This window comes from Eulemur rufifrons, chromosome 10 (genome assembly GCF_041146395.1).
Source record: "Eulemur rufifrons isolate Redbay chromosome 10, OSU_ERuf_1, whole genome shotgun sequence".
Taxonomy (NCBI): domain Eukaryota; kingdom Metazoa; phylum Chordata; class Mammalia; order Primates; family Lemuridae; genus Eulemur; species Eulemur rufifrons.
The window spans coordinates 33,221,205-33,356,783 of record NC_090992.1 but is presented as its reverse complement, the minus strand read 5'-3'; the positions used below and the strand labels follow the sequence as shown (position 1 = coordinate 33,356,783).

The following is a 135,579-nucleotide window of genomic DNA, read 5'->3' as shown; positions in this document are numbered from 1 at the left end:
TGCTGAATGACTGAATGAATATATTTTGAAGATTAAATAAGTTGACACACATGGTATATGGCAAACATTAGATTCTATGCTGGCAATTTGACAGTATATATTAAAAGTTTGAGCAGGCAGAGTGGCATACACCTGTAGTTCCAGCTACTCAGGAGGCTGAGGTGGGCGGATCACATGAGCCCAGGAGTTTGAGGATAACCTGGGCAACATAGCAAGACCCTGTCTCTAAAAAATAATAAACAAACAAAACAAAGTAAAATAATAAATAATGTTTTAAAAATAAAAAGCTTGAAAAACACGCATATCTTTTGACCCAAACAATTCCATTTCTGGAACTGGAAACTTGAATTTCTTTTTTTTTTCCTATATATATTTTTAGTTGTCCATATAATTTCTTTCTATTTTTAGTAGAGACGGGGGTCTCGCTCTTGTTCAGGCTGGTCTCAAACTCCTGAGCTCAAATGATCCACCCGCCTCGGCCTCCCAGAGTGCTAGGATTACAGGCATGAACCACCATGCCTGGCCAATGGAACTGGAAACTTATCCCAATAATTTTAATAAGAGAATAATAATTACGATAATCTTGGTTATTCAGATAATTGATAAGTAAGAACGCAACAAAGATTTAGCTAAAAAAAAAAAAAAAAAAGTTGCTCCTGGAAAAACAAATGTCATTTTTTTGGTGAGGAATTTCTATGTGTGACACTTAGGCTTTATAAGGCTATACACTAAGGCAGTGGTTCTCCACGTGTGGCCTGGGGGCCAGCAGCATCAGCATCACCTGGGAACTTTTAAGATGGAAATTCTCTGAGCTGCCCTTTCTTCATCTGTAAAAGGCAGTGATACCAGAGTGATCGGGCAATCAAAGGAGAGAAAATATGAGAAAGCTCCTTTTAATAGTGTATTCTTCATGTATTCATTATTATTACCTCACTCAGGCTCAACTTTACCTAATATTTACCTATTTATTACAAAACCTTCTGTTTTGTCAACAATCCTGAAAACTTCCACCACATCCCAAATCTGGAAAGCCCTTTCTCTCCTCTTTCTTTCTCTCTCTGAGGTCTCACAAGGCCGGACGCAAAGTGCCTCCTCTCCATTCCTTAATTTTCGCCGTTTTTGGAGGGAAAAACCACGACGTGTTTGGAGTCATGGAAAAGAGCGAGGGTGTCATCATTGTTGGAGAGAGAAGAAAGCTCAGCGGTGCAAGGGCGCGGCTTCCCGGGTTCTGCAGACCCGGTCTAGCGCCTGGGAGAAGAGCTCCACTCCCCATGAAAGGTCAGAGATGCTCCAGGTGCGAGAGGCGGACCCTGGCTGACCTGACAGGTTCAGGAGCCAGAATCCATCAGTTAACCACTCGCGGGCAGTTTCTTCCTCAATGTTTTTCTCCGTTGCTAGGAAACCTCGCCTCTCCGCTGCTCATTGGTTAGTGCCCCCTCTTGTGTCCATACGCTGTAATAGCAACTATAGTTGAGCAAAGATTACTTTTTATTTTTATTTATCACATGATTTAAATCATTTTTATTGTGGAATAGAATACATAGAAAAGTATTCAGGATATACATGGAGCTTGAAAAGCGGTTATAAAGTGAACCCCGGTGTACCCACCACCCAGTAAAGCTATAAAGCGCTGCCAGCACCTTAGAAAGTCCCCAGTCACACTCCGCCCTCCACCCAGCAGGTGTGCATCTCTGTCTCTTTCCTTCATAGTTTTATTGCCCGTATATATATAATGTATCCTTACACAATATGGTTTTGGTTTTGTCTGTTTGAGAACATTATATAAATAAAACCATATGGTTTACTCAATGTTACATTTGTAAGGGCCATCCATGCAGACGTAGTTTATGAGTTTTCATTGCTGTATAATATTTCAGTATGTGATTGTACCACAAATTATCATTATCCTGTTGCTCTACATTTGTGCTGTTTCCAGATTGGAGTTATTTTGAACAGTGCTGCTGTGAACATTCTGGTTCACATGTTGTGCTGCACAAATGCATGCATTTTTCCAGGCTCTGTATCTAAGAGTGAAACTGCTGGGCCACAGAATATATGCATATCTCTGAGTTTATTGGATAATGCCAAACAGTTTTCCAAAACGGTTGAACAAATAAATGTACATTCCCATGCAGCAAGGCATGCTCTTTCCCACTCCTCCACGGGGCTATACTTGGTATTATCCCACACTAATCTTCACCAATCTGGTGGGTGTGCAGGGTATCTCATGTTTTATCTCATATTTTAATTTGCATTTCCCTGGTAATTAATAAGATTAAGCACGTTTCAATATGTTCATTGACCAGTTGGAATTCTTCTTGTGTGAAGTGTCTCTTAAAATCGTTTTGCTTATTTTCCTTTGGGCTGATTGTGTTTTTAGCAGAAACCTCTGGTTCCTACCCTTGGTTCACCTCTGATTTCAGCAGCTGTGGTGGGGGATAGAGTTTGGATTGGTTTAGTTTTTACCTTTTATTTTGACAGAATTTCAGAATTTTAGAAAAGTTACAAGAATACAATAAAAAAAAATCTATAACCCTTTCACCGATTCCCAAATGTTAATATACTACCACACTTCTTTTATCCTTCTCTCACTAAGTACCTTTTTTCCCTTGAATGTGAGAGCAAGTTACAGCCATGATGCCACTTTACCCCAAATACTTCAGTGTGTGTTTACTAGAAACAAGGACTTTCTCTTATATAATCACAGTACAGTAATACCCCTCACCCCCCGGTCATTGGGAGTTTTGCTTTCCAAGGTTTCAGTTATCCACAGTCAACCACGGTCTGAAAATGGGTGAGTAGAGCACAATAAGATATTTTGAGAGAAAGATAGCATTCACATAACTTTCGTTACAATATATTGTTAAATTTTTCTACTTTACTATTAGTTATTAATGTTAATCTCTCACTGTGCCTAATTTATAAAATAAACTTTATCATAGGCATGTATGTGTATAGGAAAAAATGTAAGATATATAGGGCTCGGTACTATCCAAGGTTTCAGGCATCTACTAGGATGTAGGTCTTGGAACGTATCCCCTATGGATAAGGGGGGAATACTGTACAATGATCAAAACCAGAAACTAATATTGACACACTAGTATGTCTTTTTATTTTTAAGTGTCTTTTTTTTTTTTTTTTTAAGACAGAGTCTCACTCTGTCACCCCAGGTAGAGTGTAGTAGCATCATCATAGCTCACTGCAACCTCAAACTCCTAGGCTCAAGCGATCCTCCTGCCTGGAACTACAGGTGCACACCACTACACCCAACTAATTTTTCTTTACTTTTTTTTTTTTTTATTGTAGAGATAGGGTCTTGCTCTTGCTCAGGATGGCCTTGAACTCCTGAGCTCAAGCAGTCTTCCCGCCTTGGACTCCCAAAGTTCTAGTATTATAGGGGTGAGCCACCACTCCTGGTCTAAAAAGAATTTGCTTGTCTTCTACTTCCTCTCATTTCCGTTTCCATGGCCTGGAATGTAGACATAGTGATCACCCAGTTTTGATTGTATAGACCAGGACAGTGGTGGGGAACCTTAAGGCCACATTTGGTTTTATAGGTCCTTAAGTGTGGCCTTTGACTGGATCCAAATTTTATAGAACAAATCATTTTATTTATTATTTATATTTTTATTTTTATTTTTGAGATAGAATCTCTCTCTGTTGCCCTGGGTAGAGTACAGTGGCATCATCACAGCTTACTGCAACCTCAAACTCCTGGGCTCAAGCAATCCTCCTGCCTCAGCCAAGTAGCTGGGACTACAGGTGTGTGCCACCACACCTAGCTAATTTTTGGTAGAGACAAGGTCTCACTCTTGCTCAAGCTGGTCTCAAACTCCTGAGCTCAAGCGATACTCCTGCCTCTGCCTCCCAGAGTGCTAGGATTACAGGCGTGAGCCACCGAGCCTGGCTGCAAATCCTTTTATTTTTATTAATACATCTTTGTTCATCTTTCATATTTTCATTTTTTTAAATGAACATATTTAAAATACCAAAGAATAAAATAAGTTTCAGTGAAATAATCCTGCCAGATTGACTGGCACAATTAGAACATTAGCAAGCCATCAGGGCTAAATTGACAGTTGCTTCTTTCATGATTTAGTTCTAACTTCCCCTGCTTGACTGGCACCACTACTGCATGAGGCTGGTTGGTGCGAGTTTATGGGGGTCGAGTATGCCAGTCTGTTATCAGCTTTTGACAACAGTGTGCTGTGTTTCTGTTTGAAGTGGAATTTGTGAATAGGTGCACAGCTCGACAGTTCTTTTTAATTCTGTTTGCTTAACAGCTAATCACGTCAAAGAAGACCAAGAAAATGCTAAAGGAAGGAAACAGATTTTTTTAATGAGTACTGGGAATTGCGCTATTATCTTGTTTCTCCTGAAGATAAGATGATTTGCTTGCTTTGTGATACCACAGTATCAACATTAAAGAAATTCAATGCTCATCAGCATTATAACACTCATAAGGACCACAAATATTTTAGAGGGAGAGGTGCGAAAGACTGCACTGCAGAAATTCGAAGATGAAAAACAAAAGCAAAGACAATTCTTTCAAGCAGCAATAAGACCTGGAAATAATGCCATTGAAGCAATTCATAAAGTAGCTTATATGGGAGAGGGGAGAAGAGGGGAAGCCATTCAGTGACCTAGAAATTCCGAAAGAATACATTGTTGAAGTTGTAGGATGCTTAGATCCAGATAACATTTCAAAACAATTGCCTCTTCCAAGGAGAACCATAACTGATCAGCAGCATGAATTAGCCTTCAGCTTAACAGAACAACTTCATGCAATACTTCAAAAGAAAAATATATATTATTCTATCGCTTTGGATGAATCAACTGACTCAGCTCAGGTTTTATACTTCATTCAGGTCATAACAGAAGATTTTCTTTGCTACAAAGAGTTACTTGCTTTGGGCACTCTTGCAATAGAACATAGGGGAATAGATATCTTCAACAACTTTCAAGGTAAATGTTGTGGCCAGGCGCGGTGGCTCACGCCTGTAATCCTAGCACTCTGGGAGGCTGAGGCGGGTGGATCTCTCGAGGTCAGGAGTTCGAGACCAGCCTGAGCAAGAGCGAGACCCCGTCTCTACTAAAAATAGAAAGAAATTATCTGGCCAACTAAAATATATATATACAAAAAAAAAAAAATTAGCCGGGCATGGTGGCGCATGCCTGTAGTCCCAGCTACTCGGGAGGCTGAGACAGGAGGATCACTTAAGTCCAGGAGTTTGAGGCTGCCGTGAGCTAGGCTGACGCCACGGCACTCACTCTAGCCCAGGCAACAAAGCGAGACTCTGTCTCAAAAAAAAAAAAAAAGATAAATGTTGTGAAGTTGGACTGAATTGGGTAAATTTCATGAGTGTTTGTACAGACGGTGCACCTTTCATGAGAGGAAAACATGAAGAGTTTACCGCACAGATTAAAAAAAGGATTAACAGATCTGGGCGCTCTCATTTCTTTTCATTGTATCTTGTGTCAGCAAAATCTCTGTGCTAAAACTACGATTTTAAGAGACACTTTGCAACAAGTCGTAAGTATTGTTAACTATATTTCCTGCAAATGCAACACAGCATTGTCAGTTTCCAGATTTGCCACATCATTCTAAAGTGCGTTGGCTATTGTAGGGACAGGTGCTAGCCAAAATTTTATCTCTGTGAGAACAGATAGTTAAATTTTATGAAGAACAGAATCATCAATGTAAATTATTGAAAGAAGATTTCTATAGGAATACAGCATTTCTGTGTGATACCATGTCAAATCAAAACGACTTGAATATTTCTTTGCAAGGTAAAACTAAGTCTATATATGATATATGGCACAAAATCCAAGCATTTCATAAAAAGCTATCTTTTTTTCAAAACACTTTTTCTTTGAAAGGAAATTTTAGATGAACATTTTCCCTGTTAGCAAAGGTCATTGATGAGCAAGACGATATGCAAATAATTTGAAGGATACGCAGCTGTTGTAGACCTATTAATTGGAGTATACAATGAAAGGTTCATTGACTTTGAGAATCATGACATCACACTCAAATTAGCATTTCAGCCTCACCTAGTTGATATCACCAAGGCTGAAGAACTACAGATGGAATTGATCGAGCTCTCGGTAGATAACATTTTAAAGTCATTGGTGCTAACAAAGAGCCAATTGAAATATGGGAAAATGCAACAGAATACCCACGCCTTTAGCAACATGCCCGAAAAATGCTTACTTGCTTTTCAAGCACTTATTGCTGCAAATTTACATTCTCCTACCTAACCCAAATCAAAATGCCACGATCCTTTTGAGCTTCTCTCCTTTCCTCCCAGCACACGCTGGCTTGTGTGGCCTCAAAACACCCTCACTCCCGCGGTGCTCCCTGCGCTGTGTTCAGCAGAAATCCAGCCAGAGTCCAGGACAGTCAGACAGACGCCTTCTCCTCCTCACCCCTCCACCCTGCAGCCCTGGCTTCCTGGGCTCAGGATTCAAGGTTTTATTTTTAGACCACACATTGGATTGGGGCTCCAAGAATCCACTTGATGCCCGAGGTGTAACCAGACCCCGGGCTAGCGCTGGGCAGAGGAGCCAGGAGAGAGTCCCAGGGCAGCGCAGGGGGCCAGGCCCCAGGGAGGTGGAGCCCTAGGGCAGACAGAGCCTCAGCTGAGAGTGGGGGGCTGGGGAGCTTTCTCCCAGGGCACGAGGGGCTCCTACAGCCTAACTCACCTGAGCCCCTCCTTTGACAGCTGGGGCCCAGAGAGGCCAAGGTTACCAGCAGCAGAACTGGGGTAGAACTTGTGTCCCCACAATGCAGTCGGGCTACCAAAAACTGAAAAGTAGAACAGCGATGATCGTGTCCTTGTTCTTCCTCTGGTTTCTCTCCCGCTCTGCATGTATCACTTCTAGCTCCCGTCTGCAGCTTAACACGATGAAGAGCCCCCGGTGAAGAGACTGTAAGCTTATGGCCTGCAGGCCAGATCTAGTTTTGTTTGGCCACTAATAATGTGAAATTTAGAAAAAATTGTGGTAAAATACACATAGCAAAATTTACCACCTTAACCATTTTTAAGCGGCATCAAGTCCATTCCCATTGTGATGCAACCATCACCGTCCTCCTCCAGTGCTCCTTCATCTGCCCTGTTGAAACTCTGCCCCCGTGAAACACTGGCTCCCTGTTCTCCCTCCCCCCAGCCCCGCCACCCACCATGCTACTTTTTGTCTGTATGAATTTGACTACCCTAGGGACCTCACATAAGTGGAATCAGAACCGTATGTGTCCTTTTGTGACTGGCTTATTTCACTTAACATAATGTCCTTAAGGTTCATCCAGGGGGTACCAAGTGTCTTTGCTTTCATGGAGGATAATATCCCACTGCATGTAGACACCAGCTTTTGCTTATCCGCCTACCCGTTGACGGGCGCTCGGGCTGCTCCCGCGCGTAGCTGTTGGGAATGACGCAGCTCTGAACACGGGTGTGCAGTTACCTCTTCACGCCCCTTTTGGGTGTATGCCCAGAAGTAGAATTGCTGGAGCATACCGTAATTCTATTTTTAACTTTTTGAGGCACTACCATACTGGTTTCCGTAACAGAGTTGAAATTTTAAAAAATTTAGTTGCCAACGTTTTTTAAAACTCTGGATTTGGGGCTTCTGCTGAGAAAGTGGAGGCCTGACGTCGCTGGCCCTGCACTCACAGCCCCTCAGCCCCTCAGAGACACCAGCCCCAGCCAGGCAGGGCCCCTCCCTGGAGGTCTGGGTCCCGGCTCCACAGGGCGCTCTCCCAAGCTTCCCGGTTCTAATAACTCTAACCTCTTTCTTTTGTTCCCCCAGCCCTAGGTGGTTCCCTCCGTTATGCCCTGTGATACTTCAGTGGGTCTTTTTGCCTTTTCGGTCTTCCTGTACCTGTTTTATACACCCTTCTCTAAAATTCTCTCTGTTAAAATACCTGGTGTGGTTTCCGTTTTCCTGGCTGACTGACACCACTCAGCTGGTATTCCTGCCTGGCCCTGCCAGACAGCAGCTCCTCCCTTTGATCAGGTCCAGGCTCTTTAGTTCCCTTCTGTCTGTCTGCTCCCCGTTTTTCTACATCTAACTGACTTTACCTGCCTGACCCTAACAGCATCTGATTTGTGCTCCCCTCTAATCTAATAACTCCCATTTATTGAGCATCTACTACATGCCAGAGTCTGTGTATAAGACTTTATGAAATTATCTCATGTAATCCTTGCCACAACACTGCAAAGTGGGCTCTATTGTGCTCCCATTGTACAGATGAGGAAACTGAGGCTGGGAGAGGGGAGGACTTGACCAAAAATCACAGCCAGGCAGTGCCAGAACTGGCCATAGGAACCCGTAATTCCTATGCAACCTCATTGTTCTCAAGTCAGCTAGTTCATGCTTCTATCCTGAAACTTTGTGCTTTATTTATATGTTTAATGAATATCTGATCTATGCACTCCGGGCTCCTTTTAGAGGAAAATAAGTTATAAAGAACAGCTTGAAGTCAAAACCTCAGAAACTAGCTTTCTGGGTCTTAGTTTTCTCATCTGTCAAACGGGGATCATGGCAGATGCTACCTCACGGAGTTGTGACAAGGATTAAATGACAATTAATGTAAAGTCCTTAGCTCCACACGTGGCATGTAGAAAGCACTGAATAAATGTCAGCTAATAATATCATTACCAAATACAGAGGGATTGTTAGGTCAGTCGAGAAATACACAGTGGCTGGAAGGGATGCTTGTGCAGAGTACGCAGCAATGGAAAAGAGGCTTATTATATGTGAAAGTAAAAACGGCTCAGAATCAAAAATAAATGAACTCATGCAGAAAAAAGACTCACAAGAAACACACCAAAATATTAACCGTGGATGATTTTGGGTATTGGGATTTAGGCCAATTTTTTTTTCTAACAAAATGCAAAAATAAATGTAAGCAACCTAAACATTTGTACCCCCATAATATGCTGAAATAAAAATAAATAAATAAAATATAAAAACAATAATAAATTACTAAAAAGGAAGCAGACTGCTCTTCAGACTGATCTACAGATTCAGTGCCGTCCATCAGAATTCCCACTGGCTTCTTTGCAGATGTTGACAAGCTGGTCCCAAAGTTGGTGTGGAATGCAAGGGAGTCGGGACAGCCAAAACAACCTGGAAAATGAAGAGCGAAGCCGGCGTGCTCTGTGCCATAGGTGTTGACGCCGGGGCTGAGCCAACAGCTCAGGGTTGAGGGTAGCACGGCCGTGGTCATCCAGAACTCAGTCCCAGTTTAGGAGACCTGACAATGTATGTGTACTTGCAAATTGCTAAGACAGTAGATTTTAAGTGCTCTCACCATCAAAAACTGGTAAGTATATGAGGTGATGCACATCATGTGTATACCATAAATACATACAATATTTGTCAATTAAAAAAAAATCTCATTCCCTACTTTTAGGTCAGTCTTTATTCTTCTGAAAGAATACCTTAAGAACATGAGGAAAAAATTCTTGTAGGACAAATTGCTTTGGGAGGAGATGAGCCATTCGTCACTTGGGATGTGGGAGCTGAGGTTGGAAAACCCCAGAAACGAAAGAAGGTAAAAATCCTCAGGAATCCTCTAGTCTAGCAGTTTCCAAAAGATAAAATTTTCCCAAAACGATAATCCAGGTGGACAAAAGATACAGTTTTTATCGGACCACAATGATCAGAGGAAAAAGGGCCGGGCGCGGTGGCTCACGCCTGTAATCCTAGCACTCTGGGAGGCTGAGGCGGGTGGATCGCTCAAGGTCAGGAGTTCGAGACCAGCCTGAGCAAGAGCGAGACCCCGTCTCTACTAAAAATAGAAAAAATTATATGGACAACTAAAAAAATATATATATAGAAAAATTAGCCGGGCATAGTGGTGCATGCCTGTAGTCCCAGCTACTCGGGAGGCTGAGGCAGGAGGATCGCTTGAGCCCAGGAGTTTGAGGTTGCTGTGAGCTAGGCTGACGCCACGGCACTCACTCTAGCCTGGGCAACAAAGTGAGACTCTGTCTCAAAAAAAAAAAAAAAAAAAAAAGAAAAGATCAGAGGAAAAAGGACAGGCAGTAAGACTTTCACAAAGCTTAATTTATTCCACTTTAAACTCCATTTTGTTTCTGATGATAATTTTCCTGCTTTTTGGCTACAAAATCTGTCGTTTCTTCTGTAAAATGATGCTGATAGTTGATTTTTGTTTTTATTGTCCTCAATTAGAAAACTAAAGCATTGACAGCCCCCCCCGCCCCGTTCGCTCACTTTTTAAAAGTTTTTATTTATTTAATGTTTCAGAGTGGGGGGGGGGTCTCACAATTTTGCCAGGCTGGCCTTGAACTCCTAGACTTGAGTGATCCTCCCAAGTAGCTGGGACTACAGGTATGCACCACCATACCAGGCTTTCTCTCACTTTTAAAAAAATATTCTGTAATTCAGAGAAATTTCAAAGTCTGGGAAACATTGGGAACAACCCCAGCTCCCTCAGGGACGCTCTGCCTGGCCAGGGACTGAGCACGCCACGAGGTAGACTTCGCCTAGGCTTGGGCTCAAACCGCAGCTCTGCCACTGGCTTGCTGTGTGAACTTGAGTGACCTACTGAAGCCGTTTGAGCCTCGGTCTCTCCATCTGCAAAATGAGGATGATTTGTCTAGCTCAAGGCTGCTGTGCGAATTGAATCAAATAGCACATGTGACTGTCCCTGGGCCATCGGAAGCACTTAAGGAAGTGTCCTCCAAGAATCTCTGAGTTTAATGGAGGCCCCACTTTTCTCTTCCACAAGTTGAAGAATTCTCATTTCTTCAATCATGGTTTATTTTTAATTTTTTTTTAAGAGACAGAGTCTCACTATGTTGTCCAGGCTGGACTCGAACTCCCGGGCTCAAGCGATCCTCTCACCTCAGCCTCCCAAGTAGCTGGGACTCCAGGTGTGCGCCACCACACCTGGCGTTCAATCATTTTTATGTTCCCACTCTGGTTTCTTCTTCTGTATATTTTCTAAGTTGTCACTATTGCTGTTAGCGTGTAAGTCTAGCCCTGACACGTGCTCTTGGCGTGGCCTGGCCAGTGCAAAGAGGGACTTGCTACTACCTCCTTCAGTCTAGACTCTATGCTTCTATTAATGCAGCCCAAGTTGGCAATGGTTTTTGTTTTGTGCCCTCATCTCACTTCTTGGGTATTTGTTGAACTGAGAATACTTATGGCCCCAGATATTTTTCACGAGAGTGGTTGCAAAGCCCTGTCTCCCACTCCGAACCTGTGCAGTTGAAATCTTAGACCTAGAGTGAGGAGCTTTGCGTTTATCCCCTTTTATATTTCATCTGGCAGGACAAGGTATTGCCTTGACTAGACACCTAGATTCAAAGAGACCCCAAATGTGCTCTCGTGCTCCAGAAAGCTAAAGGAATATTTAGCTGACTTTTTAAGACGAGAAGAGAATGTTTATTTGAATCTTGATGGAGTCCAGGGCAGCAGGGCTGTCATTGGGTGGTGATGGGGCTCAGGGAAGATGACCAGATGCTGTGGCTTTGGTCCCCACATCTTACCTGCATCAGGTTCACCTGGGAGACCCAGTCTGGTGGCTCTGTGCCTCAGGGCTCTGGACTGTCTGTCTGTCCCTGGATGGTTCTATAGGACCTGAGAGCCCACCGAGTTAGCCTGGGGACTCCAGCGAAACCACGAGCCCAGGCAGATTACAGCATGCAGGGCCGGTGGTCTCCTGCGGTCTCCCGAGAGCAGCGAGCTCTCAGAATCTTCCTGCTGGTTCAAGTACCGCGACGGGCTCAGCCCGGTGCCCTCCCTCTGCCTTCCATCCTGGCGGGCGGTGGCCTGCCACTGCTGCCTGAATGATACTCCCGCCTGGGCCGGTGCCAACGTCAGACCACATGGAAGGAAAAGTGCTCTCTTTATTGCTCTGGCTTGGTCTCCCGCGTGTCTCCCAGAACGTCACTGTCTTGTCCTTTTGGGCTCAGGGGTTGCAACGGTGGTAAAACTGGGGCCCCGAGCGGCTGCCCACCTGGCAGTGGCCTCAGTCGGTCTTCCTGAACCCTGGAAGGCAAAGCCCGCAGGATGGTCCCCACCTGGTCTGAAGGCAGCCAGGCCTCGTCCCCACCGTCACCCCAGATGCCTAAGAACCCTCAGAGCTGGCATGAGACAGTCATCCCAGAAGCCACAGGTCTCCATGGCCCACAGTCATAGTAACTAATCTCTGTTTTATTAATTAATGGATTAAAGGGGACACACAGCTGCCTGGCCTCTCTGTTGTGCGGTGTGAGGTGGGCACAGAGCTAGCCTCGCCCTGCCACTCCAGCCCTGACTCTGGGCCAGTCACGCACCTCTCTGAGCCGCAGTTTCCTCATCCGTCCAGCGTAAGATGACCAAACCCACCTCCCCAGGTGCTACTGGGCAAACACCACCAGAGTCGCGACAGCGTCTGGGGTGGCGTAACGCTCCGTGAAAGAGCGAAGAATAGGAAGACTCCCCTGCCTTTCTAGGGCTTCGTCCTGAAGGCCTTTGGCATCTGTTTCCCACTTGATTTTCAGAACACCCTTGTGCAGTAGAAAGCATCACACCCATTTTCCAGATGAGGAAACTGAAGCTAAAAGAGGCTGCGGGGGGCCCCCTCCCCCAGGGTCAGCGAACTGGGGAACTGGCGGAGGGGGGACTCAAAGCCGGGGCTCTGCCTCCAGGCCCTGTGCTTTTCCCACAGGCTAAGCCTCTTTCAAAACGGAAGACCCTGACAGGGAGAGACAGCAAACACGGGAAGCATTTAAAAGTTACCCATCAGCCTGAACTTCTGGAAGAGGGGGATGAAGCCACGCAGGACGCTGTGGATGCGGTACACTGCCCGGAAGCAAAGAGAAAGGTGCGTTAGGTTTGTGCCCCCTCCAGGGCTGTGGGGTCAGGCCTCCCACCCGCCACCCTTGGACAGAGGCCTAACCCGCACACACAAAGCTCTAATGGTGGAATTTCAGGCAGCAGGTTGAGCTTAGGGAACAGCACCAGAGTTACTATCACCGACAACCACCACGATGAACAGAAAGAACGGTGGCAGGAAATTCACTGGGCAGATTCAGTTCCCAACTCCATTAGCTAACTTGTTTTCAGCATCTGGCTAATTCTATCTGTTGGCGACTTTACATTTTCATTTTTATTTTTTTTAGAGATGTAATCTTGCTGTATTGCCCAGGCTGGGCTCAAACTCTTGGGCTCGAGCAATCTTCCCTCCTCGGCCTCCCGAGTAGATGGGACTACAGCCATGTGCCACCAAACTTGACTTGTTTGCCACTTTAAACTGTTTTTGTTGTTTTTTATGGACCTGCCCATTTTTTCCACAGGGTTTTGCCGATGACCTCACATTGACCTTGAAAGTGGTCAGGAAGAAAACATGAGCATAAGGAAATTAAAAAAAAAAATGTTTAGGTTGTGACTCTCTGGCCCTTGACAAGCAAGTATGGCCAGCCCAGCCACCACCCCTCTGAGACTGCGTGTGTGTGTGTGTGTGCGCGCGCGCGCGCGCGCGCACGCGCGTGTGAATTGAGGGGACTTACCCAGCCCGAAGTAGATGCCGACCGTCTCCAGGGAGGCGAAGGTGAGCAGGCCGACCCCTAGGGACATGAACCAGTCTGCAAGGCAGAGGGAGGACACAGTTGGCCTGTGGGTCTGGACAACTCCCCCCATGCCACCTCCCTGCCCTTCCCCAAGGCCCAGCGCACCTGAGTAATAGTGGTAACACACCAGCAAGGCCCCGATGGCAAAGCACAGAAGGACGAAATGGAAAAACTCATCTGTAAAGGCAGAGAAGGGACGGCTCTTTCTCTCTTTTTAAAATTACACTGAGTCTCTGCTCAAATGGAACTTTATTCGGAGATGCTGGCCAGGTGCGGTGGCTCACGCCTGAAAGCCAAGCACTCTGGGAGCCCGAGGGGGGAGGATCTCTTGAGCTCAGGAGTTGGAAACCAGCCTGAGCAAGAGTGAGACCCGGTCTCTACTAAAAATAGAAAAATTAGCTGGCTGTGGTGGTGCATGCCTGTAGTCCCAGCTACTCAGGAGGCTGAGGCGGGAGGATCACTTGAGCCCAGGAGTTGGAGGTTGCAGTGAGCTATGATGATGCACTGCACTCCAGCCTGGGCAACAGAGTGAGACTTTGTCTCAAAAATTAAAAAAAAAAAAAAAAAAAAATAGAAGAAGAAAAAGAAAGAAAGAAAACAGAGGCACATTTAGAAAGCAATAAAATTAAAAAAAAAAATAAGACGGAAAAAAAACCTCACCCCCCCCAAACCACCATTTATCTCACTTTATTATTTTCATAACATTTGTCACTAGTCAACCCATTATATTTTCCTTTCTGTGTTTACTCTCTTTGCCCACTGCAGGATGTGGCTCCAGGGTGGGCAGTGATTTTAGTTGGTCCCATCCCCTGTGGGACCCCCAGCAGCTAGAGCAGCAACGGGCACACCCAGGTGCTCAATACTGTATTTGTCAGATGAATGTTAAATACAATAATAAAAAATGCAAATGTGTCAAGTTCAAAGTCAAAACTTTCACATTGCCTCATTCTCCCTCCCAAATCTCCCTCCTTAAAAGTGAGCAGTGATTGGCAAAGTTTTCCAGGCACATATATGCACATTTGTAAAACATAAATGGAACTGATCTGTATCCCTGCTGCTCTATAATTTGCTTTTTCCCTCTCGTTGCTAGAGCAAGACCATCTTCCATCTCAGAGCACACAGGTCCGCCTTGTTCTTTTTGATAGCTATGCAGTGTTCCATGATGCATATATTTATCCTAATTGATTTAACTGAACTAGACCCCCACTGATGAAGCTAGAGGTGTTCGATTTTTTCCTATTCCTATCGATGCTGCACCAAAATTACTACCCAAGAATCTCCGTGCTCTCATGCACCTATTTCTGTGGGCCCGGCGCCTGGAAGTGGCATTGCAGGCTTGGAGGGTTTAAGAATTCGACAGAGGCTTAGAGAGGAGCTCAGAGCAGGGCCTGTGCCTCGGGCAGGAACCCAGGGGTGCTCTGTAAAAGAGCCGCCTGCGCTTAGCCAGGCACCATGGGGAGGGTCAGGGGAGAGAGCACGGCTTTCCTGCTTTCCCCGGGGCCTCGACCTGGTGGAGCAGCTGTGATTAGAGGGGATGCAAAAGAGATTTTAAAAAGAAAGGAAGGAACAGACACAAGACAGGACAATCCAGAGGCGGTTTCCTGGAACAAGGCTGCAGGGAATGTGCCCTTGTTCAGTCCAGTTTGGCCACCAATGCGCTGTGAGGCCTTGGACAGGTGTCCTGACCCCTCTGGGCCTCAGAGTTCTCCTTAGTAAAAGAGGAGCATGGGGCGGGCGGGCGCTTGGATGGCAGAGTGCTGCTTCAGTGGTACAAACAAAATGAGTATTTCTAGAACATTCTTGGCTCTGAAGTCAGTGTACCCTTCAGGGAAAAAGGAGCATGATGCAGAACTAGACTCACTGTGCAAGAAAGCATCAGGCCTAGGTCCCTCCAGAGATGGAAAGTCTGGGGTGAGGTGGATGAGAGAGATTTTTTTTCCTCCTCTCTTCCTCATTAATTTTTCAGAAATGCAAAATGAATTCCCAACAGAGAATTTCTCCCTGGATCTGTTTTCCAGTCATCTTGTGAATAAATGTTTAGGAAATATAAGTTTTTTTCTTTAAAAAGGAGATAGCAACACAATGCAAGATCAAATAGAGGCCTAGAGGGAGGACGGCTTAGTGTGAAAATGAAAAATCAGAAACAACTGAAATGTCCATTAATTGAAGAATAGAAAGCACAATATTATGTACCCATACTTGGAATTTTATGTAGTTGTCAAGATGTCATAAAAATTCAGGAGTTGCCATGGCCAGGGCGGTCCGGGAGGACTTGGTGGAAGAATGAGTTTGAGCTAAACCTTAAAGACAGCCGAGGCAGGAGGACGTGGATGAGAGGAGAGCATGTGTGTGTCTGTCTGTGTATTTGTCTGTGTGTCTGTCTGTGTGTATCTGTGTGTATATATGTGTGTGTGCCTGAGTATGTGTGAGTCTCTGTGTGTATATAAGTGTGTACATGTCTGTGTGTGTATAGGTATGTTTGTGTGTCTGCATCTCTCTGTGCCTGTGAGTGTTTGTGTATATCTGTGTGTATGTGTGTTTCTGTCTGTAAGTATGTGTGTGTCTATGTGTGTCTATCTGTGAGTATCTGTGTCTCTGTGTGTATGTATGTGTGTCTCTGTGAGTATATGTGTGTCTCTGTGTATATGTATTTGTGTCTGTGTGTCTGTGAGCACGTATGTGTCTGTGTGTATGTATGTGCATCTCTGTGACTACATGTGTGTATCTCTGTGTGTATGTATGTGTGTCTCTGTGAGTACATATGTGTCTGTGTGTATGTACGTGTGTCTCTGTGAGTACGTGTGTCTCTGTGTGCATATGTGTGTCTCTGTACAGAGTACACAGACTCTGTACAGAGTACATGCATGTATCTCTGTGTGCATGTATGTCTGTGCATGTATGTATTGTGTCTCTGTGAGTACATGTGTGTGTCTCTGTGTGTATGTACGTGTGTCTCTGTGAGTACATGTGTGTCTCTGTCTGTATGTGTGTGTGTCTCTGTGAGTACATGCATGTATCTCTGTGTGTATGTGTGTGTATGAGTACATGTGTATATGTATGTGTGTCTCTGTGAGTACATGTATGTGTCCGTGTGTATGTATGTGTCTCTGTGTGTATGTACGCATGTCTCTGTGAGTACATGCGTGTGTCTCTGGGTGTGTGTGTCTGTGCCTGCGTGCACGTGCCCTGCTCCTTGGGCAGGGCAGCACGAGACACGGCGAGCAGACGGAACCCAGGCACAGGCCGTGGAGGGAGGGTTCCAGCAGTGGGGGGGGGGGGGTGTTGAATCAGGGGATGCCTTGGCGGCTGAAGAGGTCAGGCCAGAGTAAGGACGCGGAGTAAGGTTGGAGCTGGAAGGGACCTCGGGATCATTCTCATTCAGTTTTTCTCAGACTTACCACCTGCATAGCTTCATGCTAACCCAAGGATCGTCTATACTAGTATTTACTTCACATTTTTCTTTAAATAGATTCCTTTTCCTGAAATACGTTTACTTTAAAAGAAACTTTATGTCACAACAGTAAGTGGAGAACCAGGATCCCCTAACTTAAAAATCCACACAAGGCAAACAAAAGATGGTGACGTTCTCGGCAGCCCGAGCTGCCCGGGGAGACGCCTGTGCTCTGTGGCCGGAGGCGATGAGCGAGGGCCAGGCCTCGGCTAAGGCTCGGGGCTCCAAACCGAGACCGGGCCCTGAGAACAGGCGGAGAGCAGTCGCCTTCTCGCCTTGGGGCATGATGCCGTGTCCTGAAGCACCTTGGCCGCAGCCTGCGCGCTGGGAATCTCGGCTTTGGTCCAGCGAGCCTCGTTCTACAGCCCGGGAAAGTCCAACAGTGGCCCTGGTTCACCCGGCTGGACAGAGGCGAGTGAGGCCCCAGGTCCCCCGCTCTCTGAAGGTGGGGCTTTTGCAACAGTGCAAGATGTTCCCAGCGCTGGAGCAGAGGAGGTCCCTTCAGCTCTCCTGGCTCCTTCCCTAGAGTCTGGTCTAATCTAGCTTCACAGCCCCCCCAGTCCGGCCCACATGCAGCTCCCCATCCTGGCCTAGAGGCCTGGAAGGCGTTTATCATCCTAGTGCCTCCGCTTATAGCAGAAAGAGCAGAGGACTAGGGTTCGAGCCCAGGCTGTGCCACTCCCGAGCTGTAAGGCTACTCCCCAACCTTGAGCCTCAGTTTCCATATCTACAAAATAGGAATCATTGTCCCACTTCTCAAGGTGATCTGAGCTGAGGAATTTGCAAACTGCAGGGCACATGGCAGAGGTGGGCTGTGATTACTATGTTCTAGGCCTCGGGCTGCCTTTCACTCACAGACATGTGGGCCAGACGGGAGGAAGCAGCGCTGCAACACCAATTTCCTTACCATCTTTCTTTATATTCAGCCTTCTTAACTGAGACGCCTCCACTTCTCCTTAGGAATAAGACAGAGACAAGTGTTCAACTTTGGCATGGGACAGCAGGTGGGACTTTTTCTTCCTGCCTCACCGAGAATTGAACTGGGTGCTTCTTCCTGGGTCAGAGGGTGCTCACTGCAGGACCAGTTAAGTAAAACCATGAAATGGGGGTGCTGTCCTTGAGACCCCCACCGACCCTTCCTCCCTCCACAGGCCTGAGCCTGCCTTCCGTTCCATTTCTCCTGCACTGAGGTCTCTTTCCTGAGTCGCCGTGACACTCTGGCTGGTGATAGCATCCCTACTGGGACTGACCCACCCTCTCAGGCTGTCCGTGTTTCCGTCCCATGCCCTGGAATCCAGATCACCTCCTGTGCCCTGATTTGAGCTTGTGTATTTACCACTTGCTGGCTCAGAGCCTCTCCTTCGGAGTCCTGGAAATGAGAAGTTTAACGTTAGTGTCCAGGCCAGCTTGGGGTCCTTAAGCCGTGCCTCCGTCCTGAGGGAGGATAGAGGTGACCTAAAGAACCCCCCCTTGAATTCTCCAGCCCCCTAGGGATCGTGCTATCTCTCTGTTGATGGCTGGTTGGAATCTCCTTGCCTCTTGCCTAGACCCCTGTCTGACCGCCACTGGCTCCCTGCCTCATGCAGCCGGCACCACCTGCCTACTGAGCCCGGGCCAGAGCCCCAGCCAGGCACCCTGACCATAGCTGGCTCCCTCGGGGGAGAGGGGACAGCCAGACCTGACTCAACCCTGACACCCACGACCCCTGTCCCCCAGCTGGACACTCACCTGCTTCCCCAGAGGGCACCAAATCTCCAGGGGCATCTGCATAGGAGGAAAACCAGTGATCACACATCCATGATGGTTTGGGTGGGGAGTAGTCACACTTCAGGGAAGGTGGATCCTGCTCGGAGACTCTCCCTCCCTCTGGAGTAGGCCGGGTGGGGACTGCAGCGGGCTGGAGGGTTCCTGCCGCGTCTAAAGGGGCAGCCACCAGCTACCACCCAGGGAAACCTGCTGTGGGAACGCCCGCCCAACCCTCCAGGTCTTCCAAGTTCCCACAAGAAACCAGATTTTAATGTAAACTTCGTCATTTATAAAAAAAAAGTTGGCAAGTCTTGTATTCCACAAATCAGAGATGCCATCGTTTATAAGGCATCACATTATTTTATGTGCTGCTACGTAAGAAAAATCCCTGCCAATTATGGTTGTAAGTTGATAGTGATTGTAAGATATATCCTGATTTCAGAGATGTTCAAATGCGAAAAAATGTAGAATTGATGAGATATATTGTCTACGGCCATACCACCCTGAACGCGCCCGATCTCGTCTGATCTCGGAAGCTAAGCAGGGTCGGGCCTGGTTAGTACTTGGATGGGAGATATATTCACAATCATAATTTTTAAAAAACACTCTGAGCCAGATAAAATGCATCTGCACACACAGGCCACCAATTTGCAATGTGCCTGCTTCAAGGCTGTCCACACGCAGGTGATGACATCTGGCCACGTGGCTTGAGTGGGTGGAGCCCTGAGTGGGTGGAGCCCTGAGTGGGTGGAGCCCTGAGTGGGTGGAGCCCTGAGTGGGTGGAGCCCTGAGTGGGTGGAGCCCTGAGTGGGTGGAGCCCTGAGTGGGTGGAGCGAAGATGTGTTGTACACCGGAAGCTACGGCCCCCACCACAGCTGAGCCACTTGTCTGGGCTGCCGAGGGTGAGTTGAGCCCTACAGAACTGCCCTGGGCTGCAGGTTCCCTATTCTTAATAATCCCATCCGGGGTGTTCTCACCGCCAGATTCCTGGTGACCTCTCTCCTAGCCTGTCATCTCCTTCCCCTCAAGGGCAGCAGGACCCTGTGTGATCTCCCCCTCCCCACCCGACCCCCACGCCTGTACATTTCCTGTCCTTCGGGGCAGCCCCAGTACACAGCTGAGCACCTGGCAACAAACACTCAGCACACAGAACTGTTCTTAGGGCCAATGGCCAAACAGGGAACACTATCTGCGAAGTGACCAGAGAGCAGCCAATACCGGAGTGCAGAGAAAGTGACAAAAGTAACATGAAATGAGACTCAAACAATGCAATTTACTGAGCACCTCCAATTTCTTGGTGGGGGAAGAGTCATTCACGAGTAGGTGAGGACATCTACATTTTCTACAGTGAATATGAATTACTTTTATCATAAGAAAAAATATTTTCAAATACATGTAAACATAACGCTCTCTCTTATTTTATGCCCAATGAAAACTTTCTTAAACTACTTGAGTAATTTAAGCATTTTTCTAAACTAAGTAATACTTATTTTTGTTTAAAAAAAAAAATTCAGGCCGGGCGCGGTGGCTCACGCCTGTAATCCTAGCACTCTGGGAGGCCGAGGTGGGCGGATCGTTTGAGCTCAGGAGTTTGAGACCAGCCTGAGCAAGAGCGAGACCCCATCTCTACTAAAAATAGAAAGAAATTATATGGACAGCTAAAAATATATATAGAAAAAATTAGCCGGGCATGGTGGCGCATGCCTGTAGTCCCAGCTACTCGGGAGGCTGAGACAGGAGGATCGCTTGAGCTCAGGAGTTTGAGGTTGCTGTGAGCTAGGCTGACGCCACGGCACTCACTCTAGCCTGGGCAAGAGAGTGAGACTCTGTCTCAAAAAAAAAAAAAAAAAAAAAAAAAAAAAATTCAGATGAGCAAATACAACGCTATAAAACACCACATAACATGTCAGTCTTTTTCTCTGAGTGTATACATGAGCATTTTCCGCTGTTTTTCTTGGGTTATTACCAGGCGTTAGGAGACTACATAGATTTTGGAAATGTTGGATTAAAAAAAGTTAAACAGGCTTTCTTACCTGGTGCATTTGTCAGGTTCTTTGGCAAGCTGGTTTATGCCTAGAAATTCTCCCGTTTCATCCTAGCGCTTCAAAGTACCAGATTATCTATGCTTCCTCCCTGTAGGAATCCGGGTGCTTAGAAACACTGATTCCATAAAATGGGTATTGTAGGGACAGATCCTTAATTTTTCCTTGAACACTTAAATAGCCCAGTATTCCAAGAGAAGGCAGGTACTGATCATGTCCCATTTTGCTGGTTGGGAGGCTGAGGCCCAGAAAGGTTGGGTGATTTGTCAAGGTCATCCACAAGTCAAGGTTATATATAGCTCAGAGAGAATGCAGCGTTTCCTTGACACAGTCTCATCGTGGTAGAAGATGCCCCCAACCCCATCTGCCAATGTTATAACCGCTCAGCTTGCTACATCTCCTGTATTTGCCTGGGACTTTTCAGCTCATGAAACACCCTCACGACCTTGTTTCTGCCCAACGAAGCCCTAAGCCCTGATGTCCTTAGTGTAATTCTGTTTTCTCCAAAGCTGCTGGACAACCAATTACCTCCATAGAGTTGAAGTTCATCCTTCAAAACCTCAGGCTCCCCTTGCGCAGCACCTGATGGAGACAAACCCGTTGGTCAGTTCTCCCCAGACACAGCGACCCTGGGCCACCGCCACCCCTCACGGGTCTGGAACCTTAACAAGCACCACAGTCCTTGCACTGGGGAGTGGTGGAAGGTCTTCAAGAGACAGAGCAGCCTTTCGAGTGCTTTCCCTTTACGCCGCCTGACACACACACCCTCCCCAGCACCTCCAGAAGTGACATGCTCAGTTTACTGAGAAAGAAGCTGGGACCTGCGAGGACCGGGGCCTTGCTCAAGGTCAATAATAACAGTTTTCATTTATTGAGCACTTACTATGTACCAACACTGTACTAAGTAATTTACATTTAATATTTCATTAGCTTCTCATAGAGTCCTCTGAAGAAGGTATTAATACCTAACCCCACCCATTATACAGATAAGGAAACTGAGGCTCAAAAAGTTAAGTTATTCTCCCAAAGTCACATAGCTAGTAAGTGGCAAATCTACCAGGTCTGTTGCCAAAACCTGCATTCCTAATCTTTTTTTTTTTAAACAGAGTCTCAGTCTGTCACCCTGGCTAGAGTGCAGTGGTGTCGTCATAGCTCACTGCAACCTCAAACTCCTGGGCTCAATCAATCCTCCCGCCTCGGCCTCCCAAAGTGCTAGGATTACAGACATGAGCCACCTCGCCCGGCCCCTAATCATTTTATGTCCAGAAATGGAACCCAGAGCTCAGCTCCAGCTTCATGGGCAGCATTTATTAATCACCTCCTGTGTGCCAGGTTCTGTACTAGGCATTAATTCAGGTTCTTTCCCCCATTCTCTTTCCTTCCCACAAAATTTGCGGTTTATTTTCTTGCAAAAATTATTTCCTTTTGGTTGTAAAAATAAGACATGTTCACTGTAAATTATTTGTAGTATAGGATGCTTTAAAAAAGAGAAAATAAAAATCACTCATCATTCTACCATCCAGAGGTAACCAATATTAACATATTGGTAGTTTTCCTTCCAGGTGAGTTTATAACCATGTATGTGTGGATTTTTACAAAGTATATATGAGATTGAATTAATTATACAATCTGTCTCACTTCAGAGACAGATGAAGAACAGAGCTAACACCAGGTCAGGGTGTAGCATCCTTTATCTGTTTTGCTGTTGCCATTTCCTATTTTTACCCTACCATAAACAATGCTGTGAAGAACATCTCCACACAGGCTCAGCCCCACCGAGAAACTCCACAGTGAGCCGAGTCGGCACAAGAAAGGTGGTAAGGCCTGCTGCCTACCGGGTGAGCCGTCGCTGTGGGGGTGTCTGGCCCCCAGGCTCCGTCGACGTCTTCCAGTTACTTTGGGGTGCGTGTCCTCATCACCGCTCTCTGCAGGGAAGAAACGCAAGCTGTAGGAGAACCTCAGCCTGGAACAAGCCTGGAACAAGCTGGGACTCCGTTCATTGCTGGAAGGAGCTCTGCTTTGGGGATCGGGGGACAGGAGATCTGCCACCAACTTTCCGTGTGAGCTTGGACAGATCGCTTAATAGCTCTGTTGGTTTCGTGTCTGCTTAGTATTTCTGTAGCTGCCCTGCCTACTTCATAAGGCTTTCAGGAAGAAAAGACAAAGTCCCGCGAGGCGTCATGTTACTGAGGTGGTTTCCATCCCACCAAGCGCAGGGGCTGTGTCATCCCTGTTTCCCCACGTCACGCTGACTCTGGGCGTTTGCTGTGTCTCCCACCCACCTCCCACTCACCTTCCTATTTGTCTCTCTCATCGTGAAGGTTAAGCTGAGGTCACGCCTCCTGTAGAAAGCCTTTCCCAACTCCCCCAGCTCACACTGGTCCTGCCTTTCCCCTTCTTGAATTTCTTTTTTTCTTTTTCTTTTTTATTCAGTCCCATAGGGACCGTCAAAAATTGCCAATGCCGACTATCTTGCAAGTTGTCACGGAGGGGTATTGGGAAAAGTTTTCAATTAGCAATAATCATGCCTCGGATAAACCTCATTGGCTTTGATACTGCCACTGGGCAAAGCTGCCCTTCTGGAGTTTCTATAGCACCAGCTGTAGGTGCTTGACTCTGGACGTGAGGGCCAGTGGTCTCATGATCTCGTCTTCCCAGCAATCTCGGGCTCCCAAAGGACGTGGCCTGGGTCCTCCACCTCTCAGCCTGGAGCAAGAGCTTGCTTGGGACTTGAAGAATGACTGAGTCATTTGTGCTGTTGGGCCAGTCGGCATCCCAAGAACTCAGGTCTAGGAGTTTCTGTCCAGGTCCAGAGGACTCCCCTTTCCTCAGGACGACCAAGATGGCCCCAGGAGTGTTGAGTCTTCTTCAATATGCTTGGGGACCTCGTGGTCAACCAGGATAAATAAAAACAATTCCAGAAAACCAAGTTGAGTGTGCTTAAAGAGCAGCACATGTGTGATCTTAACTGGACGCAGAGGAAGAGGGATCAGGAAGCATGTCAAAATAACACCAGTGGTATTTATTTCAGGAGAGAGGATTTGGGGTGACTTCTGTTTTCTTCTTTTCTATATTTTACAATATTCCTCAATGCAAAAAAAGAGCTTTTTTTATCGCTACAAAGATAATGCATGTTGCAAAATAAACAGTACAGAAAATAAAGAAAGCAAAAATCACTCCAAATTCTAACAGCCAGGGACAGCTTTCACCAACTTGTGAGCGAACATTATTTTAGCATTCTCTATGATATATTCATAATATACATTTTTATAAGAGATATAGAATACATGCTATTTAAAATGAAGATAATTTTTGTCCATGCTCTCTAATTCAATTATTTGAAAAATTACCCATCCTGCAGAACTGTGAGCTAAATAAACTTCTCTTTATAAATTAAAAAAAAATTAACCATGGCAGAAAGACTCACTATTCATCGCTACTGTCCTGAGTACCCACTGCAAAGGCTGGCTCACAGCTGGTGCTCAGTAAATATCTATTGAATAAATGTAAGGGAATCCATAGCATATCTTTGGTGGCTATCTCTGGGCGACAGAGCAAAGGGTCATTTTTTTCTTCTTTCTGTTTCCCTGTATGCTCTATATTTTCTACAGTGTGCCTATGTGTAGTCTTTTATACTTTTTTTTTTTTTTTTTTTTTTTTTTTTTTGAGACAGAGTCTCACTCTGTTGCCCAGGCTAGAGTGAATGCCGTGGCGTCAGCCTAGCTCACAGCAACCTCAAGTTCCTGAGCTCAAGCGATCCTCCTGTCTCAGCCTCCCGAGTAGCTGGGACTACAGGCATGCGCCACCATGCCCGGCTAATTTTTTCTATATATATTTTTAGCTGTCCATATAATTTCTTTCTATTTTTAGTAGAGGTGGGGTCTCGCTCTTGCTCAGGCTGGTCTCGAACTCCTGAGCTCAAACGATCCGCCCACCTCGGCCTCCCAGAGTGCTAGGATTACAGGCGTGAGCCACCGCGCCCGGCCTATGTGTAGTCTTTTACAATTGAAAACTAAACTTCACCTAAAAATAACAGAATACATTAAAAAAAAAAAGGCATGTGTGAGAGATGCATGTGTGAGAGACAGATGCTGACGCCAGGTGATGAGTTGGGGTCCTGCGTGTGAGGAAGGTGGGGGCCTCTAGGGCAACAGGTCACCCTCGGAGCCTGGAGAAGGGCCAGGGTCTGGGCTCTAGCAGCAGGTCAGCCATGGAAGGAGCAAGGACCAGGACCCTGAATGTCAGTCTGTCCCTGTGCTTCCAGGACTCTGAGCTTATTTCCCTGTTGCTTTCTCTTAGCATTCAGTTCTGCTAATTCCGGCCAGTGCCATGTATGCCGCGGACACTCCAGGGGAGGGGCTCCTGGCCACACCGGGGGAAGAGCATTTGCAGGGGAGCAGCACCCCTTGAGCACCCCAGAGGACAGACATTCCCTCCTGCCCAGGGAGGAGACACAAAGGGACAGGCATCGGTCCCCCTGCACCTGGAAGCTCTTCCTCCAGAGCTAAATCTTGTAGGAGGTTTTGGTTTTTGTTCTTAAATGGGGAGGTGGCTTCCTCCCCAGTACTATGTGGAGACTGGCTACGAACAAACCCACTGGACCTACCCACCACTCTCTCTCCTCTACTGAAGTAAGCATTGATTTTGGGAGCCTCGGTCCCATCATTTGCAACATGAGGACATAAGACCAGGGCTTTTTTTGTTTTTCCTGCCCAGGGAACCTTTTATCAAATAAGATCTTGAGCCCAAGACCACGACGTAAAACAGATCCTAGTACAGGAACTCTGGTTGAGGAGGGTTAGCCTCCCCGGTTCCAGAAAGAACTAGGAATCCCAGGCTGGTTATCGAGCTTTCTTATAGCAGATCAGTTAGCCTCTCCGTGCCTCTGTTTCCTTACCTGTAAAATGGAAATAATACGAGTACCTTCCTCGATGGGTTGTGGTGAGAATTAGTTTAACTGAGTTATTACATGTCAAGTGCTTGGAACAGTACCCAGCACATAGTAAGCACTCAGTAAGTACTGCTGCTGCTGCTATAAATCCAGTCTTACATTTTGTTCTTTTTGTTGTTTGTTTTTTGAGACGGAGTCTTGCTCTGTTGCCCGGTCTAGAGTGCAGTGGCGTCAGCCTAGCTCACAACAACCTCAAACTCCTGCCTCAGCCTCCCAAGTAGCTGGGACTAGAGGCGTGTGCCACCATGCCCGGCTAATTTTTTTCTATTTTAGTTGCCTGGCTAATTTCTTTCTATTTTTAGGAGAGACGGGGTCTCACTCTTGCTGAGGCTATTCTCAAACTCCTGACATCAAGCGATCCTCCTGCCTTGGCCTCCTTGAGTGCTAGGAAAACAGGCATGAGCCACCATACCTGGGCACATTTTGAATTAAAAGAATTAAAATGCAAGAACATTCTGCTGTTTCTTGGGGAATGATGTGGTAAATTTGTAAGCAAAACCCTACCGGAGATGTCATTCCTCTAAACTCACTAAAGTACTTGTGGGAAATCAATACTCGGGACACAATTTGTACAAAAATTCAGAAAGTAAAAGGTTTTGCACAAGGAAGCTCATGAGCATGAAAAACCTAGGAGGAGGAATATTTTAACTGTAGCAGCTATTTTTAGAGCTTTTACTGTGTGCTAGGTGCTAAGACTTGGCCTGTATGACAAATTTAATCTTCACAATACCTACGAGGTGTTAACTATTGTTATCACCCTCATATTATAGATGGGGACACTGAGGCATACAGGGGTTAAGCAGTTTACCCAAGAACACAAAACTAGTTAGTGGCAAAGACAGGATTTGAACCTACAATGCACGCTTTGGCTACCGCATTAGAGTACCCCTAATAAACTTAAACATTGCTTTACACACGATGCAGCCACTTGAGGGGCTGGTTGGCAAGCATTAAAATTAGCTGCAAAGATATTACAGAATAACATGGCAAAATGCTTAGGATAACATGGCAAAAACCTTCAAACGGAAGACAAAACTGCCTATATGATCGGTGATAACTGTGTACTACAAGTGTGTGTACAGAGACACGGGCTCTAGCAGGCAGGGAGCGTGGGAAACAGCACTGAAGTATCAAGTACTTCAATTGCCTGAAGTATGCGGGATTTTTTCCATGTAAATATTTTTCCTGAATAATATTGTGACACATACACACACACACACACACACACACATTTTTAAATCTTTGCTCTACCTGAGGAGGAGGAGGAGGAGGAGGAGGAGGATGAAGAAGAGGAGGATGAAGAAGACTTGTCTCTCTCATACGGTTTTTGGGATAAGAGTCCGGCCTTCTCATCTTGCTTATGCAAATCTGTCTCTGCATCTGTGAGGCACACGTAGGCAACAGATGAGCGTTTCTCTCTCTTCCCACCCCAGGCACCACCGAAACCTCCCAAGGGTTCTACTTGGATCTGGAGAGACAGGAGACTGAACTATCTCTCGGAGACCAAGGCTGTCAGAGATCCCAGGGGCTCAAGAAGGCCCAAGGCAGAAATTCCCCTGAATATGGACCTCAGAAAAGGGGATTTTAAGCATCCTGCCCTGCCCAGAAAGTGCTAGACTCTGTGGAGTAGTTGCCAATTTCGGATTCTCTGTAAGTTATTGGGAAGATGGGATCTGATCAAGCCCCAGACGTTCCCATCCCTCATTCTGAGGCCACAGAGAACCCTTCCCACCTTCTGGAGATTCTCCCGAGTGCCAGCTCAAGCCCCTAGAGACTTCATGAGGTTTGGGGAGCAACTGAGGGTCCCCACAGCTAGAAGGGGCTTGGGAACAGACTGCACTAAGCATCTATGTGTTTGTGCATGTATGTAAAATCACTACTTCCCTATTTCAACTTTATTTGAGCCACTGTGCTACATAAGCTGAGCCGGGTCTTCTGTCCCATTCACAGTTAGACTCCACCTCCCATCTAGCTTTGCCCAGAGGGTCAGAGAAGGCAAACATACAGTCTAGATCCTCTGTTTCTCTGTGGACTCGACTGCTGTCTTGAGATTGGGAGAAGGATCCTGAAGTCTCCATGGCTTTCCCTGGAGGAATAACAATAATAAGTAATAAAATATCACCTTAGTTAATATCCTTAATATATAAAGAGCTTGGCAGATAAATAAAAAAGACAAACAATATATATATATTTTTGCCTTCTATCTTCTTCCTTCATAAACAGTCAATAGTTGAAGGAATAAGAAAAACAATTTACAAAAAAAGAAATACATAGTTAGGGAAATTTGAATAACGATCATCTTTTGATAATATTGAGAACTAATTTTTAAGTGATATTTATATTGGCATTATATTTATTGAAAACATCCTTAAATTTAGAGATAAATGCAAAAATATTTATGATAAAATTATATTATGTCTAGGATTTGCCTCAAAATAATTTTGTTGAGGAGTTGGGAGAAAGAGAAGTGAGTTAAAAAAAACATTATTATGAGTTGATAATTGTTGGAGCTATATCAAAATATAAATAGTGGATATCTCTGGGTGGTATTATAGTGTAAAGTAAATAAAAATCACACGACTACCCCCCAATTCCTTAGGCCAAAGGGAAAGTCAAGCCTGGAGGCTGAGTCATGCAACACCCTATTCCAAATGCATAGCTGTTCCTAACAACGTGCTTTAGCCAGATCCCCCATGGAAAGGTAAAAGGCCTCAGGGATCCATGAGGACTCAGGGATCCATGAGGACAAAGATCATTCATAAGGAAATTCCTTGCTGGACTTTCATAAACAAGAACATGCAAATTGTAACTTTAGCTCTGCAGGCTAAGTCTAGCTCCTAAAACTAAAGTCTGTTCATTCCACACTAATACTGTTGATTACAAGTTTATCTTCCCAGGTGCAGAACAGAGACAAGACAAGATCAATAATTCTTCTACCTGCAAGGGATATGGACATAACTGATTTTTCTTTACTCCCTTTTTCTTCTCAAACATTCACCTTATCTTATGTAAAATGTAGCTTTCCTGGCCCTCATAAGAATGTAACCATTTGCCTCACTGCCCATCCCCTCCTCCTTTTTCTTTCTGTGAGCCCTCTCCCCTTAAATGCTGAAGTTCCCAAATCTCTCTTTGGAGAGCACAGGCCAGAGATGCTTGTGTGGTTTGTGCTTTTCCTGGGCATGTCCTCAAACTTTGGCTTAATAAACCTCCATTGATTGAGATCTTTGCCTCAGTCACTTATGTTGGGTTGTTAATGGGTATTTTTATTTTCTTATTTTTTTACTTTACATTTCCTAAATTCTATGAATACAGCATTGCTTTTGTTATAATAAAATAACCAATAATTTTTCATTACTTAAAAATGTAAGATGCCGCCTAAGACTGCTTAACAGTTCTATAAAGGGCGTATGTGTCCATAATTCCATCTGAGCCCGACCACAGGCCAGTCAAGTAAGAACTGGGATTAATTACTCCTTACATTTGAACTGCAGTTGCTAGACAATAGAACATTTTCCCAAAATATTGTCTCATTTGACCCTCACAATAATCTTGCAAGGTGAGTTTTATTACCCTATTCCATAGAGGAGGAAACTGAGGTTCAAAGAGGTGAAATGACTTGCACCGAGTTGGCACTCCAGAGCCCACATTCTATTTAGTGCACCCTGTTAAATTAAGTTCAGCCTAAAGGTGCCTCCTTACATGTTTTAAGTTGGGCCTGGAGGTTTCTCCACGCATGGTGAACTGTAACCTAACTGGAGGTGGAAACAGATTGTAACCTACTCTTGTAACAAGTGGCCGAGTCTCAGCCAGTCACAGGCGGGCAACTGTTCAAGCCGTGTTCAAATAAGGCAGATGCGAGCTGTAGCCAGTTCAGCTGTTTGTACCTCGCTTCCACTTTCCTTTTTCTGTCCCTAAGTGTTATGGCCACGTGGCAGCCCAGAGGCAGTCGGAACCTATTTTGGTTCGGGGGCTGCCCGATTGGAGAATCATTCTTTGCTTAATTAAACTCAATTAAATTTGATTTGTTTAAAGTTTTTCTTTTAACAATCCCGAAAGTGAAGGTGAGGGCAGGAAGCAGCCCTTGAAGGCGCGGAAGCAAAACCCCTTCAGGACACCATTCTCTGTGCTTTCTCAAGCTCCTGAAGGGAGCTAGAAGTAATTCTAGAGGTGGGCCTTCAGGTGAGCCCAGAAGGCCCATAACTGTGGCCTTGGTAAGTCCAAACCGTTCTAACCTCCGGGAGCTGGTGCTCTCCCCTGGGTAAAATACATGAAGCTGCCTTGGTGGGGCTGCTCCCCAACAGGCTGCATTTTAGCAAGGAACATGGCCACCCAGCTAGAGACTACATTTCCCAGAATCCCTTGAAGCTAAGTGTGGCCATGTGACTACATTCTTGCCAATGGAATGTGAGTGGATGGGATCTGTGCAGCGGTGTGCTGAGAAATGTTCAATGGCTTTGGGGGTGGGAGGGTATACATATATATGTATACACACATATGTTTGCTATAAATTTTGCTGATGTAAAGAATGCATAGCACACAGTTTGCAAAAAACAAAACATACAGTGCTCTTTATTGTGAATTCCATACACCTAGAACTTCAGTGCAACTTGGTGTCTCAAGCAAAATCCACCATCAGTTTTTATAAATCCATTGTCAACAATAGTGTCACAAAATCAGATTACAATTAAATGCTTGATTGCTACCAAATTCAGAAAGGAAGTTGTTCGCATCATGGATGAATGAGAGTACTTCCAGTGTGAATATTGGCTGATATTTTCTTTTACATTAATGAGCAAGACAAAAGTGAAACAACAAAGACATTTGTTGTAACTTCACTCATTTGTCAGTGATGTGAGCAACTTCTTTGCTGAATCAAATAATAGTTTTCAAATTTAGAGAGACTATTTCCTCAACTTCTTGTGCTATTCACAATGTAATGGCTAGGGGGGCAACACAGTTTTAGGTTTAACCTGCATTATTAACATTTTTCTTGAACATTTTCTTAAATTTAGACAATCGACCAAACAAGCTCTGATTTGTAGAGTTAACTGATTTTTGTGGTGTAAAGCCTCGACCATGACTGATTTGAAGCTACCACTGTGATGTCACTGAGCACAGAGTTGGGAAGAGATGCACAGTAGCACCAACATTATGCACTATGTTCAGCATGCAGATAAAATAGATGTGAATAATCTCAAGAATGTAGATGAAAGCAGAATGTAGTAAAAATAAATTAGGAAGCGATATATTTTGAGTACTTAATTACCTTTGTTTTTAATATAATTTGTTTAATTGTATGTTTATGTAATTCAATTTTTAATAAAGATTGTGTTTAACAACCGACCAAGATTCCCGAAAATTTAACAATTAGATCTTACAACCAATCTGACCTGTTTCCACTTCTGAGTATGTCAATTTCTACTTGTCCTCTACTTCCTTTTTCCTGCTTCTTGTATGCTTCAATGCAAATTTGAAACCAACTTCAAATCATGCAAACAAGGCCAACACCCAGGGAATGGCTGGCAAAAAAAAACAAAGGAGCCTGGTCCCCACAAGGCCTCATTCACAGAGCTGCTTGCCTACCTGGACCTGCCTGCCTATGGACTGCTAGGTGCACTGGAAATAAACTCCACTTTTAGTGCAGCCCCTGTGTTTTGAGTCTCTGTTACAGTCGCTTAGCCAAGAGGTGCAGGCTTCATTCTGATTCTTGTCCTAAAAGGATGGCCTTGTTAATAAACTAGCTAACAGAGAAAGATAAACTACCACACAGAAAGTAAGAAGAATTAACTCACAACACAACTCCCTTTTGTTTTGTTTGATTAAATACCTGGGAATCAACTTTTCTTTAAGATGAACTCATTATCCCTAAGATTCCGTTTTCACCACCTTGAAGAGCCTTAAGCAGACAGCAGAGGTGCAAACTCCCTGCTCCAGTTCTCTCCGGACCACATCCCAAGGACTCTGATAAGCCAGCCTCACAGAGAAAAGGAAAAAGAAAAGAGAGAGCGAAAACTAGAAACAGCTGCCAGCTGCCTCCCATTATCAGTCTGCAGCAAAGAAAAAAAAAAAAAAAGCCATTTTTACCCTTTAAAAGTCTGAGCCGCATTTCCCCTGCTTTCTTCAGTGCCATGCCATTTGCCCTTCTTTTCTCTCTTTCTCTCTCTCTTTTTCCTCTCTCTTTCTTTCTTTCCTTCTCAGGAAACTAAATAAACTTTTTACTTTTTTGTGTCTTAACCTTTGTGTGAGAAATCTTTCCCCACCCGCGCTGTGAGCACCTAGTGAGTCCCCACCCTGCCATGCCCTATTTCTTCTCCTCCCAGCTCTGAGTCTAGGGCTTCAAATCCGAGAGGCAGTAGGTTGACTATTTTCTGACTCATTTGATCCAGGGTTTCGCAACCTCAACACTACCGACATGTATTTGGGACCAGTTCATCTTTGCTGTCATGTGCATTGTAAGATGCTTAGCAGTCTCTCCCAGATGCATTCTCCCCCTCAGCTGTGACAATCAAAAATGTCTCCAGACATTGTCAAATGTCCCCTGGGGGGAACATTACCCCTAATTGAGAACCGCTGGTCTAGAGAGTCTACCTTAAGACCTTGGCAAGGCAATGTCTTTCCCTGTGTCTTAGAGTCAGACTGCCTGCTTTTCAGTCCTGTCTGCCACTTGCCCGGGCTTTGCGGGAGCTCGGGTAAGTTACTGAACCACTTCCTGTGCCTCAGGTTCCTCATCTGTGAAATGGAGACAATACTAATGCCTACCGCATGCTATTGTGAAAATGGCAGGACAGCCCTCAGCAGGGCTCAGCGGATGTGAGTTTCCTCCTCTACAGACTTCCTGTTGCCCTTGGACATTCAGTGTCCAGCCCCAACCTCGCTCTTACCCCATCTCCTAGGCCCCAGGCTGATTGCCCTTTTCTAGAATAAAAAATTCCCATTTCTCAGGGCAGAATTCAGCTAAGCATTAGGAAGTCATTAGCCATTAAAATGAATTGAGATCAAGGCATGAATGACTGATAATCGTAAACCTCCAGGCCATATTTATATATTGAAAAGGATTCTTTGCACATAGCAGGTGACAGTGCATGGTCACTGGTTGCGATGATCTGTAATGCCAGCATGTCAAGTAGAGTGGAGGAAGAGTTTTACAGCCCTACGGGGGAAAGAGAGCTGCTGGCTGATGTCCAGTAGACCAAAGTTCACCAAGCGGTGAGCTCTCTCTCTAGTCCCATCTCCTTCCGGCTCTGCAGCCCTGGGCAAACAGCATCTTCAGGCCTGGACCATTCTTTCCTATTGTCAAAATTGGAAGCCCTCTGTTAGTTGCCTAATTACTACCCACCACCCATATTCCCCACTCCCTTAATCCTCCTCCTGCCACCACCCTTGGCCTTCTTTCTTTCTTGCTAATAGAACTACAGTTTTGTTCTTCCAGCTCCAGTCTATTTGTTTTCCTAGACTCCCTTGCAGCTGGGGGTGGCCATATGACCCAGCTTTGGCCAGTGAGAATTGAGTGGAAGTCAGCTGGGGTTCTGGGAAGGCTTTCGCTTCTCCTGGCAAAAGAGGCAGATGGTGGGTGCCATGCCCTACTTCCTCTTCTTTCTTGAACATGAATGTGATGGCAGGAGCTACAATGGTCATCTTGTGACCATGAGGGAAAGCCAGTGACAATGTAGATACATTGTTGAGCTGCTGAGCCATTCCCAGAAGATGCCTGTTTTCTTATTATTTGAGAAAAATAAAACTTTTTGTTTAAGCCTCTATAGTCAGGACTTTTGTCACATGTAGCTGAACACAATTCTGACTAATATACCGTCCTCTCCTACATGCACATATTAATTAAGCACCTACTGTGTGCTAGCACAGGGAATATTGCAGTGAACAAGTTACAGACCTGTCCATAAAGAATTTCGAGGTAGATGGGAGCCCAGGGGCCAAATGAGACCAGGGTTAGTCAGGAAATGTTCCTGAAGGAGGGGCTGTTGGGGGTAAGTTTGGAAGGGCCAGAGGGAACAGTATGTGCAAAGGCACAGAGGCAAGGGGCTGTGGCTGACACAGGAAACAGCAGAAAGTGGCTTTAGAGAGGAACGGGATTTGGGGAGGCCCAGAGGCCACTCCCACCATCCCCTGGCACATTATTCTCCTAGGGCTTAGTCGACGCTGGCTGGTACCTGACTCTTCTTCCTCAGTGTAGGGCACCTTCGTGCACAACAAAAGGGGGGCAGTCACCTTCAGTTTTCTGCCCAGGGCTCAGCAGAGGGTCTAACACACCCAGGGCTTATCTCCTCCACCAGATCATGAACCCAGCCCAAGTAGGGACTACGGCTGATTCATCTCTGTGTCACACATACCCTACACAGGGCTGGGCACAAAGCAAAAATGGTGGTGATGGTGTGATGATGTGATGGTGATGCCAATGATAACAAGCAGTTATAAGTACTTAATATGTACCAGGCAATGTTCTAACAGTTAACCTGTAGTAACTCATGGATTCCTCACCACAACCCTATAAAGGCTCACTGTGGTCGTGCCCATTTTACAGGTCAGAATATTGAGGCACAGAGAAGCTGAGAAACTTGCCCAGGACCACATAGCCATCAAGTGGTTGAATGAGGGTAGTGGCTCGGTCCATGTTGGGAGACTAAAGGGGTGACGCTGGCATCTCTTTCCCGGCTCCTGTCATTAGCACCAGGAAAGAGGCCACTAACAGTCAAGTCATCGGAGTGTTATGCAAATGATGCTGACTCAGCTTATATTTAGCCTCTGGTGGGGCCCTGAGTAAGTGTCCTCATAGCCAGGGAACTTCCTGGGCAGTCCTGGAGCACACTGGCCCACCAGGAGGGGGATGGAGCTGTGGGAGCCCTGTTTCTCCTTTTAATGGCCTTGTTCACACCTTTTCTTCTGCTCCACCCATTTTTCTGCTATGAGGAAGGATAAATTGATTTTTAAAATGTAAAAACCAAGGATCAGTCTGTAGGGCAATACTTAACACACAGGGACAGAGCACTCGCGGTGGGACATCAGGGACCAGCAGAGGAACTGCTGAGAGGAAACTCTAAAATCTCCAGTTCATGGCAAGTTACTTCCTTTGAGCCAAGATGGACCACAGGGAGCTGAGACAAAGAGAAGTAAAGAAAGAAGAAAGCAGGGAGAGGAAAGAGCACACGGCATGTTACTTGTGATCTTGTTTCATCCACACAGGTCTGATTTTATGCAGGAAGAAACTGAGGTTCAGGTAGACTAAGTGACTTGTCCAAGGTCTCCCAGCTTACAGATGGACTCGAATCCACGCCCTGCCCCAACAGGGAAGCCCCGTTCCCCAGCTGTCCCCATGGTCAGAGGCTCTAGGCACCTGTCTCAGCGGCCCCTACATCTGAGGCTGATCCTACAAGGAACTGGAATGCCCAGCTTTCTGGCACTTTTCTCTGAAAGCCCAGCCCTGCTTAGTCATCGTGGGACCAGGCCCTCTGCACCCACAGGTCTGGCCAAACTGGATTTCTCCTGCTGTGGCAGGGCCTGGGCCCAGGGTGGGAGAGCTGCAGGGCACCCCAAGCCATCCGCCTCACTGCACTCCACCTCCCAGCTTACTTGACCCTCAACCCACCAGGAGGGAATCAGAATGGGGATTATTGCCCTGTTTTACACATGGGGAAACTGAGGCCCTGAAATGGAGAGGAACCTTCACAAGGTGGTGTAGCAACTCAGGGGCAAGACTGGCTCCAGAACCTCTTCTCTTGACTCAGGGGCTGGTGACCTTTCTTCGGTGTCCCACCTTGGGGGAGGAGGCTGAGGCAACTGAGACTGAGTTGGATTGCCACAGGGGGCAAGAGGCAGAGTAGGATAAAAGGCGTTGGGGGAGACTGCTGAAGGGCTAGGAGCTGGGGGGGGGGGGGGGGTGGGGAGGATCAATGCCGGGCTAAAGACCACCAACTTTTCCTGCAGGAGCACCGAGAGAGACGTGTCTGTGAGCCGGAAGCACAGTGCAAGCTCAGCTAAACAAGCCCAGGGTGGGAAATAGGGAGAGGAGGGCGTGGGGTACAGAGCGGCAGCTGGGAGGGGGACAGAGCGGACAGAGGGTGGACACTTGCTGTCTTTGCGCCCCTGGCAGTGAAGCTCCCATCTTCTGGTGAGTACGAGAGAGTCTGCTTCGAGGAAATCCAACCACAGCTCGGCACTGGCCCTCAGTGTGCCAAGCCCTTCCTGGCTGAGGGCACAGGCACAAGGTCAGGGGCAGAGCCAACGGGGCAGCACAGTCCTCTCAGTGAGCTCCCCCGGTTTCCCAAGGCACCCCAAACTAGCATCCCCCACTTTCTAACAGATCCTTGTCAGGGAGACACAGCTCCCAGATAAGCAGCCCCTGAAATGATTGCACCCCTCCCTGTGCCCCTTTTACACGGAAACTCTGGGGTGCTCACTGCCCTTTACCCAGGTTACAGCATCAGCATCTTCCCCCGGGAACCTGACTTGTGACACGAGTGACCCAGAGCCTGAAGGCTGGCGTGGGTCTGCCCTGAGGCAGAGCCCTGCGGAGGCTGTGCTCTTGATTCCGCCCCCGCCATGGTCTCTTCTGCAGTCTGGTTCCTCACCCATTCCCTCCCTTCTGTGAGACCCCCTGTCCTCCCAAGGAAGCCCTTTCTTGGTGGCCGGAGGTGGTTTCTGTGACTTGCAGTCAAAGCACGTTAGTTGAGACAAATGCGTGGGGAGAGCGCTGAGCTTCCCCAGAGCCCAGCAGGCTGCGGGCAGACCAGGGTCCACGGGCTTCACTCCAGCCTCCGGGGCGAGACTTGGCAGTGTCCCTGAGGCCCCCAAACCCGGTGTTGTGTCTGAACTCCAGGCTGGGCTGGGGTCGCTCTGGGTTCCCCGAGCCCCCGCCTTCCCTCATCCCCCAGCACTGAGACCTGCTGAGTGGCAGCTGCCTTGAAGACGGTGCCCTGGAGACCTGGGCACTGGCTGAGAGCACGAAGCCATCCTAGACCTGGTTCCGCTCCTCACTGGTTTTCTATCGCTGCGGTAACAAATACTCCCAAATCTAGTGGCTTAAAACAAATTTAATATCTCACAGCTAGATGGTCCGGCATGGGTCTCGCGGAGCTAAAAGCAAGGTGTCAAGGGGCTGTGTTCCTTCCTGGAGGCTCTAGTGGAAAATCTGTTTCCGTGTCTTTTTCCTTATTCTTCTTTTTCCTTGCTTTTTTCAGCTCCTAGAGGCCATGCACTGTCCCTGGCTCGTGGCTCCTTCCATTTTCAAAGCCAGCAGTGGCAGGGTGAGAGCTCACATGGCACCAGTCTGACCTCTCCCCGCTGCCTCCCTCCTCTGCTCCTAAGGATTCTCACACTGGGCCACCCACCCCACCCAGGGTAATCTCCCGAGTTAAGGTCAGCTGATTAGCAACCTTAATTCCACCTGCAGCTTCAATTCCTCTTTGCCATGTACCTAACATAGTCTGTTTCCAGGGATTAGGATGTGGACATCTCCGGGGGGCGTTATTTTGCCTACCACAAGCTCTTACCCCAGGGCCTGGCACAGCGGCGGCCCCGCAAATGCCGAACATCTTCCTTCCTAAACCAGGTTCCTTCTCTGACTCCGCTGTAATCCGAGCCCCCAAGCTTTGAAAGGCAGGAAGGGTGTCCTAACTGCTTCCTCCCCAGCAGTTAAAGCCCAAGCCTACCCCAGTTTCCCTTCCAGAAGGCCTGGTTTCTCTGTCCCTACTGCCTCCCTCCCAAGAGAACCTACAGGGAACAAGGGGTTTGGAGCTGGCCATAATTATGTTCTTACCACTGCCTGGCTCCTCTTAGCCTCAGTTTTCCTATCTATAAAATGGGATATCAATATCTATCCTCCAGAGTATTGTGGGGATTAACTAACGCTGTGTCCATAACAAGCCTAGAACATTGGCACTTAGTAAATGAGAGTTTCCTCTCTCCTTAGGCTTGCACACTGTCTCCCAAATTTGGCTTAGGATCATATTTCCTTGGGAGCAATGTTGACAGTAGATTCCTAGGATTTTCTCCTTTGGAAGTTCTTATTCAGGGCTCTGATGTTAGGCATAAAGTTAGGGTTAGGATATAGCTCAGGGAAATCTGTATTGTTAACAAGGGTTAGGCAGAGTGCGGTCCACTCAGACCACCAGAACCTCTCCCATGAGTGTTACAATAGTCTCCCAACTGGCTGGCCTGCCTCCAGCCTCCCTCTTCCAAATACTGCTGGATTGCCCTGGGCCTCAATTTCCCTATCTGTAGAGGAAGTTGGGCTGCATTCTGTAAGGTTCTTCTAGCTCTGACATTCTATTAATAGGATACTAATGCAGTTAGTATTCAGTTAAAGCGTTCAAGGTTAATCCACTCAATCAACAAAAAACTCAGACTCAGGCTTGACATAACCTGCAAGACGGTCCAGAACAGCATGTACCTATAGTATCTTTTGGTGCAACTGTAGGCCCTTGAAATGCTCCAAGAAAAAGGAGATCATGTGTCCAAACAAGTTTGGGCAACACTGCTTTCCACAGTCCTCCTATTGGAGCCCCACGATGTGCAATAGTGTATTAAAGGCTCTGAGAAGGCCTGTAGGAGAGAAAGCTCTTTCACTTTCTTTAATCCAATCCTTCTCCAGACTGTGCAAGAACACAATCCTTTTCTCCAGGATGCAGTTCAGAAGGCAGAGTAGAAATCCTCCAGCACAGTTTTGGGAAATGCCATCTTGTTCAGTCCCTGAAGTGCTGGGTCAGCCTCTCTGTCCTAGAATCCAGGCCTGGGCAATCTAATCTCACTTCTCACTTTGGACAGCACCAACCTCCTGGGTCCAGAGTTCATCCACCCCTCAATCAGGACAGTTGGGGAGAGGACTGAGTCAAAAACAGACTCTGGGAACCTGGGGCATGGAACAGAAATGGTCTTCGCACCAGCTCTGGAATCGCAGGTTGTGGGCAGCGTATCCTCTTAGTTACTCTCTGAGCCTGTCTTAGAGCAGGGCTGGGTCGGGGGGACTGAGTCTAGATGCCATGCGACTGAGTGTCTGGTACCGGCCTGCCGCTAACCCACCCTGGCCCCCTGGACATGTGACTTCCCTCCTCTAGGTCCTTCTTCTCATCCATAAAGCAGGAATAACATCATTCACTTAGGGTTCTGGAGCTCAAGCGGGGTTGTGGGTGGGAAAGCGTGTGGCGAAACTATCATGTCCTTAGCCAGGATGCTGTACTGAGAGGTGCCTTGATTATGCCACTCGGGCGATGGGTCTGACAGAGCCTGCTTCAGGTCATACTTCTCCACTTGGCTTCCCAGCTCCATGATTCCAATCACTTCACCTCGCTCAGCCTCCGTTTCCTCATCTGTAAAATGGAGATAGTGGTACTGTCTAGGAGGGTTGCTGTGAGGATTGAGATGGAAAGGACTTAGACCCTGAGCTCCCTGGGAGTAGAAATCATATTTTCTTGCTCCCTGCTATATTCTAGCCCCTGGCTTAGAAAAAGCACTTCATAAAAAGAAGTCATAAACTTAAGTGCTGAACCTAAGAGCTTAAAGAAATCGTGTTAGGCCTGCAAAGTTTCTTAGCATCTCCCCTTCCCTTTATGACACCTTCCACTTGTCCATACCCCTTCTTCTTCCTCACCACTCTCCCCCTTCCTTCCTACCCCGGGGCCACTCCCCAGGCTTGAGGGGCTCTCCCCTTCTCCAAGTTAGAATTCCACAGTGTTGCACCCGGGAGATCAAAACTGAGGCCTAGAAAGGAAAAGGACTTGCCCAAGACCACAAGTGAGGGGTCTGGATATGAACTTAGATCTAAGGACAAAGAGTCCAAGCGTGCAGAGGGTTCCTCTGGCCCATGTCAGTCCGGGCAGTTCAAGGTGGGATAACAACTCACACTGCCCAGCCAGCTGACCATGCTAGATGGAATGTCCGTGAGTCTGGGGTGAGCCTTGTGGCCACCGCATACCCAAGTATGCAGCCAGGACTGGGGGTTGCCCCTGAGGAGCTCAGGATGCACCTAGGCTGAAATAAGAAGATGAAAAGGGGCCAAAGCAAGTGTGATGCCCAAGTTCCAAAATAACAGCTGTGCAGAAAGAGGATGGGTGGGCCCAGCTTGGAGACTGTCCATACAGAAAGATATAGGATTTTAAAAAGATAATCTGGAAGGTAAGAAAATATTAGCACAAGCACCTAGTTTGGTACCTAGCACACAGTAGGTGCACAACCAATGTTTGTTAAAATGGTGATACGAGCCAACAAGGTAATATGGCTACAGAGCAAAATTAACACAGCCTTAGGTCATATTAACAGAAGCACAGAGTCTACAGTGAAGAAGGTGATCCGCATCCCACCATCCCCAATCCTCCCAGTCCTCCATCCTGGGTTCACTCCTGGGTCCTGCACAGAATAGGGTCTGGAGAGACCAACAGAATCCACAAGACGTTGGGGTACAGGAATCACGCCAAGAGAAGTGGCTGGAGGAGCAGGGCACTCAGCCTAGGAATGAGCACCTCATGGATGGACCTGGTCACAGTCCCCAAGTCTCTGCAGGGCCACTCCAGGGCAGGGGACCAGGTAAGACTGTGAGCCCAGAAGGAGGGGTCCATACCTTGAGGGAGTCACCAGGGTAATTGCCAGCTCAATATATAAAAGAATTTTCTAAAGCTGACACCTGCTTTGGGGTGGGCCTGAGCACCCTGTCAAGCAAGGGGCAAGCGGAGGGGTGAGTGGCAGCAGATGGCTTAGATGTTCTTAGCTCTGAACCGATTAGTCTCTCAAGCAATAATCGGCAGAGTGCAGGAGGAAATATCAGTTCATCTATTTCTATGTAATTTTTCCCTAAAAATAGTTAGCAGTACGTGGTCTAACCCTGACGTGCCCCCGGGCCCGTGTCAGACGCTGCATGTCGTGCCCACGAAGTGGGGAGCCCCACAGCGCAGGCAGGCCTGCCGTGGCCACGGCTCCCTTTTCGCCACATTCAGACTACGGCCGTATATTGTGGTGTGTGGGAGCCCACTGGGTGGATGTGAGGCTCAAAGGATACAGCTTTCGCTGAATCAGCCCCCTTGGTGTGGACAAGTGGCTTCAGAGAGTCCCTACAAAGAAACTGCGGATGGAGATAACTCTAATCACGGAAGTACAAACCAGCAACAGGAAAAGTGCGGGGCAGACTCGCTCCTGCTCCTAGCTCAGCTGTGCTACCACGCTGGAAACGGCAGTCTAGGGGAGTCTCACACACAAAACAATTGCTTACTGAAAGAATGATGAGAAACCACTGGAAAGGTGGATTTCCGTCCACGCTCACTGGTGATGCAATTCACTGCAAGCGTATACTGGGCCTTGAGACACGAGCTAACGGCCACTGTACTTGTATACAATTTATGTGTCTATACATATGTATATGTTGGGGGTGCCCAAAGCCGTTTTCTTGCGAAGGGTGCTCGATCGCAAAGGGAGACAGCCACTGCTCTGGATCTTCAGACCTAGCTCGGCACTAGGGGATGCTGGTCCTGGTTTGGGCTTTTGGTTCTAATCAGAATTTGTTTTGGATTTAGGAAAAAGAAAACTAGGTGGGAGGGAGTATGCTCTCAACAAAACTTTCTTGAGTCGCCCATGATAAGTTTGAAGATTAATGGGCAGAAACCAAAAACTCTTTAAAGGCTTTCCCTGGCTCTGATCATCCTAGCTTGGTGGAGCTCTGAGTTAAACACCAAGGCACCAAAGTGGCTGCCCAGGTACAGAGCCAGCCATGGCTCTCACATCCTCGAATCTCAGTCTCTTTTCCATCTTTCTCTCTCTGTTTTTCACACACAGTTGACAACAACAAAAACCAAACAGGAGGAGTCCAGTGCAAGAGCTCGTCCGTTCTCGAACGTCAGACACACTTGGATTCAGATCCCACCTCTACCCCTCACTCTCTGTGAGACCCGGGGCAACCAAGTCCGTTTGCGGAAGCTCAGAATCCTCACCTGGAAAAATTGGCATGCCTACAACTCAATAGTAAAGTGACAAATAACCCAGTTTAAAAATGATCAAAGGGTTTGAACAGACATTTGTCTAAAGAAGATGAAGAAACAGTCAATAGCACATGGAGAGATGCTCCACATTATAGGCATTAGGGAAATGCAAATCAAAAGCACAGTAAGATACCGCTTCGCACCAGCATGGCTAAAATAAGACACACGGACAATAGCAAGTGCTGCTGAGGATGCAGAGAAGCTGAAGCCCTCGTAACATTGCTGGTTAACAGTATAAGATGACGGTCAGTTTGGAAAACAGTTCGGTGGTTTGTCAAAATGTTAAACGTAGAGTTACATATGACCCAACAATTCCAACTCTAGGAATATACCCAAGAAAATTGAAAACCTATATCGACACAAAGACTTGTACACGAATGTTTATAACAACATTACTCAGAACAGCCAAAAAGTGGAAACAACCCAAACGTCCATCAACTGGCGAATGGACAAACAAAATGTGATACAATCATGCAATACAGTACCACCCAGCCGTGGGGAGGAGGGAAGTGCTGACACACAGCGACAGCGGTTAACCCTGGCAACATGGCGCTAAGTGAAAGAAACTGGTCAGAAGGGCCACACACTGCATGATTCCATTCATAGGAAATGTCCAGGACAGCCAGGTCCCTAGGGACAAAGCGGACGCGTTACCAGCGGGCAGGCGAAAGGGGTAGTGATTGCTAAAGGGCCCAGGGTCCATCCTGGGGAGGATAAAAATGTTCTAAAGTAGGTAGTGATGATGGTTTCACAACTCAGTGAATATACTAAAAACCCTGAATTGTATGCTTTAAAAGAGGTTGGATTTTATGGTATGTGAATCATATCTAGAAAAAGCTGCTAATAAAAAAAAAAGGATGTGGATTTCACACACAGGGTTGTTGTGAAGGTGAAATAAGGTGGAGGGCAGGGCAGGGCCCAGCACGAGCCCTGGCTGAGATCTCTCTCTGTCTGTCTCTGATTTCCAGCAGACAAACCAGTGCTCTGCGGGGCTATGCTGGCCCGAGTTCACTCCCCCCCACTCCCCCCAGTGCACACTCCTGACTCCCTAATTAGGGCTCTGAACTCTTCTGGGCTGTTTCTAAACAAGACAGAAGAAAATAAGCACGAGACCTTGGCCTCTCTCATCCCCCCAGAAGGAAAATAGTCTGGCTTGAGGCCTGAACGCCGGGCTGCTCCGAGCAGAGGCGGCTCCGGGATGAGGGTGACAGCCCTGGAGGGAGGGTTGGCGCTGGGGGATGGGGGCTCTGAGGGGTCTGTCAAGCCCCCTCCCTGGGGCCACACCACTGCGTGAGGCTGTGACAGGCAGCAGGGCCCTCCCACAGCCCAGCTCTCCATCCAGCACTTTCTCCCCAGGGGGGCCCTTTGAGCCCACAGGCGACAACTGGCCTCTTCTTCCTCCCAAGTCTACAAGGCCTGGCCGAGGCCCGGGGTGGATTGCTCCAGGAGGGACAAGGGTGGGCAGCTGCCTTCACTGGGTGGTCAAGGTGCAGAGGCTGAGACCTCTGGGGACACCTCACTCTCCTTAGGTGTTGGGTTCCACGACGGCAGCATGAGAGGGTCCCCCAGAGATCCAGTCAAACCCTTCGCTTCACAGATCGGAAATCTGAGGCTCAGAGAAGGCAAGGGTTTTTCTGAAGGTCCCGCAGCAAGTTGGTGACAAAATCAGGAGCTGGTCACCTGCCACGGCCAGGCATAGGCTGGTAGAAACCTCCAAACAACCTGGGAGGGGAATATTTGTCATCCTCCCCTGATTTCTCCCAAGACAGAGACCGAGGTTATCATCCAGCTGCGAAGGTGCACAGCTGGGATTCAAACCCAGGTGCGCCGAGGGACCACGCTGCCTCAAACCTACTGAGGACCCTGTTTCCTCCTATCCCTCAAAAGCTAACTCCCCACCCCATGGCTCACCCAAGCTCAGGTCCCATTACCTGTGGTTGTGGTCCCTCGGCTTGTCCCGGCAGCAAGGCAAGCTGTGTGCGACTGTGCAGACGCCGGGCTGGGCAGGGGAAGCAGAGGCCAGGCCACACCCGTGACAGCGAGGAGGGCGGGGCAGCCATGACGCTGCCCTGGGCCCCACAGGCTCACCCGGGTGGCATTCCTTCCTGCGGGGGCCAGCAGCCCCAGGCCTTCCTGTCTGACTTGACTCTTCCCCACAACACTCCAGGAGGGGCAGGTCGGGGCGGCTGCGCGCCAGGCCCTCTGACTCTGGGAGGCAGTGATATGGGGACAGCTGTGCCACCCTTGGCTGTGCAGAGCTCTGGGAAGGGAGGAGCGGGGCCGTGTCCCAGGTACCCCCTCCACCCTCATTGGTGAGGCCGACTCACGCCCCAGCCATGTGTCCCAACCTGCCCCATGGGTCCCAGCGGGGAAGGAAGACACTGCAGTGTCTGAGGCTGAGGTTGGGCAGGAGGCAGGAGAGGAGGCCCCGGGGGCTCAGGGGGCTGGCAGTGTCCTCTTCTAGGGAGGAGACCGGCTGAAGCTAGAGGCACTTTTGGAGAGCACCTGTGGGAAAACACAGGTCCCGAGGGGGCCAGAGGGGTGAGAGGGGCGAGAGGGGCAGGGACTGACCTCACGCAGCTGAGGCCAGGTGGTAACCCCAGCTCAGCCTGCCTCCCCCTCTCACTCACTCATCAAACACTCCAGCGCAGGGCAGGAAACAAGTCCTACCACTGCCCGGGGGCCCCAGCCTGCAAAGGAGCAGGCAAGAGCCAGGGAGCTGTGGGCTTCCAGGAGGGCTTTTTGGAAGAGGGGTCACCCACATCCTAAGCTCAGGCCCCCAATCTTGGAGTCACCCTTGACTCTTTGCTTTCTCATACTGATCCGCTTAGAAAATCCTCTTGGCCCCACCTTCAATATACCCCGAATCTAGTCCTTTTTCTCCACTCCTACGGCTACCACCCTGGGCCTGCCAACGCCGTCATGGGTCTCTCTGCTCCTGCCCTCTCCCCCAGCTGTTCTCATCACAGCAGCCAGTGGCACCCTGTTCAAACCCCAGCCAGTTCATGCCCCTCCCCTGCTAACACCCTCCCATCCTCCCGCCGCACTTGGAACAAAACATAAGCTCTTACAAGGTCCTGCACGATCTGCCCACACCGCTCGCCTTCTCTGGCCTTGACTCCTGTGAGCTCCTCTCTCACTCTGCCCGGCCGCACGGCGATGTGCCCCACACATTCCAGGTGGGCTCCCTCCTCGGGGCCTTTGCACTGGCTGTTCCCTTTGCCTAGAGTGATTCCTCCCTAGAAAGCCACCTGGCCCCTCCCTGGCTTCTTCACGTCTCTACTCGAAAGTCCCCTTCATCGAGTGGCCTCCTGTGACCGGCCTGTGTAAAGCAGTAACCTGGCATCAGCTTCCCTCTCACTCCACTTCCTTCTCACCATCTGCTGTGCTGCATATTCTCTTGTGCGTGTTTCCTTGGTAGGTGTTTGTGCGCTCCAGGATCCAGGATAGTGTCCAACACGATTTGTTGAGTAGGTGCTCAACAAACTGTCGAATGGATGAGTGACCTGAAAGCTTAGCCCGAGAAGCATTCCAAGGGCAGTGGAGGCAGAGGGAGCCACGCGTGCAAGGGCTCGGGGAGACGAGGCACTGTGGTGCTGACGATCTGTAAATAATTCCGTGGGGGTGGGAGCCGGGCAGCAAGTGGGGCAGGGCCCCTGAGGCCAGACCAAGGCGTCAGACGTTACCCTGAGAGCAATGGGAAGCCACCATCAGATCTCCATTTTACATGATTGGCTGCCATGTTGTGGATTGGTGGGGAAATGGAGGCGCAAGTATCTGGGTGAGCATGAGGCATGGCAAGGGGACATGGGGACAAGGGACAGGGTCTTGGGAAGGTTTGAGCTGCACTGTCGGAAACAGTAGGCACCAGCCAGGACTGGGGTGTGGTGTGAGTGTAAAATACACACTGATTTCAAAGACTTGGTATGTGTATATATATATAATAGCTCATTAATAATTTTTGTATTGATTATCTGCTTAAATGATAATATTATTAATATATTGGGTTAAATAAAATATATTATTAAAATTAGTTTCACCTACTTCATTTTACTATTTTTAACGCAGCTACTCGAAAATTTTAAATTTATCTTTTGAAGCCTCCTCACTCCCCCAGTGGCTCCTTTCTGATGAGACCATGTAGTCCAGAGGCCACAGGGAAGCCCAGAGTCAGTGCTCAGCTCTGCACAAGCACACGGACACATTCACACCTTCAAATTAAGAAACAAACTAGATTGACAGAATAGGCAATGAGTTCTCTGTCCCTGGAGGTATGGAAGAAGAAAACTGAGGGCCACCATTAAGTAGGAGGTTGAACTAGATTATTTATTCTCAAAGTGTGGTCCCTGGACCAGATGCCTCAGCATCCCCTGGAAACCTGTTAGAAATGCAAATCCTCAGGCCCCATCTCAGACCTACTGAATCAGAAACTCCGGGAGGGGGACCCATAATCTGTATTCTAACAAGACCCCTCCCAGGTGATTCTGACGGCCACTCAAGTTTGAGAATCACTGGGCTAGATGACGCTTCCTATCATTTAAAGATTTAAATGCCTGGCACATGAAAAACCCTTCACGAATAAAAAACTATTCACTACCTTCTGTTTGCCTCACAGTCCAGGTTAAGATACTTCCCTCTCTGCACCTCCTACAGCACCTGGTTGTGTGTGTACCTGGCCCAGGAGAGACGCGGACCTCAAGGCATTTCCTACCTGTTCGCCGTGGGCAGATTTCAAAGGCCATGACAGAGCTACCAGAGGTGTAAGAGAGGCCCCAGCTCAGCTCCATCCTGAGCTGACCCCTTTGCCCTTTGTGTGCAGAGGATGATTCATGGACAGCCTCCCACTGTCCTGTGGGCACAGCTGACAGCCCCGGGGAGCCAGCTCAGCAGCTGAGCTTGGCATCCAGCTTCCCTGCATTCCAGAACTGCCAGCCGGGCCTGCCTGACTCAGCAGGCACGTGTGCTCTGGATGCATCAGTTAGACAGCTCAGCCTCAGTCTCCCCAGCCATAAAAGGGGGGAGACAGCAGCCCCTATCTGGCGAGGACATTTGTATAAAGTGCTCGGGGCAGTGGTTGGCACATGTGTGTCCTTGCTGTGCGTTGGTGCTCTTCTGATGAGACCACGGGATCCCCGGGCTGATCAAAACTCCCCAGTGACCTCTTGGGTGTGAGAATTATTCCCTGTAGGTGTAGGGGGAAGGAATGTTCACCTGCTGTGAGCACCCAGGAGCCTGGTCCTTTACATGAATTTTTATTTAGTCACCAGAAGGATGTCTATGAGGGCTTATCTTCACCATCATAAAGCATCTATTAAATCAGGGAGTATTGTGCCCATTTCATGGATGAGAAAAATGAGGTTCAGAAAGATGAAATGATTTGCTCAAGGTCACATGGCTGGGAAGTGGCTCAGATTTGCACTTGGCTCTCCTTGACTTGAAAACTGGAACTGTTTCCACTCCTCCAAGGAGAAACTCCAAGCTAACCCACAGGTTTAGAAGCCCCTGTATGTGCCCTTTAAATCTATGTTTGAAGTGTTATCTTCTGGTGTATGTTGGAATCTTTGCAACTCTATGTTCTTTGAGAAACAATGGCTATAGCAGATGCTATTTGAGATGGAGTTTAAATATTCCTGAATCTATATTAAGCCTGACTCACTCTGGGCCTCTAGGCCTCAAATGTTTCCCCTGCAAAATGAGCATAATAATGCAAGCCTGCCATGGCTGAAGCTAGAATGGTGATCCTGAAAGCCCTCCTAACTCTCAGACACCACCACCCCTGTGCCTACTTTGAAAGGCAAGGACTAAAGTCAAATTTTAAAAATTGAAGAGGGAATGGGCCAGACATGGTGGCTCATGCCTATAATCCTAGCATTCTGAGAAGCCGAGGTTGGAGGATCCCTTGATCTCAGGAGTTCAAGACCAGCCTGAGCAAGAGTGAGACCCCATCTCTACTAAAAAGAGAAAAATTAGCTGGGCATGGTGACACCTGCCAATAGTCCCAGCTACTTGGGGGGCTAAGGCAGGAAGATCACTTGAGCCCAGGAGTTTGAGGCTGTAGTGAGCTACGTAGACGCCACTGCACTCTACCTAGGGAGACAGAGCGAGACTCTGTCTCAAAAACAAGAAAAAAAAAAAAGAAGAAGAGGGAATGAGGAAAAGTCAATCCTAGCTGATTCTGACAAGCGCAAAATGAAGGATTTACACTCAACAAACGTTCAATATTTTAAGCAGAAAAATCCTTTTGACAAACAAAATTTAAGACATCCTATCAGATCAAAGTGGAGTTTTTTTCTGGTTGAAGTAGGGCCCATGGGCTGTTGATGGGAACACCTGCTCAGCATTACCTTGGCCTTGCACGTAGCCCCTGGGGTGCCAACCAAGAACCCAAGGGCTCCACGGAACCCAGTTTCACATTTGCTGGAGGGCAGCAATACAAACCATCCCTGGAAATCCATTTGAGGGGAGATCAATAGGTCCAGAAAATTGTCCCTTTGGCTTCTAGAGGAAAACGCCTCTCTGACCACTTTTTAAAAAATTAAACTTTTGAGATAATTTTTTGAGACAATAACATGATGTTTTAAGAGATAATGGAGAGATCTCATGTGCCCTTTACCTAGCTTACCCCAGCGGTAACATGTTGAAAAGTTGTAATACAGTTTCACACTCAGGATACTAACATTGATACTGTCAAAATACAGAACATTTTCACCACCCCAACGGTCCTTCATGTTGCCCTTTTATAGACATATCCACTTCCCTTCTCACCTCCCCCATCCCTAACCCCTGGCAACCACGAATCTGTTCTCCATGTCTGTAATTTTGTCATTTCAAGAATGCTAATGTACATGATTCGTACAGTAATCATACAATTTGGGGACTGACTTCTTTCCCTCAGCATAATTCTCTGCAGACTCACCCAGGATGTTGCGCGTATCAATAGCATGTTGCTTTTTATTGCAGAGTGGCATTCTATGGCGTGGCTGTGCCACAGCGGGTTAGCTATTCACTCACTGAAGGACATCTGCTTGTTTCCAGTTTGGGCTATTATGAATAAAGCTGCTATACACATTCATATACAGGTTTTTGCATGAAAATAAGATTATATTTCTCTGGGATAAATACCCATGAGTGCAATTACTGAGTCATATGGTAGCTACATGTTTAGTATTTTAAGGAACTGCCACGCTCTGTTTTTCCAGAGTGGCTAAACAACTTTACCTTCCCACCAGCAATGTATGAGTGATCTAGTTTCTCTGCATCCTTACCAGCATTTGGTATTGTCACTGTTTTTTGTTTTAATCATTCTTCCTGTCCTCATTGTGCATTTCCATAATGGCTGATGATGTTGGACACCTTCTTTAGCAAAACGTCTGCTCACATCTTTTGACCATCTTCTTATTGAATTGTTTATATATTTGCGGTCGCGAGTCAAGAGTTCTTTATATATGCCAATCTATAAAGAACTCTTTGTCAGCTATGTGGTTTGCAAATATTTTCTCCCAGTCCACGGGCCACCCTTTAAAAGTGCTGAACAGTCAATCTCTTGTCTAATTCACAGGACCCGGAGAGGCCAGCCGAGCAGGCATTCTTGAGAATATTTCAGATAAGGAACCCAAGTCCAGAGGTTAAAGGGACTTGCTGATAGATGCACTAGGAGTTTGGGGACAAAAGTGGGACCAGAACCCAGATCTCCTGACCCTCAGTAATCACGCTTTGGGGGAGGAGAGAGCCTCCCTGTGCCTCCCCCCCCCCATCTCAGATGGATCTCACCGCACACTCAGCAGCTGCCGCCATAGCTGAGCTCGCTGAAGTCGGACAAGGGAGAGGAAGGTTTGCTCCTGGGGAAGGGCCAGTCTCCAGAAAAAAGAAACTGTGTCCAGAAAATAGGTATCTTTCTCTACGTGAGGGAATAGTTTGGCCCTGCAGCAGCTACAGTGAGCTCCGTGGAAGACCCCGAAGCCCAGGGAGGTTAAATAATTTGCTTGAGGTCACACAGTGATTAAGTGGTAAGATGTGGGGATTCAGTTACCAAACTCCCTGCAGCAAAGAAGAGAAATCAAATATATTCAGTGGGTCCCAGAGGAATAAATATTTGGATTCCAAAAAAGGGGTGAAAAGGCTCTCCTTGGAAAATAGCAGATGGGGGCAATCTTGGGGGTGTCCTCTTTCCTGGGGACCATGGAGGCACTAGAAGAGAGAGGAGGAAGCAGGGTGGGGACTTTGGTCCACTTCTCCCTGGCCACGTATGGGCGCTGAGGTCCTTAGGGTTTACTTTGCCTGCAGTCAGAGAATTGGGGTGAAGGTAGAATTGAAGAAACGTCTCTAATCAGATGGGGGTTTATCCGGGCCCCGGATCCCTATAGGCCTGGCCGCACAGAAACGCCTTCCACTCACAGCGCAAGAGAAGCACGGGCAAGACTCCTCCGAGCTCCACTGCTCTGAGCAGGGGCACCAGAAGGTGGTCTCCAAGGGATGGGAAAACGGGACAGGTAGGGCTGACCTCCCACCCAGCACTGCTGGACTCAGCGAAGAGGTTAGGAGGGTCAAAGGCCTGGTCTCATCTGGGGGCCTCCTGTGGGCTAGTTTGTGTCCCGCACACAGCTGGGCTGTTTAAGAAGGGATATGAGGCAGCTCCTGTCTCCGTGCCCCCACAGCTGGTCCAGGGAGCAAAATCTGTGGTGTCCTGGTTATGGATTCAGAGCAAATGGAACACTAAGGGCCACTGTTGCCCTTCAGCTTGAGACCACCAGGAGCCACGTGTAGTTAAACAAGTTAAAGGGTCTCTGCCTTTCCGGAGCAGGTGAGAGTGGAGGGGCAATGAAACGAGGCTGGGGGAGTTGGCTGTGAAAAGGACTTAGAGTTTGCCCCACAGGAGCAGGTGACCCGAGTCAGCCCCACTCTGGTGGTTTAGGAGATAATCACAGCTGGTACAGGACCAGGCGCCAGTAACACTGACATGCATAGTCAGAAGGAGGTCCCATTTTCAAACTGCCTGGGCCTTCTGATTCATATAACATAGCGGTTATGACTCTGGGTTTGAATCCTGACTCTCTGATTTACTAGCTGTGTGACCTAAGGGAAGTTACTCATCCCCTCTGAGCCTCGGTTTCCTCATCCATAAAATGAGGATAACAAAAGTACCTACCGGATTAGGTTGCTGTGAACATTGACTAAGTTCACTTAAAGTGCTTATAACAGTCTTAGCTATTATTATATCTAAGAGAAAGTCTCAGTGTGGCGCTAACGTGTCTTTAACATGTCTCACCCATTTGTGCATCCCTCTGTTTTAATAAAGTGAGGGTGGGTCCTGAGCTGAAAATCTTCAGCAGGCAATGGAATCTCATTGGAAGGTAATAACCTTGCCCTGCTTTCCTTGTATTTTGTCTTTTTTTCAATAGTTATTTTTCAATTTATGGCAGATAGTACTGGGTTTTCATCTTGGGTGGTAACATAAGGGTTTCTTTGAAAATATGTTATTTTAAACAAAGATGTGAGTTAAAAAGAAAAGTTATAATGTGATATTAAAATATGTAATGTTAAAAATTAAAACTATGTAATAAACAACGATACAGGTGGTTACAGGTGCGGCAAAGGCTCCGGAAGTGCTATGGGGGGGAAAGACATGTAGGAACTTCACTGCTGAAGATGAGAATCCGTGGAGAGGTTTGAGCAGGACATTCGGACAAGAGCTGCACCATCGGCTGCCTGCTGGGTGTGGGGCCAGGCTGCTCTGGGACCGAGGGACAGAGCCTGGGGCTGAGACGGGCCAGGGACAGTAGGCAGGGAGAAATTCAGGAGAATTTTGTGAATACTCATCTTAAAACTAATTAGAAATAGATATCTTTGATACAATCTGAAAAATTTGAATATAAAGTATTAAATTATTTAAGGAATTACTGGGTTTCTTTAGGTATGATAATGGTGTGGCAGTTATGTAGAAACTATGCCATTCATTGGTGCTGCAGGCTGAAGTGATCACTAGTGACGTGACACTGCGTCTGGGATTTGTTTTGAAGGATTCCAGCAGCCGGAAAAATGCAGAGGTGATACAAGATCGGCCGACCGCGGAAGCCGGTGATTCGCTGTATTATTCTTCCTAACTTTGTGTGTGTTTGAAAGTTTCCATGATACAAGGTTTTTTTTTGAGGGGGGGGACAGAGTCTCACTCTGTTGCCCTGAGTAGAGTGCGGTGGCATCAGCCTAACTCACAGCAACCTCAAACTCCTGGGCTCAAGCGATCCTCCTGCCTTAGCCTCCCGGGTAGCTGGGACTACAGGCATGCGCCACCATGCCCGGATAATTTTTCTATATATATTTTTAGCTGTCCATATAATTTCTTTCTATTTTTAGTAGACACGGGGTCTCGCTCTTGCTCAGGCTGGTCTTGAACTTCTGAGCTCAAACAATCCGCCCTCCTCAGCCTCCCAGAGTGCTAGGATTACAGGCGTGAGTCACCGCGCCCGGCTCATAATATAAGTTTTGAAGGATGTGGCATGTCCCTGGATCCACGCTCCATGGCATCAGAGAGGCACTATGGTTCTCCAGAAATGTCCGGGTTGTGGATTCCATCTCTGTATTTGAACCTGGAATGGAAGCATTCAGCAATCAGACACCAGGAGACTCCGGCTGGAAGCCTTAGGGAACCATCGTCCAGGAGTTGTATTAGGCCTGGCGATCCCACCCTAGAATTGTCGGGGCTGCTAGTGGAGTTCTGCTCTTTGGGAGGCGTTCAACAAGCTCTATGAATAAATAGCGTGGGTTGTTTTATGACAAATACAAAGGAAGGAAGAGAGAGACAGAGGGAGGGAGGGGATAAAGGAGGAAGAAAGGAGGGAGGGAAGGAAGGAAATGGGAAGGGGAGGAAGGAAGGAAGATCTAGAGAAGGCTCTTGAGAGCATCCAGAGACCTAAGGCCCAGATGTCTGGAATGGGCTCCTCTCTGTTGGGAGGAGCCAGTGCCTTTAGCCTGGGCATTCTCTCAAGAACTCTGGGAAGTGACTCCTCTGTGAGCGGTGTCCGAGCCAAGCTCAAGCCCAGGCAGATGTTACAGGACACACTTGTCCCATGGGTGTAAGAGGCAGGTGCAGGGCACTCAGTGATGGGAGCCTGAGGATGTGACGATGCAAGCATGTGTGCCCAGAATGCCAACCCTCTGCTCTGCCTGGAGAAGGTGCCTGCTCCTCAAGGCCTGGCTCACAAGGCCCCCCTCCCCCTTCCTCCCCTGTGTCCCTGTATTATTCAAGGTTCCCAGAGAAACGGAACCAACAGAATATATATAGATATATAGGGAGAGATTTATTGGGAGGGATTGGCTCACGCGATCATAGAGGCTGAGAAGTCCCACAATCTCCCATCTGTGAGCTGGAGGCCCAGGACAGCTGGTGGTGTGGTTCCAGCCCAGCTCTAAAGGCCTGAGAACCAGGAGCTACAACATTCAAGGGCAGGAGAAGATGGGTGTCCCAGCTCAGGCAGAGAGTGAAGTTGCCTTTCCTCTTTTGTTCTGTTGGGCCCTCAACAGGTTGGATGCTGCCCACCAGCATTGGAGGGCCGATCTTCTTTACCCAGTCTGCTGATTCAAACGCTAACTTCTTCCGGATACAGACACACCCAGAAATAATGTCTTACCAGCCATCTGGTATCCTTTAGCCCAGTCAAGTTGACGCAAAATTCGCCATCACAGTCTCCATGATTCTTCCCTCAACGATGGTACGTACTGCATTGCGTGGTAATCATCGGTCAGTGTGTGTCTGCCCAACTAGGTGTGACAATGAGAAAAACAACTATCAGCTGCCATTTGCCGCAGCTTCGCCACGTGCCAGCTCTTCTCCTGAGGGCTTTACCTCATGAGGTGGGTGCCATTATTTCCATTTTATGGAGGTGGAAACTGAGGCTCAGAGAGATTGAGTTACTTGCCCAAGATCACACAGCTGGAGGGCGTCTGTTCACAGAGCAGCTGTTCTTAATGACATCTCTAATCAGCCGGCTTCTATATCCCCCAGGCCTAGTAAATGGCCTGACTCCTTGGCCAATGCTTGAAGCAATACTCACCACTCTGACCATACTTGCCCCACAAGCTGGGGGTCTGCCACCGTCTCCCAGCAACCTGCCTGCCTCACTTACTCCCCAAATGGGGGATGGAACAAGAGTTCAACCTCGCCCTTGCTGTCTTCAGGCTGCAAACATCTTACTCCACCCCAGAGAGAAGTGGCTCACTCTTATAAACGGCGCTGAGCTGGGAGCTGAGAGACCCGGATTTGAGTTCTGGCTCCAGCTGCGCGACCTGCACCGAATCATTTAACCTCCACGAGCTTCCGCTTCTACTTCGTAGGTCAAACGCGGAAACCGCCTACCCCACGGGGGAAGGCATCGGAGAGCGCTCAGCAAATGCTCCCTTTTTAGCTCTCCAGGAAGGGGTTAAGGAATTCCTCCAGTGCCCCTGTGAGGGGGCCGGATCTTACACACGGAGCACCTGGACGTGGACAGAAGCGTCTGCCGAGATCCAGGCAGAAGTGGGACCCAGCGGGAGCCGCCGGCCTCCCCACCGGCAGGAGGCTGTGTCTGGGGGAAGAGGGTGGTCCTGTTACCCGGGCCTTCTGCCCAGGCAGCACGTCAGGCCTGGACCGTGGACCAGTGCGAGTAAGGCGGTGATAAAACCACCTTCGGACACCTCGGGGTACTTACTAGGGGGAGGGTCCGGGAAGGAGCCAGCCCCGCCCCTCAGTCTAGGGGTGGCAGATGGTATCAGTGAATCTCTGGTTCCAAAGTCTACAAAACACTAACTCGATCATACCTCCCCTTCCTTCCTTGCGCTGCACTGGGGCTCTCGGTGCAGCCCATTGTGCCAGCGCGGGCGGAGGCCAAGGCCAGTGCGATCGAACACAGGGACTCTGCCTCTCAACGCCCAGCTTCTTTCTACTTCTGTCTCTTTCCCAGTCAAAAAGAGGATTTCCCAATCTGCCGCGGATCCGGAGAGACAGCGGGAAGGGAGATTGGGGGTGGCAGAGAGGAGGGGTGCGAAAGCAGGCGCGGGAGGGGACATCCAGGAAGGCTTCAAGATGACAGCTGGTTCTGTAGGTGGGTTGGGGTCTGTTTGGTTACTTTGCTGTTTTTTAAATAACTTCTCCCACCCCCTGACAGAAGTAGCACTGATTCCTTACAGCAACTTCAGTAAAAAACAGATAAGCAAAAAAAGGAAAAAAAAAATTCCTGGAATTCCCACCACCCAGAAATGACTGTTGAGGCAGGTGGATACGTACAGCCTTCATCTTTTTTCCATCTGTGAATACTTCATTTCTGACACGTGTGAGAGCAGCCTGTGGAGGCTGCTTCCCCAGGTTGGGAGGCAGTTTTCCCCCCAGCGACAGAGGCCGAGCCTTCTCCCAGCCTCTAGCTGAGTGAGGAGGAGGTCGTGTCCCGGGCGGGGGCCAGCAGAGGAGGGAGAGGAACCTGTGCATGCCCAGACTGGCCGGCTTGCGCGGGGACGCTGGCCTAGCCCCCAGACATCTGGGCGACCAGAGATGTCCGCTTATACAGGAACGTACAATTAGTAAGATTCGTGCGGTGGGGCATCTAAAGCCACCTTCTCTAGTCATTTTTGTCTTCATTTGTCTGCCTTGTGTCTCTGTTTCTTAATTGGTTCCAAACTGTGGAAGGGACAGGGTTTATTTAACCCCTAAACCTAAATCACCAAATATAATGGTGTGAAAATTTTGACATTTTAGCTAATGTTCTTCCATAATGACTTTTTAAATGGCTGCTTTATATGGTTGCATCCTAGTTTACTTGACCATTCCCAAGCGTTGGACACCTAGGCTTTCCCTGGGATCTTTTGAAATATAAATAACCCTGGGGGCAGGGGGGAAGCATACCCCTGAGAGTCAGTCTATGTGAAAGATGGAGTCAGAGGGCTGTGAGCAGCTAGACTCAGGGGTTGGCAAACTTTCTGTAAACCGCCAGGGAGAACATATTTTAAGCTTTGCAGGCCAGGCGGTCTTTGTCTCAGCTATTCAACTCTGCCATTGTAGTGTGAAAACAGTGTGAGAGACGATCATACGAATTGGGTCATTCTTGTCGTATCCAACTAAAATAGAGTTGAGAGGCCAAGGAGAAAAAAGCATTCAGGACATATAACATTGCTCCAAAAACGTGATTCTCTGCAAGTTTGGCTGCTGAAACTGCCTGTTGTAACTTAAGACAAGTTTTATCCGTAACTGCTGAGACAATTTGGTGCAACTCTAGGACTCATTTTGTCCACTGCCGTTGCTCACCGGTCAGAGCTTGCCAGCTCCCCAGAACCATACTAATGAACTTTCTCAAAGAGCAATACATAACATTTTTCCTTTTTATAAAAGCTCCAACCTCCTCTTTGTTCTTAAGACATATTAGACACCACCTGGTCTCCCTGTATGCCCCAAATTGCAATTCTTTCTTCCCAAATAAAACATTTTAATTTCAGAGATTCATCTCTGCATTTTTATTTTGACTTCAACAATAGTCACAGAGAATTCTAAATGAATGAGCGCAGCTGTATTCCAAAAACAGGTGGCAGGCTGAGTTTGGGCTGTGGGTCGCAGTTTGTTGAATCCTGAACTACAGCAAAGGTAGGAAAGTGCAGGCAGTGTTGGAGAATACAAAACCAGAAAAAATATATATTATAATATATACCTGTTTTTTTTTTTTTTTGAGACAGAGTCTTTCTATACTGCCCAGGCTAGAGTGCCATGGCATCAGCCTAGCTCACAGCAACCTCAAACTCCTGGGCTCAAGCAATCTTCCTGCCTCAGCCTCCAGAGTAGCTGGAACTACAAGCACTCGCTACCACACCCGGCTAATTTTTTTAAATTTTTAGTAGACAGGGTCTTGCTATTGCTCAGGCTGGTGTCGAACTCCTGACCTCAAGCAATCCTCCCACCTGGGCTTCCCAGAGTGTTAGGATTACAGGCGTGAGCCACCGTGCCCAACCAAAAAAAAAAATATATATATATATATATATATATATATATACTCTAAGTATGTGCATAGCACTGGGGAAGCAAAGAGAGACCTACAGATGTCCCAGGAAGAACTAGGAGATATTAACTCCTTGTGGCAGAAACTGAATATGTTTCTCCTTTTTCCATAGTAATATTATATCTGGGCACATGAGTACTAGAATATAAACTACATTTTCCAGGGCTCTAATAGCTACATGAGGCCAAAGGATTGTAAATATTATAAAAGTATCTAGTGGTAGCTTCTGAGAATGTTTCTTAAAACACATCTGCCATATGACCTTGGCCCCTTGCTTCTTTTCTGGAATGTGAATGTGAAGGCAGGAGTCAGAGTGGCAATATTTGACCATAAGGTGATCTTGGGAAATGCAGTAGACTCAATGTGATGAGTTTTCACATACAACACCAAAAGCATGATTCATGAAAGAAAAAAATGATAAGTTGAACTTTATAAAAAGTAAAACCTACTGCTTTACAAAAGACTTTTATTTATTTATTTATTTATTTTTTGAGACAAAGTCTCACTCTGTTGCCCAGGCTAGAGTGCCGTGGCATCAGCCTACCTACCTCACAGCAACCTCAAACTCCTGGGCTTAAGCAATCCGCCTGCCTCAGCCTCCCAAGTAGCTGGGACTACAGTCAGGCACCACCATGCCTGGCTAATTTTTTCTGTATATGTTTTTAGTTGTCTAGCTAATTTCTTTCTATTTTTTTTAGTAGAGATGGGGTCTCACTCTTGCTCAGGCTGGTCTCAAACTCCTAAGCTCAAACAATCCACCCGCCTCGGCCTCCCAGAAAAGACTTATTTTTAAGAGACACAGTCTCACTATGCTGCCCAGGCTCACCTCACATTCCTGGCCTCAAGCAATTCTCCCTTCTCAGCCTCTCCAGTAGCCTGGGATTACAAGTGTGAGCCACAACTCCCAGTCAAAAGATGCTATTAAGAGAATGAAAAGCCCAGCACAGTGGCTTGCTCCTGTAATCCCAGCTACCTGGGAAACTGAGGGGGGAGGATCAGTTGAGGCCAGGAGTTCGGGAGTTTGAGACCAGCCTGGGCAACATAGTGTGAGATCCTGTCTCAAAAAAAAAAAAAAAGAAAGAAAGAAAGAAAGTTTTAAAAAGAGAGAGAATGAAAAGACAAGCCATAGACTATGAGAAAATAATTGCAAATCACATTTCTGGTAAAGAACTTGTTTCCAAAAATATACAAAAAACTCTCGAAACTCAACAATAAGAAAACAACCCAATTTTAAAATGAGCAAAAGATCTGAACAGATACCTCACCAAAGAAGATATACAGATAGCAAATAAGCATATAAAAATGCCTAACATCATTTGTCACTAGAGAAATGCAAATTAAAAGAATGAGATACCTACCACTTATGCACCTATCAGAAAGGCTAAAATTAAAAAAACTGACAACACTAAATGCTGGTGAAGATGTGGAGCAACATTGCTGGGTAGAATGCAAAATGATGCAACCACTTTGGAAGACAGTTTGGCAGTTTCTTACAAAGCTGTACATAGCTTACCATACCATCCAGCCAGCAATCACACTCCTAGGTATTTATGCAACTAATCTGAAACTTATGTCCACACAAAAATGCTTATATGAATGTTTATTGCAACTTTATTCATAATTGCTAAAAACTGGAAGAAACCAAAATGTCTTCAATTGACAAATAAACAAACTATGGTACATCCATAGAATGGAATATTATTCAGCAATAAAAAGAAATGGGCTATTGTCAAAGATAAACACAGGTGGGGTATGGTGGCTCCCATCTGTAATCCCAGCATTTTGGGAGGCCAAGGCAGGAGGATCACTCGAGGGCAGGAGCTCAAGACCAGCCTGGGCAACAGAGTGAGACCCCATCTCTACAAAAAATAAAAAATTAGCCAGGTGTGGTGGCACATGCCTGTAGTCCTAGCTACTCAGGAGGCTAACGCAGGAGGCTCACCTGAGCCCAGGAGTTCAAGGCTGCAGTGAGTTATGATTGTGCCACTGCACTCTAGCCTGGGAAATAGAGCAAGACTATCTCTAAAGACAACAAAACAACAAAAACACACAACCAGACATTAGTTAAAGCAGAGAAAGTTGGTTTTATTCAACAACTACTGACAGTAGGGGGAAAAGCAGAGCTCCATTTTGATTTGTGCAGAGAGGATTTGGATGTTTTAAAGGGAGAATGAGGGAGGGATGGAGCAGGGCCTCAGTAGTAGAGTCAAAGAAGTGAAAAATTACAAAGTGTTCCTCAGTGTAAATGCAACTGGGCCAGCTGTGTTTGCTAATTGGCAGTTATAGAAGTTAGATCCTATCCTCCCTCAGCAACTGGGAGACAGAGGCCCTATCCTTCTGATGGTTATCTTTCAAAGGAATGGCTCTCAGGTCCTGGAGAGAAACACTTTTGAGTTGTGAGAGATACACAGTCACACTTATAAGCCATTTTTAGCAGATACTCCAAGGAAGGGAGGTCAGAGGTTTATCAAACAGTGTTGGGCTAGAACAGACAGTAAGTTCTCTGGCAGCCTGAGCTTTCTCAAGATATTTTAACAGGGGACTGGGGTCAACCTAGGGGCACGTTCTCATGCTTCTAGAAGCCACGCTAGAGTTTGGTCCAGTCTCAGTGCAGGGGTTTGGATGGAGTTGTTATATGCCAAGAGTTCTGTGGTTCTCATGAAAAGACATGGATGAATCTTAAATGCGTATTGGTAAGTGAAAGAAGCCAGTCTGGAAAGTCTATATACTGTATGCCTGCAGCTGTAGAACATCCTGGCAAAGGCAAAACAACAGCGACAGTAAAAAGATCAGTGGTTGCCAGAGGCTCCAGGGGAAGGAGGAGAGGTAAACAGGTGAAGCACAGGGGATGGTTTAGCATAGTGAAGGTATATACAGTAACTATGCATGATACCGTAATATATACAAGTTTTACAAAATCATTTAGGCCAGGGGATTCCAGGATGGAATATAGAGTGTGACAAAACAGTCTAACTGTATTATAGATATACGAAATAACCTCAGTGAATGCGATGGGGGAGAAAGGTGCTGACTTAAGTAGCTTTGGAAATGAATGGAATCTGCAAGACTGAAAACAAAAGAAGATATACATAAGCACCATCCCCTAGTCCCACAGCCCCCAAACCCCTGGGCTGCTTGGACTGGTACCGGTCTGTGGCCTGTTAGGACCTGGCCGCAGAGCAGGAGGTGAATGACAGGCAAGCTTTGTCTGTACTTACCGCCAGTCCCCATGGCTCTCATCACTGCATAAGCTCCGCCTCCTGTCAGATCAGCGGTGGCAGTGGATTCTCATAGGAGCGTGAACGCCACTGTAAACTGTGAAGGATCTAGGTGACACTCTCCTTATGAGAATCTAATGCCCGATGATCTGAGGTGGAGCTGGGTGGTGATGCCAGCACTGGGGAGAGGCTGCAGATATAGATTATTATTAGCAGAGAGGTTTGACTGCACAATAAATGTAATGCACTTGAATCATCCCGAAACCATCCTCCCACCCCCAGTCCATGGAAACCAGTCCCTGGTGCCAAGAAGGTTGGGGACCGTTGCTCTAGTCGATAAAGCTGTTTCCTATAGGGTACAGATTAACAATTCTGATACCACTCTACATACAGACTGGAATTGAACAATTAGGTAAATGGTATCTGACAACGGGAGCCAGGTCTCTCTTTGTTGGAGTAGGAATTCCAGTGAAGCAAGGGGAGGCAGCTAGAAGTAACTATGGGATAAAGGATTCGAGTTGGCGACATCAGTATGAATTTGTGTTTACCCTAACAGAGATACAAAGGGTTCCATATAGACATATTTATAGATACGTGGGTATACATGGGTTAATACACATACACGTATCACCTTGCTCTGTCAGCTGAGAGGGCCTACAAGTAATGACACCCCAGTAGCAACAGCACCTATAGCACCCAGATCTTGGTTTCTAATACCACCCTCCAATAAAAAGAACCAAGGATTTCTTCTTGGAGAAATGGCTGATTTTCGGACTGTGTCAGGAAATTGCAAGATGAGCCTGAAGCATCTTGTAGTGCCAGTAAATACGAAGTATTGAAACACACACACACACAGTATGACTGGGGTATGTCAAAGGGACACAAGAGCCAACTGAAAGAGCTCCCGATGGCCAGAGTTGGAACAATTTGGCAACAAAGTAAAGTAGTATTTTACTCAAAGTATAAAATAAATATCCATGAGTCCATACTGAGATAAATAAAAGATTGAAGAAATAAGCAAATGGGGGAGAATAGACAAATATCTAGTGCAGAAGAATTTCAAATAACTGGTGTAGATACTCTACCCTTAAGGGGGTGGAGCATAACTCCCCACTTCTTAAATGCAGGCTGGACATCGTGACCTTATTCCAAAAAGTAGAGTATGGAAAGGGAAGGAAAGAAAAGAATAACTTTACAGTAAAGAAACCTGACAAACAGTGCCTCAAGCCAGGTGGTCAAGGTTAATATCAATGATGGTAATTCATATTGGCAGTATGGGCCCCTGATATGTGGTGAGAACTACACCATGCCTCTGTAGTCTTCCTCCCACAAGCGTATTACCCTAGTCTAACCGTAACAAAAACATTAGACAAGTGGCTGGGCGCAGTGGCTCACGCCTGTAATCCTAGCACTCTGGGAGGCCGAGGCGGGAGGATTGCTAAAGGTCAGGAGTTCGAGACCAGCCTGAGCAAGAGTGAGACCCCATCTCTACTAAAAATAGAAAGAAATGATTTGGACAGCTAAAAAATATATATAGAAAAAATGAGCCGGGCATGGTGGTGCATGCCTGCAGTCCCAGCTACTCAGGAAGCTGAGGCAGGAGGATCGCTTGAGCCCAGGAGTTTGAGGTTGCTGTGAGCTAGGCTGACGCCACGGCACTCTAGCCCAGCCAACAGAGCGAGACTCTATCTCAAAAAAAAAAAAAAAAAAAAAAAAAAAAAAAAAAAAAAGAAAGAAAGAAATTAGACAAATTCCAATTCAAGGATATGCTACAAAATACCTAAACAGTACTCCTCAAAACTGGCAAGGTCGTCAAAAACAAGGAAAGTCTGAGAAACTGTCACAACCAAGATGGAGACATGACAACTAAATGTATTGATATCCTAGAACAACAACAAAAAAGACATTAGGTAAAAACTAAGTAAATCTGAAAGAAATACGGTCTTTAGTTAACAGTAATGTATAAATATTGGTTCATTCATTTTGACAAATATCCCACATCAATGTAATGCTAACATCAGGGGAGCTGGGATGGGGGTATAGGAACTCTGTGTACTGTTCACAGTTTTTCTGTGCATCTAAAACTGTTCTAAAATTAACTAAAAGTTTACTTTTAAAAAATTTGAGGGACAAAGAACTAAAAACTGGATAGAAAAATGAGGGAAAGACATGAACAGATAAGTCACAAAAAGATACAAAAGTGGCCCCCATACATTTGAAAAAAATGTTCAAAATTACTCGCAATTAGAGACAAGCAAATTAAAACAACACTGAGATACCATTTCTCACTGGTATGATTGGCAAAGATTAAAATGCGTGACAACACATCCTGTTAATGAGGCTGTGGGGAAACAGATATTTTCCCACATTGCTGGTGAGAATGCAAACTAGACAACCCTTCTGGAGGAGAATTTGGTAATACCTGAGAAAATTATATATGCACTTACCTTTTGACTCAGTAACCCCACTCCTAGGAATTCACTCTGAGGATATATCTTCAACAATTTGAAAATACATATTTATAAGGTTATTCATTGCAGCATGGTTTGTATTTGCAAAATATTAGAAACAACTTAAATGTGCAAACATAGGAGAGTGGTTGAATAAACCATGGTATGGCCACACAATGGAGTACCACACAGCTGTAAAAATGAATGAGATCTTTAGGAGCTGCTATGAAGTAACTTGCAGGCAGACAGTTAAGGGGAGAAAAGCAAAGTGCAAAAAAGCATCCGTGGTGTGCTACCCTCATGTTAGAAAGAAGAGGAGAAAGGAAAATGTACATGTATCTGCTCGTTTGTGCAAAAGAAATCTAGAAAGAGTAAACCAGAAATTAAAGAGATTGGTTGCTTACAGAGAGGGTTACGAAGGGGTGACAAGAGGAATGGGAACCAGGGGAGAAGAAGCCACACTCCTCTTGAGGATGTCTTTTTGGCTAACTTTGACTCTTAGAACAATGGTAAAGTTTCACATTACCTCCCCAAATACGTAACAACAAAAATAACCAGAACGTTGGGACCCAAAGTGGATAACAAACAAACCTAACTGTATTACAAAACAATAACAGACCACACTGACAGGGATGGGGAATAAAATACATAAGTCACCTAACTATGGAATACAGCATTTGAACTGAATTTTGTAAGGCTAAAGACAGAAAGAATCACATACAAATACTGTACTCTAGTTAGTAAATTTGTTTCTCACTGGGGTATGGGTAATCAATTCTGAAAGTACTATATATGTATACTAGAACTGAACAAATAAGTATGTTATAGATATGAGAGCAAGATTTATCACTGTCAAAGAAGTTACAAATAAGGAAATGGAGAAGGCTAGAATGAACCCTGTGGTATGGGATTGAAATCAGAAATATTAGTATGAACTTGTGGTTTTCATTATAGATATACATGTGTGTAAGTGAGGGTTAGTACACACAGGTATATTTTATAGCTCTGTCCACTGAGAGACCTAGAAGAAATGACATCCCAGAAGCAGTGAGTGCAGCCAGCAGCCAGAGCTTGGTTTCTAAGTACCATTCTCCAATAAAAGGAACCGGTGCTCCTTGGAAAAGTGGGTGATTATAGGGTTGGAACAGGGAAAATATAAGATGAGCTTAGAACATATTTTGGTGCCAGGAAAAAAGAAAGTGCTCAAAAAAGGATGAGTGCTTGTCAAAGAAACACAGGAGCCACCCTGAAGGAGCTCCCAGTGGCCAAACCTGGAACCATCTGAGCAAGAAAATAAATAGTGGTAGTACTGGATTGTAACCCAAAGTATAGAATGAATATATATGAGACCATAAATATAAATAAATAATTTTTAAAATAAATAAATGGGGGAGAAGTGACATTTCTTCCTTTCAGAAGAATTTCAATTAATAAATATAGAAGGGAAGAGGGAAATGGAAAATCACCATTAGGCAGTCATAATCATAGCAGAAAGATCACCAATGTGTGGTAAAATTAGTGGGTGAAAATTTGAGAAGAAACAGGATATGCACATAGTCTCAAAGGATCTCCAAGATACTAAGTATAATTTATCAAATTTGTAAAAACTTAAATGGAAACGTATAAAATTATTAATTACAAAGAGAAACAATGAGTTTATGGTGGAGAAACACAACTTAACTAAGACACAACTTAGCTAAGTGATCAAGATTAACATCACCAGTAATGAGACTTACCATGAAGCCCCTGATGTGATGCACTGAAAAAAAATGTAACACTATCTCCGTCGTATTCTTTTCAAAAAATGCATAACCTCAATCTACCCGTGAGAAAACCGATAGGCAGAGCAGTAGTGACCCTACTTTAGACTCAGTCCGGCCACTCCTGCCATTAACTGCACGTAGCGGAAAGTCACCCGCCCGACCTGGATGCCCCTGCACACACAGAGGTGACATGGCCCAGGGACTTTACATCAGCCATCACCCGGCCTGACCACAACAAGGATACGGATCAGGGTTTGGCGTTCTACCCAGGAACAACAAAGAATCGAACAGGGCAGGCGGGGGGGTCGGCTCTCCCCCACTTATAAAAATCCTCACAAAACCCCCTTCTGGGCTGACTCTCTTTTCGGACTGAGCCCACTCGCACCCGGGTGAATAAACCAGCCTGTTTCTCCCACATAGCCTGTGTGTGAAATCTGTCCTTTGGGTCATTCACCCTTTTAAAAACTTACACAAACTCAAACTGAGGGACATTCTGTAAAATAACTGACCAGTTCTCTTCAAAAGTGTCAAAGTCGGCTGGGCAAGGTGGTTCACGCCTGTAATCCCAGCCCTTTGGGAGGCTGGGGTGGGAGGATTGCTTGAAGCCAGAAGTTTGAGACCAGTCTGGGTAAAATAGCAAGATCCTGTCTTTACAAAAGATAAGAAAAAAATTAGCTGGGCGTGGTGGTGCACGCCTATACTCCCAGCTGCTCAGGAGGCTGAGGCGGGAGGATCGCTTGAGCCCAGGAGTTCGAGGCTGCAGTGAGCTAAGATTGTGCCACTGCACTCCAGCCTGGGCAACAGAGTGAGACTCTTGTCTTAAGAAAAATGTATCAAGATTATGAAAAACAAGGGAAGACAGAGAAAGAGTCACATATTGGAAAAAAGTAAAGAGACCTGGCAACTAAACACAATGTGTGGCCCTGAATTGGATCCTAGAACAGAAAAAGGACATTACTGGAAAAATTAGTGAAATCTGAAAAAGATCTATGATTTGGTTAATAGTGTAGTATCAATATTAACTTCCTGGTTTTGATCATTGCCACATGGCAATGTAAGATGCTAACACCAGGGGAAGAAGCTAAGCAAAAGGCATAAGGAAACTCTCCGTACAATTTTGCAACTTTTCAGTGTCCAAAATTATTTCAAAATAAAAAGTTTAAAAAAAAATCAAACTATGCCATTTACAGGAGAGACACCAAAAACATTAGTGTCCAGAAAGACATAAACTAAAAAAAAAAAAAAGCCAGGTATATTCTAACCAAGAGAAAGCAGATGTAGCTATATTTATAAGAGACAAAGCAGGCTCTAAAGCAAACAGCATTATTATGGAAAATGACAGTCACTACATAATGATAAGGGGGATAATTCTAAAAGTGTACACACCTAATATTAAGCAAAAAAAAATAACAGATTTACCAGAAGAAATTGACAAACTATCAAAGTGGGAATTTTTAATGCAGTTTTCTCAGTGATAGATGAAACAGACAAAATTATTAGGAATATTGATAGCAGTTAAGAAGTTTGATATAAACCAGGTGCGGTGGCGCATGCCTGTAATCCCAGTGACTCAGGAGGCTGAGGCAGGAAGATCACTGGAGCTCAGCAGTTTGAGCCTGCAGTGAGCTATGATTGAGCCACTGCGCTCCAGCCTGGGCAACAAAGAAAGAGTCCGTCTCTGAAAAAGAAAAAGAAGTTTGGTACAATAGACATACATAAAACCCTGCACCCAACACTTATAAAAATGCATGTTTTCTTCAGCACATATGGTATTTGCAAAAATTGACTATCTACTGAGTCAAAAGGCAAGTCTCACCAAATATAGAAGAATTGGGATTCTACAGATCTAAACAGTAGCATCCCTGGGTTTGCCACAAGGAGTGGAGTATCTTTGCTGCCATCGGCCTAGCGTTGCACAAACAATCCAATTTTGGTTCCAGGCTCTACACTAAATGTTGTGTTTCTCCTCCAGAATGTTCATAGTCCCCTGAAAGGATCCCCCGACCCCCTCCTACAGCTCCCCCACCTCCCTGCATTAAAGCCCACCATATGGAAATCGTGTCCTCCCTGGGGCCAATGGAGATGGATGTTTGGGACGAAGGCAAGTGAGGGGAGCCTGGGGAAAGTGTGGTGCCCCCCTCCCTGCTGCCCCAGCTTTGGGACTTTGCAGCCCCTTCTTAGTCACTTCCCTGGGGGAAGGAGGAAGAGATGCTTTATAGGAGAAGGAAAACAACGTTGTATGGTGTCATTAAAATCTCCACTCATGTCCCATGGTGAGGGCTCATCAGCCCAAGCCAACCCCACCCAGGAGCTGGGACCGCTGTGTCGGCTGGAAGGTCTGGGGCCACAAACACAAAATGCAGTTGCTCAGCTGATGCTTAACAAAGACTCCCCTGCTGTGATTGCATGGGGCGGGGGACACGGACAGGGGTCTCCAGCGCCCAGAGTAAAGCTTGGACTAGAAGTTCTTGTTGAAAGAAGGAAGGGAGGAAGGGTGGGAGGGGGTGTGAGTGGGCAATATTGTGTATCGGTTGGACTCGCCGTCTCAGGAGCCCAACCGTGGCTTCATTGTGGTTAGCTGTGCCATCCCGGCAAGCGATCGGACTTTGCCGGAGTGCAGTTTCTCCATCTGTAAAATGGAATAACAAGAGCTACCTCACAAAGTTGGCGTGAGGGTGAATGAGATCATGCCCAAAAGTACTCACCAAAACGCTCAACACCTAGTGAGTGCTCGATAAAAATGAGTGTTTTCTTGTTTTTGTTTTAGGGACTTAGAAGGTTCCGGAAAAGCTTCACAGGAAGGTAGGACTCAAGCTGAGTCTTGAAGGACAGGTAAGGCTGGGACTTGGACAGCTGGAGGGGAGGCAGAGGGCACTTCATGTAGTGAGCACAGCATGACGCGAGTAGAAGTGGAACCCACGTGGCCGGACAGGGGACTAGAAAAAACTGGCCTATGAAGAGCGAGGGCTCCTGCGGAGAGGCCTGGCCCAGCCCAGAAGGGCCTTGACGGCCGGGCCAAGGATGTGGAATTCTACCCTGTAGCAATGGGAACCTCCAAGACCCTGAAAGTAGGAAGATAGCTCTAACAGAGAGGATCTCATACTGCCATACAAGGATGGAGGAAGTGGGGATGCCCAAAGAGAAGTTTGATGGTCTCCCAGAAGTGAGGGAGGGGTACAGGAGACTGCCAGTTGAGCCCCTTAATAAGGGGTCCACCCGAAAAATAATTTTTCTGAGCCCAGCCTGGTTATCCACAAAAATCTGGTCTTCCTTTCTTCCCTAGTAAGAGACTTGAACTCTTGAACTTGGGAACACCGTGCCCAGAGAGACCTAATTTCCCAGACTCCCTTGTAGTTAGGCATGGCCATGTGACTACGACTGGGACTTAAGGCACTGGGTGTGGCTCAGATAAACCACTGATCCAACTACAACCAAGCAGCTGGGGACAGTGCCCTCGGGCATGGCAGAACTATAAGATAGAGGGAACCTGCGTCCCTGAATACCTAGAGGGGGAAGCTCCTCTTTGTTCTCGGCCATAGAAGCCAGATGATGAAGGGAACATCATTGTTTGGAAATCTTTGCAATGAAGTGCATACTTTGTGCCGCCACTGTGGCTCTAAGGCCTTCCACCTTCAAAAGTCGACCTGTGGCAAATGTGGCTACCCTGCCAAGTGTAAGACAAAGTATAACTGGAGTGCCAAGGCTAAACGACAAAATACCACCAGGACTGGTCGGACAAGGCACCTAAACATTGTATACAGCAGATTCAGGCATGGATTCCCAAGAGGGCAGCTGTTGCAGCATCCAGATCATCTCAAGAATTTCTTTGCACATGAAGCTCACAGCCAAGCAAAAAATAAAAAAAAAAAAAAATTAAAAAAAAAGAAGAAGAAAAGAATTTCTTTTTTCTTTTGAGACAGAGTCTCACTCTGTTGCACTGGCTGGCTAGAGTGCCGTGGCGTCAGCCTAGCTCACAGCAACCTCAAACTCCTGGGCCCAAGCGATCCTCCTGCCTCAGCCTCCTGAATAGCTGGGACAACAGGCACATGCCACCACACCTGGCTAATTTTTTTTCTATTTTTAGTAGAGACGGGTCTCACTCTTGCTCAAGCTGGTCTTGAACTCCTGATCTCAAGTGATCCTCCTGCCTTGGCCTTCCAAAGTGCTGGGATTACAAGTGTGAGCCACTCACTGTAACCAGCTATTTACTTATTTTTGACTTGTAAAAGTATATGCACTGACTCGTAAAATTATTTCAAAAATATCGTTAAATAGGGGGAAAAACCTTGTTAAACTGAATATTTAGTTTAGGGCCAAAGTATTCTGACTTCTAGCACCTTAAGACTAGTTTCACCTGTTTTTGAACATAACACAAAGGGAATCACGTAGTATGCATTCCTGCCGGTGGCTTCTTTTGTTCAATACAGTATCATGTTATGGCACACGGCAGTAATTCGTTAACTTTCATTGCTACGTAAAATTCCGTTTTGTGAACATACGACAGTTTGATTACCCATATGCTTGTGGATGAACATTTGGGTCGAGAGCCAGCACGCACGGGAACCGCAGGGAGAAATTGTCCGGTGATAAGTGGTGAGCTCCCCGTCTCTGCGGGTGTGCAAGCGGTGCAGGGCTGTCCGCGGAGTAGGGGTGGGGCCCCGGCCGAGACCCCCGCCCCCGGCCCCGCCCGCCCGGCCTCCCGCGGCGGCCACGGCCCGGGCGCGAGCGCGGGGCGGGGCGGGGGCTGCTATTTCTGTCCGCTGAGCGCAGCCCGCGCGGCCGGGCGGGGGAGGGGGCGCCGGCGCCGCCATCTTCGCTCCCGCCCGCTCGCCCCGCGGCGCGCAGCCACCATGAGCGCCGCCGCCTTCCACATCTCCAGCCTCCTGGAGAAGATGACGTCCAGCGACAAGGACTTCAGGTGCGCCCCGCCGCCCGGCCCCCGCCTCTTCGCCCCGCACTCAAGCCCTGGGCCTCCTGCCCTCCCGAAGCGCGGCCCATCCCCCACGGCCGTGCAGCTCGTGCCTCTTCTCGCTGCCTGGAGCTGCACCCCCGGCCCGCAGACCCCTCCCCTGCCGCGTCGCCCCGCGGGAGCTCGGCCCTCCCTCTCCCCTGACCACCCTGCTCCCCTCCGTGACTCCAGCCCCTGCCTCGTCCCGTCGCCCGCCGTGCAAGCCTCAGCCCTGCGTCTCGTCCCCCCTCGGAGGCCCAGCTCCGCCCCTCTGCACCCCTCCTCGGCCTCTTGTGCCTTCATTTATGCCCAGCCCTCGTCTGCCTGCGCACGTGGTCCCCCAGGCCTTCCGCTTCAATGAGCCCACCGTGAAGCCCTCAGCCCGAATGAACTTGGGGACCCCGGCGCCTGCCTACTCCTACCCCGTTGAAACCCACCCCTTCCCGGGACCTCTACCCGAGGCTGACTTTTTCACAGATACCCTCAGTTCTGTTCTCTTCTTTAAGTCTCGCAGACATGCGCCCTCCCCCAGCCCGGCCCCTCCTGGGATCCTCAGCCAGCCTGAAGGAGGGGGCTGGGCTGAGTCTGGCTTTGCAGGCACAGGCAGATGAGGGGTGGGGTGGGACCCTCTGTGTTTTGTGTGCCACTCCCTTTTTCCTTCTCCCCTCTCCCAAATCACAGAAGCACAGGAATAGAGCAGAAAAGAATGGCAGAAACATCTGGTCCAACCCTTCATCCTCTGGGGAAACTGAGGCCCAAGGAAGAGAAGGGGTGGGCCTGTGGTCACATGGCCAATTCTGGCCTGTGGGAGCAGAAAGGAGATCTTAGAGACCAGCACAGCCACACGCACTTACTGAACAATCTATCACTTTATCTCCATTTTACAGATAGGGCAGCCGAGGCTCAGAGGCATGAAGGGCCCAGGTGTAGTCACAAAGCTAGAAGTGGAGGACTTGGGGTCCAAATCTGGGCCAGTCTAATATAGAGGCCAAGATCCAGCCCCCTGACAGGTGAGGAGGGTAAGACCAGCGATCCATTCCTCAACACCCCACAAGAGCACCCTACGTTACTGGAGCCTCAGAGTCACAGTCCTGGCTTCAGGTCCTGGCTCCCATCACTTATTGGCTGTGTGACTATGGACAAGTTACTTAACCACTCTGAGCCTCTCTCTGCTTCTGTTTCTATAAAATGGGCATAATAACAGAATCCACCTCAGAGGGTTGGCATGAGGATGAAGTGAGGTAGTACATGTGAAATGCTTAGGTAAGTGGCTGGCACTAGGTACACTCTTAATGGACACTGTATGATTCTGTGCACATCAGAAATCTGCCATGCCCTCTCCCCTCCTAGGCCTTCACTGGGCAGTTCTTTGCACCCCCTCGACCTCCCCCCTTCACCTGCTAGCTCCTACTCAGGTGTCACCTCTTTGGATGCTCCTTGACTCCAGGCAGGGCTGGGCACCTCCCCTGAGCTCCCACACACTTCCTACCTCCCCAAGTTTCTGCTGTATCACTTCTCAGCGCGGGGAGACCCTGAGTTCCTGGACCACTGGGACTGTGCACTTCCTTTTGGTGCCCCAGAGCCTGTGCTTGGTACACAGTAGGCGCTTAGTGAATGTTTGCTGGGCCCCAGGCTCCCTGATGTGCATTCTACGTGTGTCAGTCTGTCCGTCTGCCTGGGTGGTAGTAATTGTTCTTCCTGTTCTCCAGAGGGGTGCAGTGACTTGCCCAAGGTCACATAGCGGCCAGTTGCTGAGGGGATTTGCACTGCTGTCTCTCGGGCCTCCGGTCCAGTCTCCGCAAGAGGGAGTCGGCCTGGCAGCTAGAGCCCGAGAAGCCCTTTCAGCCTGTCTCTGCCAGCAGCCTTGAGGACAGTTAAAACCACCCCACGCTTATGAGAATGGTGTCTATTTTTAAAGTTTAAATACCAGGAGGGCTGGGCCCTGCAGACCAGCTGTCCAGGCGCCCATATGGCCGAGTGTTTCAGCTGAGTCGCCTCTAGGGTTTCTCTGGAATGAAACTGAGAGTGTCCTCTGGTTCCTGGAGGGGAGCAGTGACTGCAGATGGGGGTCCCAGGCCGTGTGGAGGAAGCTTTTGATTGCTCTTTTTCCTGGGTCCTGGCTCTAAGAGCTGGAGGATCCTCTGTTACCGCTGAGGCTCCCAACAGGCAGAATAAATAAACTCAGAGGTGTTGCAGAAATTCCCACCTCATTTCTTGAAAACACAGTAGTATTGGTTGAGGAGCCAGGAGACCTGTCTGGTGGGCTGTTTCTTCTCCCAATCTGCTGTGTGACCTTAGGCAGTTCCTGTAACCTCTCTGAGCCTATCTGAGCATCTGCCTTATGCAAAGAGTTGGTTGTCCTATTAAAACCTCCAAAGGATGCTATGAATAGGGACAAAGAAAATTCTCATCTTAAGCATGGAAAAACTGAGGCCCAGAGAGAAGGAGGCAGTTGCCCCATGTCGCCCAGTTGATACAATAAATGGCAAGACCAGTATGCTTACTTAAAGCCAAACTTTGATGCTCAAGTGCTAATCCACTAAATCATATGCTTTCCCCCCTCCCATCCCACACACATATACAATATGGCCTTCTTTCTGAGAGCTCAGAGTCTGCAGGAACTCGGGGGTGTCTGAAATGCTGAGGCATATTTCAGAAGAACTGGTTTCTGAGTTCAAGTTTCTACATAGCTGTTTGGCACTGAGCTCTGTTAAGGGCTAGTTCTCTCCCTCCCTCCCCTTCTGCCCTCACCCTGCCCCCCAGGCCCTCTGCAGACCTGCTCTTTGCTGAGCCTGGAGTCCCAGAGATAAACCCAGTGGGCCCCTGCTCTCCGTGAGTTTGCAGTCTAATGCGGGTGATGCTCTGGTGGCCAAACTTGCATTGCAGAGTAAGAAGTGCTGTAATGGAAGGGTGCAGAGTGCTCTGAAAAGATTCTGCCTGGGAGGACCATTGTGCTTAGGGAGTGTGGGTGGGTTGCGGGGCAGGGTAGTTGGAGTCATCCCTGAGCTGGGACATTTGAGCTGGGTTCTTGACAGATAGATAGGAGTTCAACAGGTAGAGAAGAAAGACAGGGGCAGGAGGCCCACCGTGGGCAAAGTAGCACATCCCCTGGGTTGCTGGGCTGAGCTGGGCTCCCATGGATTGCAGCAGAAACACGGCTTGGAGATCTTGCCTGCCATCTCAGAGTGACCTCGGGCCTTGGCCTGCCTCAAATCCAGACGCCTTCTTTGACCTTACCTTGGCCCAGAGGTGGGCACAGTCAGCCCTGCCATGCCCCCCCTCACTGTCACTGTCAGCCCAGCCTCCTTCATTCTCTCAGCAGCTTGAGGCTAATTCAGCTGTTAAAAATAAATAGCTGTGACACCCACAAGTTCCCCAGGGAACATGCGGGCCACAGTGACATCAGCAGCAGCCTGAGCCTGAGGGCTGGAATCCCGACTGTGACAGATTTTGCCCCAGGAGGTGGGGGTAGGGCCCTTGGTTGAGTTACTCAGCCGTGTGGAAAGCAGGGCTGGAGGCTTTGCCGCTCTCTGGCCCCAGACTCATTGTGTCTCTCCACGTGGCCCTGTCCTGTTTTCTCTGCGAATCTCCACTCTCCAGAGCCAGGAAATGGGTGCAGTGGGCCTTGTGGGGACCTGGTGAACTGCTGAGAGGGCAGCCGGGACCTGACTCCAGCCAGTTATTGTCACCAGGGATTGTAGGTCCAGCATCTTCAGGTATTCTGTTCTCAGGAGAATCTGGAAGTCAGTATTCGTATGTCAGCTCTCCCAGTGTTCAAATGTTGATGAGTAATCTAAATTTTCAAAAACATTTACAAGCTGGACACAGCTGAGGACCACCAGTTTCAGACCTCAGCTCTGCCCTCTTAGTGTTGGCAGGAATGGTGCCCAACAGTCCCCCTCTCTCTCAACTCTCTGTGGACTGCCAGCTCAGACTTCGCAATTTCCAATGCCTGGAACAGGGCGTCGGGCTTTTGGCATCAGGTCACATGGATCCACCCACCTGGAGGTGGGTAGCCCTTGACTCTGGTGCCCGCCCTGGGTCAGGGAGCCAGCCAGCTATTGGCGCTGGTCTCCAAATATGCCCGTGGCCCATCAGCATGGCCCAGGGCAGTGATTTTCAAAGTGTGGTCCCTGACCCTCAGCATCATCCAGGAACTTGTTAGAAATGCAAATTCTTGGGCCCAGCCCAGATCTGGTGATTCAGAAACTCTAGGAGTGGAACCCAGCAGGGTTTAACAAGCCTGCGGGTGAGTCTGATGCCAGCTACAGTTTCACATCCACTGGTCTAAGGGCAGGGACAGAGTCCATTCTCTGAGATGGGATGGACGTGGCTTGGCCTCCTCCACCTGTCTGGTAGAGAGGCTTCTTGCCGACCCCTGACGTGGTCACAAGGGGTCTGTTCAACCTCTGGCATCCCTCTCCCAGCTGTTGTGAGATGGGGACGGTGTTGTGGCAGTGCCATTTACTGAGTGCTCACCACGTGTACAGACAACCTCATGAGGCAGGTCCTGTTCTCATCCCCATTTTTCAGACAGGTAAAGTAAGGATCAGAGAGGTGGCATGACTTGCCCAATCTCACATTTGCATAAATGGCAGAGGCAGGAGCCACTGACTCTGAAGCCCTAAGCATTCAGCCAGCATGCTGAGCCACTGCTAGTCTGCCACCGTATGGCAGTTGGTGTCACACATGTGCGTCTCCTTGTGGGAGCCCAGTCATTAGCTCCTTAACGGCAGGGATCCGTTCTGAGAGATGTGTCATTAGGCAATTTCACTGTTGTACCAACATCACAGAGTGTACTTACATAAGCCTAGATGCCTTGCCACACACCTAGGCTGCGAACCGGCACAGTGTGTTACTGTACCGAATACTGTAGGCCGAGGTAGCACAGTGGTGAGTGTTTGTTTATCTAGACATAGCTAAACATAGAAAAGGTACAGTAAATACATGGTATGCAGGATAAAAATGGCACACCTGTATAGGGCAGTTTTGTTGTAATCATATAGGGCCACTGCTGTATATGCAGGCCATCGTTGACGAGAACAGTTACGTGTTGCATGACTGTCCTTGCCCTTGAATCATTGTATCAAGGTCTATTTCTGGGGAACTCTGAGGTATTGTGCAAATCCACCAGGGCCCAGGAGCTGCTTAGCAATCCTCCTCTGCTCTCCCCGGCCAGGTTCATGGCCACCAGTGACCTGATGTCCGAGTTGCAGAAGGACTCCATCCAGCTGGACGAGGACAGCGAGCGCAAGGTGGTGAAGATGCTGCTTCGGCTCCTGGAGGACAAGAACGGTGAGGTGCAGAACCTGGCTGTCAAGTGGTGAGTGTCGACCTTGGCGGGACGGAAAGGTGCCCAGCCTGGGGTGGGAGCGCCCCAGGGGTCCCTGCCCCTTTGGGGTACAGCCTCTGAGGGGAGAATTGCTGAGCAGCTCTTGCTGAACGGTGCCTTAGTCTGGGTTTCAAGAAGTAGATGCTGGGACAAGGATTGAAGTCTGACTGTGTTTGCAGGTATCACCAGGAAACACGGCAGAGGAGTAGGGAAGTGAGGCAGGGGAGGGAAGAAAGCCAGTAAAGGGTGTGTTGCCGAGTGACCACTGGGGACCCCTGGGAAACAGTATAGGACATGCTCCTTGGAGTTTTCCCGCCCACAGAGTGTGGGAGCTGGGGTATTAATGCACGTGCTCTCTGTTAGTCATTGCTTGAGGGCTACTCCTGGGGTAGGAAGGAGCGTTATTCACTTCCTGGCCCTTCCAGCCGGAGAAAGCCCTCACACAGATGCCAGTGCTGGCAGCCGGAAGGTCAGGCTGACATGCACCAGAGAGGTAAGGGGCGAGGGGTCATGGGATTGGGGAGGTCCCAAAAGCCTCAGCCCTGGGCATTGTGAGGTCGTGATCCTGAGACCTTGGCTAGTTACCTCCAGAGTAGGACAAGTGAGACCGGGTACGTGCAGGGCACATGCATGCTTGTGTGGGGGGTGGGCAGGGGACTTGAGAATGGCAGGGGTCAAAGGTCCACAGGGTGAGAGCATTGGGGCACTGCCTCTCAGACCACCCTGGGAGCCGGGCCAGGCGTTCTTCTGGGGCATGTTGATGAATTGCAGCTGGATCCCAAGAGCAGAGGGAGTTCAGGAAAGGGTTTTGTGCAGAACGTGACATACTCAGGTTTGTGGTCTGGGAGTGTCTGTCTGGCCATGGAGTGGACACAGGGTGGAGTTGTGGTTTCCCACCAGCAGAACCAATATCCCTTTTTATAACAAGTAGTTTATAATACCCTTTTCCCATTATGAAGTGAAATTTATGCATAATAAAACCTACCTGTACACATAATTACCAAACAGTATATATAATGTCCTAACCTGTAACCTAAAGGAAAAACAGAGGGAACATAGTTTATAGTAAGGTAGTGTGTGTTTCAGTACGTGAATGCCCAGGCACTGTGACAATAGAAATGGTGATAAAATTATGAGAAGCCTGCGCCCAGGTGTGAACTCCGTAAGCAGAAGTGGATGTAGGTAGGGGGCGCTGGGGACTCAGGTATCGCAAGCGGCATTGTTCTTAGTGGTGAGATTTTTTTAAAGTGATAACCATCTTCCAGTAAAGTTTTGAAGAAAACAAAGTACAATCTTCCTTTAATTTTCCTGATTATTGCATTCTTGGACAATCTAGAGTACAGTATATTAAAGCAGTGCAGGCCAGGCATGGTGGTTCATTCCTGTGATCCCAGCACTTTGGGAGGCCACGGCAAGAGGATCATTTGAAGCCAGGAGTCCAAGACCAGCATGAACTAATATAGCAAGACCTCATTTCTATAAAAAATTAGCCAGGCATGGTGGTGTGCACCCATGGTCCCAGCTACTCGGGAGGCTGAGGCAGGAGGATCACTTGAGCCCAGGAATTGGAGGTTGCTGTGAGCTATGATGACGCCACTGTATTCTAGCTTGAGCAACAGAGCGAGACTCTGTCTCAAAAAAAATAAATAAATAAAAGCAAAAAGTACTTTGTATTTATATGTAAAATGAAACGTTAGACTCAGATAATTATATAAAGGCTTTTTGCCCATATGAATGCCCAGTGGGATATTAGAAAGTCTTGCAGGACACGGACAATGCTGTTTTGCAATATTGTCTTTTTTTTGTTCCTGCTCCCACCATCAAAGCCAGAAGTGCCAACTCAATAGTTACATGACCAAGGCCCCCCATGAATTGCCATAGCAGTATCACCCCGACTGGGGACCAGTGCCACAGGAGGTAGGAGGGAGGGCTCCGTGATTCCTTGGATGGAGGAAGAAGTCCAGGGAGCCAGGGTTTGAATACAAGTATGCATCACAGTCACCTGGGGCCCTTGTGGAAACTGAGAGGGGAAAGAGGAGGGAGCTGGGGCAGAAGAATGAGAGTCCAGCACCTTGGAATCTGTATTCTGATTCACACCAACGTCTGAGAACCACATGTTTAGGGCAGAGGTTCTCAGACTTGACTGCATGTTAGAGTAACCTGGAGAATTTTAAAAAGTTTCACCATCCAGGCCACACCTGAAACCAGTTAACTCAGACTCTGAGGGCAGTGTCCAGGTAAACATGTTTCAAAGGCCCCAGGTGATGGCAGTGTGCAGGTGAGGCTGAGAACCAGGGAGTCTAGTGCAGCCATTTTAAACTCTCATGTGCATTCAAATCACCTGGGGACCTTGCGGAACTGCAGATCCTCGTTCAGTAGTTCTGGGGAAGGACCTGAGACTCTGCACCCCGAACAAGTTCCCAGGTGATGCTGATCCGGACCAGACTTGAAGCAAGTTTCCAAGGCAGAGGGTCTCCAAGTGTGGTCCCTGGACCACCATCAACTGGGAACTTGATAGAAATACACAATCTCAGGCCCCGTTGGCCTCCGGGATCTGAAGCTCTGGGGCTGGGGCCCAGCAACCTGTGTTTTCCGAGGTCCTGGGGAGTCTGGTGTAGGCTCAAGTGTGCGAACCATTGTTTGGCCATCTACTGAGATGCAAAACATAGGAATGTAGGTTTGGCAGGTGCCAGGAATGATGTCGGCATAGCCAGAGGGTAGCTCTCTTTGTGGCAAAACAGAGGGTCCCCTTCTTGACTGAGGCCTTTTCCTCAGCACATGTGGCCCTAGGACATGAGGGGACATACGGGGGCAGCCTGACTCAGGCTGAACCTGGGGCTTTTGGACTCACCTCCCTCCCTCCCTGCTCAGCCTGGGTCCTCTGGTGGGCAAAGTGAAGGAGTACCAGGTGGAGACCATCGTGGATGCCCTCTGTGCCAACATGCGGTCAGACAAGGAGCAGCTCCGAGACATCGCGGGCATTGGCCTCAAGACCGTCCTCTCAGAGCTTCCACCTGCAGCCACAGGTACCCAGGCCCCTGGGACTAGGCACTGTTGTCATTTGTCCTAGTTTATGGTTAAAAAACCTGAGGCTCAGAGAGGTGAAAGGACTTATCTAAAGTCACTCAGCTAGTAGGTGGCAGAGAATTCAGACCCAGATTTTAAGTTCATGGTTCTGTGTCATTTAGGAATGCTTTTAGCTCAGGTAATGAAATCTAGGCAGTGGCAGTTTAAAGGAATAGGGGGTTTTCTCACATGCTAATTCTGGAGGAAACAGCCACTCCATTTCTGCAGCAGTTCTTTTAGCGGCTCAGTATTGACAAGGTTGAGGTCACTTGTCCGTGTCTCCTCCCCCTTACAAGAAAAGCACGTTTTTGCAGAAGCCCCCAGAAGACCTCTACTTACAGAACTGGGTCACCCGGCCACTCCTAGCAGCAAGGGAGGCAGGAAAGGAAGTGTTTAACTTTTCTCACCTCCCTAGTGGAAGTGGGCAAGGAAGAAGGGGCCAGCCCAGCAGTTCCGCCATTGAGTCCTCAGCTGTCCTCGCTGTCTCCTGTAGTTTGGTTGGACTCAAGGTCAAACCTTGGCCCACTGGCGCCCTGGCTTCCCTGGGTCAGCGGGATTCCCAGGGTGTGGGCCCGGGAACACAGCCAGAGCAGAGGCAGGCCAAAGGTGGAGGCTGCCATTCCCCCAGGCCAGGGCCTCATCCTGCCTGTCTTGTGCTCTGCGCAGGCTCCGGGCTGGCCATCAACGTGTGCCGGAAGATCACGGGCCAGCTCACCAGTGCCATCGCCCAGCAGGAAGATGTGGCTGTGCAGCTGGAAGCCCTGGACATCCTTTCTGACATGCTGAGCAGGTGCAGGAGGCCCCCCTGGGCAATGAGGAGGAGGGGCTGCAGGGGGACCGGGAGGGACTCTGATCCACAGAGCCAGCACCTGCTGCACACCAGGCCTATGCTCCGGGCCCCTTAATCATCCCAGCAGCCCTGCAAAGGAAAACTTGATTGTCACCATTTTACAGGCTCTGAGAGATGACATGGGCTGCCTGAGGTCACACTGTCTGTAAAACTTCCCACAACTTGAGCACCTACTCTGCAGCCAGAAAAATGTCAGGTGCTGGACTAGTGTTGGGCACACGGAGTTGGATCAGTCTCAGTTGCTCCTAGGGAAGGGTTACAGACACATATATAACTGTTGGCTGGGCACGGTGGCTCATATGTGTAATCTCAGCACTTTAGAAGTCCAAGGCAGGAGGATCGCTTAAGGCCAGGAGTTCAAGACCAGCTTGGGCAATATAGCGAGACCTCCTCTCTACCAAAAAAAAAAAAAAAAAACCACAACTAGCTGGGAGTGGTGGCCACCATTCCCAGCTGCACTCCAGCCTGGGCAGCAGAGCCAGATCTGTCTCTGAAATAAAATAAACTGTGAATGTAGTCAGTACAACAATAAGGATAAGAGCATGGCTGATAGGAGCTCACAGGAGCTCCCCAACCCAGCTGGGGGTGGAGAACCTTCCTAGAGAGGGTCCTGCTAGAGCTGAGCCTTCGCTGGGTGAGGGGGGAGCAGGACTTAGCCAGGTTTGTGTAGCGTAAGGGGAACCCTGAAGGGGAGACTGCCCCAGCCCAGAGGGGAGAGGCGGGAGAGGACGCGGGGCACCACAGCATGCCTGGAGAGGCGAGTGTGGAGAGATGAGGCTGGAGGGCCGGGCAGGAGCCTTTGTGTGTTTCACAGTGGTCTTTCTGCGCTGTGGAGAGCAGTTGGGAGGGACTGAAAGGGCAGGGGACTGGTTAAGAGGCTTCCGTAGGCAGGGGAGCTCGGGTTGTATTTAGGAGGTAGATGCCACAGGACTTGGAGTGGGCGAGAGGGGCAGAGACTTGAGGATGATCCCCAGGGTCTGCCCTTAGTAGCTGGGGGGAAGGACAGAGGGGCTGTGGTGGGTGGGGTGCGCGCTGGGAGCAGGAGAAGCACACTGTGGGGAGGCAGTGGATTCAGTTTGGGGCGTGTTGAATTTGAGGAGCCCGGGAGGCACCGGCTCAGCCATGCTTCCCATGAGGGCAGGTCCCAGGGCCAGAGTCTGCCTTGCTCACCCCAGCTTCTGGAATAGCCCCTGTCCCGTAGTAGGTGAATGAACAAATATAAAAATGAAACCCTCACCGGGAGAGGAGTATGTGTGGGCTGGACATAGAGATCTGGGTGGGTGAGGGCAGTGAGTTCGTGTGGACTGAGAGGAGAAAAGGCCTCAGGACGTTTATGGGACAGAAGAGGTACAGGCCTGTTTGAAGGTGGGGATAGAAGCTGCTGAGGTGGGCAGGGGGCTGTGTCCTGTGTGTGCAGAAGCCATTCCCTGGTGTTGCCTCGTCTTGAGCCCAGACCTCAGCTTATCCGAAGGGCACTAGGGAGCCATGGAAGGAGTTAAGCAGAGGAGTCATGTCAGAAGTAGATTTTAGACCACTCCGGTCTCAGCGAGGAGGATGAACTTGGCGGTGGGGGTGCAGGGGTGGTACTGGGGCTAGCCCTGGACTCCCAGGAAATCGGGACACCCCCACTGGAGCCCCCACACCCACCTCCTGTCACCACCAGGCCTTTTCCCCAGGCTGGGAGCCTGGACAGCTGGGTTCAAGTCCTGGCCTTGCATTTCTTGGCTTAGTAGCCTTAAGAAGTCACTTTCTCTCTCTTTCCGTTTTCTCTCGTGTAACAGTAATAAGTAATTCCTCCTCACGGTTGCAGGGCATCTGTTTTCCAGGGGCCATTGGGTTGTCACAGTTCTGGGGAGGATGGGGAGCGGGGTGCCTGGCTCGCGCTGCCCGGCGGGTGGGCCCGGCCTGACGCCCCTCCGGCTCCCCCAGGCTGGGAGCCCCGCTAGGCGCCTTCCACGCCAGCCTCCTGCACTGCCTGCTGCCCCAGCTCAGCAGCCCGCGCCTGGCCGTGCGCAAGCGGGCGGTCGGGGCGCTCGGCCACCTGGCGGCCGCCTGCAGCACCGACCTCTTCGTGGAGCTCGCTGACCACCTGCTGGACCGGCTGCCCGGCCCACGTGCGCCCGCCAGCCCCGCCACCATCCGCACCCTCATCCAGTGCTTGGGCAGCGTCGGCCGCCAGGCCGGCCACCGGCTCGGTAAGGGGGCGGGGCCCTGGTGAGGGGGCGGGGCCCTGGTGAGGGGCGGGGCCTGGGGTCAGCAGCCTCCTAGGCGAGGGGGTGCGGCTGAAGCTCCCTGAGCAGGGCCAGAGTGGGGCAGACCCTGGGCTCAGTGGCCTCAGCGCCTGCCGAGTGCAGGCCCTCCATGGAAGGGGGTTGGATCAGACCCTTCTGAGACCTGGAGGCTTGCGGGTTATTATAATTATAAATCATGCCACTAAACTGTTAAATAAAATATGATGTTGACAATTACAGTTTAATAACAACCCGTGAGCCAGGTTTGGATTTTTGAAAAACTATTGGGGGATAATGTATATACAATAAGCCACACTATTTAAAGCATACAGTTCAGTGTTTTGTGACCTTTGCGTATACCTGTGAAACTACCACAACCAAGATACAGAACATTTCCATCACCCCCAGAAATTTCCTTGTGCCTCTTGCAGTCTGTCCCTCCTTCTGCCTCACCCCCGGTAACTGCTGATCTGCTTTCTGTCACTATAGATTAGTTTTTTGGAAGTACAAAGCTGCAGTCAGGTTTGAATTTATCCTCAGACACCTGGAGTTCTAGGCCAGAACAAGACAGTGTGGATAGTGTTGGCCCAAAGTCAGCCCCTTCCAACCCCTGGCTTTCTCACTGCAAGGGGACACTCCAGCCAGCATGTCTATACCCTGTCCTACCACCCCAAACAGCAACCAGTACTTGGCCACCCTTGGGAGTGGCCAAGGAAAGAGGCCTGAACAGGCTTGGACAAGCACTCAGGATCAGTTGGGCAGGAACTCGGGTCCCGAGTACCTAGGCAGAGCAGAAGCTAGAAGGGGCGTGCTAGGGGTCTCCAGGTCAGCACACCCCTTCCTGCACTGTGGGAAAGGGCTGTGGCTGGAGAGAAGCAAGGGTGGGATCCTTTAAAGCTTGGGGACCAGTCAGGGACCTCTCTTGCCTGGTCTATTAGGGCAGTACCCGCCTCCCCCCATCTCCCATCCAGGGGCTGACAACCTAGTGTAAGAAATAAGGCAAGGACATGAGTAATGGTTTTAATAACAGATGCTACTTCCTGCGTGTCTACTCTGTGCCAGGACCAGGACTAAATTATTTATCTGTATCATAGTTAATATTACTAATTTTCACAAAATCCATGCCCAGGAGGCATTGTTGTCCTTAATGTGAAGATTAGTAGACTGAGGTCAGAGAAGTGATGTGACCTGCCAAGGTTCCATAGTATATAGGTGGCAGAGTCAGGGATAGAACCCACATCTGGTAGACTGTGAAGACTCTGCGTTGAATTTGCAGTGGTCAGGGTGGCAGATGCAGGGACAGAATGATTGCTGTGGGCTAGGGGAACCCTAGGAGAGATCTGGCCTGGCTTCAGTGACCCACCTGGCCCTGCAGGGGCCCACCTGGACCGCCTGGTGCCCCTGGTAGAGGATTTCTACAACCTGGATGATGATGAGCTCCGGGAGTCCTGCCTCCAGGCCTTCGAGGCCTTCTTGAGGAAGTAGGTGCAGCGGGGTTGCCTGGGGATTTCTTGGGAAATTGGTGGGGATGGGAGCCTCAAGGCAGTAAAATCTCAGGACTCACGCTTGGGCCCTGGCCCCCACCCTGTCCTGCCTGGATCCAGCAGAGCCTCCCCTATCCTGCCCCACAGGTGTCCCAAGGAGATGGGCCCTCACGTGCCCAACGTGACCAGACTCTGCCTCCAATACCTGAAGCACGACCCCAACTATAACTATGACAGTGACGAGGATGAAGAGCAGATGGAGACAGAGGATAGCGAATTCAGCGAGCAAGGTGCGTGGATGACATGTTGTCAGGGTTAGAGGGTGGAGGTGGGCACAGCCTTCCCCAGATCCCCCAGCCAAAGGCAGGGCAGAGGCCACATTTGGTGCCCCTGTCCTGCTGCCAGGCTCCAGCCCCACCCACTCGGACTGCGCAGATCACCATGATGACAGTAGTAATCACTGTCATTTATTGAACATCTACTGGTGTTCATGTTCCTTACGATAGCTCTTAAAAACAGGTATTATTATCCCCATATTTCAGACAAGGAAACTGAGACTGGGAAGAGATTTGCCTGAGATAACACAGCTAGGAAATGGCATAGCTGGGACTTGGAGCCAGGTCTGTTGGACTCCGCCACCTCTCTGCTGCCATCTCTGTGCCCTTTTATTAAATATTAATGGTTCTTAAGAGATAATGCTTTTAACTAAGGAGAGGGAAGCTCTGATGGTGGGCTGGTAGGAACTGACAGAGAGAAAGATATTTGGATGGGGGTTGGCCTCCGTGGTTCCCTTCCTCCTGTGCCTGTGGTCCTGTCCGTCACTCTGATGGATTTCTGGGGCAGAGATGCCCCTAGACTGGAAGGCAGGGGTGTTCATGAAGATGACACACTTAGGGCCTGATGGGGTACTTGGAACAAGATGGGATGGTAGGAGATAAGATTAGACAGGCATATTGGGGCCTTGAATGCCAAACCAAGGAGTTTGGACATTTTCTTGTTGGTACTAGAGAGCTATAGATATTTGTTTGTGGGTAGCTTAGGGTGCTAACAAACATCAGTGCATCAGAGGGGATGTCTGCTTAGCTGGCCAGTGGATGTGGCCCACTGTGGCCTGTCCAGATGCAAGTGCTCTGGGAGTCTGAATTGTCAACAGAGTGGCATGGTCAGGTACATGTTGGCCTCTGAGCCTGTCCTTTGGGGTGCTCCTGGTTAGGATCATCCCCCTCAGAGCCTCATGTGTCTGTCCCAGGCGATATGGGTGGATGTCCTGGGCCTGAATCTCAGCTCTGCTGTTTCCTAGTTGTGTGCTCTTGGGAGAGTCTCACCCTCTCTGAGCCTTAGTCTTATCATCTATAAAATGGGGCTTAATGGCACCTTCATTTCTCACATGGTGGTAAAGACTTGATGAGCTCTTGCTTCTCCGGGGAGCTTGTAGAGTAGAAAGCCACACAAAGCGAGCATTTCCTTAGTATTAATCCTGCTTGGAAGCCTTTGGAATCGGAGCCTTTGAGAGCCGGGGCTGGGGCAGGGAAGAGGCCAAAGGGAGGCCCTATCACCTCTCCCCTCTGGAATCCCAGTAAGTGAAGCATCACAAGCCAGTCCTGAAACCAGAGGGTGGGTCTTATGCCCAAAATGGATTCTCTGAGTCTTCACTGAAGAACTGGCAGTCAGTTTTTTCCCTGGTATAGTCAAAACAAGGGTCCGAGGCAGAGAGGGGCCCTGGTTCAACTCCACGCTGAACTCCATTTCCCTCACTTGGGGCGGCCACTTCTCTCTAAGCGCCAGTTTGCTCATCTCTGTAATGGGGAAGTAATCCCGTCTCACAAGGTGGTCGTGGGGCTAAAGTGAAATTGTGGATTTGATGTTTATAGCGCCATACGCAGCACACAGTAGGTGTTCCTGGAAAGGCAGGGACCGTAAATACTGCTCATCCGGAGTTGAAGCGCAGTGTGCGCTCCCTCCCCTCCCCTGAGCCACTCCCCTGTCCTGGGAGACCAGGCTCCATGGGCATCTTGTTCCCGCTCCAGAGAGTGAGGATGAGTACAGTGACGACGACGACATGAGCTGGAAGGTGCGCCGGGCAGCGGCCAAGTGCCTGGCCGCCTTGATCGGTTCTCGGCCCGACCTGCTGCCCGAGTTCCACTGCACCCTGGCACCTGCGCTCATCAGCCGCTTCAAGGAACGTGAGGAGAATGTCAAGGCCGATGTCTTTGGGGCTTACATCGTGCTACTGCGGCAAACGCGGCCCCCGAAGGGATGGCTGGAGGCCGTGGAAGAGCCCACCCAGACTGGCAGCAACCTCCACATGCTGCGCAGACAGGTGGGCATGCCTTCGCCCCTCACCTGCCCGGTCAGTGTCGCTGGAAGCGCATCTGGGGAGAGGGCCTAGCTGAGGAAGGGAAGGGGCCCGTGGGGTGGGACCAGCCAGACTGTCTGGGTGACCTCGAGCTAGTTACTCCATCTCCCTGTACCTGTAAAAGGGACACAGGAGGAGCACCTGCCGCTGAGGGTCTGTGTGTGGTCATGAAGTGCCTGGCATAGAGCGGGGGATGAGTGCTTGGGAGACGTCCTCCCCACACCGGCGTCCTCCCGGGGATGTGCCTGGGCAAGGTCCGTGGCAGTGGGGGCTGGGGAGGTTCCCGGGTGGTCCCTGACTGCCTGCACCTGCACACAGGTGCCGCTTGTGATCAAGGCCCTGCAGCGGCAGCTTAAAGATCGGAGCATCAGGGCCCGCCAGGGCTGCTTCAGCCTTCTGACCGAGCTGGCGGGCATCCTCCCTGGCAGCCTGGCAGAGCACATGCCCGTGCTGGTATCAGGTAGGCTGGACTACAGCCCGGCATCTGCTGTTCGGGGCCTCTTCCAGAACCCAGACCCCAGCCCTGAGTTGAGCCCCTAATCCCCAAGAGAAACTGGGCCCCAGTCCCAGGCTGAACCCTAGGCCAGCAGCCTACATGGCTCCCCACTGCCTGTAGTGAGAACAGGCTGGGTTCCAGGCCCTACTTCCTGGTTTCACGTGGGTTTCCCCAGCCTTGTATCCGTTGGCCCTGGCCACTGGTCAAGCACTGACTTCTTAGAAACTTCTGCATCAGAGCTTAGGCGCTTCAGCCCAGCACCTGTGGTTCTCCAGTTGCTTCTGGGGAGGGCTGTGTTGAGTCAAAGTCCATGGCCACGTAACCTTTACACCCACCCTGCAGGCATCGTGTCCTCGCTGGCCGACCGCTCCAGCTCCTCCACCATCCGGATGGATGCCCTGGCCTTCCTGCAGGGGCTGCTGGGCACGGAGCCGGCTGAGGCCTTCCACCCACACCTGCCTGCCCTCCTGCCACCTGTGATGGCCTGTGTGGCCGACCCTTTCTACAAGATTGCCGCCGAGGCCCTGCTGGTGCTACAGGAGCTGGTGAGGGCCCTGTGGCCGCTGGACAGGCCTCGGATGCTGGACCCCGAGCCATATGTCGGAGAGATGTCCACGGCCACCCTGGCGAGACTCCGTGCCACTGACCTAGACCAGGAGGTGAAGGAGCGGGCCATCTCCTGCATGGGCCACCTCGTAGGTCACCTAGGTGACCGACTGGGGGATGACCTGGAGCCCACGTTACTGCTCCTCCTGGATCGCCTGCGGAATGAGATCACCCGGCTGCCTGCTGTCAAGGCGCTGACACTGGTGGCCGTGTCCCCACTACGGCTTGATCTGCAGCTCATCCTGGCTGAGGCACTGCCCATCCTGGCCTCATTCCTGCGCAAGAACCAGCGGGCACTGCGGCTGGCCACGCTGGCTGCCCTGGACGCCCTGGCCCAGAGCCAGGGACTCAGCCTCCCACCGTCTGCCGTGCGGGCCGTGCTGGCTGAGCTGCCCGCCCTGGTCAATGAGAGCGACATGCATGTGGCCCAGCTGGCTGTGGACTTCCTCGCCACGGTGACCCAGGCCCAGCCGGCCTCTTTGGCGGAGGTCAGCGGCCCCGTGCTCTCAGAGCTGCTGCGGCTGCTGCGTTCGCCCCTGCTGCCAGCTGGGGTGCTGGCGGCCACTGAAGGCTTCCTGCAGGCTCTGGTGGGGACCCGCCCCCCGTGTGTGGACTATGCTGAACTCATCAGCCTGCTCACTGCGCCTGTTTATGACCAGGCTGTGGACGGTGGGCCAGGTCTGCACAAGCAGGTGTTCCACTCGCTGGCCCGGTGTGTGGCAGCACTGTCAGCCGCCTGTCCCCAGGAGGCGGCAGGCACAGCCAACCGCCTGGTCTGTGATGCCAGGTCACCCCACTCCAGCACGGGGGTCAAGGTCCTGGCATTCCTGTCACTGGCCGAGGTGGGTCAAGTGGCCGGACCCCGCCCCCAGCGGGAGCTGAAGGCAGTGCTTCTGGAAGCCCTGGGGTCGCCCAGTGAGGACGTGAGGGCTGCAGCCTCATACGCGCTGGGCCGCGTGGGCGCCGGCAACCTCCCCGACTTCCTGCCCTTCCTGCTGGGGCAGATCGAGGCCGAGCCCCGGCGGCAGTACCTGCTGCTGCACTCGCTCAGGGAGGCCCTGGGGGCTGCCCAGCCCGACAGCCTGAAGCCCTACGCTGAGGACATCTGGGCCCTGCTGTTCCAGCACTGCGAGGGTGCCGAGGAGGGGACCCGGGGGGTGGTGGCCGAGTGCATCGGGAAGCTGGTCCTCGTGAACCCTCCGTTCCTTCTGCCTCGCTTCCGGAAGCAGCTTGCCGCAGGTAGGGGCACAGGCCTTGGCAGACAGCCCAGCTCGGAGGTGGGCGGTTTGCCCCTGAGCATCCAGGCGGCTCCCAGAATGAGCTATTTAGTCACTGGGCACCGGAGTCACGGTATCTATGGGATAGAGGCAGAAACACAGGGTTTCCTGAGACTTGAAAGCTTCCTCCTGTGGGACCCTCTGGGATAGAAGGGATGAGGTTTTTGGTGTCCCTACAACGAATGCACGTACAAGTTCTATGGTGCCGTTTTCATAATCGTTGGTGAGGACAGGCCTCATGCTTTAGGCAGGAGTTAATGAAAGCATCTCTCTGAGGGGCCGGAGACTGTGGCCTGCAGACGGGCAGCTCTCTTGGGCTAGCTTGAGCCAGGAGCAAATGTCAACGTAGACTGGGATTGGATGACATGTCCCTGGGGTTTGGAGAGGGCCAGGCAAGAAGCAGGGGCAGGTGTTTGGGCTTGTCTTATAAGGACACGTCAGGGTGTGTCACAGTTCTAGGAGGTAGAAAGCAGGCACAGGGGGTCGGGGGGCTCTTGGGCAAGTGAACATCCCCAGGATGAAAGGCCTCCGGGCTTCGAGGGCTCGCGGGCCCCTCACGGATCGGTAGACGTGAATGCAGGCAAAGTGCTTGGTGCACTGTGGTACTGCAGGAATGAATGCCGAGTGCATCAAAGGCCGCCAGTGCTGCTGGGTGTGTTGTGGTTACAGTCAGGGCCTCAGCACCGCATGCGCAGGAAGGACACCGTGGAGGACGTCATCTGTGGCATGGCACGAGGCTCCAAGTATCTCGAGATGAGGAGGAGCCCTGCTTTGTCTAAGCACCGATTTGTTTCTGTCCTACTCCCAGTTGAACCAGCTATCTGGTCACGTTGCGTTTTTACCACCAGCTGCTGGGAAGCTTAGAGCCAAATTAGTGGCCTGCTTCTAGCAAGTTCCTGGGACTTCCTGGTTGGCACTCTGTGCAGCCCTGCGTCCCGGTCCGCATCTCACCTCCCTGCCCTTAGTTGTCCTTGGCCTCTTTCCTTCTCTTCAGTTCACTTCACCCTGTCCCATCCTCATCAGCCCCCCAGGTCTTCTGGGAGCCAGTCAGGGTGGAAAGAGAAAGAGGAAAAAAACCAACAGTCTGAATTCAGTAGCTCTGTGCTCATTCACACCTAGCACCAGATCGGGAGCTTTTCTCCCCGTGAGGCTGGAGCCCATGCGCTGCGGTGCTGCGTGCGGGACAGGGACACCCCACCCCGCTCAGGAGACTCAGAGGCATGTGGGGTGACTGCCCAGTCACTTCCTTCGCCATCAGGGGGAATGTATTCCCTCCCTCCCCTCAGCTTCTGAGAAAGCGAGCCCCAGAACACGGTGGGCGAGTTCCCATCACCGAGCGAGCCAGTGTGGGTCTGATCTGCCTCCTGTTGGAACCCCTTGGCCTGCAGCCTGCCTGAGGCCCAGCCGGCCCTGCTTGCAGAGCTCCGGCCGGGAGGAAGGCCCAGCAGGGACGTCTGCCTCTGCCGTGTGGCCTTAGACGTGAACTTCTCTGAGTCTCCCTCTCCTCATGTGTAAAGTAGAGATTAATCATTTTTATTAATTAGTTAAAGTAATGTTATTTTATTATTATTAATTAATAGGATCATCCTGAGGATTAATTGGGATAATGTGTCTGAAAAATTTAATGCAGTCTCGAGGCCTAAAAGAAGTGTTTTTGAGTGGCCACCGTCCCGGGTTAGCGGGTCTCCGCTTGCGTGCTGCAGCGTGGCTGCCCGAGACCTGGGAACAGTTCAGGGGAGGTTCACGGCTGCCGAGGGAACTGGTAGCATCCAGTGCCGCAGAGATGGGAAGGGGCGGAGTCCTGTCTTCCACAGAGGCAGAGGAGAGCCTTGGCGCCTTCCCACCTGTGAGCGTCGGGACGGCCCCTGCCCCTTCCTAAGTCGCCTCCTACCCTGCAGGTCGGCCACACACCCGGAGCACTGTCATCACGGCGGTCAAGTTCCTCATCTCAGACCAGCCCCATCCCATCGACCCCCTCCTGAAGAGCTTCATTGGTGAGCGCCTCCTTGCCACCCCCACCACTGTTCCGTCCCCCCACCCAGGCCTTGAGCTTGGGCTGATGTTTCTTAGACAGTGGCCGAGGGGAATTGCAGACCGGGGAGGATACCTGGCCGCCACCATGGGCCCCTGCCTCCCCGCTGCCATGGAATCATTAGGCGAGCCGGCTCGCGCTTCTCACCTCTGAGCCTCACTTTCCTGGTCTGTCAAATGGGTGTGAGCAGCTCCTGTGCATCCTCCAGGGTTGTCTTGGAGCCCCATGGGCTGCTGAGGGAGAAGGTGCTCCACACCCTCTCACACGCCTTAGCTTTTGCAGGCACCAAAGTGAGGTAGGGAAGAGTGGCTCCCCTGATCGTCCCGTCTGGGGTGCCTTCTGGGCTGAGGAGCCCAAGCAGCCTTCACTGGGAGGAGGCTGAGCCTATCCCCTGGGGCTCTGCAGGACCAGGTTGTTCCTAGATAAGGCAGGCCCCTTTCCCCTTCAGAGCTTGGAGCCTGCAGCCTTAAACTGGGCCACCCCAGAGTCTCAGCCGTCCTCATCCAGGCAGGGCAGCCCCATAGGTGGAGAGAAGTTTTGGAGCCCACCAAACCAGGTTGGAATTCTGGCTCTGCCATTCCCTGCCTGTGGGAGTGTGGACAAGTCATCTCATCCTCAGCTATAAAATGGGGGCGCTGATCCCCACCTGCCAGGGCACCATTAAGTGAGACCAAGGGGCCAGCAGCTGTGACCACAGTCTGAATTGGAGAACTGTCCAGAAGCTGCAGCAGTGTCATCAGCAGCAATGTCATCCCGTGGCCTGTCCCTGCAGGCACACATAAGCCCCCGCCCTGATTTCCTCCATCGTGACTGAGCCTTCCTTGGCTGGCACCTCCAGGGGCTTCCACCTGGGTGTTTCCGTTTTGCTTTAGTGTGTTTGAACTTCTTTTTTTTTTTTTTTGAGACAGTCTCACTCTGTTGCCTGAGCTAGGTGCCATGGCGTCAGCCTAGCTCACAGCAACCTCAAACTCCTGGGCTCAAGCGATCCTCCTGCCTCAGCCTCCCAAGTAGCTGGGATTACAGGCATGTACCACCATGCCTGGCTAATTTTTTCTATTTTTTGTAGAGACAGGGTCTCGCTCTTGCTCAGGCTGGTCTCGAACTCTTGACCTCAAGCAATCCTCCCGCCTCGGCCTCCCAGAGTGCTTAGGATTACAGGCATGAGCCACCATGCTTGGCCTGTCTTTGTTTAATCATGATGCCCAAGATTGTCTCAGATTTAGCTCCTGGGAATCCTTCAAGCTGGATCCTGGGTTCTGTTGATGTGTTTCTACCATTCTGTGAGCATACCTTGCCTTGGGGCACAATAAGATGCTCCATACTCATCTTGAACCTTTCCTGCCCTGGCTCTGGACTCAGCCATTCCTTCAAGGAGCCCTGATTGCTTCTAGTGGACAATGGTATTTAGAATCCAAGATCTGGACGCCAGGAGTGCTCATTGCTACTTGGGTGTCACTGCTTCTGGGTCTTCTCAGCAGACAGAACTAGGAAACGTATGTATGCACGTACACAGACAGACACTTACATTGTACATGTGTTTATACACACACTTACACCTCTCTCTCTTTCTTCCCTCTCTCCCTCCCTCTCATTTTTTCTGTCTTTCGTCTGTCTACCTACCTGCCCGACTATCTTGCAAACCTCGGGTTCACAGCTGCCCCTGTTGCATCCGCACCACAGGGTCCATTCTAGCCTTTCCCCTTCCCATATCCCTACTCCCTTCTCAGGGAAAAACCCAGCTGTCATTATCTACAAAATATTCATTTTCTTAATCCTGAAATTCACAGAAAGTAGTCTGAGAATTGCAGACCCTATCTCTGTGCAAAGTTAGTCTGTGTGTGGAGTTATTTTGTCTTTAGCCAGAGGGCAGCTAGTCAAAATACTCCATGTGGAAGTGGCTTGTGTTAGTTGTTTTTTCCTTCATAACCTGGGTGATTATGTTGATCTTCTTAAATACAGTTAGTTGTTTTCCGCCTAGGGATCCCCCATCCTTGATTTTACTTATTTATTAAGTATATAAAACGTTAGCACACTTCTACAAAGCCTAAACTATATGTCATAGTTCGTTTTCTGCTGCTATAACAGAATACCACGAACTGGGCAATTTATGAGGGGGAAATTTATTTCTCATAGTTCTGGAGGCCGGGAAGTCCAACAGCGTGGCACCAGCACCTGGCGCAGGTCATCTGTGGCAGGAGGGCAGAAGGCAGATGTGAGCACAGGAGACAGAGAGACAAGATGGAGGCCAAACTTATCCTTTTAACAGGAGCCCACTCCCATAATAACCCACTCCTGTGGTAGGGGCATTAATCCATTTGTGAGGACTCCACCCCCATGACCTGATCACCTCTTAAAGGCCCAAACTCTTAATACCATCACAGTGGCAATTAAATTGCAACATGGGTTTTGGCAGGGACATTCAAACCATAGCACTATACATAAAGGTATACTTTGTGAAATGCTGTGTGACTCTGTTTAAGTTTCTTTACCTCTCTGGTCTTCAGGAGCCTCATCTGTAATATCAAGTTAACATTTGTAGAGTCCTTGCTCTGTGCCAGGCATTCTGTGTGCTTTTGATGCATATTACCACGTTTTTAAAGCCAAAAACAGTCCTACAGTGTAGGTACTGGTATGACCCCCATTTGACAGATGAGGACATTCAGGCTGTCCAGGGTCCCATAATTAAGTGGTAGAGCCTGGCTTGGAAGCCAGGCCGGCCTTGAGCCCGCATCCTCATCTGGGCTTTGAAGGGCTGCTATGTCTGGCACAAAGTGGACTCTCAGAACACGTACACCCACGTTCAGCCAGGTCCGCACAGCTCACAGTCACCAGGTAGTTGAGGGAGGTGGTGTTGTGTTTTGGCTGTGGGCCCCTCACACCCGTCTCGTCCTGCCGCCAGGAGAATTCATGGAGAGCCTGCAGGACCCAGACCTGAACGTGCGCCGTGCCACTCTGGCTTTCTTCAACTCGGCCGTGCACAACAAGCCCTCGCTGGTCCGGGACCTGCTGGACGACATCCTGCCCCTCCTCTACCAGGAGACAAAGATCCGCCGGGACCTCATCCGAGAGGTGAGGAGCAGGGCCGGGAGCTCTGGGTACAGTCCAGCCCCTTGCTGGTTGCCTGCTTTGGGAACTCGGGGACACGCCTCTCGTGCCTCACTGGTAGGGCTGTGGCGAGGACCAGGGTAAAGCTCATCAAAGCAGGTGCTGGGGCCACATGGCCTGGGTCAGGTCCTGCTCTCCACATCCCAGCTGTGTGACCCCTGCCAGGGCAGCCTAATCCTCTCTGAGCAACACGAGGACAATAACCGTGTCTGCATTGTGAGGGTGCTGCAAAGATTAATGGGTTCAGGCCTGTCGGTGCTCAGGATGCTCCCGGCACACGGCGGCTCTCGGTAGGTGCTGACGTTCGGCAGGTATTCACTGGGCACCTGCGCTGAGCCCGAGTGCCCGGACTCAGTTGGACCAGACATGTCTCTGCCTCCAAAGAGCTCATCGTGGCCTCCTAAAGGAGACAGGTGCCCACTCTGCTGATTACAGACAGTCTCCAACTTAAAGTGGTTTGACTTACTATTTTTCAACTTCATGATGGTGCGAAAGTGATGGGCATTCAGTATGCTCCTCAGCGTACGATGGGGTTATGTCCAGATAAGCCCATCATAAATCGAAAATATTGTAAGGGCCAGGCGCGGTGGCTCACGCCTGTAATCCTAGCACTCTGGGAGGCCGAGGCGGGTGGATCGCTCGAGGTCAGGAGTTCGAGACCAGCCTGAGCAAGAGTGAGACCCCATCTCTACTAAAATTAGAAAGAAATTATATGGACAACTAAAATATATATATATATACAAAAAATTAGCCGGGCATGGTGGCGCATGCCTGTAGTCCCAGCTACTCGGGAGGCTGAGGCAGTAGGATCGCTTAAGCCCAGGAGTTTGAGGTTGCTGTGAGCTAGACTGACGCCACGGCACTCACTCTAGCCCGGGCAACAGAGTGAGACTCTGTCTCAAAAAAAAAAAAAAAAAAAAAGAAAATATTGTAAGTTGAATACGCACTTTCAACTTACAGTATTTTCACCTTATGATGGGTTTATTGGGACGTAACTCCATTGTAAGTCGAGGAGCATCTGTATTTAACTTATTTAGAGCCCACTGGGTGAAGTAAGGATTTATTTAAGGGGGGAGAGATTAAAGGTGATTTAACAGCTAAGTTATCACACAATGTAATAAAAAGGTCTGAACCACCTGGCAACACCGAGGAGAAGCAACTCTATTTAGACAGCTTGGAACAGTTTCCCAAAAGAGGGGGCATTTGAGCTGGGCTTTGAGTGGTGAAAAGGAGTTTACCATTAAGAACAAAGCCTCGTGGTTAAAAGCTTCAGAGAGACCTGGGTTTTTCATCCTGGGTCAGCTGCTGAGTAGCAGCAGTGTCCTGGGCGAGTTAATTCGCCTGTCCGAGCCTTGGTTGATGATAACATCTGCCTCCCAAGGCAGTTGTGACGCTTGAGTAGGACGTCCTCTGTCAAGCGCAGCGCCTGGCACTCAGACGGTAATTGTCATCACTGCTGTTGTCACCTGGGGGAAAGGGCCCGGCAGGCTGAGCAAAGGCACGAGACTCGAGAGTGTAAGGCACGATTGGGGTTCAGCACAATGTTGAGCAGAGGGTGGGGTTTGTAGCAGGAACTAGGAGAGCTGTTCTTACACCCGGCGGCCGCACCCCACTTCAGTGGTTTTTCCCTCCCGTAGGTGGAGATGGGGCCCTTTAAGCACACGGTGGACGACGGGCTGGACGTGCGGAAGGCGGCGTTTGAGTGTATGTACTCGCTGCTCGAGAGCTGCCTGGGCCAGCTGGACATCTGTGAGTTCCTGAACCACGTGGAGGATGGGCTGAAGGACCACTATGACATCCGGGTAGGACCGAGTCCCCTGCCTGACCCACGCCCACCCCATGCCAAGGGACGGCCAGGCACCACTGGGCCCATGCTTGTTTGTCCCTGCTCTCTACTCCAGGACCCCCCTGAAAATAGCCGCTTGTTGTTTTGTGGTAAGAAAAGGGACCCATGTCTGAAAGCCCTTCGGTGGCAGCGTACACACCGCAGGACGGCTTGGCAGTAACTAGAAAAATTTTAAATCCCCAGACATTTTCACCTTTGACCCAGCATTTCCATCTCACCTCATTTGACCCATGTGCAAAGCCTCTGGGCTGACGGACACGTGTGTGAGTTTTATGTGCGAGACGGCTCTTCACAGCCCTCTGGGAATCGGGAGAAGCTGGCAGCGACCTGCGTGCCCGGCCGTGGAGAACTGGCCAGGGAAACGGGGTGCCCGCCGCTGTGGGTGGCTGGCAGCGCCACAGAGTGGGCTGGGTCTCTTCAGGTCCCGACACGGAACAGCGGCAAGCCCCACTGCTGCATGACAAGAACTGGTTCTGGAAGTTTGGGCCATTTTGTTACCAGAGGGAGCGAGGCTGGGGCTGGTGGGGCAGTGAGGAGACTTAGTTTTCATCTTATATCCTTCTGTATCATTTAAAAAATTTTTAAAGTTTATTCACGTATATAATAGTAATCCTTTTTTATTATGGTAAATATACATAACACAAAGTTCACCACTGTCACCATGGTTAAGTGTGTTCAGCGGCATCAGGTACGTTCACACTGTTGTGCGGCCGTCACCTCCGTCACCCCCAGAACCTCTCCATCTGCCAGACTCAGCTCTGTCCCCGCTCAGCGCTGTGCTCTGTGCATCTGGCGACTCCAGGAACCTCTTGGAAGTGGAATCATACGGTATCTGTTTGTCCCTTCGTGACTGACTCGTTTCACTTAGCATAAAGTCCTCAAGGTCCATCCACGTTGCAGCAAGTGTCAGAATCTCCTTCCCTTTTAATGCTGAATAATATCCACTGTATGGACAGAGCACATGTTGTTTATCCATCATCTGTCGAAGGACATTTGGGTGTTCCCACCTCTGGCTATCGTGAGCCATGCCGCTGTGAGCTATAGGTGTGCAGATATCTTTTTTCAAATCTTTTAAGTATATACCCCAGAAGTGGACTTGCTGGATCCTATCATAATCCTGTGTTTAATATTTTTGAGGAACCACCATACTGCATCTTTTTAAAATATATACTGTAAGCATGAGTCACTTTTTTAAAAAAGTATAATTTCCATTTTATTTTTTTCCAAAGGATAGTTTTTCTTCGGTCCTCAAGGGCTCAGCTCCTTCCATGGGCTTTGGTGGGGGTCGTGGGGCAGCACCCGCAGGTCTAAGTCGGGGTGGGGGAGTTCTGTCCTCGCCGGCTTCCCGAGGACGATTCCCGACTACCTTGCTGCGAATGGCACAGCGCAGGCAGTAACGTTGCCTCACACACGGCTCGGGAAGCACAGAGGCATCCAAGATGCTCGCTTCAGAAAAGTCTCGGTCAGCTGCAACCTCCAGTATGTTCCGAATGATGCGCTTCTTAATAGCTTTGTCCCTACGCATGCATTGGGCACGGTCCTGCAGTGAACAGGCTGCACGTGGCTGTGGCCCTTTTTGGCACGACCGTTTTTCCTTTGTCATCTTGGAAGTCAGGACGCAAGAGAGCAGATCACTTTTATGATGAAAAACCAATACAAAGTAATCAAAAGTAATACCTGCTTGTTTTAAACAATTCACACAAGATGAAAGCAAATAGACGTAAACAACAATCACCCCAAAACTTCCCTCCACCTAGAGAGACCTGTAGTAAACCGCAGTGTTTCCTGGGTTGGTGCACACACCCTCGCCAGTTAGGCACACTGATGAGCGCCAGCACCCGGGGTCGGCATGGCGGGCAGGGTTCCTGCTCTCAGAGCCTTGGCGGTGAGTGTGTGAGATGTTTTACAAAGAGGAGAGCACACTACCTGTGCCGCTTTGCCCCCGATCTCTTACCTTACGGTTACTGAACGTTGTTCTTTCCTTGTCAGTATGTATCAGTGCTCACCGTCACATTTCACGGCTGCAGGAATCCCCATTTCCGTCGAGGTCACCATTCCGCGCTTAAGTTGCTTGCACGTTTTCGAGGGCACAGTTGGGAAGGGGAGGAGCCGGGAGCCATGGCTCGTGAAGCCCAGCACCAGGCTCCTTGCTGCTGTGGGCGCAGCCTCCTCCTTTGCCGTGGGGTGCAGGGGTCGGGGCAGGGCCGGTGGGGATGGGTAGGACACGTGGATTTCAGACAACTACCCTTTATGCTGTGTGAGGATCCTCTGTGGGGACTTGACCCATTTTCAAGCTGAGTTTAGTTGTTGGCTCACAGTTTTTGTTTTGTTTTGTTTTGAAATCAGGTGCCAACGTTTAAAAATGGAGAGATTTTACATGAAAATCATGGTTTCTTTTGAAAACAATCCAGTGGCCCTGGGCCACATCCCCACATTGCCACGCAACCACAGTCCACTGGGCCCAGCAGTCCGCAGCTGGCCCTCTCCAGTCGCTGACCCGTGGGCCTCCGAGCTTGAGAACCACCCTCCACCCCACCTCCATGCCTCTTACCCCGTCCTCCTCAGATCAGCCAGGCGTAGTTGGCAGAGAAAGTATTACCATTCACGTTTTACACATGAGGAAACTGAGGCCCGGACAGGGAGGCAGTCAGACAGGGCCCTGGTGGGACTCTGCCGTGGGTTGGTGGGCGGAGCCTCTGCTCCTCCCACGGGCCAGCCTGCTCCTTTTGCTCCTGCGCCATCTGACCGAGATCTCTGTCTCCTTCCTTCTGGGCAGATGCTGACCTTCCTCATGCTTGCTCGGCTGGCTACCCTGTGTCCTGCGCCTGTCCTGCAGAGGGTGGACCGACTTATTGAGCCACTCAGGGCCACCTGCACCACCAAGGTAAGCCCCTTGCCCAGGCCCCGGAGCACCTGCTGGGTCCTCTGCAGGTCATTCAGTTACCGCTCGCTGAGAACCCCGTGTAGTGCCGGGGCTGTGGGAAGAGCTTCATTTAATCATTCTCTTCACTCCGTAAAGTACTTCTTATTCTTACCGTGGTATACACGGAGGAACAGAGGCTCCAGGAGGTTCTTATTGGCCAAGGCTACACAGCTCGTAAATTGCAGAGCTGGATTCGAACCCAGCTCTGTTTCTTTCATTTGTTAAACACTTCCTGGGTGCCAGACCTTGTCCAAGGTACTCAGGATTTTTGAACACGATAGCTTCCCTACTCTCAATCTGCTCACAGCCTGGCTGGAAAGCTGGGTCAGACTCTTGTGGTTGGCTGCTCTAAGGCAAAGTCCTGCTAGAGTGGAGTGCCTTGCAGGTCTGGGCCAGGGGTCCGAGGCTCAGTGTCTCGGGGAAAGCTGCAGTGTTGGGAACAGAGCCCGGCACACCAGGGGGTACCCAGCAAACACCTAGTGAATGAAAGAACGAATTTGGGTTTTGCAAGGGATTAACCAAAAAGAGGGCAGAGTATTTTAGATTGGAGCTTAAAGAGAAGAGATACCCACAGAGTGGTGACTTTCCAGTAGTAAAACCTTTTCTGCAAAAAGAATGAAATCTTATTTGTGTAAAACATTAAAATTGGTAATTTATTAATAGAAACCTGCCTTGTAAGTCTAAATTTTTAACATATGCTTAGTATCGAGTCAATCCAAAAACCCCGATGATTCTGCAGAGCCACTGAAGTCTTGACAGTCTCAGTGGCCAAATCATTTCTAGTTTTCTTTGAGCTGTATGGCATCGAGAAAAGTCCCAGTTCACAAGAGGGAAGCTGTAAGTGGTGTTGCGGCATCAGAATGTTCTTGCAGTCAGCCAGCATGGCAAGAGAAGCTTTATTCTTTTTTTTTTGAGCTGCGATTTTTCTTTTTTTTTTAATTTCAGCATATTATGGGGGTACAAATGTTTAGGTTACATATATTGCCCCTGCCCCACCTGAGTCAAGGCTCCAAGCGTGCCCATGCCCCAGACGGTGTGCACCGCACCCCTTAGGGGTGTGTATACCGATCCCCTCCTCCCCTCTCCCATCTGCCCGACACCCAATGAATGTTACTACTATATGTGCACTGAAGTGTTGATCGGTTAAAACCACTTTGATGGTGAGTACATGTGGTGCTTGTTTTCCCATTCTTGGGATACTTCACTTGGTAGAATGGGCTCCAGCTCTATCCAGGATAACACAAGAGGTGCCAGTTCACCATTGTTTGAGAAGCTTTATTCTGAGGTCCCACAAAAGCCACTGCATCTAGCCGCACAGAGGATGCTGCTTGGCACTGGGCACTTATATGATTCTGAAACCTACCAACCTCTGAAAACCAAAACGTTTTAGTAACTTGTTTGACAACAAAACTTGATGTGAACTGGCACGAGGCAATGATCTTCAATTCCCTTTTATTAGCTAGCTGGCCCTCCATGTCTGTGGCTTCCCCATCTGCAGCATCAACTGCAGATTGAACATACTTGGGGAAAAAAGCAATAAAAAATAATACAACAATTAAAAATTCAAATAAAACAATACACTAACAACTATTTCCATAGCATTTACCCTGTATTAGGGACTATAAGTAATCTAGAGATGATTTAAAATATGTAGGAGGCTGTGCCTCGGTTATGTGCAAATACTGTGCCATTTTACATCAGGGATTTGAGCAGCCACAGATTTTGGCATCCTCGGGAGTCCTGGCACCCATCCCCCTCGGATACCAAGGGCCACTGTACTACTGACAATACTTATATATTTTGCATACATTTATGGGGGAAATATTAATGTATTGAATACAGGGTATTAATGTTATCTGCACAGTCTTACCTTTCTAATAACATAATGCTTTTGGAATGCTGGATTCCAAAGCACATCTAGCCCCGAGGGTTTCAGAGAAGAGAGTATGGACCTGTGTTCAGTCATTTAATTCTCATAGCAGCCCTGGGAAAGGGACAGGGAAAGCAGACAGGGAAAGGAGACCCACAGAAGTGATTACCCGAAGTACAGCTCTTGGGGGCAGAGCCACAGGAGCAGTTTGGGATGTTTACTCTGCAGCTCCATCTGTAGAAGGGCTTGCAGGGCAGGGACGTGAGTGTGGGAAGAGGCTGCTAGAAGACGGCCACTCTCCACTCATTCAGTCTAGTTCATGGTACCAAGATCCGCTTTTATGCACAGTAAGTATAGGCTGGTCTCTGCTGTCCATGGGAGGAGATAACCAAGCGAGTGCAGTACTTGTCTCTATCAAATTATTTTTTATTATAAAAAATTATTATAAAAATTGTATTATTATTTTTTTAGAGACAAGGTCTTTCTCTGTCACCTGGGCTGGAGCACAGTGGCATGATCATATCTCACTGCAGCTTTGAACTCCTGAGTTCAAGCAATTTTCCAGTGCATGCCACCATGCCTGGCTAATTTTTCTATTTTTTGTTGAGATAAGGGCTCACTGTGTTGCTCAGGCTGGTCTTGAACTCCTGGCTTCGAGCAATCCTCCAGCTTGGCCTCCCAAAGTGCTGGGATTACAGGTGTGAGCCACCACTGGCCTTTAACCAAAATAAAAGTGAGCTATTTAGATTGTCTGGGCAGAAGTCCCTCAGGCAACATGACGCTGATTGGAAGGCAAAGAAGCCACCAGCCAGTGTGAAAGCCCCCAGGCGGAGTTGAAGAAATAGCTCTGGAGACCTTGGAGCAGGGGAGGTGCGGGCTGGGATTGCGGGTGGGGGAGACCACAGAGGGCAGTGAGGACGTGCGGGTGCAGGCCAGGCTCAACAAAGGACAGCCGCTTCTCTCATTGTTTCCCACTTTAGGTCAAAGCTGGTTCTGTGAAGCAGGAGTTTGAGAAGCAAGATGAACTGAAGCGCTCTGCGATGAGGGCGGTGGCCGCCCTGCTGACCATCCCGGAGGTGGGGAAAAGCCCCATCATGGCCGACTTCTCTTCCCAAATCCGATCCAACCCTGAACTTGCCACCCTCTTTGAAAGCATCCAGAAGGATTCTGCTTCAGCCCCCAGCATGGACTCGATGGAGCTCAGCTAGTCCTCCCCCAGTGCCCAGGTGGGCCCCAAAAGGAGCCGGCCAAGCCCGAGGCCTCACTCTCCCACCATCACAGGCCTTAGGCTTCTACTTTTGCCCTTCCGTCATCTCACTGGGGGCCCTCCTGCGCCTGGTCAGGGCTTACAGTGCCTTCCCCCAGGACCCACACTCACAGGCCCCCAGCCCAAGCTGGGAGGCTGCCAACAGTTGGGCCCTTTAACTCAGGACAGTCATCCAAAGAAACGGAGAATTTCCCAGTGACTCTTCACACTGTACCCCTCCATAGTCTGGTTCCTTTAAACAGGGGAGTCCCTGCTTCACAAACTAGTGCTTAGAGATAGGCTGTGACAGCTGTGAGAGGTTAGGAGGCAGCAGACACCACCCCTACTCCCATTTCTTCACTGCGTTTGATCTGGACCCTGCAATGCCAGAAGTTAGGGCCCTGGCTGGGCATCTCAAAAAGCCTCAGATACTTGAGTTATGCACATTTTAAAAATCAAAATGCTTCATTTCTGGCCGGGTGCGGTGGCTCACGCCTGTAATCCTAACACTCTGGGAGGCCAAGGCGGGAGGACCGTTTGAGCTCAGGAGTTCAAGACCACCCTGAGCAAGAGCGAGACCCCCGTCTCTACTAAAAATAGAAAGAAATGATCTGGACAGCTAAAAATATATATAGAAAAATAATTAGCTGGGCATGGTGGCACATGTCTATAGTCCCAGCTACTCGGGAAGCTGAGGCAGGAGGATTGCTTAAGCCCAGTAGTTTAAGGTTGCTGTGAGCTAGGCTAATGCCACGGCACTCTAGCCTGGGCAACAGAGCGAGACTGTCAAAAAAAAAAAAAAAAAAAAAAGTTTCATTTCTAATTGGCAGTGATGAATCAGAAATTCGAAAGATGTTAAGGGGTTTTTTTGCAGGGAGAACAGATGGGGTAGGGAACTGGACAGGCTTGGACCTAATGTTTAATTTCGAAATACTATTAATAGTAAATTGGAATGTAAAAGAGAAAACACAATAAATCTAAAAGTGCTCTGCCCATATATGGCAATTGAGCACTTGAGATATATTATTATGTATAAAAATTGCACTGGATTTCAAACACTGAGTAGAAAAAAATATAAAACATCTCAGTTTTTATATTAAGATCTCAAAATGATAATTTGGATATATGGAGTTAAATAAGGCATATTAAAATCTAAAAGCAGAAAAGACACTAGTAAATTGGGAAATGAAACCTTTTATGTGACCACTCAGGCTTAACCAGTTGGTTTCTCCTGAGAAAGGTCTCAAATGTCATTTTTAGTTTTTAGTATTGAAGACACAGAAATACAAGTGACAGGCCAAAGGGTTTTTTGTGATATTCCAGGGTAATAAAGAATAGATACTAAATTTACCATCTTCTCTACATAATTCCTATCCCCAATAACTAGACCACGATCTTCAATATACCTCTAAGACAATTTAAAGAAATCCTGAAAATGACCAATTCACTCCACAATTAAAGACTAGGTTTTGAACAAGACAGCCTGTAAGATGTTTATCTGATGCAATGACTAGACTTAAGTCCAGTCGCGACCAGCACGCCCAGTTTTGCTACTGTGGCCAGCACAGCATTCCTGCTGGGTTGACCAGGATGGTTAGGGAGAAACATCCTGTAAACACTTCAGTCTTGTTACTAACAAATACCATACACCACATCCCTTGTGACCTGTACTACCACTTAATACCATTAATGGAAAAGTAGAATCACAACCTTATAATTAAAACGATGATGCTAAATTCAGGTTGTTACTGTCTTAAGGTTTAGGGCTATAGTTAAAAAGGGAACTTACGGCTGGGTGCAGTGGCTCACGCCTGTAATCCTAACATTCTGGGAGGCCGAGGCGGGAGGATTGCTTGAGGTCAGGAGTTCAAAAAAGGGAACTTAGTCATGATAATTTGAAGTACTCCAGCCTGGGCAACATAGTGAGACCCTCTCTTAAAAAAACAGCTGGGCATAGTGGCACGTGCCTGTAGTCCCAGCTACTCAGGAGGGTGAAGCAGGAGGATCCCTTGAGCCCAGGAATTCAAGGCCAGCCTGGAGGCCTAATTATCACCAGTTAGAAAGACCCCACATCTTGGGAAAATTATGCCTGAAGAAACTGGGAAAGGGATTATATAAGAGAAAGAGCAATCTTCCAATAACCAAGGCAGATCATATAAAAGAGCAATTTGTGCATTATCCTGTTGTATATTTTGGGACAGTTTGCTATTTAGGAATCCCGTAAGAATTTAAGGGCATAATAAATTCATCTGGATGTTTCCATGCACATTTTCTCAATTCTCACAAGAACCACGTGGGATAACTCACCCAACTTTACAAAGTGAGGATAAGACCACCTATTGCTTGGGAGCGACAAGCTGCTTCAATCAAGTGTGTCAGAACCTACCTTGGCGTGAGGGCCAAGTCTTTCCCCTCTTCCCCAGCCCCAAACGGAGCTAACCAAGACTAGTAGTTTTGGGTGCCTGAGGCCATGTTCCCTGTTGTAGGATCTAATGTTCTTTACAAACCCCTCCCAAATGGAAGATTCCAAAGGGTTTTAACAGGCAAAAGAACAATCTCTGTGACAAGCTGTCAAAGTTAGTAAAGAATCTGAAGACTAAAAGGAAGGAAAACACCAGATGGCAGTTTTTATGGTTTTATTCAAACACAAATAAAATGTGCACATGCACTGTCTATTCATTTTCTTCACTGCGCAGCCTGGCATTGGGATTGGTGACTCTGATGGCCAGCTGGGCTGCTCTTTCCACAATGGCTTTGCGGTTCTTGGAGGAAACATTATGAGCAATCTCCGCACAGTAAGATCTGGAAGAGAATCAAGCGAGTGGGTAAGGAGCAAGACAGTCCTGAAAACACACCGAGAAAATTCCGCCAGGGAGGCAATGGTTTGGGGTCACTTCTGCAGTGCACCGCCCCACAACCCCAGCTCCCCATTCCACGGCACTGGTGTTCGCTGGTAGTGACAAGAAGGCTTTCATTTACAAAGCACTCTCCTTGTCCCTTCTCATTTAATCCTCACAGCAGCCTTGTAATCCAGGTCTTACCTCCATTTTACAGATGAGGAAACCAAGGCCCATCAAGGACATGAATGTCCAAGTTACAGCAAGTAATGGACAGGGGCCAGGGTGAAGCCATGCCCACACTCCAGGTTCAAAGGACCTCCTCCCTCAGTCTTTTTTTTTTTTTTTTTGAGACACAGTCTTGCTCTGTTGCCCTGAGTAGAGTGCCATGGTGTCAGCCTAGTTCGCAGCAACCTCAAACTCCTGGGTTCAAGCAATCCTTCTGCCTCAGCCTCCCGAGTAGCTGGGACTACAGGCATGCACCACCATGCCCGGCTAATTTTTTTCTATATATTTTTAGTAGAGACGGGGTCTCGCTCTTGCTCAGGCTGGTCTCGAACTCCTGACCTTGAGTGATCCTCTCGCCTTGGCCTTGCCCCTGAAAAGTTTTGCAACTCTCTGCAGAGAGACCAAGACCAGAGTCCAGCAGTCTGAATCAAGCCAAGGGCTCCCAGCTTGACTGCTGAGGATACAATTCAAGAGAAGCAACACCTATTTCCTGAGTACTGGTGCGCTAGGTTGTGTTCTAACTCATTCCTTGCAACTTTAAAGAGGCAGTTAAACCATGCCCCAGTTTGATAATTGACTGGCCTAATGAGGTGATTTATGAAGCCATCCAACAGTGGGTTAAGAACAGACATTCCACCCCTAAAGCAACTCCAGCACAGAGAGGACTGTATGGAGTGATTAAATGAGACAATGGGCATACAGTTCTTGAACCGGTAGGAAAATAACCTTAACAAGACAGGTGTGCAAATCTAGACAAAGAATTTTTGTTTTATATAGAAGTCCACTCAAATTCAAAGCAGCTATATTGTAAAATGTTTCTTTGAGACTTAGGTTGCATTACACTTTTCGATCTGTTTTCCTTTTTCAAAACCCCCTCATCCTTACTATCTGCTAATTTGGTAAGGACTGAGTGTACCCACCATTTTAAATGCACCCGCCCACTTGGCCATTTTCCATACTGCTACACACCAATCACTTTGGACACACAGCAGTCCATCAGGTACTCCACCATTCACTAGTTACATTTTCAGTTGTTTCCAATTGGTTATTGCTGCAATGACCAGATTTATAGTTTCCTTGCCTTTTCAATTCTTTAAGGATAAATGCCCTAAACTGGAACCTGTAGATCAAAGGTCATAGATACAGAGTACTTCTATGGAGCTTAAAAACGCTAAGCTGCTCTAAAAATATATGGCAACTGGCAACATGTGCACTACAAATGATTACTAATCATGGTGGCTACGTGACAGGTACTGAGTTGTATCTGCCTTTCCCAATTCAATTGCCCATGAACTGCCAAAACTTACTGTGGTCTGGGCACCCACCATTCATCCCTACATTCATCCCTTCTAAAAGAGGTTTCCACAGTTTCAACACCTGATTAAATTTCCAGTCTTGGAAGGCAACAAAGTCAGAATACTGGTTTTGTTCATTTTTATTGTGTCTATAACCCACTGTAAATAAAAGGTCTTCATCAACATGCACATACACAAACATTACTAGTCACACTCTCTCCATGTTCTTAGGAAAATCCAGCTTTCTGGCTTCCATTTACCAGGAGGGGAAGAAAATAAACTGCCCTCTACTTAACCAAAAAGTACCATTCCCTCCAATCCAGACCCATACCAAGTGTCTAACTCACTTCCCACGAGAAATCTTTTAAGTCTTTTCATTCCACTGCCCTAGTTTTAGCCAAAGGAGATCACCGAGTCTCTTACACACAATGTAACCAAGTGTCTAACTTGCTCGAAACACCTAGAACTCATGCTCTGTGAACCCTCCACAGGCTCTTCCATCGCTACCCCTCTGTGTGAGCATCTGCCTGCCAAGTCTTCCCTTTCTCCACCTAGTTCACACTGGGCTCTGACGACCTCCTGCCCGAGTCAGGTAGCAACTCCTCTGTTCCGTGGCATTCTGGACATACCCCTTACCAGTGTGGAGAATAAAGTACCCTTTAAGGTCTGAGGCTATGTTTGGTCTTCCCCCTACCCCCTCATAAATAAAGCAACATCCTGGAAACCACTGCCAAAAAGACACTGCAGTGTCAAGCAAAGTCCTTTTTTGTCTTGGGTCTCTACACTTGAGGACAAAACCTCTCCCCTCTCCAGCAAAGGAAACATTCTGAATTCCCCAACGAGCATTCTCTGAACTCCTGCAAGAACTTCAGATTTCCTCAGAAACCGTACAACCCCCAAAGCATCCCAGAGGATCTGGAATTCCAGTCAGAAACGTTCACAAACTTCTGACCCCCGACCCCAGAGGTGGGACCCAACTCACTTGTTGCACATCAGCAACACTTCCAGCTCCTTGACATTGTGGACCAGGAACTTGCGGAAACCACTGGGCAGCATGTGCTTTGTTTTCTTGTTGCTCCCATAACCGATGTTGGGCATCAAGATCTGGCCCTTGAATCTTCTCCGAACCCTGTTGTCAATACCTCTGGGTTTCCGCCAGTTACGCTGAAAGAAGTAACACACAGGTAGGTTAGTGTCTGTGCAGACTGCCAGTTCTTCCTTTCGGGGAGGGGAAAAAAAAACAACATGCAAATATACCAAAGAGTAGTTGTCTTTGGGTAATGGGACTTCACGATTTCGAGTTGTTTTTTTTTACAGGGTCTGTTTCTGTCACCCCAGCCAGAGTGCAGTGACATCATCATAGCTCACAGCAACCTCAAACTCCCAGGCTCAAGTGATCCTCCTGCCTCAGCCTCCGAGTAGCTGAGACTACAGGTATGCACGATGACAGCCAGCTAATTTTTCTTTCTTTCTGTAGAGATGGGGTCTCCCTTTTGTTCAGGCTGGTCTTGAACTCCTGAGCTCAAGCGATCCTCCCGCCTCAGCCTCTCAGAGTGCTAGGATTAAAGGCATGAGCCACCGCGCCTGGCCTTCACTATTTCTTTATATGCTTTTTTGGTGGTGGTGGTTGGGGGGACAAACAGTAACTTGTGGCTTTAACCCCTAGGAACCTAGACCCCTATTCACACTCCTAAGCAACAGAGAAATGGGATACTGATGGATGTGAAGGGATTATGTATATAGTAAGACGAAGAGCATGGGTTTAGACATTTTTCTTAAGACCTGACTTTTCTTATCTATAAAAAGGATTATCTCCCTCTCCTGATGTCATAAGGCCACCTGAACTACACGATTCAAATACAAAGCCCTCCAAGCACACTGAAACAGCCAAGCATCCCTTTCCATTTAAATTTCAATTTATACATCGAGAGACTGAGTACCAGTAAGGCACATTCAGGGAGACCTGGCTTTCTACGGAGAGCTCTTCCACCCACCACAAACCAGATCATCTGTCAAAGATAATCCTCCAACTAGGTGATGTCAGAAACACAACAGCCTGTTAGGAACTCCTCTCTTCACCCCAACACCCATTTCCAGCCCAGGACCATATACCTTAATTTTGACATATCGGTCTGACTGGTGCCGGATAAACTTCTTGGTCCTCTTTTTGACGATCTTGGGCTTCACGAGGGGTCTGAGGGCGGCCATGATGCCTTTAAGAAAGAAGGAGACCCCGTCAAAGAAGAACCCTGGAAGGCGGCTTTCCTGCCCAGGGCTTGCACACTTGTTGCAGAGTGTCTTCCAATCACCAGCTACCGAGCAAGCTGGGAATGGAATGGGTACCTCTGCTAGGCTTGCTTTCCCTCCTGTTTCCGAAGCTGGTAGAATACTAGCCACTCTCCAGACGCGATCCCAGGAGGTCAGGGGTTACCTTACCCACTCAGAGCCCAAGAAAGAATCCAACAGCTGACCTAAAACAAAACTAACCCCAAGACGTTCTGAGCTTGCCAAGGGGCAGTAAATCCCACCCCACAAAGCGTCCCAACACCTACACAGTCCATTTAGTTGTACAGGCCTTGGCCAATCTACTTGAACCTGAGTCGTAGTTCTCCCACCTGTAAAAATGGATGACACTGCATGCTGAATGCTTGCGCAGTGCCTGTCACAAAGCGAACGTTCGGTAAAGTTAACTTGTAAGTCCCCTAGGTTGCTGCGGCTCTGCAGTACCCTCAAAATAGACACAAAACCATGACGTGCTTCTGAAATGCCGCAAACCTTAAACTTACTGCTCTACCTGGAGATGTTCGAGAATCAGCATATACCTGGCTTCAATGCAGTTCTCCCAGCCACTTATTTTTTTTCCGACTGCAGCACCCTCTTTGTTCTCTTCACAGCCATCAATCTACTTTTTTTGTTTGGCACACAGTAGGTACTCAACAAACCACACAATCAACAGCGACTGTACCCACTGGAACCATGACATCCTCGAAGGCAAGGGGGCATTTTCATCTTCATATTCCCAGAGATCCTAACTCACTACCAGGATTTCTGTTAACAATTGAAGGAGAGGACAACACAATTTTTTTTTTTTTTTTTTTTTTTTTTTTTGCGGTTCCGCAGCGGCAGTCCGAGGGCCAGAGACTGGAGAGGAAGGAGCGTCGGATGCAGCAGTGAAATACACGTGGGCAGACAATCCTGAGGGCAGCGACCCACGGATCAGGGGCTGTCAAGCCGGGACAGCTCTGGACGTTCCACAGCCCTGGGGAACCCCGTAGTCTGGCCCCAGTTAGCACCCCGCGCCGCCAGGGATCAAACAAGCCTTCTGTAGCTCCGACTGACCTGACCCCAGACAGCCTCTGTAGGAGGACAAGCGGCCCTGGGAGGCAAAGCCCCACCACCGCCCGGGCGGCTTCGCTATTCCCGTACATGTTCCGGCAAGCCGGCAACGACAATGCCCACAGAGGCGACCTCGCGGAAGAGGAGGCCCCCTCACGAAAGGTGTAAAGGGGCCCGATGGAAATCGCAGAATTGCGGATGGCCCACGATTAAGACTCACCGAATAAGAGATGGCTGCTACCTCCGTAGACAGCGCCAAGAAGAGAGAGCGGAAGGTGGTGCGCAAGGGCTGATGGGAATAACCTCTAGGATCCTGGCAGGGAAAAGACGAAGACTTCCGGCTCCAGGTCCTTCAAAGAAAATAAAGACAATCAAGAGAAATAATGCTGCAAAAAATGCTGAAAATATCTGCGTTTTATTAGACATTAACATATAGGAATAAATCTGAAAATTTATCTTACCTGCCTTTGGGACTACGTAGAAATTTGGAATTCTTTCTAAGCTAAGACCTGCGGAGGAGGACTACTTCCGCCAGAAGGTGAAGCCGAATCCAGCTTTTGGCCTATTTCCGCCCGTCTTTCTTCTGCCCGGAAGTGCGCCTCTTAGTGGACTGGAGGAAACAAAACAGACTTCTTAATCCTCTCTTGTGAATTTATATAGTAAATACTAATGAGACTATAACAGCTAACATTCAATGGGAGTTACTATGCTTACCACAATTCTATAAGGAAGTTCTATTATTCTGTCCATTTTACATATGTGGAAAGTGAATTTTGGAGATTTGACATCACATTTCTTTTTTTTTTTTTTGAGACAGAGTCTCACTCTGTTGCCCGGGCTAGAGTGCCTTAGCGTCAGCCTAGCTCACAGCAACCTCAAACTCCTGGACTCAAGCGATCCTCCTGCCTCAGCCTCCCCAGTAGCTGGGACTACAGGCACGTGCCACCATGCCCGGTTAATTTTTTCTATTTTTTGTGGAGACGGGGCCTCGCTCTTGCTCTGGCTGGCCTCAAACTCCTGACCTTAAGCGATCCTCCCTCCTTGCCCTTCCAAAAGTGCTAGGATTATAGGTATGAGCCACCCCGCCCGGCCTCACACTCCACACTTCTGACCGTGAGGCAAAACTGACTAGTTCTTAAAATTGTTGTTCTGTATTTGTTTTGCTTAGCTTTTGTTTTTAAAATTATTGTGAAAATCAAATTTCAGGATAAATTAAAAAAAAAAAAAACAACAAAAAAAAACAACCTTGATTCCACAACTCGAACACAATAAAGATGTCACTGGTGTGCTCGCTTCGGCAGCACATATACTAAAATTGGAACGATACAGAGAAGATTAGCATGGCCCCTGCGCAAGGATGACACGCAAATTCGTGAAGCGTTCCATATAAAAAAAAAAAAAAAAAAAAAAAAAAAGATGTCACTGGTGATCTCAACAGTAGTTTCAGGGGTGAGATGGGGACAGAAGCTAAACTGGATTGTGTTGATGACTTAATGAAAGGTGAGAAGGGTGTGTTGACAACTCCATAGTGAGATTTGGGCTGTGAGGGGGTATTGGAGGAGACCCAGAGAAGTGAAATGTCTTGTCTGAGGTCACACAGCTGGAAAGTGGAAGGATTGGGACTCGAACCCTGCTGTGTCTGTGGCTGTACCACACCTCATGAGTCATGCTGGTCCTACACACTGTTTATACTCAGATGGGATGCAAAGCATGGAAGCACGTTACTAATGGCAGCTCGCATGATGCAAGCCATGAAGGAAAAGGTCTTGATGGGCTCAGTGGGTTAATAAGAGGGAGGACTCACAAACCAGAGAGCCTGCCTTCAGTCTCCAAAGACCTAAGAGATTTGGAAGCAGTACCCAATGGCTCAGTCTTTGGGGGGTGAAAGACATGCTGCCACCTCATTTCACAGAGGAGGGCACAGGGCACCCACACTTCCTGCTGCCTCCCCACGGGCACTAAGGTCCCAGGACAAGAGGCTGGAGGTGCCCTGGAGGCATCCCTGTCAATATTCCAGGGACTGTGCCTGCTGTATTCCCACCCCACCCCAGGCTCAAGCTTTCCAAACTCCCTTCTGGCCACAGTTCCTGAGCAAGAAATCACATCACTGAGTCACAGCTGATAGGAGAAAAACTCCAACCTGCTTTATTTCAAAAGGGCAAAGGTCAGGGGTAGAACAGTCCAAAAACTGCATGTTTTTCCCTAGACACATCTATCCTCTGAGAAACTGGACATTTTGGGTCCAGAAGGAGCTGGCCCTAGGCCATTCCATTGAAAGGATTTTTGTCTAGCTCTTTGACACTCCTGTGTCTATGGCTTGGGCTGCTTGCCACACTGGCCCCTGGCCCAGGATGGCTGGGTCCAGCAACACCTGGGCCACTCTAGTTGATGTAGTAGACCTTGGCGGCATCATAGTGGGCACTGGTCATGTAGCTTGTCTCCCTAAGGGGCCACCAGCGGTCAGGGTGGTAGGTGGCTGGGTAGACGTGGGGCTGGGGTTGGATACAACAGAAGAGTGCCAGGCTCCGGTCAGTGGCCACAGTGGGCAGGTAGAGACACAGCTTATCCAGAAGGTGCCCCGGCCAGAAGGAATTGGGGTGGGTTCGCTGTGGACCACTGGGGCTCTTCACCTTTAGCTTCCTAGAAAATGAGAAGACAGAAGGAACGTTGTCCGCTGACAGGCCAGGGCTCAGGCTCCTTCTCCCTAGAGCACACCAACTGTGACCAACGTGGAGATTTACCACTGTATTAAGCAGCTCAGTACCTCAGTCCTCCCTGCAGTTCCATGTGGTAGGTTCTGTTATCCCGTCGACCTCCAGTGAGGACCCAGAGGTCTAGCAAGGCTGTAACACAGCGAGCAAGCGACCAGGTGCCATCTGACTCCCAGTCTGCTGCCTCTGAAACCCAAAGTCTTAACCGTGCACCATCTGTTACCTGGAGTGCAGCCCCTGGAGCTGGCCTAGCTGGGTTCAAATCCCCACTCCACCACTTAATAGATGTGTGACTTTGACCTTTCTGTGCCTCAGTTTCCTCTTCTGTAATACGGGTATGCTAAGGCTAACTTCATAGGGTTGTCGAGAGGATTTAAGTGAGTTAACACACGGAAAGACTCAGATGCTGTGCCGGGCACAGGACGCAACATGCAGAATCCCAGGGACCCTCCAAGGTGAGGCCAGCTCCCCCCCACTCTCCTTCCTTCCTTCCTTCTGGATTGGCCACAGACCTGGTGAATTCCTCAAACTCCTTAAAGTGCATTTTCTTGATTTTCTTTGGCATTTTCCTAGTGGAGGAAAAAAAGGCATTTTGTTAGGAGAGGGGAATCCAGGCTCATGGGGCCTTGGGGAGTAGGTCAGGGGCCACAGGAGTGGGCCCATTTCTGAGTCTCAAACCAGAGGTCTGCAAAGAGAATTTCTTCTACCTGGGGTGGGGTCCTGACTCTGTGTCTCCATGCTCCAGGGGAACGCACTGTGGGCTCGGGTCAGCCAGACCTGGTCTCATCACCTGGCTGGCTGGGTTCTCCTTTCTGGGCCTTGGTTTTCTCATTGCCCAGAACAGAGACCTCCCAGGGTAGTTATGAGAGACGTTCCATAAGTAGTAGCTGCTGAAAATGAATCCTTCTGGGGCCCCTGACTCCCACTTCCTCTGCCAGAGCCTAACCCAGCCTTGAGGACAAGGGTGGTGAAAACTAACCCCCGAAACCTTGAGCCTGCCAGACATCGCTAATCAATCACAGCATTCTTTCCCAATCCTGTCTGAGTAGCAAGATAGAGCCAATGTCTCTCCTTGACCTAGGGGGCCTCTCTTTCTCCTTTATAGCTGTGGCCTACCTAAGCATGGACAAAAAATCCCTTTCCCAGCTTCCCACCCACTTCCTGGGTTCGTAGCTCAGGAATTGGTGCCAGCGGCCTAGGGGCTGGGAGGCAGTCACAGGGGGAACAGAAGGGCCCTCCAGGGCCCCACCAGCCTGGCTCCTGCTCAGGACGCACCTGCAGGCCTGGGCCTGCTCCTGCACTTGAGAATGCCCAAGTGAGTGCTGTCTGTGCTAAGAAGTTTACATGCACTTCTCATCTGATCCCCACTGTTAGGCTCCTTTTACACATGAAGATGCTGAGGCTCAGAGAGAGAAGTACCTTGTCCATTTAACCCGAGGCCTGTGTGATCTCTCCTCGGCTCTGCTGCGTCCCACCTGGGCATTCTGGCGACACACCCCCGTGGGCAGCTGGCAGAGGTCTAGGGTGCTGGGGCAGTTCCCGGGCCCCTCCCACCTCGGGGTATCCAGCCTGCTGGCCCCTCCTGCTCCCGTGCTGGGCCCCTCCCTCTGCAGTCACCCACTGATGCTGCCCAGGGCTTGCCACCTGCTGCTTGACCCAGATCTGGTGGTTCTAGGCTTTGGATCACCAAAGCAGGTCATTTTCTCAGAGAGGATTCAGGTTGGTCTGAGGGTCAGGGACAGGCTCCAGGGCAGCGTTCGTTTCTCCTCCTAGGAGCTGCAAACCTGCCTCTTGCCAGAGAAGGTGTGTGTTGGCTGCAGGGCAGCAGGGCAGAGAAAGGGCTGCCCCTCTGTCCTCTGTAGGGCCCCTGACACCTGGGTGTTGATTTGTGACACCCCCCCCCCAAATCTCTAATAAGGCTCTCCTCATACTCTTTTCCAGAGACCTTGCGACTGTGTAGGACTGTGGTCGGGAGGGCAGCTGTGCGGAAGCTGAGGCCAGGAGGCCATGATCCTAAGACACGTGGTGGCATGACACTTGGGACTTGGCCAGTATATGGTGACCATTCGGGACACAGACACTGGCACAACACGACACGGCAAGTATTTCAGCATCCCAGCCCCCGCACTGAAGGGACAGCAATGGGACAGAGGCAAAGGGCAGAGAGAAGCGGGTCTGAAACTCAGCTTGTCAGTCTTCTTGGCCGCAGACTCTCTGAGGCCCTGGGACCTGAGCAGAGCCAGGTTCGGAGGGAAGAGCTTCCAGTCAGAGTAGTAGCCTCCGGGCTGCCGGATCGGGCGCACCTGGTCCTCCTGGAAAACGATCTTGTCTCCCGGGTAGAGCAGCGCTGTGAGCAGCGGGAAGGAACACGCGTGGCCCGTTAGCTCAGACAGTCCCGCTCCTCCCTGAGCCTCTGGGGTCAGACGGGGGCTGCTTTTCTTTTTAATTGCATTTTTGTTTAAAAAGGCTTTTTTCTCACATACATTTTCTAACTTGTTGTTTTCTTTTTTTTTAAGACAGAGTCTTACTCTGTCACCCTGGCTAGAGTGCAGTGGCATCACCATAGCTCACTGCAACCTCAAACTCCTGGGCTCAAGCGATCCTCCACCACACTCAGCTAATTTTTCTATTTTTTGTAGAGACGGGGTCTCGCTCTTGCCCAGGCTGGCCTTGAACTCCTGAGCTCAGGGGATCCTCCCCCGCCTTGGCCTCCCATAATGCTAGGATTACAGGCATGAGCCACCGCGGCCGGACTTGACTTGTTATTTTCAAATAACTGTAGATTCACTGGAAGTTGCAAAAATTGAGCAGAGGGGTCCCTTGAGCCATCTCCCAGCTTGCCCCCGTGGTGGTATGGCCTATAGCTGTAGTGCCGTATCAGGAAAGCGCGTTGGGCCTTCCGATGGTGCTGCTAACAGGACTACACAGGAAGGGGACTGTTTATAACCAGGTCAACAAGGGCCCCAAGGCCCGAGCACAAAGAGGACTGGGCTGGTTAGGAGTCCCAGGAGCAGGCGGGAGGATTCCACCAAGACCTCACTAGGTTAACTTAGACCTGTTTGATGGTAGTTTTCTCCTTGTCTTGAATTAGTTTCACAGATACCCTTGGGAGAGTTTTCTAAGAAGTGCAGAACATAAAAAAAACTGAGCCAGGGTCTCCACCTTCCTACAGTTGTGGAGCAGTGCTCATCCTAAGATGGTAACACACAAAAAAATCTCGTGTTCTGGAAAAAGTGATGGAAGTTACACTCCAGGTTGTTAATGTTGGTTGTTTGGGGCCAGGGGAGAGTCTGTGCAGGTAAGAAGTTAGGAGAGGGAAGGGGAGATACGCAACATCCACATTTTCAAAAGGTATCCATGACTTTTTAAAGTATGCTTTTTAAATGATTTATAGAAATAATTTTATGCAAATGGAAAAGAAAAAGAGATTTGTGAATGGATGGTCACTGAAATTTTAATAGTGGCCAACTCAAGCTGGAGGGATTTTTATTTTTATTTTTATGTTTTCCAAAAAATTCAAATAAGCAAGTATTATCTATAAAACAAACGCAGAAAACCAATAAAGCTATATTTGCTCAAGAGAGGGGGATACCTCATGTTCTAGAATTCTGGCCCTGAGCTTGAGGCCTGGAGTCTGAGCCCACCAAGCTCTAGTCTGGAACACAGAGCTGGAAGTCCTGATATTTGGATCAGGCCTCTGTCAGAAAGACACCCAAAGGCAGTGGCCAAGACAGTGGTCAGTTCCGGAGCAAGAGGATGCCCACGCATGGGATGCTGCTGTGTGCCGTGAACGCGAGCCCCTGCGGACAGCTGGAGCTCACCCGTGTGGGACCCAGGAGCTAGCAAAAGACAGCAGCGGAGAGAATTGACGGTGGCTCTATGTTCTGGTGGGGACAGAGGAGGCACATTTGGGGAAGTCCTAACCCAGGGGCCGTTGTGCAGGGTGCGTGGGACGTCTGCTCGCATTTTCGAAGGCACTAGCTGCAGCTCCACCGCTGGATAAACCAGGGATGTAGACAAGCAGGGAAGGTGAGGCTCCCTGAGGAAGGAGGGAGGAAGGATGTTCTGGTGAAAAGTGGGTGTCCAGAGCGGCAGGATCTCCTGTCTCCTAGGCAGGCAGCAACTGGCTGCCCAAACAGCGGCACGTGGCTGCGTGCGGGAAACTGACCACTGAGGTTGCTTTGCCTGTGTTCCTGAAGGCCTTTGGCCACATTTTCCCGTCATAGACTGCAGTGTGTGCCCCCCACGATTCATATGTCGAAGTCCCAACCCCCAGTACCTTAGAATGTGGCTGTATTTGGAGATAAGGCCTCTATTTGTGTTGTTGTTGTTGGGTTTTTTTTTGTTTTGTTTTTTAATTATATTTGCAACCCAGGAGCATAGATTCAGGTTGCCCTGAATATACATTTCTGAGATAAGGCCTTTAGAGGGGTGATCAAGCTAAAACGAGGCTGTAAAGTGGGCCCTGATCCAGTTTGACTGGTGTCCTGGTAAGAGGAAACGTGCGCACGAGAGAGGCACGAAGGGGCACGTGCACGGCGACAGACCAGGGCAAGAGGCAGCAAGAGGGCTGCCATCTGCAAGCCAAGGAGAGAGGCCTCGGAGGAAACCAACCCTGCTGGCACCTTGATCTTGGACTTCTAGCTTCCAGAACTGTGAGAAAATAACTTCTTGTTGTAAACCATAGACTGGTGGTATCTTGTTATGTCAGCCCTAGCAAACGAATGTAATCGTTTCCTTCCCTCTTGGGAAAAAAGATGGAAATAATCTATTGTGACTGTTAACTCTGGTTCTCAGGTAAGTCACACCACTGTCTGTGTGTCCCTTTCTCAGAAAGCTGCATTTCCCAGGGTGGCCACAGTTCCTTCCTGCAAGGTTCCTACAAGAAAAACCTCTGCCCCCAAGCGCAGCTTGCTCCTTCATGTTTTTAAAGTACAGAGAGGGTCCTGCCCAATAAATGTATAAATTCACAAATTCACCAGCTTGGGATGCTGGCATTGCTAAGTTGCCGTCAGGGGCTGGACCCTCCCCATCCCCACCTATCAGAAACACTCACTACCCAGAGATGCAGAGAGCTCAGATCAGCTTGGATAAATAATATGAAAACATTATTCTTCCCCCAAGAGAGGGCAGAAGCGGCATGGAAATCTCAGAGCTGAGTCCCGTTATTTGAGCAAAGAGCACAGGGCCTTGGCAGATGCCGTCTCCGGGCACATTCCTACCTCACTGCTTGTTGCACAAGAATCAAGAAACAGGCCTGGCCCAGAGAAGTGGTTTTGATGGCAGTTATCATTTCTGTCAAACATCCTCTTCAGTATTGGGATTGTTCCTTTACACCCAACCGCATGGATCCCTCACCCAGAACTCCCGGCCTTGGAGCTTCCTGCTCTAGAAGAGCTTCCAACTCACCAAGCTCAGGGCTCCGGAATCCAGACCCCCAAATCTCAGCTGGGGAACCCAGACCTTCAGGCCTGTGTTCCAGAAACAGGCTGGGCTGTTCCTCCTCTCCTCCCCGTCCTTGTTCCCAGTGTTCCCACAAAAGGCCACAGCAGCTTGACTGGGTGCCTCAAGTGGACGTCACCCTCTCTCTAGCCTGGGGCCTCTTGGCATCTTCCCAAAGGCCAACCACCGAGGCCCTTACCTTTCATGAGGATGTCCTCCGTCAGCGGGAGGCCATAGAACTCACAGAGCTTCCAGCATCGCAGGTAGACCAGAAAGTTGTCCCTGCGGGACATGCCAATGAGCTCGTTCATCTCCCCACCGATGGTGGACGGCAGGCAGTGCTCGTCTAGGTGCTTGTTCCCACAGCGCACCAGCCGGCAGCACTCCGAGTACTGGATGGAGGGGATGGAGACCTGCGAGAGAACGCAGGCAGGCTCACCCTGCCCTTGCCCTGAGTTTTCCTCGCCGACCTCTCCCCGAGAGGCCCTGGTGAACGGCAACGGCAGACTATGCACAGTGGGGCTGCAGTTCAGGTCAGTGACTCAGGGGGAAAATCACACACGGTCAAGGTCATCCCTGATGAGCACTTGAATGGGCAGCGCGTGTGGTTCTATGTGCACAGCCCTGTACACGGATGTGCATACATGACTGTATAATATATGCAGCACGGCACAGTACACATGCCCTAGAGGAGTCCTGTTGAAAAATGACATCCCAGTGTTTGGCTGCTTAGGGATTCAATTTAGGAGCAGCCATCTGTGACCTTGAAGTGGAAGCCACGTGCTAAGGTAGAAGGGCCTGGGGAACAAGTAACCACTTTTATTAGCTACCACCTTCTGCTGCTGCTGCTTTTTTTTTAACCAAGGGGAAAAAAACTACTTTTTAAAGTTTCTAACAATAGAATCAGCAAAGTACAACCCATGGGCCAAATCTGGCCCACCACCTGTTTTTATAAATAAAGTTTTGCTGGCGCACAGCCACGCTCGTTTGTTTAGGTGTTGTCTGTGGCTGCTTTGTGCCGTGACAGCAGGCTGAGTGGTTGCGACAGAGACCATACGGGCCACAAAGCCTAAACTGTTTACTATCTGGTCCTTCACAGAGGAACTTTGCCGGTCCCTACTCCATCGTTTGGGTTTTCTTATTATGCAATTGGATCACATCTTAGCTGATACAGCACTTACCAGTATCTGCCATTTTATTATACATATATTGTATATGCAAATGTGTACTTTTTATACATAGTAGTATATTAATGTTGTCTGCCTCCCTGACTAGGCTGTCAGCTTCCTGGGGCAGGGACTGTATTGTTCACTACAGCATCCAGAAGAGGGCCTGGCAAATCATACGCTCTCCATAAATATTTATTGGACGAACTAAGTCACTCAATCAATCCTTCCTTCCTTCGCTTGCCATGTACTTTGGGAGGGTCTATGCAGGGCCAGGCCCTGTGCCAGGCGCTTGGATTCCAGCTGTGATGAATATGCAGCCCTGGTCTCAGGAAGAAAAGTAATCAAAGAATGGGAAGAGGGGAACTCAATACTTTCAGAGACGTGATCTCTCGCTCTCTCTCTCTCTCTCTCTCTCTTTTTTAAGAGATTGGGTCTCACCCTATTACCCAGACTGGACTGCATTGGCGTCATCATAGCTCACAGCAGCCTTACTACTGGGCTCAAGTGATCCTTCTGCCTCAGCCTCCCAGGTAGCTGGGACTACAGGTGCACACCACGACACCTGGCTCATTTTTCGTATTTTTTAGAGACAGGGTCTTGCTATGTTGCCCAGGCTGGTCTCAAACTCCTGGCCTCAAGCGATCCTCCAGCCTCAGCTTGTCAAGCCACTGGGATTATAGGCTCCAGCCACTGTGCCCAGCAGAAGTGTGATCTAATTTCATCTTTACAAAAACCTCATGGGCAGTTATTGTTCTTGCACAAATGAGGGAAGGCGTGCGCTCAGCGAAGTGAGAACCCCTCACAGTAGGTTCCCTCAGCCAGCAGGTGGTGCCGCTGCACTGGATTTGAACCCCAGCCGGTCCCGTCCCCAAGCCCTGTGCCCTCCCTGGGCTGGCGGGGTACCTTGTGCTGCCGCTTCCGCTCACGGTACCGTTTGCCCACGTCCTCCATCTCCTCCAGGGTCATGGGCCGCGCCTCCGTCTGCCTGTTGACCACGGGCACCGTCAGCAGGTCCATCTGGGGAGGCGGTGGGGCTGGGTCCGCAGCCTGCTTCTTGGGCAGGCTCTTTGGGGAAGCTCTGTGCTTGGCCAAGTCTAGAGTCAGAGGGAAGAGGCAAAGAAGGAGGGGCTGTGATGGTGCCCAACCACGGAATCTACCAAGCAGTCATCCACCGTCACCGGGCGGGCGCCAGGACATCCCTCTGCTCCCTTCCCACACGTCCGGGCCGTACCCACCTGAGACGCACCCTGAATGTGTCCCTGCTCTCCATGTCCACGAAGGTCTCCCTCAGCTGCACCACCACCCCAGCCCTCCAGCCGCCATGCTCATCCTCTGTCACTCTGTTTCCACCAAGTGGCAAAATAGGACCCTTCAAAACTATACAGCCAGGCATGGTTGCGGGTTCCTGTAGTCCCAGCTACTCAGGGGCAGAGGCAGGAGGATCGCTTAGCCCAGGGGTCTGAGGCTATGGTGAGCTATGATCGTGCCTGTGAGTAGTTACTGCACTCCAGCCTGGGCAGCACAGCGAGACCTGGTCTCTAAAAATGTTTAAATATATATGTGTGTGTGATATATATATATATGTGTAGAAACCAGATCACCTCATTCCTCTGGGTTCTCATAGCACTTAGACTACGATCCAGAGTCCTTTCTGCAGGCTACAAGGCCGTTCCCCAGCTGTCTTCCTACCTGGCCTGTCTACTGTTCACCCCTCACCCACTCCACCCAGCCACCCTGACTTCTTTCTGTCCTTTGAAAGATTTCCTGCCTCAGGGACTTTGCCTTGGCAGTTCCCCCTGCCTAGGATGCCCTTCCAGACTGCCCTGAAACCGCCCCTATCAATCACAGGTGTCAGCTCCAATGTCTGCTGCTCAGGGAGGCCTTCCCTGCCACCACCCCATTACTCTGTCCTGTTGTCTTCAATGCATGAATCACTACTGGGCATCATCTCATTTAACCCTTTATGTGTAGGCTCAGTGAAGGCAGGGTCTTTGGCTTGTTCACTGTGCTGTTCCCAGTTCCTAGAAGTGTGCCTGGCACATAGTAGGTGCTCAACAAAGATCTGAATGACTGAAAGATTCCCATTGCCCCTGCCCTGGTTCAGGCCTTCATTGCCTGAAGCTGAAATAAAATCCTGGCCTCACCACCTTCTATTTAGACTGTGGACAAGTGGCTCAGCCTCTCTGAGCTTCAACTGCTTCCTTGTAAAGCACGAATAGTAACCCTGACTTCCAGGGGACATGAAGGATAAACTGAGACAATTCTGCAAGAAGAGCTACTGACCCACAGAGGACTTCCCTCTTGCCCCTTCAGACAAAGTGAGGGACACCCAAGTCCACCTATTTTACCTACGGCCACTCTCCAGGGGAAAGGGACTCAGTGATGATTCCGAAATAGCACTGTTAAAGCAAGTAGTTGCTGCTTGGCTTCGAGTTTATTTCCTGGGAACTAACAGGCCCCAAATGCCTTTGCCGCAAATATGCATCACAGCACATTTTGGTCACTCAAATGACTTGCAGCCAGCTACACTGATAAAGGTGAGCTTCGGTGATTTATACAGAAAAGGCACAAAGAGCATCAGGGAGAAAGCGTACCCAACTTGAGGCAACCCCGGGGATGCTCTGGACACAACGCATCCTGCACAGATGCCAGGCGATGCCTACTGTGGGGGTGGTGATCCAGGCAGGAGGAGACTGCGGGGGCGCTCGGGTTCCCTGGGTTCTGAGCGGGGCAGAGACTCGGCCTGGGAGGGGATGGTGCCTCTGCAGGGCAGCTGGTCGAGACTGGATGTCGGAAATCTCCCAGGGGACTGAGGACTGGATGCTCTGGGCTGCCTGCTGCCGCCAGATGAACCATGCCAGTGAGGATGCTGAGCGCCCTGTTCAGTATGACCCTGAACTCCAGAGACCCTGCCCCAGATCGTCAGCCATGCAAGGAAACTCCCTTACTACCTCCTCTAGGGCTCCTACATGACCTCAGGGACGGCAAGGAGCACCCCCTCTGCCAAACGTGTCTGAGATTAAATTCCCGCCAACCTGGTGGATACGGGCAGAGCAAGATTTGTTTCATTTAGAAAAACAAAGTTGTGGTTATATTTGGGGAGGGTACTGGAATGGGCGAGTAGTTGTAATTGTTCTTTTTTTTACAACCACAATGGCACTAAAATATAAAGAAACACAATGCATCCTTGTGTTATAGAGTAAATTCGTAGAGCTTTAGCGAGTCCATTTCTAATTTGCCTTTTATGCCTTTTTTGGACAGATGTGGCCCCACAAACACATGGTTTGGCAAATGGAATTTGAGCTGTGCACAACCTATACAACTGTTCACAGCAGCTGTGGTATAATACCCGTGATAGTAGAATATCAAAGTAGGCTTTCCAGTAACCTCTAAACATGTGCTAATTCTGATTTCTGAACAAGAAATTTTAGTTAACATTTTATCAATAAGGTGTGGATTAATAGGAAGGAGGCCTTGGACCCATACACAAATAAACCTCTCTGGAAAGGCTTGCTGTTTGGGTCAGTTCTTAGCTAATTAGGTGGACGCTGGTGGGCTAAGCCTACCCCTTGAGTATCTTCCTCTAGGGTACAGGCTGGAGCTCATTCATCATCAAATGGATGCAGTGGGAGCTGTGCACGCAAGAGAATATCTGCTCCTTAGTGGACCTCCAGGCCTAGACATTGCAGAGGCTTGGCCACACCACAGTAGGCCAAAGGTGGACCACACACTCAGGAAGTGAATGTCGCAGGAGGCCAAGGCTGCCCATACCATGGTCGCTCCCAGGATGGGGACGGGGAGGCACAGGACGGGGAGGGGTACGCACGCTCCTGTGCAGTGGGCAGGGTGCTCGTCTGCAGGGCCACAGACCACTGCTTGTAGGTGCTGGCCAGGGTATCCAAGGTGACGGCGTTGTGCTTCCCAAGAGAGCTGAGATAGATCACTATATCCTCCACCTCTTGGTTCTTCAGAGGGACTCCGACCTGAGGAGAGAAGAAAAGCCCCCAAGACCGGCAGGATCCCATCCAAATGTCCTGCCTTGGTGGCCCCAGCCTTACCTGCCTGGCCCCACCCCACAGCCCGGCTTCTAGTTTCATCCGCAACTGCTTCCCACTCACACCCGACAACCCTGCTGCAGGACGCAGGGCCCTTTCCCATCCCTGAGCACAGCCTGCACCTTCTCACCCTCTGCCTTTGCTCGGTCCTCCCGCTCTGCCTGAAAAACTCCTATCCCTCCTTCAAAGCCCAGTCCAGATGTCACCATCTTTATAGGGTCAGTTACTTCTTGCTCCCACCCTCCTTAGCACCAAGCTCAATGACAGCATTTACCACACTGGGTACGGAGAATGATTTCACACGTCTCTCATCCTTGTCCACGAGGATCTCATAAACCTCCCTTAACTGAAGTAAAATAGGGTCAGGAATACTATCCACCCTACTCTGACAAGGACGACGAGCAACTCTGGAGGTGTATAATGCTTGCCATCAATATTGAATATTCAAGAAGAAAAGTTTTAAAGGAAATATAATTTTGTTCTTCAGTTTCTTTAGGAGAACAGACTTTCCTTAAATAAGATCAGAAATCTCTTGGTGCTAAAAGATTTAATATTTTACCTTTTTGGCTATGGAGATTAAAGACTGTTTAGTTTTTTGTTGTTTTAAATGCCTTGTAATGTTGTTCAGATAACTACATGTTATAAAACATATGTGTGAAAACGGAGGATTTAAAACCACAAAAGATGTAGCAGTCAACTTCCTAAAGTTTTTTTAAAGGTATCTCGTATTCAAAATATATTTAAAAAGCTTAATTTGGCCGGGTGCGGTGGCTCACGCCTGTAATCCTAGCACTCTGGGAGGCCGAGGTGGGCGGATCGTTTGAGCTCAGGAGTTCGAGACCAGCCTGAGCAAGAGTGAGACCCCATCTCTACTAAAAATAGGAAGAAATTATATGGACAGCTAAAAATATATATAGAAAAAATTAGCCGGGCATGGTGGTGCATGCCTGTAGTCCCAGCTACTCGGGAGGCTGAGACAGGAGGATCCCTTGAGCTCAGGAGTTTGAGGTTGCTGTGAGCTAGGCTGACGCCATGGCACTCACTCTAGCCCGGGCAACAGAGTGAGACTCTGTCTGAAAAAAAAAAATAAATAAATAAATAAAATAAAAAATAAAAAGCTTAATTCATCTAGACCAGGGGTCAGCCAAATTTTTTTTTTTTTTTTTTTTTTTTTTTTAGAGATGGGGAATCTTGCTCTGTTGCCCTAGTTACAGTGCAGTGGTGTGATCATAGCTCCCTGTAGCCTCCAGCTCCTAGGCTGGGCTCAAGCAATCCTCTTGCCTCAGCCTCCCAAGTAGCTGGGACTGCAGGCGTGCACTACCACACTCAGCTAATATTTTTCATTTTTTTAGAGATGGGGTCTTGCTATGTTCCCCTGGCGGGTCTCAAACTCCTGCTCTCAAGCAATCCTCCTGCCTGAGCCTCCTGAGTTGCTGAGATTACAGTTGTGAGCCACTGTGCCCATGCAAACTTTTTCTATAAAAGGACAGATAGCAAATATTTTAGATTTTGTGAGCCGTATGGTCTCTGTCATAAGTACTCAACTTTGCCAGTACAGCACGAAAACAGCCATAGATAATAAATACATAGATGAACGAGTATGGCTGTGTTCTAGTGAAACTTTATTTTTTATTTTATTTTTTTTTTTTTGAGACAGAGTCTCACTCTGTTGCCCGGGCTAGAGTGAGTGCCGTGGCGTCAGCCTAGCTCACAGCAACCTCAAACTCCTGGGCTCAAGCGATCCTACTGCCTCAGCCTCCCGAGTAGCTGGGACTACAGGCATGCGCCACCATGCCCGGCTAGTTTTTTCTACATATATTTAGCTGTCTATATAATTTCTTTCTGTTTTTAGTAGAGGTGGGGTCTCGCTCTTGCTCAGGCTGGTCTCGAACTCCTGAGCTCAAACGATCCGCCCACCTCGGCCTCCCAGAGTGCTAGGATTACAGGCGTGAGCCACCGCGCCCGGCCATGTGTCCTGTAAAAACAGAAAGAAATTATATGGACAGCTAAAAATATATGTAGAAAAAATTAGCCGGGCATAGTGGCGCATGCCTGTAGTCCCAGCTACTCGGGAGGCTGAGGCAGGAGGATCGCTTGAGCCCAGGAGTTTGAGGTTGCTGTGAGCTAGGCTGACGCCACGGCACTCACTCTAGCCCGGGCAACAGAGTGAGACTCTGTCTCAAAAAAAAAAAAAAAAAAAAAAAACAGGACACAGGCTGGATTTGACTTGTGGGCCATATGTTGCAGACCCTGCCTGACCAGTAGAACTTTCCATGGTGATGCAAATGTTCTACATCGGCACAGTCCAAGAGAGGAACCACTTGCCCCGTGTAACTACTGAGCACTCAGAATACAGCTGGTGTGATGGAGGAACTGGATTTTTTATTTTATTTATTTAAAATTAATTTATATTATTAAACAGCCAGTGCAAGTAAAAGTGTGGCCCATAAACTAGGACCACAGGCATCGGGAGGAGCTTGTTGGGAGAGCAGCGTCTTGGGCCCGCACAGACGCACTGGGCCAGAAGCTGTGTTTCAACAAGACCCCTATGTGATGTCTAAAAGAGCTGTAATGCTCCTCCATGTGATTTATATGCCAGTGACAGTTGGAGAAGCTCTAGAAGGTTCTAGAGGCAGGACTGAAGGCCCAGTCTCTCTGGGCTCAGTCCGGGGTCTGGTGGGTAAGACAGGGACTTGCCAGGCAGCCGGCTGGTTGTGGGGTGGCTCTGAGAACTTTCTACTCCCGTGGGGTCTTTCAAGGTCACACTGGCATGGGGGTGCTTTTAAGGGTCTGGTCTGGCCACAGTTAATCCACACTGTCCAATCTGGCTCTACTGGTAACGATACTGGCTGGCACTTGTGCTCCCTGTGTCTGCTTTTCCATGGATCCAGAGCCCAGGACAGGGGCCCAGCCGGAGGAAGCAGGGCTGGGGGGGGGGGGGGCGCTCACTGCCTTCAAGGCTGCGACGAACTCCTCCCTGGTGATTCTCTGGTTCTCGCTGTGGTCCACCTTGTTGAAAATCTCCAGGACCTTGATCTTGCGGCCGTGCAGGTAGGAGAACAGGGCCGACAGGGCGGAGGGCTTGGGCAGCCGGAGCTGGGGCACCCCTCGGCGGAAGAGTCGGGGGGCTTTCTTCTGGAAGAGGTGAGAGAGTGAGGCAGAGGAGGCGTTCAAGGGACACAGACCAATGGGACGCAGTCCCCAAAGTTAGAGAATGACGGGAGAGAGGCCAAGCAGCTCCTCACAGACAGCAAGATGGGGGGCCACGGATTCTGGACAGCTGCGTTTGGCCGCAGACTGCCTGGGAGACTTTGCTTCTCTGGGCCCTGGGTTTTGTCATCTGAAATGGGAGAATCGTACAATAGGAGAACTAAAATCTCCTTCTTATCTCCATCTCTCCCGTCAGACAAGCCAGTACGTATACCCCTGTGGTCTCCCAGTGCACCGAAAAACATACCCCTTCCCGGCTCCAGGCTTTGTTCCTGCCGGGCCTCCTGCCTGGAACACCTTTCTCCCTGTCTCTACCTACCCCAGGCCCACTCCTCCAGTTCCAGACTAAAAGGACTATTTCGTGATGGGAATGCTCGCTTACCTCGGGGCAGCACTTGACAGTTTCCAAAGGGCCTTCCTATTCCCTGGCTTACTGCTCCTCTGCGCTCCTGGGGTATTTTGGACCCACTGCCATTAATGGCCTGTGGCAAACTGTAGAGCCATTAAATCTGTTGTGTCTGCCTTCCGCACTAATATGTGAATGCTGTGTGCTAAGGCTTGAATGTCTGTCCCCTCTGAAACTCCGGGTGAAATTTAATCCCCAGTGTAACAGCATGAAGATGTGGGGTCTTTAAGAGGCAATTGACCCATTCATGGATTCATGGATTACTGGGTTAATGGATTAATCAGTTATCATGACAGCGAGAATGATTCTGTTGTAAAAGCCTGTTTGGGGGGCTTTCTCCCTCTGGTGGCCCCCTCACCCTGTGATGCCTTCCACCACGTCACGATGTGGCACGAGGCCCTCTCACCAGAAGCCGAGAAGATGTAGCCGCTCAATCTTGGCCTTTCCAGGCTCCAGAACTGTGGGGTGGAAATAAACCTCTTTTCTTTATAAATCACCCAGTGTCGGGAAACAGACTAGGACACCTTCAGAGCAAGGCCGTGTGGTATTTAGCGATGCACCCCCAGCTGAACAAAGCCCAGGCCCTAGGCAGGTAGGCAGTGATTGTTTGCTGTGCAGAGGTATAGGTGTCACTTTCTCCACTTACAGGAAAGGAATGAGGCAGGGGTAAAGTGACTTTGCCTAAGGTCACATAGCAAGTCACATAGTAGAGCTGGGTTTCTAACCCAAGTTCAGTGCTTATCCCTTGACACTGTGCTGCTGGCAGAAACGAATGTGCTGTTAGGCCCGTGAAATTTGGTATTTGGCTACGATAACAGCAAGGACTGATCCTGAAGTTTCTGGGCCAGCCAACCCAAATGACACCCATGAGACTGCAACAGTAATAAAAATGGCAAACATTTATTGAGTTCTCACTATGTACCTAGCGCTGTCCTAGGCACCTTATATAAATCAATCCATTTATAGACATCACAGCAACTCCAGGAGGTAGGCACAATGCATATCCCCATTTTATAGATGAGGAAACCGAGGCCCAGATTGTACCGCTAGGAAGTAGCAGAGCTGTGTTTAAACCCAAGTTATCTGACCTCTTATCTCAACTTTACCTGAATTGGGAAGAGTTTTAAGTGTCTGTGTTGCAAGGAAACATTACAGAGAGACGCGTTAGTAATGGCGCCATCATTTACTACCCACCTAGGTTTGGATGAATTGTTGGCCTCCCTGAGCTTCCATTTCCATATTTGTAAAAGGAAGATCCTCCTTTTTCTCCCAACCTCTCAGTCGAGATCCTCTCAGTCGAGATCCTCACAGTAACCCTGTGCGCACTCGCTTGGCACATATAGCCCTCAGCAAACAAGTGTCAATGACAAATGAATGAACAATGAGTATTTTTAAAACACCCCATAAGATGGACTGCCAGGAATTATCCCTTTTGGGGTGGTTTTAAGGTATGTCCACAAATCCTTCAACTCTCCTCCTTTCTAGGAGCCTCTGTCCTTCCCCTTGAGTGTGGGCAGTGCTCAATGACTCAATTCTGAGAATATGGTGCAAGTGATAGTGTGAAACTTCTGAAACTGAGACCTTCACCTTCAGAGACGGCATCATGGAAAGCACTGCAGCCCCCTTGCTCTCTGCTTTGGACCCTTCACTCTGGAGGATGCCAGCAGCTATACTTGAGTGTCCTCAAGCAGCCCTGGGGAGAGGCCCATGTGGGAGGAAGGGAGGCCTCCTGCCAGCAGTCACGTGGGTGAGCCAGCTTGGACGTGAATCCTCTGGCCCCAGTCAAGCCTTCAGACGGCTGAGGCCCAGGCCAACATCTTGACTACAGCTTCATGGAAGACTGAGCTAGAGCCACCCAGCTAAGCTACTCCCAGAAACCGTGAGCGATAACAGATGTTTGTTGCTTTAAGTCATTTGGGGGTATTTGTTATGCAGCCATAGATAATACGCCTCCCTTTTGGGACTTCCACTTGCTCCTCTGCGGAATGGGGCGAACCAACCGTCTTGCCTAACCTAAGGGAACTAAATGCTAACATGTCCTGAAAACCCTCACTTGTCTTCATCTGGCAAATGGGGCTACTCACCTTGGCGGTCCTGGGAGTAGGCGTGGGGGCCTCTGACTGGACATTCTGCTTCTTGTGGATCCTGTTCCAGACCTTGGCCTCTGAAGGCGTGAAGCTGGGCTTGTTCTCCAGCCACCTCCTTACGTCGCCAAAGGACTCCAGATCCTTCCGTAGCTTTGCCCTCTTGCTCAGCCAGGTCTTACTATCCTCCGGCTGTTCTTGGATATCTCCAGCTTCCAGGGCTTTGAAGCTGGGGATGGGCTGTGGGGGAGCCTGGGGTGGGGGGGTGGGACTGATGGGCGCCTGCCCCTCCCCGGGAGGCGCGATGATGATCCGCCGGCGGCTTTGAGGCAGGTGGAACTTCTGCTTGAACTGCTGGAAGCAGTGGGCGGTGACGGCCTCAGGATGGAACACAGGCACGTTGCCGGCGTTTTCATCACTGACTGAAGTCTCGGACTGGCAGAGCCCTTTGGGGAAAAGGGTTAAAAGGTGAGTTTCTTTCCGGAATAGAACTAAAAGGAGATGGGAAGGAAAAATGTTTCAGCACTAGGCCTGGCATCAGGGCCCTGGGTCCCAGGCCTGGCTTTCTCATTGACTTGCTATAATAGTGAGGAGGAATTCATCTAATGCCGCTGGGCACTCCCGATGGCAGGCACTAAACTAATGGCTTTATGTGCTTTCTCCTACTCAATCTTCCTACCCCCAGCTCCCAACACTCCTACTGGCAATCAGAATGAACTTTTTAAAACGCCAGTCCGATCTTGTCTGATCTGAGGCAGCACACACGTTCAGAGCAGAGGCTCTGGGGCCAGAATGCTCGGGTTTGAGCCCTGGTCCTGCCATCCACTGGCTGTGTGATCTTGGGCCAGCCACTTAACTTCTCTGTGTCTCAAGTTCTTCATCTGTAAAATGGGGATAATGATGGTACCTACTTTATTGGGTGGTGGAGATGTTTGGAATCAGCCAATTCATTAGAGTAGCTTTGTACCTAATACATGTGCCATTATTTTTGTATACTCACCCTCTGGCCACTTTGAAATCCTTCCATGACTTTCCACCATCCTCAAAATAAAGTCCCGTGCCCCTCCTCTGCCCACCTGTCCGGCCTTATCACTTGCCTCTCTTTCCCCACTGTGTCCCAGATGCCTTGAGCTGTCTGTTCCCTGTGTGATCCCAGCCCTAACCTGCCTAAGGGTCTGGCACATGCTGCTTCCTCCTCTAGGAAGCTTCCCTCCCCCATCCGTGCCCTCCTCACTCCTCATCCCCCAGGCCCCAGTCTCAAGTATACCCTCATCTTACCTCGCCACGTCACAGCCTGTTCCCCTCCTCCCACTTATCACAGCCAGGCAAATCAAGGGCTGAAAACTGGTGGCCATCACACTGAATGAGGCTCGAGATCCTGTTTTTTTTTTTTTTGAGACAGAATCTCGCTCTGTTACCCGGGCTAGAGTGCCGTGGCGTCAGCCTAGCTCACAGCAACCTCAAACTCCTGGGCTCAAGCGATCCTACTGCCTCAGCCTCCCGAGTAGCTGGGACTACAGGCATGCGCCACCATGCCCGGCTAATTTTTTCTATATATATTTTTAGTTGGCCAGATAATTTCTCTCTATTTTTTTTTTAGTAGAGACGGGGTCTCGCTCTTGCTCAGGCTGGTCTCGAACTCCTGACCTCGAGCGATCCGCCCGCCTCGGCCTCCCAGAGTGCTAGGATTACAGGCGTGAGCCACCGCGCCCGGCCACGAGGTCCTGTTTTGTTTGATATATTGCTTAAACTGTTTCAGCTTGAGTCACTTTAGGCTGGGGCATGTCCTCTCCAGCTTTCCACGGGCCCCACCATTCCCTATTGTCCCCACGCAGCTCAGCTCATTTATGAAGCCCCTGGTTCAGGCAGACGTTTGCTTTGAGATCCCCTCGTACAAGGACTTGGTTGATGTTTACCTTTTCCAATAGACTATCCGCTCCATGAAGACTGTGACCTTGTCTCTCTTGCTCCCTGCTGGAGCTCTGGCACCTCCCTAGTGCCTGCACGTCATGGGAACTCAGTAAAGATTTAGTGACTGAACGAAGGACAAACCAGGCCTCTGAAGCAGATTAACGGGTGGCAAAAAGAAAAAAAAAACAAATGGACAGGCCTCTGAGGTTGGTGCTATGATTATGCCCATTTTACAGATAAGGACACTGAGGCCCAGAGAGGCCCAAGGTCACACAGTTGATTAGTAGCAGAGCTGCCTGGCCCCAGAGCTCAGCTCTTAGCTGTTAACTTGATATTACTCCAGGCTGTCACCCAATCCTGCTGAGTCTCAAGTCTTTTATTTCTAAAATGGTATAAACTCTGTACCATCTATCTACCTCCCGAAGTTGCTGTTAAGATCAAATGAGACAACAGATATGAAAGTGTTCTAAAAATCAGAAGGCGCATAACACCATCATTGGAAATATTGTCATTATCATTTTCCTTCTAAAACCCAAACTCCTCTGCTTAAATCCCATGCGTGGCTCCCAGCTGCCTTAACCTGCCCGGCATCCTCCCGTCCCAGCCAGCTTCTCTAATTTCTCTGACTCCTTCTCTTGCTCCTTCTGCCTCACCCTGTATTTGTGCTCGGACTGAGCAGCCCGTGGTTCCGGCCTGCCCCACCTCCCAGCACACAGCCACGCGGGGCCTCGTCCTCCCTCTGACATGCCCTTCTCTCTCCGGCTTCATTTGATTCTCCCCAACTCGTCCTTTGACACTCACCTCAGGCACCACTGCAGCCTTCCCAGCCCCTCTCTCGTGCCCCCTTCTGGGTCTCCAGAGCCCCCTTACTTATCCCCGTAGCAGCATTTGCCATATTTTTCTGAAATGAAGATGCTTTCTGTGTCTTTTTTCCCAACAGCCCGTGAGTTTCCCAGTAGCAGGGACTGTGTCTTAGTTCCCCTATGTCACTGGTGCCCAGCCTGGCATAAAGTGACCATTCAGCACATTTGTTAAGTCCCTTTACAATGCCCATGTGTTCCTTTCATAGTCAGCAAATAACAAAACTGTACATCAGTAGGGACGGAAGTGAGCACTTCTAAGCTCATGTGTCATTTTCTGGACAAGAAAGTCCATACCCATCAGGGATGCCTGAGAATTTAGTCATTCATCAAACCAGCATTCACCGAGAATCACCCAGGGCCTGGTGCTGTGCCGGGCGCGCCAGACTGAACAAGGCAGGGGAGCCAGAGGGTAAGGAGGTGCTCTCAGTCGGGGGAGAAACTTGCCGGACCTTGGGGGTCGACAGGGAAGAGGTATCACTGAGGTGGACCTTCAAGAACGGTTGGCTATTCAAGGGGAATAGTTGGGGTGGGATTTTGGGGTGGGCGCTGGAAGCATATTGTATGTAAACGAGGAGGTTAGTGGGAGATAAGGTTGGAGCCATCTTAAATGCCAAGCTAAGGGGTTTCAACTTTACCCTGCAGACCTTGGGAACACATTCAAAATCTGCCCCTCACTGGTCTTGCTATTCCCACTTGTGTCCTCCCTAGACCCAAGCCAGAAGAGTCTTTTAAAACTGTAAAATCAGATCCTGTCACTCCCCCATTTGAAGTGCTTCCATGGCTTCTTGGCGCTCCTAGAATATCTACCCCGCTCCTAGACCTGGGCATCCTGCCCTCTTCCCCTCCCTCATCTCCTCCTACCCGCCCGCCCCTCACCCACGTGGCTGGGCTGCACTGACCTCCCTTCTGCTTGGCAGAGGCTCCCGCTCCTTCCTGGCTCTCAGGTTCTCGGTTTTCCCATCTGCTGTGCCCTCCGAAGAGCACGGTGCTCCCCAGGCTTCCCAGCAGCAGAGTCCGTCTTATCACACGGTCCCAACCTGCATCCCCCGACCACCCTTCTCCAGGGGTGCCCACCGTGCCCACCTCGTGGGGGTGTCATTCTAGTGCTCTTGGGGGTCCTGTGTCCACTGACAGAAAGTGCGATGGGCTCTTAGAATAAAAGAGGCTGTCTGTCCTTGGGTAGCTAAGGGTAGAGACTGGGTGAAAATGTTCCTGTGGAGCTGGTGAGGAAAGCTCTCAAGAGCTAACTAGTTCAATCCCTGCCCAGGTCAAGGACTCTTTCCTCGATGCCACTGCAGACTTTGTCCATGTTTATTGTGAACTAAAATAAAATCTTAAGGCTCACCCCCGACTGGCTGACTGAATGGACCCCCTCTTGGCCAAAGGAATACCCTAAAACTAAATTACCTGCCACAAGGAGGGAAGTCAGACATGCCTTATCATGCCCCTCTCCCTTCTTGGGGACATCCTCTGTAACCAATTAGCAGGCCTAAGGCTATGCAAGACACACCTGCAGGTCCTCAATTTACACAATGAATATGTGCCCAGTGGCTTGTCTTGGATAAACAGCTCCTATGTTAAAACATTCCAAGCCTTTAGACAAAGCTTCATGTCTTTAACCAATTACAAGTCAAAGAATCTTTAAACTGACCTATAACCTGTAAGCCCCCCCACACCCCCACTCCCACCCCTCTTCGAGATGGCCCATCTTTTCAGGCCAAACCAATGTATGCCCTCCATGTATTGATTTATGACTTTCCCTGTAACCCCTGTCTCCCCTGAAATGTATAAAACCAAACTGTAACCCAACCACGGCGAGTCCACTTGCTCAAGGCTTCTTGGGTGTGGCTCTGGGTCATGGTCCTCAAATCTGGCTCAGAATAAGTCTCTTTAAAATTATTTTACAGAGTTTGGCTTTTGTCTGTTGACATTATAAACAGAGGGTGACATGGAGCTCTCTGTTTAACATTGGGGACACCTAACTCTGACTGCTAGAAAATACTTCCTTATGTTGACCCAGAATTTGCCTCCCTGGAATTTCTACCTTTTGGCCCCAGTCCTCTCCACTGATGCCCAGAAAACACACTTGTTCCCTCTTTTCTGGGATAGCCTGCCAGTGCCTGAAGATAATTCCATTCTTTCTTGATATTCTCCCCTCTCTTGGCTCCTGATTCAGATCTCTCCCTAAGTCCCATCCTACCTCTCTGGCAGCTGTTCTTGGGCCTTTCTTTTACTGCTCACCTCTTAAATGTTGGTGCTTTCTGGGCTAACACCCAGGTTCTCTTCTTTTTTCAAATAATCTGCTCCACTCTCATGTTTCTATGGCCCTCTAATCCTGAGGACACTGACACCCATACTAATACTTATGACTCAGAATCAGCTCTGATTTTATACATTCAGTTGCTCCTAAAACATCTCCACTTCAATGGCTTACAAGGATCTTGAACTCAACCAACTAAGACTGGATTTGTCTTCACGCCCCTGCCACCACCTACGTGGGTCCTTTGGGGGCATGTTCTCTATCTCTGTGAAAAGGATCTCCATCTACCAGGTCCCCTAGCTACCAACCTGAGCATCATCTTTGATTGCTCCTTCCATGTTCGTTGACTAATCAGCCCTCAAGTCCCTGTAGCACCCGCTAGCCTGGCCCCTCTCCCTCACCTCCCAGCATCTTTGGCCTGGGCATTTGACCAGAGGCTCGACACATGTGCCTAGGGAAGGTGGCCAAGCACTCTGGCTTGCCCTATTTCTCCACTAGATATGCATGTGTTCAGTACTGGAGAAGAGGCATGGAGAAGACCTTCAGTCTTTCACTTGACAGCCCCAGGTCTCTTCTCACACGCAAAATTCTGAGTCTGCCAGTTCAGTCTCCACCTTTGCTGACTGCTCCCAATCCTGTCATTGCCAGTGGTTTCTCCATCTCCTGGCTTATAAGATCTCTCATCATCCTGTCCTTTCTGACCTCTCTCACCACAATTCCAGAGACACTCAAACTATCAGTAGTTTCCTGAAGACACCAGGCCTCTGTGCCTCTGTGCACGCTGTTTCCTCACCTGAAATGCTTTTCCTTTTCCTTTTGGCTTGGAGAACTCTTCAACCTTTAAGCCTCATGTAAAGATCTTTTCCAGGATTCTTTCCAGGAAACACTGTTCCTCTCTGTCCCATACCCTCAGTGCACCTCTTACTCCTGGGCATCACCCCTGCACCCAGCACTCACCCCTTCTTATTCTGTAATTATCCATTATCTCTGTCCTTCACCTTTGAAACTGCAGTGCTTTGCCAAGAACTTGTTCCCCAGCACTTTCTTGGCAAAACTTTGACGACAGAAGTCTTCCCCATGCCTTTTCTCCAGTGCTGAATACATTAATGTCCCTCAGAGAAACAGAGCGAGCTGGAGGGTCCCAGGCACATGGGTCAGGCCTCTGGTTCCAAGCCAAGACAACTTGGCTAGCTTCTCCAACTAGGCCCAGGCGTGGAAATCTCAGAAATGTACATGCCCTCGACTCCCTGGCAACCTCTCACCTGGAGGGGGGACGGCACAATGAGCTCTCCCGCTGGGTCCTGGCCCTCACCCCACCTTTGTGCGTCCAGGGCACTGAGGGCTTCCTGCAGACGGCATGCTTCCAGGGCTTACCGAGCAGCAAGAACAGGCTCTTGAACCCTTCACAGGAATCGTCCATGATCGCGGTGCTGGGAGAGGTGCTACAGGCCGTGTGCGAATGTGTCTGCGTCTACGTGTGCTTGCTTGCTGGGGGTGCGGGATACCAGAAAAGCACTAACTCAAAGTCCTCCCGCACGCGCTAAACTTGCAGAGCGTAGAAGCGTCCTGTTGCCATGACTACACACGCCCCGCGCTGATTGGCTGAGCCCCGCTACGTGTCTCGAGGCCAGCCGGAAGCAAACTGGCCCCCGCGGCCCAGCGCCTGCTGATCCCACCTCCTTTTGCCCCAAACTGGGACCGGCCGCGAGCAAATGTGAGCCGCGCCTCGTTCTGGGCTTGGTGAAAAGACGGGATTTCTTCGATTGGCTCGGTGGCCCCGGAATCTGGTGTAATAAATCCCTGATTTTCCCATGAACTGTAGGATCTTTGGCAGGCCTCATCTTAAGGCCTCCGTTCTTTCATCCAAAGAATAGACCTTGCTTCCTCCACGGGGGTTTTAAGAACCCAAGTGAGTCGGAACCAAATAGAGGCAGGGTATCTGACATATTTGTCCCCTTAGACAGGGGCCTATGGCTTAGACTTACAGAACCTGAGTCCTTGAACTAGGCATCAACCGATAAAATGTGGTATATCCATACAATGGTCATAAGAAGGAATGAAGTACTGACACATGCTACAACATGGATGAACCTTCAAAACAGTATGCAAAATGAAAGAAGCCAGACACACAAGGCCACATGCTATATGATTCCATTCACATGAAATATCCAGAATAGATAAGTCTACAGAGAAAGTAGAACAGTGGTTGCCAGGGGATGGAGAGAGGGAAGAATTGGAAGTGACTGCTAACAGGCACAGGGTTTCTTTTTGGGGTGAGGGAAATGTTCTGGAATCAGTGATGATAGTTGCACAATATTGTAAAAGTACTAAAAACCACGGAAGTGTACACTTTAAAATGGTTAAATGGTGAGTTTTATCTCAATTTAAAAAGTTAAAAAATAAAAACCCACTTGAGTGCTTACTCTGTGCTAGGCACTGTCTCTATTGAAGTGCATTACCTTTGTGACCCTCTCCACGGAAGGCAGTCACTTAGATGCCACATTAACAGAGCACTCTGCAAGCCAGGCACCGTTTAAACACTTTTTTTTTTTTTTTTGAGACAGAGTCTCGCTTTGTTGCCCAGGCTAGAGTGAGTGCCGTGGCGTCAGCCTAGCTCACAGCAACCTCAAACTCCTGGGCTTAAGCAATCCTCCTGCCTCAGCCTCCCGAGTAGCTGGGACTACAGGCATGCACCACCATGCCCGGCTAATTTTTTCTATATAGATTTTAGTTGGCCAGATAATTTCTTTCTATTTTTTTAGTAGAGACGGGGGTCTTGCTCTTGCTCAGGCTGGTCTCGAACTCCTGACCTTGAGCGATCCACCCGCCTCGGCCTCCCAGAGTGCTAGGATTATAGGCGTGAGCCACCGCGCCCGGCCTCGTTTAAACACTTTATGTCTGAACTTCATAATCAAAATAACCACGTTGAGGTAGTACCATTGTGGTAGGAGTCCCCAGCCCCTGTGAAACGGAAAAGAAAGAAAACAGGAAGAAATTCTATGGAAACTCTATACCAGGAGCTAAGCTTGTAAAACTTGCTAACTTGCTTTATGACTTCTGTAATTTACTTGCTTACAAAGAACAGCCCTACACCAGAAAGGTAAAAATTCAAGGCCGACATACATGCCTGACTACTGCCTGCTCAAGATCTTGCTCCCACTAGGAGTAGAAATAACTAAATTGTATCTGTGCCCCTCACCCTTCCTAAAAAAAGTATAAAGGACTGTCACACTCTTTGTTCAGGGCTCAGAATTTGGACCCTGTCCTCTGAGCCTCACCAGTGAATAAATGCTCGTCTTCTCCCTCGCCTGGTCTCTAGGGTCAGTCATTAGATGGATCTTCCTTCTCCTCCTGCAACACCATGATCCCATTTTAAACAGATGAAGCCAGGTACAGTGGCTCATGCCTGTAATCCTAGCACTTTGGGAGGCCGAGGTGGGAGGATCGCTTGAGGCCAGGAGTTTGAGACCAGCCTGGGCAATGTAGCAAGACCTTGTCTCTACAAACAATAAAAAAAAATGCTGGGCATGGTGGCATGCACCTGTGGTTTCAGTCACTAGGGAGGCTGAGGCAAGAGGATCACTTGAGCTTAGGAGTTTGAGGTTACAGCAGCGAGCTCTCATCGCACCACTGCACTCTAGCTCGGGCAACAGAGCAAGACCCTGTCTCAAAACAAGTAGTGGTCAGGCAATCTCACCTGCAAGAAAGGGGAAGAGCCACATCTGGAACTAGGAAGGAGCTGTGGCCGGAGCTCCCTTGCCACAGAGATCACTTTCTGCGTCCACACAATCAATGGATGCAGATGTGAGGGGAGGCAATTTGACAACCAGCCCTGTCATAAAGCCACACCTGATGCCCTAAGCTTGCCCTCGCTCCAACCCCGGCTGTGGCCCAGGGTTTCACAGGCCTCTCTTGCCT

The 135,579-nt window shown here is 49.2% G+C and overlaps 4 protein-coding genes and 3 non-coding genes across 8 annotated transcripts; 2 read left to right on the top strand and 5 right to left on the bottom strand.

The window, feature by feature from the left end:
• Nucleotides 1–6,548: 6,548 nt before the first annotated feature.
• TMEM40 (transmembrane protein 40) lies at nt 6,549–27,854 on the bottom strand. Its single transcript, XM_069484009.1, has 12 exons — nt 27,782–27,854; nt 27,028–27,156; nt 22,661–22,750; nt 21,354–21,407; nt 18,766–18,801; nt 18,374–18,406; nt 17,945–17,992; nt 13,692–13,763; nt 13,527–13,601; nt 12,757–12,819; nt 6,706–6,808; nt 6,549–6,621 (listed from the first exon to the last, which is right to left on the bottom strand). The coding sequence occupies exons 1-12, from the start codon at nt 27,852–27,854 to the stop codon at nt 6,549–6,551; spliced, it is 849 nt and encodes a 282-aa protein (XP_069340110.1).
• On the bottom strand, nt 23,259–23,398 carry LOC138393326 (U4 spliceosomal RNA). Its single transcript, XR_011235149.1, has one exon. It is a non-coding gene; the product is annotated as a U4 spliceosomal RNA (small nuclear RNA).
• Nucleotides 27,855–69,011: 41,157 nt separating the features above from the next.
• On the top strand, nt 69,012–100,001 carry CAND2 (cullin associated and neddylation dissociated 2 (putative)). 2 transcript variants are annotated; one of them, XM_069484411.1, is made up of 15 exons: nt 69,012–69,104; nt 74,314–74,457; nt 77,338–77,492; nt 78,199–78,322; nt 80,312–80,577; nt 81,989–82,094; nt 82,245–82,387; nt 84,125–84,417; nt 84,772–84,913; nt 85,292–86,794; nt 88,731–88,826; nt 91,764–91,933; nt 93,607–93,771; nt 96,592–96,699; nt 99,589–100,001. In XM_069484411.1, exons 1-15 carry the CDS (start codon nt 69,037–69,039, stop codon nt 99,814–99,816), a joined length of 3,711 nt encoding a protein of 1,236 aa, XP_069340512.1. In that variant the 5' UTR covers nt 69,012–69,036; the 3' UTR covers nt 99,817–100,001. The 2 variants fall into 2 exon arrangements, with proteins under 2 accessions (XP_069340512.1, XP_069340513.1); XM_069484412.1 differs by lacking the exons at nt 77,338–77,492; nt 78,199–78,322 and having other exon boundaries at nt 88,731–88,822; nt 91,832–91,933.
• A 2,455-nt stretch (nt 100,002–102,456) lies between these two features.
• Nucleotides 102,457–107,829, bottom strand: RPL32 (ribosomal protein L32). The gene is made up of 4 exons (XM_069484409.1): nt 107,771–107,829; nt 106,327–106,427; nt 105,197–105,378; nt 102,457–102,656 (listed from the first exon to the last, which is right to left on the bottom strand). The coding sequence occupies exons 2-4, from the start codon at nt 106,420–106,422 to the stop codon at nt 102,527–102,529; spliced, it is 408 nt and encodes a 135-aa protein (XP_069340510.1). The 5' UTR covers nt 106,423–106,427; nt 107,771–107,829; the 3' UTR covers nt 102,457–102,526.
• On the bottom strand, nt 106,497–106,636 carry LOC138393307 (small nucleolar RNA SNORA7). The gene has a single exon (XR_011235133.1). It is a non-coding gene; the product is annotated as a small nucleolar RNA SNORA7 (small nucleolar RNA).
• A 1,006-nt stretch (nt 107,830–108,835) lies between the features above and the next one.
• LOC138393336 (U6 spliceosomal RNA) lies at nt 108,836–108,942 on the top strand. Its single transcript, XR_011235157.1, has one exon. It is a non-coding gene; the product is annotated as a U6 spliceosomal RNA (small nuclear RNA).
• A 989-nt stretch (nt 108,943–109,931) lies between these two features.
• EFCAB12 (EF-hand calcium binding domain 12) lies at nt 109,932–133,081 on the bottom strand. The gene is made up of 9 exons (XM_069484408.1): nt 133,036–133,081; nt 126,628–127,073; nt 123,877–124,062; nt 120,699–120,855; nt 117,776–117,966; nt 115,903–116,116; nt 112,449–112,608; nt 110,774–110,830; nt 109,932–110,190 (listed from the first exon to the last, which is right to left on the bottom strand). The coding sequence occupies exons 1-9, from the start codon at nt 133,079–133,081 to the stop codon at nt 109,932–109,934; spliced, it is 1,716 nt and encodes a 571-aa protein (XP_069340509.1).
• Between the last annotated feature and the right edge of the window lie 2,498 nt (nt 133,082–135,579).

Excerpts from the sequence above, each read along its gene's own strand:
- TMEM40 (XM_069484009.1), bottom strand. The coding sequence starts at position 27,854 with ATGGAGACTTCAGGATCCTTCTCCCAATCTCAAGACAGCAGTCGAGTC. Across the intron at positions 21,408-22,660 it reads CCACAGCGACGGCTCACCCG|GTGCTGCGCAAGGGGAGCCT; the intron begins GTAGGCAGCAGG and ends TGTCTCCATCAG. Across the intron at positions 12,820-13,526 it reads CGGCATCTACTTCGGGCTGG|TGTACCGCATCCACAGCGTC; the intron begins GTAAGTCCCCTC and ends GCTTCCGGGCAG.
- RPL32 (XM_069484409.1), bottom strand. The coding sequence starts at position 106,422 with ATGGCCGCCCTCAGACCCCTCGTGAAGCCCAAGATCGTCAAAAAGAGG. Across the intron at positions 105,379-106,326 it reads ACCGATATGTCAAAATTAAG|CGTAACTGGCGGAAACCCAG; the intron begins GTATATGGTCCT and ends TACTTCTTTCAG. Across the intron at positions 102,657-105,196 it reads GTGTTGCTGATGTGCAACAA|ATCTTACTGTGCGGAGATTG; the intron begins GTGAGTTGGGTC and ends ATTCTCTTCCAG.
- EFCAB12 (XM_069484408.1), bottom strand. The coding sequence starts at position 133,081 with ATGGACGATTCCTGTGAAGGGTTCAAGAGCCTGTTCTTGCTGCTCG. Across the intron at positions 120,856-123,876 it reads TCGTCGCAGCCTTGAAGGCA|GTCGGAGTCCCTCTGAAGAA; the intron begins GTGAGCGCCCCC and ends TTCTCTCCTCAG. Across the intron at positions 112,609-115,902 it reads GGAGGACATCCTCATGAAAG|CGCTGCTCTACCCGGGAGAC; the intron begins GTAAGGGCCTCG and ends CGCTGCTCACAG.
- CAND2 (XM_069484411.1), top strand. The coding sequence starts at position 69,037 with ATGAGCGCCGCCGCCTTCCACATCTCCAGCCTCCTGGAGAAGATGACG. Across the intron at positions 84,418-84,771 it reads TCCACATGCTGCGCAGACAG|GTGCCGCTTGTGATCAAGGC; the intron begins GTGGGCATGCCT and ends ACCTGCACACAG. Across the intron at positions 91,934-93,606 it reads GCCGGGACCTCATCCGAGAG|GTGGAGATGGGGCCCTTTAA; the intron begins GTGAGGAGCAGG and ends TCCCTCCCGTAG.